We start from the raw sequence: 143,451 nt of genomic DNA on the forward strand, positions 1-143,451 counted from the left end.
TGGACTGCAAGAAGATCAAACCTCTCCATTCTGAAGGAAATCAGCCCTGAGTGCTCACTGGAAGGACAGATCCTGAAGCTGAGGCTCCAGTACTTTGGCCACCTCCTGAGAAGAGAAGACTCCCTGGAAAAGACCCTGATGTTGGGAAAGATGGAGGGCACAAGGAGAAGGGGATGGCAGAGGACGAGATGGTTGGACAGCGTTCTCGAAGCTACCAGCATGAGTTTGACCAAACTGCGGGAGGCAGTGGAAGACAGGAGTGCCTGGCGTGCTCTGGTCCATGGGGTCACGAAGAGTCGGACACAACTAAACGACTAAACAACAACAACAAGGGTGCTAGGAATTGCATCTGTGTGTGTGCATTTACAAAGAACATAAGATTAGACCTAAGCCCCATCAAGTCCAGCTTTCTGCTCTCACAGTAGCCAGTCAGATGCCTACAGAAAGTCCATGGGCAGGACATGATGAGTGCATTTGAGACGCTTAAAATAGATTATTTCCATTGCCAGTGGCAAACTAACTCAAGGGTGAAATAAAAACAGGCTCTCGTTTCTAGCGAGCAAACCACCACATTTATTGTGAGGAAAAATACTAAGCACTTTATAGCACTGTGGTCAATCATTTCATAATGAAACTGATAACCGACGTACATGTTGAACATTCATTCTTTATATTTGTTTTATCTCCTGTCGCTGACATCCATCTATTTCGGGAGACTAAGGAAGAGTGCGCCTTAGGGGGTGAAGTCAAACTGCTAGAAGGTTACAGCGCCTGCTGTGGCTGTAGAGACCAATATGGGAGAGACATGTTTTGTTGCAGCTGGGGCAGATGAAGGCGACTGGTTGTGCTCACTATGGCATTTCTTCTTTCTGTGCTCCTCCCAGAGGTCTTTCTTCCTCTGGTCAGTGCTGTGGATACACAACCTTAGCTAATGGTAAAGGTAAAGGGACCCCTGACCATTAGGCCCAGTCGTGGCTGACTCTGGGGTTGCGGCGCTCATCTCGCTTTACTGGCCGAGGGAGCCGGCGTACAGCTTCCGGGTCATGTGGCCAGCATGACTAAGCCGCTTCTGGCGAACCAGAGCAGCGCACGGAAACGCCGTTTACCTTCCCACCGGAGCGGTACCTATTTATCTACTTGCACTTTGACGTGCTTTCGAACTGCTAGGTTGGCAGGAGCAGGGACCGAGCAACGGGAGCTCATCCCCTCGCAGGGATTCCAACAGCTGACCTTCTGATTGGCAAGGCCTAGGTTCTGTGGTTTAACCCACAGTGCCACCTGCAGCGCTGCAAAGTTGCCCATGCAGGTAGCTGAATCTTCCTTCAATTTGGGCAACAGGACAGTGTCCTTTTCCACACTTGGGGGCAGCAGCATTATCTCAGGGACTGCAGGGCAGGCTACATGGGGCACATAGCTCCAATGCCTCTTTGCTGTTGCTCTTGCCCTCCATCCCCCAGCCTCTTCCATTTAAGGAGGCTGCTTCCCTTTGCCTAATGGTAGGACCAATCCTGTAGCAGGTGCATTAGTTTAATCATAGGAGGCGGGTGGTGCTGTGGTCTAAACCACTGAGCCTCTTGGGCTTGCTGATCAGAAGGTCTGCCGATCAGAAGGCAAGCCCTAGGCGCATATTAAATCAATAAACCATAAATAAAACAATCTGAAGAATGTCAAAGATAGTGTTGGGGTCTGCTAATCGGGCCAAAGCTGCCTTGGTCACTGAAAAGTTAATAAATGCCGTAAAGGTACAGGGACCCCTGACAGTTAAGTCCAGTCGTGGACGACTCTGGGGTTGGGGCACTCATCTTGCTTTACTGGCCGAAGGAGCCGGCGTACAGCTTCCGGGTCATGTGGCCAGCATGATTAAGCCGCTTCTGGCGAACCAGAGCAGTACACGGAAACACTGTTTACCTTCCCACCGGAGCAGTACCTATTTATCTACTTGCGTTGGTGTGCTTTCGAACTGCTAGGTTGGCAGGAGCAGGGACTGAGCAATGGGAGCTCACCCTGTTGCGGGGATTTGAACTGCCGACCTTCCAATCAGCAAGTGGCTCAGAAATGGAAGCAAGAGGAGCTACCTACACTGGAAGAATGGAGAATGTAGATGATGGACTTTGCAGAACTTGATAGACTGACAGGAAGGATTCAAAATCGACGAGATCAGAGATTCACAGAAGATTGGGAAAAGTTTACAGAGTATATGCATAATTTAAGTGAAAAACAAATAACGCTTGTAAGCTTTAATGAAGCTCTGTAAAAAGAATTGTTAGAATATGAGTGAAATAAGATCTAATTTACAAAAATAATAGGTGGAAGGTTTTAGAAATGTGTAAGAAATTAAGAAGGGAAGGAGTATCAGTCAAGTTGAGGGAAGTCAAAAAAGAGAATGGATGTAAAAAAGATGTATGAATTGTATTAATTTTTTATTGGAAAATTGAATAAAAATTATATATATATATATATATATATATATATATATATATGCAGGTTTTGGTGTCCTCGGGTGTCTTCCCGTGTAAAAGTTGGGGTGTCTAGGCGACGTTTCGACGAGGTCTCACTCGTCATCTTCAGGCTGGTGCTTTCGGCTTCTTGTTACTGGAACAGAGCGGGATCTCAGTGTTTGAGTTCCTATAAATACTGTTGAGGAGGTGTGGTGTATAGCCTCCAATGTTCTGGGCAGAGAGGAGGTTCCCAGGCTGGTGTGCCTTTTCTTCTTTTGTTCCTTAATTACTTGAGGGATATCTTGAGTGATTTCTTGAGTGATTTCCTGAATCCCACTTAGGTGGGTCATTAGGTGTGGATTAGTTGCTAAAGCCTTCGTGTCTTGAACTCTTGAACTTTGTGAAGAGTTTTTCTGAGAAGATGGCTGTACTGCACTTGGTTGTGCTCTGGCTTGGCTTCGTGTATAGGGGCGAGCTGTGGTTTTGTGGCCTGTGCCAGCCAGATCTGTGTAGGGATTGCAGGGGGGTGCAGCATCCGGAGGTGCCACCCTGGTTTGGCTACTGGATGGTGTCTGTAATTTATCTGTGGAGAGGGTCTGGGTTTGGGTCTGGTGTGGTTGATTGGTGATGGCGTTCTGTGTGCCTCTGGATCTGGTGTCAGATTTTGTGGGGAGGGCTAATTTCCAGATGTCTGGCAAGCGGGATGTGTCGTCACGCTTGTTCATGTTGTGAGGGTGTTTCTCTATCTCGATGGCTTCCATGATTATTCTCTTGTGGTGATGTTCCATGTTAAAGAGCAATTTGGAATCTGCAAAATTAATTTCGTGTCCTGTTTCTTTCATGTGTTGGAAAAGAGAGGAAGTTTTTTCTTCTTTTTTGACGGCATTCTTGTGTTCTGCGATCCGTGCATTTATTCGTCTGTTTGTTTGTCCAATGTACGTGGCTGGGCAGACTTTGCAGGGTATTTCATAGACCCCTTGGTTTTCCAACTGAATTTTATCCTTGGGGTTTCTGAGGATATTGGCTATTTTTTGGTTGGTGCAAAAGGCTGTTTTGATATTGTGTTTATGGAGGATTTTGCTAATTTTATCTGTAGTGCCCTTGATATAAGGAAGGAGGGCTATGCCATTGTTTTCTTCTGTGTCTTGGTTTTTGGGGGGTGTTTCTTTTTGGATTAGCTTCGTAACCCTGTTTTGCTGGTATCCATTGGCAATTAACACATTTGAGAGATTCTGTAACTCAGTTGTCAAGTGGTCTTCGTCAGCCAGGCGTTTGGTTCTGGAGATGAGAGTCTTGGCTACGGAGTTTATTTGTGCAGGGTGGTGGTGTGATTGTGCATGTAAGTAGCGGTTGGTGTGTGTTTTTTTCCGGTAGATAGTGTGTCCTAGGGAGCCATCAGGTTTTTTGTAGATTAGGACGTCAAGGAAGGGAAGTTGGTTGTTGGTTTCTATTTCCATAGTGAATTGTATTTTGGGGTGTAGGCTGTTGAGATGTGTGAGGAAGCTATCCAGTTTTTCCTTCCCGTGTGGCCAAATTACAAAGGTGTCGTCAACATATCTGAGCCAAAGTTTGGGTTTGTGTTCTGACTTGTCTAAAGCATTGGTTTCAAAGTGTTCCATGTACAGGTTAGCGATGACCGGTGAGAGGGGTGATCCCATAGGTGCTCCTTCTATCTGTTTGTATCTTTGTCCATTGTGGATGAAGTACGTGTTGGTTAGGCAGTGGTTGGTCAGGTCCAAGATGTATTCGGGGGGATTGTATTTGTTTTGAATGGCTGTCAAGGCTTCATTAATGGGCACTTGTGTGAAGAGAGATACAACATCGAAGCTCACAAGTAGGTCATTGGGTTGTAGGTTTTGCTTCTTTATTGTTTCTATGAACTGGAAGGAGTTTGGAACGTGTGAAGAGATGGATTCTGCATAGGGCTGAAGTTGCTTGGCGAGAAATTTAGCGAGATTTTGTAGAGGTGAGCCTATGGAGCTGACTATTGGTCTGAGTGGTGTTCCTTCTTTGTGTATCTTGGGGAGGCCGTAGAGTTTGGGGCATCTGGATGATTTTTCTCTGGGGATGATTCTTAGCTGGATTTCTTCACTGATAGGAGAGGCTTTTATTTTGGATTTGGTGGTTTTTTCCAGATAGGTGGTGGGATCTGTTTTTATAGGTTGGTAGGTAGGGTCTTGGAGTAGATTTGATAGTTTTGCTTGGTAGTCCGATGTGTTCATCACAACAGTGGCATTACCTTTGTCTGCTGGGAGAATGATTATGTTGTTGTCTTTCCTCAGGTTGGTGAGTGCTTTCTGTTCTTCTTTGTGTAAATTGCTTCTGGGTGGTTTGCTAATCCACACCTAATGACCCACCTAAGTGGGATTCAGGAAATCACTCAAGAAATCACTCAAGATATCCCTCAAGTAATTAAGGAACAAAAGAAGAAAAGGCACACCAGCCTGGGAACCTCCTCTCTGCCCAGAACATTGGAGGCTATACACCACACCTCCTCAACAGTATTTATAGGGACTCAAACACTGAGATCCCGCTCTGTTCCAGTAACAAGAAGCCGAAAGCACCAGCCTGAAGATGACGAGTGAGACCTCGTCGAAACGTCGCCTAGACACCCCAACTTTTACACGGGAAGACACCCGAGGACACCAAAACCTGCATTCCTGTACCCGTGAAAATCTACGAAAGCAAATATCTCACCTCTACGGGGAGGAAACCTTCCAGCTGACAAGAACCTACGAGAAACTAGAAATCCGAAGAGCCACCATCCTATGTGATCTCTTGTTCCTACGCAACTGCCGAGACAACAACTTAATTCCCACATGCTTCCAACTTAAATTCCACTCTAAAACCCCAGCTACCGAAAGGATCCTGAAACGAACTGAACTATCTCTAATCAGAAACGAACTACACAAGAAAAGATACCTACTAAACCAAACCAACAAAGATCTACTCACTCTTCACCTCAAACTCTGTAACAAAATCCACCCTGCACTCTGGGACAAATGCAAACAACTAGCCGTCTGGAGAGCTGAAACGGAGACCTCACACAAGACAGACACACACACCAACAAACTCCACAAACTAGAGAAACGCCAGAAGCCCAGCCACCCTCCACAACAACCCATGAAACAAACAGTACATAACATATCAGACAGGATCCTCACCTCAACTGAAACCAAAGTACTCTCCAAAGGTTTCAACTTTGCAGTCGCCCCGAGACGCATCCCCACGGAAAACATCATATGCGGAGTCGAAGCTAGCCTAACCAAAATCAATCCAGATGAAGCCAATAAAATCAGACTTGAAGTCACCAACATCCTCTGCTCCAGCAAACCACCCAGAAGCAATTTACACAAAGAAGAACAGAAAGCACTCACCAACCTGAGGAAAGACAACAACATAATCATTCTCCCAGCAGACAAAGGTAATGCCACTGTTGTGATGAACACATCGGACTACCAAGCAAAACTATCAAATCTACTCCAAGACCCTACCTACCAACCTATAAAAACAGATCCCACCACCTATCTGGAAAAAACCACCAAATCCAAAATAAAAGCCTCTCCTATCAGTGAAGAAATCCAGCTAAGAATCATCCCCAGAGAAAAATCATCCAGATGCCCCAAACTCTACGGCCTCCCCAAGATACACAAAGAAGGAACACCACTCAGACCAATAGTCAGCTCCATAGGCTCACCTCTACAAAATCTCGCTAAATTTCTCGCCAAGCAACTTCAGCCCTATGCAGAATCCATCTCTTCACACGTTCCAAACTCCTTCCAGTTCATAGAAACAATAAAGAAGCAAAACCTACAACCCAATGACCTACTTGTGAGCTTCGATGTTGTATCTCTCTTCACACAAGTGCCCATTAATGAAGCCTTGACAGCCATTCAAAACAAATACAATCCCCCCGAATACATCTTGGACCTGACCAACCACTGCCTAACCAACACGTACTTCATCCACAATGGACAAAGATACAAACAGATAGAAGGAGCACCTATGGGATCACCCCTCTCACCGGTCATCGCTAACCTGTACATGGAACACTTTGAAACCAATGCTTTAGACAAGTCAGAACACAAACCCAAACTTTGGCTCAGATATGTTGACGACACCTTTGTAATTTGGCCACACGGGAAGGAAAAACTGGATAGCTTCCTCACACATCTCAACAGCCTACACCCCAAAATACAATTCACTATGGAAATAGAAACCAACAACCAACTTCCCTTCCTTGACGTCCTAATCTACAAAAAACCTGATGGCTCCCTAGGACACACTATCTACCGGAAAAAAACACACACCAACCGCTACTTACATGCACAATCACACCACCACCCTGCACAAATAAACTCCGTAGCCAAGACTCTCATCTCCAGAACCAAACGCCTGGCTGACGAAGACCACTTGACAACTGAGTTACAGAATCTCTCAAATGTGTTAATTGCCAATGGATACCAGCAAAACAGGGTTACGAAGCTAATCCAAAAAGAAACACCCCCCAAAAACCAAGACACAGAAGAAAACAATGGCATAGCCCTCCTTCCTTATATCAAGGGCACTACAGATAAAATTAGCAAAATCCTCCATAAACACAATATCAAAACAGCCTTTTGCACCAACCAAAAAATAGCCAATATCCTCAGAAACCCCAAGGATAAAATTCAGTTGGAAAACCAAGGGGTCTATGAAATACCCTGCAAAGTCTGCCCAGCCACGTACATTGGACAAACAAACAGACGAATAAATGCACGGATCGCAGAACACAAGAATGCCGTCAAAAAAGAAGAAAAAACTTCCTCTCTTTTCCAACACATGAAAGAAACAGGACACGAAATTAATTTTGCAGATTCCAAATTGCTCTTTAACATGGAACATCACCACAAGAGAATAATCATGGAAGCCATCGAGATAGAGAAACACCCTCACAACATGAACAAGCGTGACGACACATCCCGCTTGCCAGACATCTGGAAATTAGCCCTCCCCACAAAATCTGACACCAGATCCAGAGGCACACAGAACGCCATCACCAATCAACCACACCAGACCCAAACCCAGACCCTCTCCACAGATAAATTACAGACACCATCCAGTAGCCAAACCAGGGTGGCACCTCCGGATGCTGCACCCCCCTGCAATCCCTACACAGATCTGGCTGGCACAGGCCACAAAACCACAGCTCGCCCCTATACACGAAGCCAAGCCAGAGCACAACCAAGTGCAGTACAGCCATCTTCTCAGAAAAACTCTTCACAAAGTTCAAGAGTTCAAGACACGAAGGCTTTAGCAACTAATCCACACCTAATGACCCACCTAAGTGGGATTCAGGAAATCACTCAAGAAATCACTCAAGATATCCCTCAAGTAATTAAGGAACAAAAGAAGAAAAGGCACACCAGCCTGGGAACCTCCTCTCTGCCCAGAACATTGGAGGCTATACACCACACCTCCTCAACAGTATTTATAGGAACTCAAACACTGAGATCCCGCTCTGTTCCAGTAACAAGAAGCCGAAAGCACCAGCCTGAAGATGACGAGTGAGACCTCGTCGAAACGTCGCCTAGACACCCCAACTTTTACACGGGAAGACACCCGAGGACACCAAAACCTGCATTCCTGTACCCGTGAAAATCTACGAAAGCAAATATATATATATATATATATATATATATATAAAACAATCAGCAAGCCCTAGGCTCTGGGGTTTAGACCACAGCGCCACCCAAGTCCCTAATAAATGCCATAGACAGAAGATATTCCCATAATCACTTGTTTATTCAGCTGAGTAAAACAGAGCGGCCGAGACACACTCACCAGTGTGATGGTGAAGCCGCGCCAAATAGCCTTTGTTCATACTTTTTATAGGCACCCCCCTCCCTTTCCCCCTTTTGAGGTTCCTTGGGCTGGTCCAAACAGGACACCCTGCCTGGAGACCTTGAAGGGGAGAGTTGCCTGGCAGAGGGAGGTTTTCTGGAAAATCTCCTAGCAACGTTATCTGGTCTTCACATATTTGTGGCTCACAAAAAACTGCCTAAAGCAGGCAGTTTTTTGTACAGAAGCAAAATGGTGAATGCTGAATTATTTTAATAATAAAAACTTTTAAAAAAAAATCCTTAGCCACCTTTCATTACTGTAAGTTTACAAAGACTTCGCAACACACATGTAGGCTGCACAGGTTGAAGAAAACACAGATTAACTCATAATCAATCTGAGTCTGAATTATGACAGTCGTAAGTTTGTTGGGTCAATGTTTGTTGGGTCAAAGTCAGGGTTTATACATGCTCCACTCAAATTACGAACTGGCTTATTTTTCAGCGGCATCACTACAAATAAATAAAATAAAATAAAATAAAATAAAATAAAATAAAATAAAAACACCACCCGTTGCATCTCCGCCGAAAACCACAGCCTTTTGAAGTTGCTTTGGAACATTGCTACAAGAGTTGGTGTAAAAGTTACAGTAGGCATGCTCCCCACTTTTCAAAAAACAGTATTGCCACATGAAAGCATTAAACGACAGGTGTGTGCATGAACACGCGCTCCTGAAACTGCTATGTATTGCCTTGTCTTGTAAGAACGGTGGAAATGGTCTATTTTGTTTTACTCAGATGTGCCTTTTTTCACAGCATGCATTTGTAGAAGAGTTGTGCATTTGTAAAAGAAAAGGAAAGAAAACGCATCTAAGAACAATTCTCTCTTCTGCAGCTGATATGTAGGTCCAGCCTGTGACACGGTGGGAGAACCAGCTGCTTTGCTGCCTCTGCAGTCAACTGCCTGAAAACCCCAAACAAAAGAGGTGGGTGGTTGTGGTTGGGTTGCGGTTCCTTTGTGCTCCTGAGCGCAACAAATATGAGAAAGTGAAACAAATGGAGGACTAGAAAATCCTAGGCCTAATCCACGCAGTATGCCTGGGAGCTGAAAACTGGAGGAAGACACAAATCCCATTTGGGAAAGGTATACCAGGATGAGTGCGTCCTTCACTGAGAATCTACACAGAGAGGGTTGGGCGAATCTGTCCATTTCAGTTTCACTCAGTTTTATCATTTCTATAATTTAAGATTCATCTCTTTATTTTCAACTTTGGTTGCAATTTTTAAAAAAGAAGTCCTCATGAAAATCCACCAGCATTTCCTGCTAATTTCTTCTAATATACAAATTCAATTCCCGTATGCAATTACCAGGAGGATACTTAAAAATATGGAACAAATGTTCTAGCTCTGCTGGATCAAGCCAGGAACCATCTAGTTGAAGCATTCTGGGTGATATTCAATTTAAGTTTTACTCAGAGCAGACTTACTGAAATTAATGGACCTAACTTAGTCAGGTTCGTTAATTTCATAGTTTGACTATGAGCTGTGTGAAAAGGCACTTTCATTTGTCCGTCCCAAATCTTCCAACTTCAATGGATGGCCCTGAGTTCCAGTATTTTGAGAGGGAGAAAAACTTCTTCCTATCTGCTTTCTCAAAACTTTGTATAATTTATACACCTCTTTCATGCCTCCCTTTAGTCTTCTCTATATTTAGGGACGCGGGTGGTCTAAACCACTGAGCCTCTTGGGCATGCCGATCAGAAGGTTGGAGGTTCAAATCCCCGTGACGGGGTGATCTCCCGTTGCTCTGTCCCAGCTCCTGCCAGCCTAGCAGTTCAAAAGCACACCAGTGCAAGTAGATAAATAGGTACCGCTGTGGCAGGAAGGTAAATGGCGTTTCCGTGCGCTCTGGTTTCCGTCACAGTGTCCCATGCACCTGAAGCGGTTTAGTCATGCTGGCCACATGACCCGGAAAGCTGTCTGTGGACAAACACTGGCTCCCTTGGCTTGAAAGCGAGATGAGCTCTGCAACCCCATTGTCAACTTTGACTGGACGTAACCGTCCAGGGGTCCAATCTGTTATCCTTGGTTCCTTCATAACTTTCCATTTCTTGAGCACCTCCCTTCTTGCTGACAGCTGCAAATTCACTACCTGCAAATTCACTACCTGCGGACGACTCTGGGGTTGCGATACTCATCTCACTTTATTGGCCAAGGGAGCCAGTGTACAGCTTCCGGGTCATGTGGCCAGCATGATTAAGCCGCTTCTGGCAAACAAGAGCAGCGCACGGAAACGCCGTTTACCTTCCTGCCAGAGCGGTACCTATTTATCTACTTGACTTTGACGTGCTTTCGAACTGCTAGGTTGGCAGGAGCAGGGACCGAGCAACGGGAGCTCACCCCGTTGCGGGGAATCAAACCGCCGACCTTCTGATCAGCAAGCCCTAGGCTCTGTGGTTTAACCTACAATGCCACCTGCGTCCATTTACTACCAAACGTTGTGACATTTGCTATGAGGAAGGCAAAACCTCCAGACTGGCAAATCTGTCTGCAGGCAATTTTTTTCCTGGCTCCAAATACGACAACCGTTTAGCAACCATCGCAAGGTCAGATAATACAAAGGAGGAGGAGCAGGAGGAGGAGGATGAGGAGGAGGAAGAGGAGGAGGAGGAGGAGGAAGAAGAAGAAGAAGAAGAAGAAGAAGGAGAACAACAACAACAACAACAACAAAACACAGTTGAACATGCAACCCTGGAAGAAAATTTGGTTAAATTTCGTAAGAAGCTAATGACCTAAAAGGCAATAAAGGGTTAAACTAAACACTTATAGGAGCATGAATAGAGGGAAGGTTTGCTCTTCTGCTAACAGCACTGAACGTCCCCAGTGCAGCCAGTTTTTATGCATTGCTGCTGGATAGGAGTGGAAACTTCCAGCCCAGCCCATCTCCAGCATCTTAAGTTTGATATGGGCTCAAATTGAACTAAACCAGACTAATAATAATAATAATAATAATAATAATAATAATAATAATATACCCCACCCATCTGACTGGGTTTCCCCAGCCACTCTGGGCGGCTTCCAACAAAATATTAAAATACAGTGGTCTGTTAAACATTAAAAGCTTCCCTAAACAGGGCTGCCTTCAGGTGTCTTCTAAAAGTCTGGTAGTTGTTCTTCTCTTTGACATCTGACAGGAGGGCGTTCCACAGGGTGGGTGCCACTACCAAGAAGGCCCTCTGCCTGGTTCCCTGTAGCTTTGCTTCTCGTAATGAGGGAACCGCCAGAAGCCCCTTGGCGCTGGACCTCAGTGTCTGGGCAGAACGATGGGGGTGGAGACGCTCCTTCAAACTACTGCATAAGACCTGTCAATTAGCATTAGTTTGTCATTGTTTTAAAATGGATGCTAAATATTATGTTAAAGGTAAAGGTAAAGGGACCCCTGACCATTAGGTCCAGCCGTGACCGAGCTGGGAATGAGCAACGGGAGCTCACCCTGTCACGGGGATTCGAACCACCGAACTTCTGATCGGCAAGTCCTAGGCTCTGTGGTTTAACCCACAGCACCACACACGCCCCTAAATATTATGTTACGTGTTACCAAATAAAGCTGTCTAATAGCAGTTGAATGTGTTTCTTAGATGCACAGTCATATTTTTATTAGCAATCTATCCTGGACGTAATTTAGTCTTGAGTGCAAAGAGTTTTAGTCCTTCACAGCGAGATGTTTAATAGTCCTCAGGGCGTTTGGTTTTTGTAATGTAGATTAGAAGAGGCAGTAAAAGAAAGACAGGAAGTTTTCAGAACAACAGGAAACCTCAGTCACATTTAGGGGGTCTAACGAACCCACCAGCATAGAGAAATGCAGCCAAGTTTTATCTCCGGGGACCCAGGTGTTGCTATGTTGGATGTCAGACCTCACCACAAGCTTTGCAAACTGAGCTGACACAAAAAACCAGCACTTACACATTGGTTATGAACAAGAATGTCTCAAACTAGAAAAAAGCAACAAGGGGTTCTGTGTTAAAGCTAAAGGCTAAAGATGATGCATGGACTGTGGACACTGAGGGCAATGGTTTATTATTGTATGATGCTTACTATACCATCTAAATATAGAATCATAGAATCATAGAATCACAGAGTTGGAAGAGACCACAAGGGCCATCGAGTCCAACCCCCTGCCAAGCAGGAACCACCATCAGAGCACTCCTGACGTATGGTTGTCAAGCCTCTGCTTAAAGACCTCCAAAGAAGGAGACTCCACCACACTCCTTGGCAGCAAATTCCACTGTCAAACAGCTCTTACTGTCAGGAAGTTCTTCCTAATGTTTAGGTGGAATCTTCTTTCTTGTAGTTTGGATCCATTGCTCCGTGTCCGCTTCTCTGGAGCAGCAGAAAACAACCTTTCTCCCTCCTCTAGGTGACATCCTTTTATATATTTGAACATGGCTATCATATCACCCCTTAACCTCCTCTTCTCCAGGCTAAATATGCCCAGCCCCCTTAGCCGTTCCTCATAAGGCATCGTTTCCAGGCCTTTGACCATTTTGGTTGCCCTCCTCTGGACACGTTCCAGTTTGTCAGTGTCCTTCTTGAACTGTGGTGCCCAGAACTGGACACAGTAGTCCAGGTGAGGTCTGACCAGAGCAGAATACAGTGGCACTATTACTTCCCTTGATCTAGATGCTATACTCCTATTGATGCAGCCCAGAATTGCATTGGCTTTTTTAGCTGCCAATGCATGGTTGTTTCAGCAACCATAAGCATATATATCACATCACCACCATGACAATATCCTGCTTCCCTCTCTCTGTTCCCTTTTGTATCATGTCTTTTTAGATTGTAAAACTGTGGACAGGGATCGTCTTGTTTTTATTGATAATTAAGACATACCAAGAGTCTTTTTGACTGAAGACAGAGTAGGGTACAGATGCCTTGATTTAACACTTAAATGAATAACTATAGGAAAAACAGGGACGCGGGTGGTGCTGTGGGTTAAACCACAGAGCCTAGGACTTGCCAATCCGAAGGTTGGTGGTTCGAATCCCCGCGACGGGGTGAGCTCCCATTGCTCGGTCCCTGCTCCTGCCAACCTAGCAGTTCGAAAGCACGTCAAAGTGCAAGTAGATAAATAGGTACAGCTCCAGCGGGAAGGTAAACGGCGTTTCCGTGCGCTGTTCTGGTTCGCCAGAAGCGGCTTAGTCATGCTGGCCACATGACCCGGAAGCTGTACGCCGGCTCCCTCAGCCAATAAAGCGAGATGAGCGCCGCAACCCCAGAGTCGGTCAGGACTGGACCTAATGGTCAGGGGTCCCTTTACCTATAGGAAAAACAACAGACTGTTTACAGCTCACATTTTCACAATAGGAGAAAACAGGCAGCAGGATCATGCACGGCCTATTGGCTCCCCCCCCCCCCTTATTCAGAGCAATACAGTGATACCTCGGGTTATATACGCTTCGGGTTATATACGCTTCAGGTTACAGACTCTGCTAACCCAGAAATAGTGCTTCAGGATAAGAACTTTGCTTCAGGATGAGAACAGAAATAGTGCTCTGGCAGCGCGGTGGCAGCGGGAGGCCCCATTAGCTAAAGTGGTGCTTCAGGTTAAGAACAGTTTCAGGATAAGTACGGACCTCCAGAACGAATTAAGTACTTAACCTGAGGTACCACTGTAACTGTGTATATAGGCAGTGAATGTGATGTCGGTCACAGTAAAAGAAAGCATGAAAAGCTGGATGTGCTGTTACTACAACATCTGAACTAGCCGGGTCTAGATTAGCATGACTCTGCCTGTCTCCAGAGGGTCTCCCCAGCCCCTTTACTCTGTGCCCCTCTCTTTGTAGCTAGCATATCTTCTATATATATGGAATCTTCCATTATATGCAGCATCCGCAAGTCGATGCAGCTGGTTTGATGAAAGATACACAGCATGACCCATCCTTTCCCTGGAGTTGGGCATGGAGAAGGGAAGTCTCACGGGACTGAATGGAGCCTCTTAACGTGCCCAGTCTTAGCTGGGTGCAGACAGGTGCTGGTAAAGCGTGATGTGCGTCTGATCGTTACTGATAGCAGGCGGTCTGTCAATACATTCCAGGCAAAGAGGCCGCTCGTTTTCAGAGCACAAGCTGGCTAGAGGGGAGGTGTGTTTATACACATACAAAATAAATTGCTTCTCTTTAGTGAAACCATGACTCTTGTGATTCAGAATACCTCTCTTTTTTTCCTTTCTGGTGTTCAAAAGAAATCCCCTTGCAGAAATTGATTCCGCAATCCTTTCCATCTTTGAGATTGTAATTACCTGCTTGGGAATAAATAAAATAAACAAAATAAGGGCCATAATGAACGTGACATGTGAGACCTGCAGTGGATATTTTGGCTTTAAAAAAGCCCAAACCAAAAACCCTGAACATGTAAAGCAGGGAGAGGAGGGAAGGCTCTCAACTTTTCATGAAAACAGCAACTTGTGCAAGAGTGTGCTTAATAAGATACCTGCACCTTTCTTTTCTTTTCTTTTTTTTGGAGCCCATCATTCCTTCAAGCTACTATGTACCCTGCAGCAGGAAAAAAAGAAATTGTTATTTAGGGGATTTGAATTTAATTCTAAATTATATACCAGAAACGTGGGAGATTACAAGGGGTCAAAAAAATGGATGTACCATGCCATATGTTGTTGTTGTTGTTGTTTAGTCGTTTAGTCGTGTCCGACTCTTCACGACACCATGGACCAGAGCACGCCAGGCACTCCTGTCTTCCACTGCCTCCCGCAGTTTGGTCAAACCCATGCTGGTAGCTTCGAGAACACTGTCCAACCATCTCGTCCTCTGTTGTCCCCTTCTCCTTATGCCCTCCATCTTTCCCAACATCAGGGTCTTTTCCAGGGAGTCTTCTCTTCTCACGAGGTGGCCAAAGTATTGTAGCCTCAGCTTCACGATCTGTCATACGTACCCTATGTGCCATATGTACCGTGCCATAAAAAAATATGTACCGTGCCATATTAGAAGCAATAAATTTTTTCTGATGAATTGGAAGAGCCGCAAAAAGATTCCATTGAGCCCAGGGATTGACAATATGGACAGACTAGCCACATATGAACGAATTGCATGTCGACGCAAATTAAGAATGGATAAATATGAAGAAATCTGGAAGGAATATTTAAGCGATAAGGCGGACGGTGGTGGGAAGTAGGGGGATGAGAGGTGGGGAAATATTGTTAAAAAGGTGTAGCCACAGGTATATCAATACTCAAATCTGTAATGTTAAATTGTATTATTAGTGTTATTGCGGTTTTTTTGTATGTGTTTTTTGTGGTTGTTGTTATTATTGAAAAAATGATTAAATAAAATTTTAAAAAGGGGAAAAAAGACCCCACACATCACACTCAGGTACCACAATGGTGCCTGTGTTTTTCCACTACCCAATTCAAAGCATTGGGTGGAGGTGGCAGTGGCGTAGCGTGGGGGGTGCAGGGGGGGCCGGCCGCACCGGGCGCAACATCTGGGGGTTAGGGTTAGGGGGCGCAAATCCACGGGTTAGGGGGCGCAAATCCACGGGTTAGGGGGTGCAAATTACTTGACTTGCCCCGGGTGCTGACAACCCACGCTACGCCACTGGGAGGTGGTGAATCTAGAAAATGGCATGGACCGCGCATGGGAAAGGTTATCCTAGCTCTCCGATAATGTGTGGGATCCTACCCCCACCCCCCCACCCCGGCATGGCTGCTTTAACTCCCCTCCTCCAAAGTCAAATATGGATCTTCTGCATTTCTTATGGACCCAAAGTCCCATTGAACTCTGCAAGATTCAGTTTTGAGTAAACATGCACAGGATTGAGGGTTAAAAAAAAGGAGAGTTTACTGCCATCTATGGGCATGAAGCAGTAGTGCGCAGGACATAAATGACATGTAAGGGGTTCTCAATGTGCTGCCCATTTTGTAGAGGATTATCGTGGATCTTGAAGAGGACAGTGCCTCTCTCCCACCCCTGGTCATAGTGTTGTAAAGGGCAGTCCATAGCTTATTTTGCAGTGCAAGGTCATAGAAACTTCAGTTTCTTCTTTATTGTTGTTGTTGTTGTTTAGTCGTTTAGTCGTGTCTGACTCTTCGTGACCCCATGGACCAGAGCACGCCAGGCCCTCCTGTCTTCCATTGCTTCCCGCAGTTTGGTCAAACTCATGCTGGTAGCTTCCAGAACACTATCCAACCATCTCGTCCTCTGTCGTCCCCTTCTCCTTGTGCCCTCCATCTTTCCCAACGTCAGGGTCTTTTCCAGAGAGTCTTCTCTTCTCATGAGGTGGCCAAAGTATTGGAGCCTCAGCTTCACGATCTGTCCTTCCAGTGAGCACTCAGGGCTGATTTCCTTCAGAATGGGTAGGTTTGATCTTCTTGCAGTCCATGGGACTCTCCAGAGTCTCCTCCAGTACCATAATTCAAAAGCATCCATTCTTCGGCGATCAGCCTTCTTTATGGTCCAGCTTTCACTTCCATTGTTTTTGTTTTTCGATCTCGCCGCTTCATCTAATTGCCTCCATTCCAGGCTTCTGTCCAGCTCTTTAAAGATTATTATTTTGGCAACTCCCAAATCGTTAGTCTTTCCCATCCAGCTGTTATCAGAGAAACAGAAGAAAACCTTCTTCAAAGACTCCTTCTTGATTTATTCTTAAGCAAACTGCTTGTTATGTAGCCATATATCAGACATGATGATCAATTAGCCTTTGGAATTCACCGAGTCTCCCCTCTGGGCCCATAGGGGAGCTGCCAGACATCCATTTAGCCTTTTCTCTCCCTCATAATGAAAAAAATCTTTTTGCAAGCAGTTGCATATTTAATATTGTCTCCAGTCTTTATAACCAGGCATCGGGTAGCTCCTGTTTCTCTTAATCAGGGAGGTATTTCAGATATTCCATAACTGCGTAGTGGGTAGGTGTCATTTTGTTCTTTGTTTTCGTCTTTAACAGGCATTTCAAATCTTAAAAGAAAAGAGGCTGCGAATAGGTCCCAATTATATATAAAAGTCCATCTGTGCTCACTTTTTAAAGAGCAATTTGCATTCTTAATGAGGTTTGGCATGCAAAACCAATTGTTAATGTTAGAAGAAGAAAAAAAACATACAAAGCCCCTCCGGATTCCAAACATCATGATGAGGATCTCTTTGAAGTTCGATCTTTTACACCAAAGACTGTACAACATGTAGGTTTTTCCCCAGCTTCGTCAGTTCAGAGCGTGTCTGTTTGTTTTTCAAATCTTTATATTTTCCCAAACAGATGCGTCCGGCTATGGGGTGGCATCGCAGGAGTGTCAGTCGTCCCTTGCTCCGTAACCCAGTGACCCTGTCGTCTGCCACATCGGCAATCTGGGGCAAACTGCAGGTCGTTGAGACAGTCCTCCCCTGCCCTAGGGCCTTGCCATGTTGCTCCAAAGAAACTTGAAGGCTGTATTTAAAAAGGTAAAGGCAAAGGACCCCTGGACCATTAAGTCCAGTCAAAGGCGACTATGAGGTTGCCATAGGGTCAAGACAGAGTCAAGGCAGGACACGAGGCAGGAAGAAGAAGAAGAATTTAGATTTGATATCCTGCTTTATCATCACCTTGCCGACAAAGGTCCATATAGTAAAAGCTATAGTTTTCCCAGTAGTGATGTATGGAAGTGAAAGCTGGACCATAAAGAAGGCTGATCGCCGAAGAATTGATGCTTTTGAATTATGGTGCTGGAGGAGACTCTTGAGAGTCCCATGGACTGCAAGAAGATCAAACCGATCCATTCTGAAGGAAATCAGTCCTGAGTGCTCACTGGAAGGACAGATCGTGAATCTGAGGCTCCAATACTTTGGCCACCTCATGAGAAGAGAAGACTCCCTGGAAAAGACCCTGATTTTGGGAAAGATGGAGGGCACAAGGAGAAGGGGACGACAGAGGAAGAGATAGTTGGATAGTGTTCTCGAAGCTACCAGCATGAGTTTGACCAAACTGTGGGAGGCAGTGGAAGACAGGAGGGCCTGGCGTGCTCTGGTCCATGGGGTCACGAAGAGTCGGACCTCCCCCACAACAAACACTCTGAGGTGAGTGCGGCTGAGAGACTTCAAAGAAGTGTGACTGGCCCCAAGGTCACCAAGCAGCTGCGTGTGGAGGAGCGGAGATGCGAACCTGGTTCCCCAGATTACGAGTCTATCGCTCTTAACCACTACGCCACACTGGCTCTCCAGGCAAAGACAGGTACAGGATCTCAGGCAGGATCTGGTATACAGCAATGTTGCTCCCGCAACCTGAGGCAGAGTCCGACAGCCTTTTATCTTTGTCAGGGTAATGGCCAGTCCTGATCTCCCGGCGACTCACCTCCCTGTTTTGCCCGAAGGCGAGCACTCCTCCTGCGAGTACTCAGGTCTCTCCTTTTCTCAGACCTTAGTCTCTGCAGCTCGGGAGACGTCGGAGGATTACTAGACCCAGGGGCCGCCTCAGCCTCCCCTGACCCAACCGGTAGTGGAGCAGCTGTAAGTGATGGCCCAGCCTAGGACTTGCTGATCAGAAGGTTGGCGGTTCGAATCCCCACGATGGGGTGAACTCCCGTTGATGAATGTACTTAAAGCTGGAGTGCTAGAATGTCCCTTACTGTGGCATTCAAGAAGGACAGTGGTCCTCCTCCATTGCAGAAGGACTTGCCGATCAGAAGGTCGGCAGTTCGAATCCCCGCAACGGGGTGAGCTCCCATTGCTCGGTCCCTGCTCCTGCCAACCTAGCAGTTCGAAAGCACGTCAAAGTGCAAGTAGATAAATAGGTACCGCTCCGGCGGGAAGGTAAACGGCGTTTCCGTGCGCTGCTCTGGCTCGCCAGAAGTGGCTTAGTCATGCTGGCCACATGACCCGGAAGCTGTATGCCGGCTCCCTCGGCCAATAAAGCAAGATGAGCGCCGCAACCCCAGAGTCGGTCACGACTGGACCTAATGGTCAGGGGTTCCTTTACATTTACCTGGCTTTTGCTCCGACATGGATGTGAGAGGCAGGGAGACGCTGGGTACAAAAGCATTCCGCCTCTCTGTAACCCTCCAATGCCGCAATTAAGAGCAGGGGTTCTTCTGCTTGTTAAGAGATTAATTAGGATGAATGCACAGACCCATGCTGGTAATGATGGGACAAGATTATGGACTGCCAAATCAAAACAGCTACAAGGTCGTACAGATTTAAATTGGAAAGATGACTTCATTCAAGTAACAAGATGGTATGTGTTGTGTGTGTGGGGGGGGGAGCCAATCACTTCATTATAAACCCTCGAGAATGCCAAAAACTTTGTTCTTTAAAGCAAGTGAAGAAGAAAGGAGATGCAAGTACAGATATGGATTATAATGAGAAACTGGACTGTGTGAGGAAAATAATGTTTGGAATAATTATAAAAATGACTTGAAGCCTCTGCGGAGTTAATTTCTCACTTGCCCCTTGATTGAGGGGAGGAGGGACTGAACTTTGAAGACATGCCATGGCTCTAGCAGGACAACAGATCATTCTTCTGTAGATAATTATAATTGCTTTGATGGGACGTGGAGGGGAGAATTTGGAGGCCTGCCAGGGCTTTGGCAGGTAGCTGGGTGACTCCTTGCCTGAAATCAAAAGTGGAATTTTACAGCTGCAATCAGAAGAGTTGAGAACAAAGACAGAGATTTCTCCAGAGTAACTTCGAGTCAATAAAGCTGTAAGGCACAAAAGGATCAGGAATAACTAATATGAACATAATATTTGATAAAGAATTAGAGGAACAATTGATGGAAATTGAAACCTCACACAGGAAGAAGAAAGGAGAACTTCACTTGTGAATTTACAAATGATTATATGTGTTAATGCGAATTGAAGTTAATTATTGTAGCTGTGGTATAAGGTATGGGGCAATGACAAACCTAGACAGCATCTTAAAAAGCAGAGACATCACCTTGTCAACAAAGGTCCGTATAGTAAAAGCTATGGTTTTCCCAGTAGTGATGTATGGAAGTGAAAGCTGGACCATAAAGAAGGCTGATGCTTTTGAATTATGGTGCTGGAGGAGACTCTTGAGAGTCCCATGGACTGCAAGAAGATCAAACATCTCCATTCTGAAGGAAATCAGCCCTGAGTGCTCACTGGAAGGACAGATCCTGAAGCTGAGGCTCCAATACTTTGGCCACCTCATGAGAAGAGAAGACTCCCTGGAAAAGACCCTGATGTTGGGAAAGATGGAGGGCACAAGGAGAAGGGGATGACGGAGGACGAGATGGTTGGACAGTGTTCTCAGCGCTACCAGCATGAGTTTGACCAGACTGCAGGAGGCAGTGGAGGACAGGAGTGCCTGGCGTGCTCTGGTCCATGGGGTCACAAAGAGTCGGACGCGACTAAACGACTAAACAACAACAACATAAGGTATGTGAGGCTATATGTGGGGCTGTTGAAGAGGATGCGCCTATGGTGCAGGATATTGTGTCTCTGGGAAATTCCATAGGCTTGGAAGTGAGTGGTGATGATGTGAAGGAGGTAGTGGAGGAGCACAGAAGAACTTCAAAACATTCTGATGCAGCAGCAACAGGTGGCAACTGAGGACATATCTTCAGAGGAGGAGAGGAGCAGAGAGAGTGTATCTACTGTAGTGATCAAAGAAATGTTTGCAAAATGGGCCGAAGTGCAAACTTTTGTTGAAAAATACCACCCCAATAAAGCTGCTGTAAGTCATGCCACTAACACTTTCAATGATAACGCTATGTCTTGGGTGAGGAAAAATATCCAGTGAGTCTGAACCAGGTGTCAGTAGTATAAAAAAAGCAAGGGAAGGAATGGCAGGAGAGGAGGCACCGATTGAGATTCTGGAAGAGGACCCAGACCCCCCTATCCAAACAATGACTTATCATCAGTGCAGGTAAGAAAAAAGCACATTTTCAATTTTTTTAATCAAGAAAAATACTGTTTTATTGATTTTACAGTACAGTACGTTGGTCATTGCTTTCATTTTATGGCTCAACGGTCTCGTTAGATGCTAAAATTCATGTTAAATTTCTGTTTTAAGGGTTGTTTTTAATAGTCTGGAACGGGTTAATCCATGTTACATTACTTTCTATGGGTAAGTGCACCTTGGTTTTGGAACGCTTTGGTTTTGGAACGGATTAAGTTTGAGAACCAAGGTACCACTGTAATTTTCTTGGCTTACCTATCTTGGGTTACTTGGACTGACCTCGGACTGCGCTTCCTGATCTTTGGACTTGGGACTCCGTTGTGTGGATTGGCTTCTGGACTTGGAGATTTGTCTTGGCACACTATCTACCAGGTAGGCCAGCGGAGCAGGGCAGAAGTGTGTGGCACCCTAGTTCAGGGCAAAGAAATGCAGGAAAGGGACTTACACCTCTCTCTTCCAGCAACATCTGACCAGCCTGTTGCACACCGTCCTTGGGATGGAGGAATACAAGGCAGATGTGTGCCATCACTTCCCACAGCTGCTGATAGCTCTCCTGGAGATGATTGCCAACTTCCTCTACGGCCAGGAATCCCTCAAGTGAGTAGTGTGTTGCAAAGGGGCCAATGGAATCCTTTCTCCTTCAGCCTCTGGGGGTTTCCATTTCAGCCTGGTTTTCCAAAGGAGACTGTCCGTCAGGTGGCTACCAGGGAGCAAGGATGGGGACGGATTTTGACCCTGTTTGTATTTCAAGGCAGATCTGCAGAATTCACCATTTCTGGAACAGTTACCGTATTTTTTGCTCCATAAGACGCACCTTTTCCCTCCTAAAAAGTAAGGGAAAATGTGTGTGCGTCTTATGGAGCGAATGCAGGCTGCGCGGCTAAGCCAGAAGCCAGAACAGGGAGAGGGATTGCTGCTTTCACTGCGCAAAGCCCGCTGCCCTCCGGAGGCTGCACGGGCTGCCCCAGAAGCCAGAACACCGAGACGGAGCACCGCGCAGCGCTCCCTCTAGCTATTCTGGCTTTTGGATAGCCCCTGCGAAGCCTCCGTAGGGCAGCGGGACGAAGGCTCCCCGCTGCCCTGCAGAGGCTTCGCGCAGCTCTTGTGGGAAGTGGGGGGGGGGGGAAGGACAGAGAGCGCAGCTCTGTCCCTTCCCCTACCTCCCAGAAAATCCCCCAAGAACCACACTCCCTTTAAAGAGCGCATGGTTCTTGCGGGAGATGGGGGAAGGTACAGAGGGCAGCTTACCCGTGCAAAGCCTCTTACAGGCAGGGGGAGCCTTCATCCCGCTGCCCGGGAGAGGCTTCAGCGGCTATCCCAGAAGCCAGAACCGCAAGAGGCTATCCCAGAAGCCAGATCCCTCTTGCTGTTCTGGCTTCTGGGATTCAGAATCCGCCCCCTTGTTTCCTCCCCCCCAAACTAGGTGCGTCTTATCGTCTGGTGCATCCTATAGAGCGAAAAATACGGCAACTTCTGGGGTAGCCTCGTAAATGTGGTTTTCCAGTTTGGTTCTTGGTTCTCTGGCTTACAATAATCAAATACCAAACAGTGCAGAAAAGAAGGATCTTTTGATGCTACCCTGCTCAGAGCAGCTGTTGGGTCCCCCCCCCCAAAAAAGACCCCTGATCCCCAAAGCCTGTGGCAATGACCTTCCTGGTAATACCGGCCTTGCTTTGCTTACAGAGGGGCTAAGGAGCTTCTTCTTAGCACCACTGGAGAGCAACCAGAGACAGCCACCGTAGACGAGCTTTTCAGCCAGGGGTTGTCTGCTATGGTGAAGTAAGAGGAAGAACACTGTGAGCTCCCGATGGTATGGCAAACGGAGCTCAAGGCACGGGGTAGGACTGTGCCCCTGTTTGCTTTCTTCCTTAGTAAGATCTGGTTCTCCATTTCAGAGCTCTCGGAAAGCGATGCTAGCTATGAATCCCTCCCATGGTGGAAAACATCACCACTGCTCTCAACAACAAAGATGTTGCCAGAATGCCACAAGAAGCAGCAGCCATCTGCAGCGAGGTGAGGGGGACTGGCGCGGGAGGAAATTGGTGGAGCAAGGAGACCCCGGCTTGGTTTCTGTCGAGTGTTTGGCTTTGTGTCCACCCCAGAGGAAAGTGTCCTCCCACTAACAGCAAAGAGTCCCCCAAAGCCAAATTCTGCACCTCTTCTGCCACAGGTTTCCAGATTGCAATCCTGCTTACTATAAGACTTGATTCCTACACACGTGAAAAACTCAGATGAGGCTATGCCTTGACAGAAGCCGGGGTAACATATGCCTGTGAACTCCGCTTTTGTGGGTTCCCAGCGACCAATGTTCTCCTCACCTAGTGAAGCTGTATTAAACACCACAATTCATTTGTTTTAGCATTTTATCCTCGGTATGTTTTTAAGTAGGGACGTGGGTGGTGCTGTGGGTTAAACCACAGAGCCTAGGACTTGCTGATCAGAAGGACAGCAGTTCGAATCCCCGCGATGGATCACAGAATCACAGAATCATAGAGTTGGAAGGGACCCAAGGGTCATCTAGTCCAACCCCCTGCAATGCAGGAATCTCAACCAAAGCAGCCATGACAGATGGCCATCAATCCTCTGCTTAAAAACCTCCAAGGAAGGAGAGCCCACCACCTCCCAAGGGAGACCATTCCACTGTCGAACAGCTCTTACTTCAGAAGGTTTTTTTCCCATATGTTTAGTCGGATCTCCTTTCTTGTAACTTGTAGCCATGGGTTTGAGTCCTACCCTCCAAGGCAGGAGAAAACAAGCTTGTTCCCTTTCCATGTGACAGTTCTTGAGATATTTAAAGATGACTCTCAGTCTCCTCTTTTCCAGGCAAAACATACCCAGCTCCTTCAACCATTCCTCATAAGGCTTGTTTTCCAGACCCTTTTATCATCTTGGTTGCTCTCCTCTGCACATCTTCCAGCTTGTCAGCATCCTTCTTAATATGTGGTGTCCAGAATTGGACACAATATTCCAGGTTTGGTCTGATCAAGACAGAACAGAGTTGTACTCTGACTTCCCTTGATCTGGGCAGGGCAGGGTATAAACAAACAAACAATAAACAAACAAATTATTATTATTATACATCTGTTGATCCAGCCTAGAATAGCATTAGCTGTTTTTGCTGCTGCATCACACTGTTGACTCATGTTAAGCTTGTGGTCCACCAAGACCCCTAGATCCTTCTCACATGTACTGCTAGTAAGCCAGGTCATTGGACATGCATGACGGTGCGCCACATTTGTGCAGTTTCTCTCATTACACATTAATTAATTAGCTCTTGCTAGACTTGGCGAAAATCATCGAAGGGGCAGAAGCTCCACACCTGATCTCTGGAAATATTTATTCGGTAGTGGTGCCCGCCCTGTGGAACGCCCTCCCATCAGATGTCAAAGCGATAAACAACTACCTGACATTCAGAAGACATCTTAAGGCAGCCCTGTTCAGGGAATTTTTTAATGTGTGACATTTTAGTGTATTTTTTATCTCTGTGGAAGCCGCCCAGAGTGGCTGGGGAAACCCAGCCTGATGGGCGGGGTACAAATAATAAATTATTATTATTATTATTATTATTATTATTATTATTATTATTATTTATTACTCCTCCGACTTCTGAGTTTCACTGGCTTTTATCCATATGCTCTCAGGTATATCTCCATACAGCAGTCACGAAATTAAAAGACGCCTGCTTCTTGGGAAAAAGGCGATGACAAACCTAGACAGCATCTTAAAAAGCAGAGACATCACCTTGCCAACAAAGGTCCATATAGTTAAAGCTATGGTTTTCCCAGTAGTGATGTATGGAAGTGAGACATGGACCATAAAGAAGGCTGATCGCTGAAGAATTGATGCTTTTGAATTATGGTGCTGGAGGAGACTCTTGAGAGTCCCATGGACTGCAGGAAGATCAAACCTATCCATTCTGAAGGAAATCAGCCCTGAATGCTCACTGGAAGGACAGATCCTGAAGCTGAGGCTCCAATACTTTGGCCACCTGATGAGAAGAGAAGACTCCCTGGAAAAGTCCCTGATGTTGGGAAAGATGGAGGGCACAAGGAGAAGGGGACAACAGATGACGAGATGGTTGGATAGTGTTCTCAAATCTACCAACATGGGGTGAGCTCCTGTTGCTTGGTCCCTGCTCCTGCCAACCTGGCAGTTCAAAAGCACGTCAAAGTGCAAGTAGATAAATAGGTACTGCTCCGGCGGGAAGGTAAACGGCGTTTCTGTGCGCTGCTCTTGTTCACCAGAAGCAGCTTACTCATGCTGGCCACATGACCCGGAAGCTGTACGGCGGCTCCCTCGGCCAGTAAAGCAAGATGAGCGCCACAGCCCCAGAGCTGTCTATGACTGGACCTAACAGTCAGGGGTCCCTTTACCTTCCTAACAAAATCTCCTTTCTGTCTTTCCTGCATGAAACGATGAAACCACACTGAAAAATGGCGGCCTATCAGCTGGAGCCTGAGAGGCAGCCTCTGAAAACAGGAAGACGCAAGGAGAATGTAATCTGCTGGGAAAGGAGCCTCACTGACGACGACACCCGCAATATCGACCCACAACATCCCAGTGACTTTGGGGACTGGGAACTTTTAACTAAAACAGCAAGATGAAAATGCGAGCAGGACTTGAAATAAGAGCAACACTGTTTAATTATTAAGATAGGTTAAAATGGATGTGTTGAATAGCATAGGAGAAATATGCAGCGTTCAAAGTTAAACAATACTTTATAAATTTATGTAGGAATATTTGGGAGTATATTATATTGCATTTTTGTATATGATTTTCTTTCTTTCTTTATATGCATCTTTGTTCTCCCCCCTCACTTCCCCTCTCCCCCCCTCCTTTGCATCACTATATTTCTTTATAATTGCAATTATTTTGATTAAAAAATATTTTTTTAAAGAGGGTAAATATGGAAACCATAGGAGGGGAGGCCAGGAAGTCAACAGATAAAGTAACTTATAGTTTATGTTACAATTTGTAATTTTTTTCTGAAAAATCAATAAATAGGGTTTTGGTGTATTTTTTTTAAAAAAAGAAAAATAGACCCAAAGTTTAGACTTGGGCATCCCGGGGGAAACTAATGGGGAAGCAAGGTTGGTTGGAGGGTTAATGCAGTGAAAGCTTCCATCCTAGTATCTAGGTGCAAACAAAGCCTAATACAGTGGTACCTCGGGTTAAGTACTTAATTCGTTCCGGAGGTCCGTACTTAACCTGAAACTGTTCTTAACCTGAAGCACCACTTTAGCTAATGGGGCCTCCTGCTGCTGCCGCACTGCCGGAGCACGATTTCTGTTCTCATCCTGAAGCAAAGTTCTTAACCTGAAGCACTATTTCTGGGTTAGCAGAGTCTGTAACCTGAAGCATATGTAACCCGAGGTACCACTGTATCCTGAAGACACCACAGTCTTCATTCCAAGGAAACTGAACCTGGGGTAAACACAGGCACCCCTAGAGATTGGGATGTTCACAAGAGTCCTTTTTCACCATCCTGCCCCACTTCCTCACGTGAAGAATGCTCCATCAGTTTCTCTCCAGAATGGATCTTGCCTGCAACCTCTTATTGTGGGGTCTCAGGAAAAGCCGCAGAGGCCTGTTCTTCTCCTGTTTTTTTGGTTAGCCTTGATGCCATTTTGCTTCTGTACAACAAACTGCCTGCTTTAGAATTTGTGAGCCACAAATATGTGAAGACCAGATAACGTTGCTAGGCAATTTTCAAGGAAACCTCCCTCTGCCAGGCAACTCTCCCCTTCAAGGTCTCCAGGCAGGGTGTCCTGTTTTGATCAGTGGAAGGAACCTTGAAAGGGGGAAAGGGAGTGGGGATGGCTATAAAAAGTATGAAAAAAGCCCGCTCTGTTTTACTCAGTTGAATAAATAAGTGATTATGGGAATCTCCTCTATCTACGGCATTTATTGGCTTTTCAGTGACCAAGGCAGCTTAAGCCCGATTAGTGGACCCCAACACTATGGGCAAGACAAGATCCCGGGTATAGGGACTCATGAGCCAATGTAAATTATAAGAGCGTGGTCTCAGCCAAAGCCTCCCATTCTGTTAAGGTGGATCAAAAAGGTTGGATCACCCCGTCAGTTTGCATTTCTTAGTGCAAAAAGTATTGATCTGATGTGTAGAGATCTTTCTATTCTAATTAATTCAAGGGGGTTCTGGGAGCTTCTCTGTGTTAAGGGAAAAAATTTCGGGGTGAGAGACTACTCAACAGCCCAGCTTGTCAGGGTGGAAGTCCCCTGTAGGTCTATGTGGTCAGTAAAAGAAGGAAGTTCCAGCCAAGTAATTTGGAGCAAAACAGTATATCATGATCTTTATTGTTGTGCAACAGGTCCCCAAAGGAATAAGAACCCTGAGCTTGGGGTGACACCCTCTTTTAAAACTTTCCTCTTTCCCCCAGAATACGCTTGGAGCAGCATCATTGATACATCATCACTACATAACTAGCATGTCACAAATGGGGAAGGGTATACAAGGGTTAAGGAGGGACACGGGTGGCGCTGTGGGTTAAACCATAGAGCCTAGGGCTTGCTGATCAGAAGGTCGGCGGTTTGAATCCCCGCAACGGGGTGAGCTCCCGTTGCTCGGTTCCTGCTCCTGCCAACCTAGCAGTTCGAAAGCACAGCAAAGTGCAAGTGGGAAGGTAAACAGCGTTTCCGTGCACTGCTCTGGTTCGCCAGAAGCGGCTTAGTCATGCTGGCCACATGACCCGGAAGCTGTACACCGGCTCCCTCGGCCAAAGCGAGATGAGTGCTGCAACCCCAGAGTCGTCCGCGACTGGACCTAACGGTCAGGGGTCCCTTTGTTGTTGTTGTTGTTGTGTAGTCGTTTAGTCGTGTCCGACTCTTCGTGACCCCATGGACCAGAGCACGCCAGGCACTTCTGTCTTCCACTGTCTCCCACAGTTTGGTCAGACTCATGTTTGTAGCTTCGAGAACACTGTCCAACCATCTCGTCCTCTGTCGTCCGCTTCTCCTTATGCCCTCAATCTTTCCCAACGTCAGGGTCTTTTCCAGGGAGTCTTCTCTTCTCATGAGGTGGCCAAAGTATTGGAGCCTCAGCTTCACGATCTGTCCTTCCAGTGAGCACTCAGGGTAATTTCCTTAAGAATGGATGCGTTTGATCTTCTTGCAGTCCATGGGACTCTCAAGAGTCTCCTCCAGCACCATAATTCAAAAGCATCAATTCTTCGGCGATCAGTCTTCTTTATGGTCCAGCTCTCACTTCCATACACCACTACTGGGAAAACCATGGCTTTAACTATACGGACCCTTTACCTTTACCTTTATACAAGGGTTACACAAGTTCAACGTTAGGTCACTTTATCAGACACCTTTTCTAACACCTCTTAAGTACCCATCTCCGAAAGAACAATTAAAATCTTTACATATCCTTGACCTCAGGACTTGTCTGGAGATGCTGAACTCCTGACTTGCTAAACTGCCTCTGCGGATGTCTATTGTTGCCCCCTTGGTCACTCCCTGGGTGGGGTGCCGTGTATGTGTTCTCACGCTTGGAGAATTATGGTGGAATCATAGAATCATAGAGTTGGAAGAGACCACAAGGGCCATCGAGTCCAACCCCCTGCCAAGCAGGAGACACCATCAGAGCACTCCTGACATATGGTTGTCAAGCCTCTGCTTAAAGACCTCCAAAGAAGGAGACTCCACCACACTCCTTGGCAGCAAATTCCACTGTCGAACAGTGGAACTGTCGAACAGGATGCCCTATTCCTGCTGCCTACGTGACTTCCTGCTTCTTGGTTCATGGAGGGAGGTGGAGCCCAAATTCACCTTTCTTTAAGGGTTAAAATGGCATTGGAATGAGGAGACTCAGTTGGTGGATGGATGGATGAAGTATGGATTTTCTACAAATTTATAAAGCTAAGTATCTTCCCTGAGCTGTCAAGTCAAAAGGATTATTCCTTCAGAGAAGCTGAGTACAGCTGGCTTAAAATGGTTCTCTTATCTCTTCTTCAAGGTTATGCTGACTATACTGTAATAAGAGGCCAGAAGGAGCCCGGGTTTCTCTTTCTACGTCTTTCTCTTTCTTTCTTTTCCTTCTGGTGTAGTGTTCTGTACATTGTATGCAAGTTATTGTAAGTTTAAGTTAAGTCTGCTGCAACTGGATTTCTTATGGGCAGGGCCAAACCTGAATGTATTGGATTTGTGACCATTATGCTCATTTGCCTTCAGTAGCAGTAAAGCTCTGCTGGATGAAATACAATTGCTTCTGGTCTATCTATGGGGAATCCTGCAACGTGTTTAAGTTTTTACAGTGGTGCCCCGCAAGACGAATGCCTCGCAAGACGGAAAACCCGCTAGATGAAAGGGTTTTCCGTTTTTCGATGCGCTTTGCAGGACGAATTTCCCTATGGGCTTGCTTCGCAAGACGAAAATGTCTTGCGAGTCTTGAGATTTTTTTTCGCTCCCCACCCCCTTTTTCTAAGCCGCTAAACCGCTAATAGCCTTTTAGCAGCTAATCCGCTAATCCCTTAAGCCTTTAATAGCCGCTAAACCGCTAATAGCGCTAATCCGCTAAGCCGCTAATAGGGTTGCTTCGCAAGACGAAAAAACCGCTAGACGAAGAGACTCGCAGAACGAATTAATTTCGTCTTGCGAGGCACCACTGTACTCTAACTATACATTGGGATTCTACTCTGGATCACTATTGAGTAGAATTCCATGACACACCCTGCCCCACAAAAAGATATGGCAGAGCTAGGAAGATCATACACAACAACTCCAGTAAGATGGGCACCAGCAGCTAGTACTTGCAGGAGGCGGGGGAAAGAGAATTACCATCCTTGCCCTCCCTGATAGTTGCCTTTTGCTGCTGCCAGCCTCCTCTGGGAGCACTATTTTTATTAAGTGATTGGTTGAATTTATATACCGCCCTATACCCGGAGGCAGTGGAAGACAGGAGTGCCCAGCGTGCTCTGGTCCATGGGGTCACAAAGAGTCAGACACGACCAAACAACTAAACAACAACATACCCAGAGGTCTCAGGCGGTTCAAAGAAAAGATCAACATAAAAACCACAACATATATAATCAAAATAATAAAACCAACCCAATAACAGCCCCCCCACCCCGTGGGAGCTAGCTGTATGCCATCTACCACCCCTCCCCTCTGAACTATATTTAAGCCAGGAGCGGAGCAAGGACAATTTCCAGAAACTGCATTGGCCCTTGACCTCTTGTTTTGCTATACATATTTAAGTACTTCAGCCTAGATTGTTTGTTTATATTCAGTGCATTTTTTCAAAAAAAATGTTTAGGGGGTACTCTCATTTTGACTCAAGAAAATCACCATTTTATAGTTGAAATCGGGGAAAATAAATATAATAATTGTACAAAAGTACAAAGATTCACAAAATGTTAGGGGTATGCGTCCCCCTAGAAAAAAACCCCACAGTTTATATTCATGCTGCGTTTGCAAAATCGTTAATTTTTGCCGGGTTGTGTGTTGTTGTTGTTTTGGAACTTCATCTTCTGCATGTTGATATATTTCCGACGTATGTTTTCGGGGCCGTAAGCCGCTTTGGCACAGCCGATCGCGGGGGAAGCGGCGGATAAGTCAAGCGACCCATCGACAGAGAAGCCAGCCGATGGAATCCTAGAGGCGCCGCTGTAGCGGTCGATGCGGAACTCGCCCAGGGGGCCTCCTAGCGCCGCTCTACCCTTCCGGCGTGCTTTTTATGGTCGCGGCGGCTTCCGCTTCCGGCGTAAACACTTAAAGGCAGGCGGCTGAGGGCGACGGCGCTGATAGGAACGGAGTCGGCTGCTGCTGCTGCGTCGTGGAGATGTCGGACTCGGACAGTGAGGAGGACGAGGGCGGCGAGAGCCCGGCGGCGCCCTTCTCCCTCGCCGGCTTCCTCTTCGGCAACATCAACGAGCAGGGCCAGCTCGAGGGCGAGGGGCTCCTCGACCAGGTGGGCGCTTTTCGGGGGTGGGGGCTTAATGGCCCGGGGGGGGGGCAGGGGACGAAGGGGGGGGGGGCTGGCTAGCTAACCGCGTCAAGGTAAAGGGGGCGCGCGGCGGGGAGCGGGGCACAGTGGGAGGGGCCGAGTTGAAAGGGGGACACCTGTCAAGCTGGGTCGAATTGGAATGGGGGCGGGACAAGGGGGGCACGGGGGGAAGGTAGGGGCGGGGGACTGGCTGGTCGGGTCGAGCTGAACGGGGGAGGGGGGCTGGGAAGGGAGGGGAGCGGGGGGGCTGCCAAGCCATTGGGGGGGCGAGGGCTGCCCAGACGGGGGAGCAGGGGCATGCCAAGCCATGGGGGGGGGCTAGGGCTGTGCAGACGGGGGGGGGGCGGGGAATGCACAGCCATGGGTAGGGGGTGAGGGCTGTGCAGACAGGGGGCGGGGGGGGGTTGCCCAGCAATGGGTAGGGGGGTGAGGGCTGTACAGACGGGGAGTGAGGGGCTGCCCAGCCATGGGGACGGAGACCTGAGAGCTGCCCAGACGGGGGAGGAGGGGGCTGCCAAGCCATGGGGGGGGGGGTTGCCCACCCATGGCAAGGGGGGTGAGGGCTGTCCAGACAGGGAGCGAGGGGCTGCCCAGCCACGGGGGTTGGGGCGAGGGCTGCCCAGGCGGGTTGGGGGCTGCCCAGCCATGGGGATGGGGGGGCAGGGCTGCCCAACTGTCGGGACAGGGGAGGGTTCTGGGTCAAGCTGGAGCAGGGAAGAGAAGATGGAGGGAGGGAGGAGGGGAAGGGAGGCAGCAGGGAAGGGATGGGGGAGTCGGCACACGTGGGGCAGAGTGACCTTTAGATAAACTGGTCTCAAACTATTCAGGGTTTTATGCCAACAGAGTAACACTTTGAAGCTGTTGGGATGCTTCCAAGGGAATGGGGGCAACTTGCAAGCCCCCAGCTGGCTCCAGCCCACCGGCCAGTAGCCAGGTGTTCTCCTGTCCTTGGCTCAGCATGAAACAGCGACCCACAGCATCAGAAGCCTTCAGAAGCTGGAGCACACACTAATCAGCAGTATCATAACAGAACCTGGCCTGGTAGCAAATGGGCAACTAGTGCAGATCTCTGAGCAAAGCACAGTGGTTTGAGTTAGAGCACCTACTTTGTATGAGGAAGGTCACAGTATGGTCGTAAGGTTCTTTCCCTCCGCTTCCAGCCAAATCCTGTTTTCTTTCTGCCCCCCCCCCCAGGAGTCAAAAAAACATTTGGCCGGACTTGGGGCATTGGGTCTGGGGAGCCTCATAACAGAAATCACAGCCAGCGAAGATGATGCTTCTGAGTCAGACGGAGCCCAGTTGGATGAGGAAGGTAGGAGAACGTTTTTGTCTTAGGACTGGGGCAGAATAGCTTTCTCCAGGCTGGTGCCTTTCATATGTTGTTGTGAGCCCCATCAGCTCCAGCTGATGGCCAGTGGTCAAGGATGATGGTACTTGTGGTGCAACAACTTACTGAGGGCACTAGGTTTGGAAAGGCTGGGATATAAGGGCTTTGCTCTCTCAGGGATCAAGGCTGACTCCTGGTTGTGCATTTAAAAAGAGGTGCAGCTGGTTAATTCAGTGTTCTGGCATTGCTTACTCAGGGTTTGCAAGTACTGGCTGAACTTAGTAGCAAAGCAGTAGCCTCTACAAGCCGCCTGTAAAGTCCAGCACCACCATGATAGCACAATATTTTATTTTAACTTGGATACCACTCTTCATCCATAGATCTCAGGGTGGTTCAAACGTAAAAATACATAATAAAACAATAACAAAAAACCACAAACCAATGAACCCCCCCCATACCCTCTCCCACAACCCTGTGTAAAAGTGGTATAAGATGTTAATCTGCCAAAGGCCTGGTTGAAGAAGAACGCTTTCACATGGTGCCTAAAGGTGTTTAATAAAGGCACTAGATAAGCCTCCCTGGGGAGAGCATTCTACAGGCAGAGACCCACTGCAGAAAAAAGGCTTGTTCTTGTGTTGCCACCCTCCTAACCTTGTGCGGAGGAGGCATACCTAGAAGGGCCTCCAACAGTCGTCTCAAGGTCTGGGTAGGTTCACATGGAGACAGGTCGTCCTTGAGGTATTGTGGTCCTGAGCCATTTAAGGCTTTATAGATTAAAAACCACCACTTTGAATTGGACCCGGAAACTAACTGGCAGTCAGTGCAGTGGGGCCAGAATTGGCATTATATCCTGAAACCTGTATTGCCCTGGTGAGCAATACTATTCTTGAATGTGAGTGTGGAAGCTGGGATAGAAAAATGGTGTGGCCTGCTGGGTCTGTAATTTTTCTGTGTTCTTCCCTGTTCCTCTCCCTGCCGCCAGGCTGGGTTAAGAGCACCGAGGATGCTGTCGATTATTCTGACATCACCGAAGTGGCTGAAGATGAGAGCCGCAGGTACCGGCAGGCAATGGGCAACCTTCAGCCAGTTCAGAGGGCAGGTAGGTGGTGGCAACAGCTGCTTTCCTTTGTCACAACTGATCTTTCACCTCTTCAACTGGTCCTTGCTAACCTGACACTCGCCCTGGCTCCCTGTTGCTCTTCTTGTTTAGCATCCTGTGTATGGGGCGTTAGAGGGAGGGTAGTACCTATGGTAGATGGGCTACCAGGATGACCAGCCCCATCTGCTCTTCACCTTCCTCTACAGCATGTGCAGAAACCATTGGGCCCACTATTGTTCTTGTCCTCTCAATCCGCCGGAGCCTGTTTCTGCATGCATGGGAAGTCCCTAACTAACCAGGGGTTTGAGACCTGTCAACTACCCTCGCCTGGTTTAGCTGGCCAGTTGAAGCCAATTCTGGGGTGTGGCTGCTGTCACGTGCTGTCACATTCCCTTTGTTTTTAAATTTACTGTACACCCATTTGGGCGTTTTATGTTAAAAGAACATAGGAAGCCGCCTTATATTGATTCAGATCCTTGGTACATCTGGTTCAAATGGGACGCGGGTGGCACTGTGATCTAAACCACAAGCCTCTTGGGCTTGCTGATCTTAAGGTCAGCAGTTCGAATCCACATGTTGGGGTGAGCTCCTGTCACTTTGTCCCAGCTCCTGCCAACCTAGCAGTTCGAAAGCATACCAGTGCAAGTAGATAAATAGGTACCTGCTGCGGTGGGAAGGTAAACGGCATTTCCATGCACTTGTCACGGTGTCCCGTTGCACCACAAGCGGTTTAGTCATGCTGGCCACATGATCCAGAAAAACTGTCTGCGGACAAATGCTGGCTCCCTTGGCTTGAAAGCAGAGATGAGTACTGCACCCCATAGTTGAATTTGACTGGACTTAACCATCCAGGGCAAACCTTTACCTTTTTTACCATCTAGTTCAGATGGTGGGAATAGAATATCTGTTTTGGATGATGGAGGGTGCCTAGATTTTCTTGGAATGTTTAATCCTGGTGGACGATAAACCAAAGTTGTGATGTGATGGAAGGACTGCCCGCAACTCCTTTCTTTTCTTCCTTTCCTTAGATGATGATGATGATGACGATTATGATGCTGACTGCGAAGATATTGACTCCAAGCTGATGCCTCCCCCGCCACCACCTCCAGGGCCAATGAGAAAAGAGGACGAAAAGGATGCAAGTGCTTCTGGTGAGTATGTACTCCTGGGAAGTGCCTGTGAGCCCTGCAGGGCCCAGGGGTGAGCAGTATCATAGGCTTGTAGAGTTGGAAGCGAACCCGAGGGTCATCTAGTCCAAACCCCTTCAATGCAGAAATCTTTGGCCCAACTCGGGCTCAAACCCACAACCCTGAGATTAAGAGTCTCATGCTCTACCCACTGTGCTATCCCAGGTCTGAAAGAAACACAGTGAAAAATAGTGGGTGGAATCCAGTGTAGCAGTACCTATTGTTCTGTTAGCATAAGAATTTTTGCTTGTGCCATGTAACTCCCCCCATGTGCACCCCACACACCCAGTCTGTTCTGGAGGGGCTACATCGGCGGAGGAGAGGGGTAGGATGTTCCGTTGCACAAGCAGAAATCCTTGCGCTGGCAGAACATTCACACAGTGCCACTTTGGATACAACCCTAATCTGGGATTTCCCTTTTGTGTTGCTGCCTCAGCTGAAACGTGGTTTTATTTTGATGTACTTTTTCCTGGCTTGCGGTTTTTCACTTTAAAGTGCTTTCAGCTTTGTGAAAAGGCAGTATACAAATGTGCTTCAATTATTCAATAACCGTAGAATCTACCGGAAGCAGGAGAATTGGATCTGAGAATTTAAAACTCCCTGAGTGCAGTTTTTGATGTGTCCAGGAGGATTCTCTTGGCATCTCTTCCCCTCCCACTCACTTGACCCTTTTTAAAATGCAAGTTGAAAATTTCAAGAAATACTGCACTTTGTCTTTGATGCCTGGAATAAGGCATGTGACCCCGGGTTAGCTATATGTCATGTTGAGGTTAGGAAGTAGAGTCTCTTTCTTTCTTTCTTTCTTTCTTTCTTTCTTTCTTTCTTTCTTTCTTTCTTTCTGAGAGGTACTCTCTTCCAGGGTCTGAAGACAACGATGGTATCATCCTTCCATCCATCATTGCCCCTTCATCCGCTGCCTTGGAGAAGAATGACTTCAGCAGCTCTTCGGATTCTGAATCGGAGTCGGGGTCCCAGGACTCGCGGAAGGCAGAGTCCAGCGACAGCAGGCTTACGCTGCCACTTGCAGGGATAATGCAGCAGGATACCACCAAGCAGCTGCCAAGTGTCACGGATCTGTTCCCCGAGTTCAGACCAGGCAAGGTAGGGCTTGAAGGTTGACACTCTGCAGAAAGGGGGGCAGGGAGGACTGAGGGAAAGGCCATGCTTTGTGCTAAAAGGATGGAGGGCTCCCCCTGTGCTTGATTTCCTTTATGTCATATAAGTTAGCAGAACAGATGGGCTACCTTCTCGGGTTGTTGAGCCCCTTGTAGGAGAAAGAAAAGTCTGGTCCTAAACCTCCACTGCCCTACACAAATCTGGGGTGGATTTGCTAACATGGTTGGATGGAACGTTGTATGCCTTCTTCCAGCAATTCCTGCAGCCAAGCTGGTGCCAAATGTATTGCTGTGCATTCCTTTGGCCCACATCAGCGAGGCTTGTTGTCTGGGCAAAAGGTAAAATAACGAAATTGAGGAAAAAAATCACAGCCATACTTAAAAGCATAAAGGTAAAGGGACCCCTGACCATTAGGTCCAGTCGTGACCCACTTTGGGGTTGCGGCGCTCATCTCGCTTTATTGGCCAAGGGAGCCGGCGTACAGCTTCCGGGTCATGTGGCCAGCATGACTAAGCCGCTTCTGGCGAACCAGAGCAGCGCACGGAAACGCCGTTTACCTTTCTGCCGGAGTGGTACCTATTTATCTACTTGCACTTTGATGTGCTTTTGAACTGCTAGGTTGGCAGGAGCAGGGACCGAGCAACGGGAGCTCACCCCATCGCGGGTATTCGAAGCACCGACCTTCTGATCGGCAAGTCCTAGACTCTGTGGTTTAACCCACAGCACCACCTGCGTCCCTACTTAAAAACATAGAGGATAAAATGCTAAAACAAATTAATTGTGATGTTTAATACAGCTTCACTAGGTGAGGACAACATTGGTCTCTGGGAACCCACAAAAGCGGAGTTCACAGGCATATGTTACCCAGGCTTCTGTCGAGGCATAGCCTCATCTGAGATTTTCACATGTGTAGGAATCAAGTCTTATAGTAAGCAGGATTGCAATCTGGAAACCAACCAATGGCCTTATCAGAAGAGCAAACGTAACATCATAGGAACAGGCTTGAATAGCAAATTCAAATATTTATCTGTCAGTTTCAGCAGATTCCTTCATACCTCATTACAGACATTTCTGCTCTTTTACAACACCCTTTCACTCAGTATTTTCTTCGCACTTGCTTTTACTGCCAGTAAGCTATCTTTCAGAAGGTGCATCAATGTATTTATCCACCACAGGGGCACTTTTTTGTTGAGGGGATTGCAGCTCTTCCCACCCCACCAAAAAACTGCCCTTCCCTGCTACTGAAAATGCTGCCCCACTGCAGCTTTGGAAAAAGCCTCCTATGTTATAGCGGTTTTTCATGCCTGGTTGTGGCGGGGGCAAAGGTTACATTGACAGAATGGATGTTTGTGTCCGTGAGTGTAGAGGAGTTATCTGAATAAATCACTCTGCGTGTGTCCCCCAATCTGAGGAGGCTCCCCCACTCGTCCTCCTGGTCTAGCATCCCCATCTGCAGAGGGCTGCCTCTCCAGTGAGCCAGAGATGTGAACTTGCCTTTGACACAGCTGAGTGACCAGAGGCCAGTCGCTTGCGCCTCCCAACCTTTCCTCCACTCTCTGCCAGTGTGGTGTAGTGGTTAAGAGCGGTAGACTCGTAATCTGGTGAACCGGGTTCGCGTCTCCGCTCCTCCACATGCAGCTGCTGGGTGACCTTGGGCCAGTCACACTTCTTTGAAGTCTCTCAGCCTCATTCACCTCAGAGTGTTTGTTGTGGGGGAGGAAGGGAAAGGAGAATGTTAGCCGCTTTGAGACTCTTTTGGGTAGTGATAAAGCGGGATATCAAATCCAAACTCCTCCTCCTCTTCTTCTTCTTCTGCGTCTCCCCTTAGGTACTGCGCTTCCTGCGCCTCTTTGGCCCTGGGAAAAACATCCCATCGGTCTGGCGCAGCGCCCGCAGGAAGCGCAAGAAGAAGCACCGCGAAGTCACTCCGGAAGTGCAGATCCTGGATGGAGAAGCTGAGGTCGAGACAATTGTGGAAGAGAAATCTCCCTGGGAGTACGAATATGCCCCGCCTCCTCCTCCGGAGCAGTGCCTTTCAGACGACGAGGTGAGTCTTCAGGAGCAGAGAGGATAGATGTGGGGTGGGGTGTCACGTCACATGGCTTTGTTCCTACTCCAAGAGAGAGGGCGGGGCTTCCTCTCTGCCTTGCAGCAGGACTGTCCCCCTGCCGACAACAGCTGGATATAGTAACAAGGTAGGGTAGTGGTGGTGGGAAGACAGTGAGTGGTCAGAGGGAGCAGATTGGTAGGAGGAGATGTTGGAAGCTGAAGAGGCAACAGGGTTTAGAGAGCAGGAAGAGTCTGTGGCAGAGAGCAGCCCAGAATCAGAGGCAGAGGTGGAGGCTGGAGAGGATAAGGCTAAGAGCCAGAGATGAGGCAGGCTGCTGAAGAAGCCGGGGGGAGTCTCCCCCTCCTGCTGTGACCAGCCCCCGCCCCCGGTCTCCCAGAACCCAGAGAACTATGAATAAGGTGAAGCAGAGATAAGTTGGAGAAGTATCAGGTTGCTTGGAAAGGACCCGGGGTAGGAAGGGCCTTAGAGAGCAGTGGGAAGGCTGGAACCTTCAGTCTTCACAACTGCCTCATGGGGGCAAGACCTACTGGGAAGAGTTGCTGTGCTCACTGGGTCTGAGCTGCTTAGTTTCTTTGAATAAAGAGCTAACTTCGCGGGCACCTTGTTAGTTATTTCTGACCTGCACCTGACACCTGCCTTGCCATCATCTCAGGATGATCCCAGTTCCGTCTCCCTTGACCCTCCGACACCCTCTTGTCCTCCAGATCACCATGATGGCACCGGTGGAGTCCAAGTTCTCCCAGTCTACAGGAGATGCGGACAAGGTGGCCGACACCAGGCCCAAGGTGGCTGAATGGCGCTATGGGCCTGCCCAGCTCTGGTATGACATGTTGGGCGTTCCTGAGGATGGCAGCGGCTTCGACTATGGCTTCAAGATGAAAGAGCGCAAAGAGGAGGAGGAGAAGGAGGAGGAGGAGGTAGTGAGTTGGGGAAAAGGCTTGAATTTATCTCTCCAGAGGCAGGAGGACGGGGCTTTCCTGCCAGTGCCTTGGCAGTTTTTAAAATTTCTTTCTGTAAAGTTTTATTATCATCATTTCATGTTATAACGCATATAAAACAGAGAACAATTATAACCATGAAAAAAAATTAAAAGGTGGAAAAACAGAACTACAAAACAAACTTACAATGACCACATGAGTTAAAACAACAAAATTCAAGTAAAGACTTATCAACGTTCTCAGATAATGAAGTTTTGTCAGGCTTATGACAAGGGTCGGCTGAGTTCCGCTCAGTGCTATTTTTCTGTAAAAAGAGGAGCTGGAACTCATCATTTATACCTCCCTCATTCTCTTTAGAATGGCAATGGCACCCACCTGAGAGGTGCTGGAATTGAGTTGGAAAAAAGGTCTGGTTCTGCTCTATATGTCATAAAAGAACGCCAAACCTAGCCTCGAGGTTCTAGTCCTTGTGGAAATCTCAAATTATGCACAGTTTTCTCCATTACTGCTGTATTCCAGAGTGAGTGGTACCAGGTGTCCAGTGCAAGGTTTGGGGCTGTTTCCCATTGGGTTGCAATTTGTGCTGATCGTATACAAGATCAATTCGTTTGGCCATATATCTGCATTGGCATCATCTAAAATACTCAGTGACATTCATTTTGGGCAGCAGGCGGTAGTTTCCATAGTAGTAATCATTGTTTCTGTCGAAACCCTTGACGCTTTTCTGTTCTGCCCTTGCAGAGCGCTGTGGTGGAGAAGGATGCGCTGCTGGCAGACGAGCACTTCCTCATGGTGACCCAGCTGCAGTGGGAGGACGACGTGATCTGGAACGGGGAGGACATCAAGCACAAGGGGACCAAGACGCAGCGGGCTAGTCTGGCTGGCTGGCTGCCCTCCAGCATGACCAGGAATGCTACTGCTTACAACGCCCAGCAAGGTGAGCTCAGCAGGCAGCTGGGCCAACACGGGCCGTAGTTCAGTGTCAGAGCACTTGCCTTGCATGCAAAAGGTCCCAGGTTCTGTCCCTAGGCAGGCGTGAAGGACTCCCTGGTCCTGAATGGGGCAACTGTTCCCCTGAAGAACCAGGTGTGCAGCCTGGGAGTCATTTTGGACTCACAGCTGTCCATGGAGGCGCAGGTCAATTCTGTGTCCAGGGCGGCTGTCTACCAGCTCCATCAGGTGCGCAGGCTGAGACCCTACCTGCCCGGAGACTGGCCAGAGTGGTGCATGCTCTGCTTATCTTCCGCCTGGACTACTGCAATGTGCTCTACGTGGGGCAACCTTTGAAGGTGACCCAGAAACTACAAATAATCCAGAATGTGGCAGCTTGACTGGGAGCGGCCGCCGAGACCATATAACACTGGTCCTGAAAGACCTACCATTGGCTCCCAGTACTCCATCCCCATCGTTCAACCCCGACACTGAGGTCCAGGTTTGAGGACCTTCTGGCAGTTCCCTCACTGCAAGGTGAAGTTACAGGGAACCAGGCAGAGGGCCTTCTCGGTAGTGGCACCCTCCCTTTGGAACGCCCTCCCATCAGAAATAAACAGCTATCTGATTTTCAGAAGACATCTGAAGGCACTGTTTAGGAAAGTTTTAAATGTTTGATGTTATATTGTGTTTTTAATATTATGTTGCGAGCCGCCCAGAGTGGCTGGGAAAACCCAGCCAGATGGGTGGGGTATAAATATTTTTTATTATCCCTGGCATCTCCAGGTATGGTCAGGAAATGCTGCTGGAAAGCCCAGAAGCTGCTTCCAGTCAGTGTACTCAATACTGAGCTTGATGGACCAATGGTCAGACTCAAGATATGGCAGCTTCCAGATAATTGTGTCTCTTCAAAGCTGCTGACTTTCTTTGTTAACCTCTTGATAATGGAAATTTTATTATTACTGTTACTCCTTTTACATACGCCTCAAGGTGATGTGCAGGCATACAATAAGAATGGCTAAAAATGGTTTTAAAAATTCTACAGCTTTAAAACCAATGCTAAATGAATACAGCAGAGACCCTTCATCTCAGTGTGGTGTACTGGTTAAGAGCGGTAGACTCGTAATCTGGTGAACTGGGTTCGATTCCCCGCTCCTCCACATGCAGCTGCTGGGTGACCTTGGGCCAGTCACACTTCTCTCTGAAGTCTCTCAGCCCCACTCACCTCACAGAGTGTTTGTTGTGGGAGAGGAAGGGAAAGGAGAATGTTAGCCGCTTTGAGACTCCTTAGGGTAGTGATAAAGTGGGATATCAAATCCAAACTCTTCTTCTTGCTGCAAAAGTTTATTGAAACAAAAATGTCAACAGTTTGTTTTTAATGCCTGGTTTTATTGGTATATCGCCCTGGAACCTTTCTTAGCCAGCTGGCACTTGGTTTCAGCAGAGGCCTCCTGACGTTTCCAACGCCCTCTTGCTTCTGTCTCCAGGGCTGAACCGCAGTGGGTCCCTGCTCAATTTGCCTGTCCCTATGATGCAGAAGCCCAGCATGTCAGGAGTCATGGGCCTTGCCAAGTGCAAAGAGAAGCAGCTCCCTGAGCAGCAAGGTAAGGAGGAGAGGAGGCTTGTGGCTCACAGTGAGGAGATGGTATGTGTAGGTCAGCAAAAAGGGAACTGGTGATAATTACCTGGCAGGCTCTGGGTCTGATGTATCGGCTGCAGCCCTGCCCAAACATTAAACTTAAGGTTTCTTCAGAGGAGAAGCAGCACCCCACAACAGATCTCTCCACCACCCGTGACCCTGAAGAGTTGTTGAATCCTGGCATCCCTGCCCCAGGACCAGAGATCCCCACACCTGGGTTCCTAGCTGGCTTTCTGATTCCATCCCCGCCCATCTCTCCCAGCAGTATGGGAGAGCAGTGAACCAGACAGGAGCTTCAGAGCACACAAGACTACTCAGATGGCTTTAAAAGGGGATGATGATGATGATGAAGAAGAATTTTGTATACCACGCTTCATCCATATGTCTCAGGGCGGTTCACAATTTAAAACATAAACACAAACGGTGCGAAACATTCTCCGGCCAAATTCAGGAACTTGCTTCTGCTTTCGCTCAGAGCATGCAAGTCTGTCTTAAGTAGCCCCAGCGAAGGTGGGGATGGGACAACCCCAATTCTTAACAGAGATCAGTGAAATCCCAAATAATACTGGGAGCCGAGGAGCATGCGTTACAGAAACATAATCCTATGTATGTCTAATTAGCAGCATGTTCTGTTAAATTCTGTGGGACTTAACTCCAAGGTAAGAATGTATAGAATCGTAACCTCAATCTCTCTAGTTACTGTGTGCAGCCACTAGTGGCTGCATGACCTACTTTCATCAATTAGTTGGTTAAGTATAATTTATTGACCATTAAGGTAAATGTGCACAGGATTCGACAAATCTATGGAGGGTTAGATTGTCAAAGGCTCCTAACCCAGATGGCTATGTTCACCATTGGAGGCAGTATTCTTCTGAATACCCGTTGCTGGAAACAACAGGAGAGGGGCTTGCTCCCGTGCTCATGTCTTGCTTGTGGACTTCTGGTTGGCCACTATGAGAATACAATATGGGACTAGATGAGCTGTTGGCCTGGTCTAGAAGGGCTTTTCTTACGAGGCCTTGAGAGAGCAGCGCCTTGGCATTGAGTGGCTTAAAGTCCAGCGTGCCTTAAGTTAGCAGGTGGCACAGTCGATGCAAATGGGAGCACTTGAGCCCTATGGGTTTCCAGGAACAAGACGGCAAGGGTGTGCTCTGGTGAGGAACAAGCAGAAGTAGGGAGTTCTACTGATATATGGAATTCTAGTCGTATATTGATCCAGAGTTGAATCCCAATGTATAGTTAGCAGAGTAAAAACTTTAACACGTTGCAGAATTCCCCAAAAATAAATGAGAGGCAATTCTATTTCATCCTGCAGAACTTTACTGCTGCTGAATGGGGAGGGGTATACAAGGGTTAAGGAGGGACGGGGGTGGCGCTGTGGGTTAAACCACAGAGCCTAGGACTTGCCGATCAGAAGGTCGGCGGTTCGAATCCCCGTGATGGGGTGAGCTCTCGTTGCTCGGTCCCTGCTCCTGCCAAGCTAGCAGTTCGAAAGCACGTCAAAGTGCAAGTAGATAAATAGGTACCGCTCCAGCGGGAAGGTAAACGGTGTTTCCGTGCGCTGCTCTGGTTTGCCAGAAGCGGCTTAGTCATGCTGGCCACATGACCCGGAAGCTGTACGCCAGCTCCCTCGGCCAGTAAAGCGAGATGAGCGCCGCAACCCCAGAGTGGTCCGCGACTGGACCAACCGGTCAGGGGTCCCTTTACGTTTACCTATGTCTTGCGGACAGTGCAAAAACATTGTGTTCAATGAGCAGCGTTGATTCCACACGAGTTCTCCACTTGGAGCGATTCTCCATTAACAATGTGGTCTTCCTCCTTGCCTCCTTGGCAGAGCCTGGAGTTGGTCTCTTTTGGTGGTAATCTGTGGGGTGGGGTCTGCCTTTTGGAGAGTGGCACGCCATGTTTGGGGGAAGAGGAACTTGATGGTATCCTAGTACTCCAGAAATAGAGAGATGTGTCGTATGTTGTGCCGTTGCAGCATCTCTGGATGAAGACAAGCCGTGGTATTCCATTTTCCCCATTGACAACGAAGAGCTGGTTTACGGCCGCTGGGAGGACAACATCATCTGGGATGACGAGGCGATGGAGAAAGTCTTGACCCCACCGGTTCTGACCCTTGACCCAAATGATGAAAATATAATCCTGGGTATGTCCACAGAAACCATAGTGCTTTCCCTTCGGGCCTACTAGTGGTTGGAGAGAAAAGATCTCTGGCTTTCTGAAGCATGGTGATTTTGTAACTGGGGCTGAAGATGCAAAATTCAGGTGGGCTGAGGGAAATTTTTTTCCTAAGAAACCTGTCCAAGGGTGGTGAAGCTCGTGCTTTTTCTATCTCCCAGGAAACTACCTCTCCTAATGAATTCTGGGAATTGTAGTTAATATGAGGAGCCTGAGGATCTCTTAAAGAACTTTCAGTAAACTGTAATTGCCAAGGTTCTTTTGCAGCAACCATGACAGTTAACTGCCTCCTGCCCCCCCCCTTATTTAAATTTGCACTGTAGCTAGGTGAGGTAACCTGTTATGTAAAAGATCCCATAGAGAGGAACCATTGCCTCAGGTTTAAAAATCCCCATAATCTCTGATAAAATCAGTCAGGCCATTTAAAAAATAATAATTTTGCAAATATAACAGAATAAAAATATTGTTAGCTCGTATTAAAAGAAAGAATATTCCATCAATCCCGACTTAAAATTATAGGTTACTATAAATAGTTTCATGTCCAAATAGGTACCTAAAAGAGACTGATGATTATAAGCCCTGCATTCAAATGGGCTTCTTTTATGTATTTTTTCCTCCTGAAATGGAAATATCCTTTTAAATTACATTTGTGGCTAAAAACTCATTTGCTTTATAAAAACAGGCGTAATACATTCATTTGACTGTGTTGACATTTATGTCAAAGTGTTACTTAAGAGAAAAATAAGGAGCCTTGCTATCTCTGAGCTAATCAGGTGCTCAAATGAAAGGTTAGATAACAAGGTCCATAAGAGAATAATACATGGTAAATAAATCTACCACAGAAATTCAAGCCATTGCATGTTGACCATTTGTGTAAGCTTCTAGTCTAGCACTGAGCAGGATATTGACTGCTTAGCACACTCTCAAAGAAGCACAATACTGTCCCCCACTGGTATCAGCTGCCTCCAGAACAGAGGACAGAGAGCTAAAATGGACAGTACTTTTATCTTCCAGCAGTGTAACACTGTCACAGACATCGAGATGACAAAGACACCTGACCACCAATGAAGTTATTTTATGTATTTGAAGTGGTGCTGCGGATATCTGCAGGGAAGCATTCAGAATGCAATCTCTTGTATGTTCCTTCCTAGAAATTCCTGATGAGAAGGAAGAGATGACGTTGAACTCTCCTTCCAAAGAGAGCAAGAAAGAGTCTTCTCTAAAGAAGAGCCGGATTCTCCTGGGCAAGACAGGAGTCATTAAGGAAGAGACTCAGCAGGTTTGTGGGAATGGCTCAGGTCCCGTCCGCCCCCCCCCCATAAGAATGATGAACAGAAGACAAATTCTGACTCTTGCTTCCCTGTCTTGCAACTCTAGAATATGTCTCAGCCGGAGGTGAAGGATCCCTGGAACCTCTCAAATGACGAATTTTACTATCCAAAGCAGCAGGGGCTTCGTGGAACCTTTGGAGGCAACATCATCCAGGTTAGAACCAGTAACTCTCTCCAGCTCTGTGTGTGCATTTAAGTATGCAAAATGCAATCTCCTGCAAAATTCCATCATTCTCAGAACCATGTGCCAATTGAATGGTGTTCCCTGCCTTCATTATAGGACAAGGTGCCCTGTGCAGGTATAACTGGTGACCCAGCTTTCGGTTGGAAGCTTGCAGGGCCTCTTCTCAAAGCTTTGCATGCTATAGAAAGCAGCAGGTCTGTGTCACCTAACACCAAGAAAACTAGCGCTAATACACCCAGGAACCTCACCAAAATGCTGGAGAGGGTGCACCTCCACAGGTTAAGGGGTGATATGATAGCCATGTTCAAATATATAAAAGGATGTCACATAGAGGAGGGAGAGAGGTTGTTTTCTGCTGCTCCAGAGAAGCAGACACGGAGCAGTGGATCCAAACTACAAGAAAGAAGATTCCACCTAAACATTAGGAAGAACTTCCTGACAGTAAGAGCTGTTCGACAGTGGAATTTGCTGCCAAGGAGTGTGGTGGAGTCTCCTTCTTTGGAGGTCTTTAAGCAGAGTCTTGACAACCATATGTCAGGAGTGCTCTGATGGTGTTTCCTGCTTGGCACGGGGTTGGACTCGATGGCCCTTGTGGTCTCTTCCAACTCTATGATTCTATGATTCTACCTCCACATGTGGTGGGAATGCCCCAAAATCCAACTATTCTGGACAACAACCATACAAGAAATAAGTAAAATAACCGAGCAAGTATTAGAAATCACCCCAGAACTGGCCTTACTAAACATCTTCCAAGACAATAATGCCCACTTACACCACAAAGAACTCATAACCCACCTACTTTCAGCAGCCAGAAGCATCATAGCCAGACACTGGAGAGACCTGTCAGGAGTAAGCATGGACCAATAGTACCAAATAGTATGGGAAACAGCCTTACTAGAAAAATTAACCAATAAACCGAAACTGACACGGGGATAAATAGAAGAAGACGCCTTTACCCCGGTATGGCTCCCCTTTATCACATACACAGCCCAACAAGACAAAGACAAAAATCCACCAACAGCATACAAATCAATATGGCTAACCTGAACCAAAACACTCACCCACCCCACTCACACACGAAAACAAAGACCACCACAGCCAACCACAAATGAATAAACACACCCTAGGCCAACCGCAACCTCTCTCACCACCAAAGGAACACAAGCGAACAGCAGAGAACCTGCACAATCAACGCTGACACCAAATCCTACATATAGTAAATAAAATAGAAACATCGCCACCCGACTCCACCCCATACCCACCTCTCCCCCCTCCACCTCTTTCCCCGTTTCTTCCTAATGTCTCAACAAATGAAACTGATTTGTAAAAATGTTACATGGGGAAAAAAATATGAGAGAGAGACATTGCAAACACTTTTGTAAATCAATAAAATCTTTAATAATAAAAAGAAAGCATCAGGTCCTTTGGGCGGACACATCCCTCAGCCCCTTCTCTTCCTGTGACCCAGGATTCCCCTGCTCTGGGGATGGGGAGGTGTCCCTGTGGCGGGTGGTAATGCGCGTCCTGATTTTTGTGCCCCTCGAGTAACGGCGCACGTTTGCTTTTTTTTTTGGTGCAGCACTCAATCCCTGCGGTGGAGCTCCGGCAGCCCTTCTTCCCCACCCACATGGGCCCCATGAAGTTGCGCCAGGCTCACCGGCCTCCCCTGAAGAAATACTCCTTTGGGACCCTTTCCCAGCCCGGCCCTCATCCGGTGCAGCCGCTGCTGAAGCACATAAAGAAGAAAGCCAAGGTGAGGCCCTCCCACTTCCTGGTTCTGCTTTGACAGCTGCCAGCTTGGCTGCTCTGCACTTTGAGGGGCTTCCCTGCTCTTCCTGGGATCCGTTGGGGTTTCATTATTATTATTATTTTTTATAATATTTTATTAAGATTTTCACAAAGTAACAAAGAAGACAAACAGAAGAAAAAAGAAAAAACAATGCCAGAAAAAAATACAAAAAATAACAACAATTAAAAACAATTCCATCTTTCAGAACATATCTTACATTAGCTTGTTTCTCGGACTTCCTCCCCCCTCCCCCCTTTGTATTCCAGTTCGATTGTTTGTTCAGCAAATCCTTTCCCTCTTTACCTTTATCTTAACTTTTGTCTTATTATTTTAACTTTACCTTTCCCTCTATTAACATTCCACTTTTTCCTAGTCTTTCAAACATTATTGCTATAAACCCCTTAGCCTCAATTCAACATCATTCCCTCATTCATTAATTTTACATTGTTTCTGTAAATAATCTTTAAATTTCTTCCAATCTTCTTCCACCATCTCTTCTCCCTGGTCTCGGATTCTGCCAGTCATTTCTGCTAATTTCATAGAATCCGTTGGGGTTTCCGTTGTCTTTTGCTCTCTTGATAACCACCTCCTTTTCTCCGCGCCCAGATGAGAGAACAAGAGCGGCAAGCCTCTGGCGGCGGGGAGATGTTCTTCATGCGCACCCCAACCGACCTCACTGGCAAGGACGGCGACCTCATCCTGGCCGAGTACAGTGAGGAGAACGCCCCCTTGATGATGCAGGTCGGCATGGCAACCAAGATCAAGAACTACTACAAGCGGGTGAGTGCGCTGGGGTTTGGCTGCCGGGGTTTTCAGCTTCTGCAATTTGAACCTGCCCTTCTGACTTAATCCTGTCTTCCTTCCTGGCAGAAACCGGGCAAGGATCCTGGGGCCCCAGACTGTAAGTACGGAGAGACAGTGTACTGCCACACCTCCCCGTTCTTGGGCTCTCTTCATCCAGGCCAGCTGCTCCAGGTGAGAGATTTGACTTTTACAGGGGGCACGGGGATGGAGTTGGTGTGTGCTTCGAATTTCCACCAGCTGCAATTGCTTCAGCAGGTGGCCTTTCTAAGGTCTGCCCATCTCTCTTCCCCAATGCAGACATTTAGTGTGCAGCAGCAATATTAATTCATAGAATCATAGGACTGTAGAGTTGGAAGGGACTACGAGGGTTGTCCAGTCCAAACTCCTGCAATGCAGGAATCTCATAATAATAATTTATACCCCACCCATCTGGTTGGGTTTTCCCAGCCACTCGGGGCAGCTCCCAACAGAATATTAAAAACCCGATAAAACATCAAACATAGAAAACTTCCCTAAACAGGGCTGCCTTCAGATGTCTTCTGAAAGTCAGATAGTTGTTTATTTCCTTGACATCTGATGGGAGGGCATTCCATAGGGCGGGTGCCACCACTGAGAAGGCCTGCCTGGTTCCCTGTCACCTCGCAGTGAGGGAACCGCCAGAAGGCCCTCGGAGCTGGACCTTGGTGAAAGATGGGGGTGGAGATGCTCCTTTATACTGGGCTGAGACCGTTCTGCCCAGTGTGGGGCTTGAACCCACAACCCTGCGACTTAAGAGCCTCATGCGGTACCAATGAAGCTATCCAGAATTCATTTGCTTATTTATTGCAGTATTAATAATCCACATTTCCTGAAAGTATAATGAGAGCAGTATGCAAAATACAAGATTATAATAAAATCAGGGAAAGTGTCAGGCAAAAACTTCTTCTTTTTTTTTTTTTTTAAAAAAGCAAGTACTGATAGTACTGATAGGTTAAAAATAAATAAATGTAAAGTCCTGTCTAAACAATGCAGCTTTTGGAAGATCCCTAAAGGAGGCAGGAGTGTTTACTGCTAAATCGCTCAGATTTACACAAGTAAAGTTGTGATGCAGAACTCCGTCATGGCTAGGGAGTTTGTCTCTTGAGCATGGGTGCTTCTTACGCAAGCTACCAGCAGAGGCTGGAGGCTGGGGGTGGGAAAACAATTTGATTAAGGCATCCCAGTTCATGGCAGACTTGTCCATGGGCCGCATCCAGTACCCCACCTGATCCGTGGCTTCAGAGAGTATACTTAAAACATATGCAGGCAAGCAACCAGTTCTTCCGCTTTCTATTTTTTTTGCACACCAGTCACCTTTGGGGAATGGAAAATGACTTGCTGTGTAGCGAACTTCAGACTCTTATATTCAGAATATAAATATTTTTGTGGTGCTTGCCCATCTTGGAGCCTTTTGTGTTATCTCGACTGTCTCTTGGGTTTGGTGGATAATCCCAGTGCATCTCAAGCACTAAAACTGGCCTGTAAGGTTATGGCAGATTCCTTTTCTTCCTCTGACTGCTTTTGCAGTTGACCAAACGGCGGCCCCTTTTTCTTTTCACCAGGCATTTGAAAACAATCTCTTCCGGGCTCCGATCTACCTTCACAAGATGCCTGAAACAGACTTCTTAGTTATCCGGACGCGACAAGCTTATTACATCCGGGAGCTGGTGGATATATTTGTGGTTGGACAAGAATGTCCTCTCTTTGAAGTTCCTGGACCCAACTCTAAACGGGCCAATACTCACATCCGAGACTTTCTACAGGTTTGTTTTTTGTGGTTTGTGTAAATTATCTCTGCAGCAAGCTCAGGGAAGAGAGAAAAGAAATATTTTTAGCAGGTGGCTTAGCACATACAACTGGTGTTGTCTCAGCTGTGACACATGGGCCTGTGCAAGAGGGCACCTTAAAAAAAGGTCTTCATACTTGAGATCAGAAAGGGATCATCTCATGTTGGCTAGTAACCTCAGAGTTCTTGTGCTCTCTTGCAGTTTGGCTCACTTGCTAGAGACTACTGTTGTTGTTGTTTTAAAAAGTCATTGGTTAAGGTAAAGGGACCGACTCTAGGGTTGCGGTGCTCATCTCGCTTTATTGGCCGAGGGAGCCGTCGTACAGCTTCTGGGTCATGTGGCCAGCATGACTAAGCCGCTTCTGGTGAACCAGAGCAGCGCACGGAAATGCCATTTACCTTCCCGCTGGAGCGGTACCTATTTATCTACTTGCACTTTGACATGATTTCAAACTGCTAGGTTGGCAGGAGCAGGGACCGAGCAACGGGAGCTCACCCTGTTGCGGGGATTCGAACCACCGACCTTCTGATCGGCAAGTCCTAGGCTCTGTGGTTTAACCCACAGCGCCACCCTGGTCCCTAAAAAACAAAAAGGGGAAAAAAGTCATTAGTACAGTGGTGCCCCACAAGACGAATGCCTCGCAAGACGGAAAACCCGCTAGACGAAAGGTTTTCCATTTTGGAGGTGCTTCGCAAAACGAATTTGCTATGGGCTTGCTTCGCAAGACGAAAATGTCTTGCAATTCCTGGGTTTTTTTTCCCCCTCCCCCCTTTTCCCCAAGCCCCTAAGCCGCTTAACAGCTGTTCGCTAAGCCACTTAACAGCTGATCTAAGCCGCTTATCAGCTGATCTAAATTGCCTTTTAGCAGCTAATCCGCTAATCCCTTAAGCCTTTAATAGCCGCTAATAGCCTTTTAGCAGCTAATCCGCTAATCCCTTAAGCCTTTAATAGCCGCTAATAGCTGCTAATAGCTGCTAATAGCTGCTAATAGCGCTAATCCGCTAATGGGCTTGCTTCACAAGACGAAAAAAACTGCAAGATGAAGAGACTCGCGGAACGGATTCTTTTCGTCTTGCGAGGCACCGCTGTACTTTCCAAAAAGGAAAACAATAAAATTGAGCAAATCAAATCAAAAGGTCATGCACAACATAGAGAAACCCCAGCTGGCCAATGTAGCTCTTGGTGGGCAGAGAGGAGCACTGGGCTGTGCCACACTGGGGGTCACCTGGTTCATGCCCCCTACTGGCAACCCCTCACGCTACGCCCCTGCTTGTAACTCATACTGTTCCTTGGACTTCCTTGCCAGGTGTTCATCTATCGCCTGTTCTGGAAGAGCAGAGACCGGCCCCGAAGGATCCGCATGGAGGATATTAAGAAGGCCTTTCCTTCCCACTCGGAGAGCAGCATCCGCAAGCGGCTGAAGCTCTGCGCCGACTTCAAGCGCACAGGTAGGCTTTGCTCACTTCGCGGTGTCATGCAGGTGCCCCGTTCTGCCGAGGTGGCCAGTCGCTGAGCGTAGCATCGTTTTTCTGAGAATGGGCCACAGCTCGGCATTAGAGCACCTTCGTTGCCAGCAGAAGGTCCTGTGTTTTGTCTCTGCCATCTCCAGTTAAAAGTATCGGGCCACGAGTGCTGTAACCTTCTGACACTTCCCACATCTGATATGTCGTCTGCTTGCTGGTCCTGCTCTTGGGACTATGAGAGGAGGGAGGGAATATTTCCTAGCCTGTCTTATTGGGGACCCCTGCCTGTTTCAGGGATGGACTCGAACTGGTGGGTTCTAAAGCCAGATTTCCGACTCCCCACCGAAGAGGAGATCAGAGCGATGGTGTCTCCGGAGCAGTGCTGTGCCTATTACAGCATGATCTCTGCCGAGCAGCGCTTAAAGGTGAGCCTATGCTTTTTGTCAATTTCCCCAGTCCTTCTTGGTTGCTTGCTTTTGCGCTTTGCAAGGTATTTTGAGAACTGCAAGGCCATCTTCCTCCTGGCAGTCTCCACCAGTGGGAGAATCAGAAAGGCAAAGTACCATATTTTTCTGTTTGTAAGACTAGGTTTTTTTCTTTTAAAAACTATGCTAAAAAGTGGGGGTCGTCTTATACATGGATAGCGCATAGGGTTGACGTTTGATTGGTTGCTGCGTCAAGGTCTGGTGTTGATTGGGTGACGCTGTGGCAATTGGGCGGGCGATTGGCAGCTTCTGTCGGCAAGGGGACAGATGAGAGGCGGATTTTGCGCCGCATGCAGTCGAGCGATTTTTGGCACTCCCCCTAAAAAAAGCTCAACAACTCAGAGCCATCTCCCCCCATTTTCATAAATTTGAGTCCCCCAAAATAGTGGTGTCTTATTCATGGGGGTGTCTTATACACAGAAAAGTACAGTATATGTTGCAGAACCTGGTCCGTGGTGGTGTAGTGGGTAGAATGTCAGACTAGGACCTGGGAGACTGGGGTTTCAAATTCCCATCTCAGCCATGCAGCTCGTTAGGTGACCTTGGGCCCATCACTGCCTCTCAAGCTAATCTACCTCACAGGGCTGTTGTGAGCTCTTTGGAGAAAAAAAAGTGGGATATAATTTCAGTAAATAACCAACCCTTAAACACATCCTAAATAAAGAATAAATAAATTTCTTGTTAGCAAGTAGACTAGCCTAAGGGAGTAGATGATACCATGTCCTCAACTGTCCGCCCTGGAGTGTCATGGACTAACTGGAAGCAGAGGAGTGGTTGGTGAGCCCCCGCAAGGGAGCCCCCAGGGGAAGAAGGCTCTGAGCCAGGGGAATGGTGGTGGGGTGACAGTGAGTGATCAGGGAGCAGACTGAGAGGAGGAGGTGTTGGAATCTTGAAGAGGCAACCGAGTTTAGTGAGAAGAAGGTGGGGCAGAGAGCAGAGACAGAGGTTGGTGAAGAGGGGGTGGCAAGAGGCAAAGTAGAGGCAGGCCGCTGAAGAAGCCAGGGAGTCTTCCCCTCCTGCTTGCAACCAGCTCCTCTTCCCCCAGGTTTCCAAAACATGCAGATAAATGAAAAGAACAGAGCAGAAACTGGTTGCACGCAGAGGCAGTTTGGGAAAGACCCTGGACAGGGGTGGGAAGGCAGGGACTTTGAAGGCCTTGCAACTGCCTTATTGGATTAAGACCTGGGGCTCAGCTAGATTGGTAAAGAAAAAGCATTGCGTATGCAGCATAACACTGTGACACCAGATGGTGTTGTGGAGTCCCGCCTTTCCCTCCTGGATTTCCCTGTATGAGTTTACAACGTGTTTAACCAAATCACCTCTTTGACATGTCTGGATCCAGCCTTACTGGGAAGAGTTGCTGGGATCACTGCGCTGTTTTGGTTACTTTGAATGAAGAGTTAACTGCACCAAAAGGGTGGGTTTTTAAAATTGCTGGACCTACGCTTGACTCCAACTCCTGACATTCATCTGGCATATGGGGCTGTCCCACGTGACTCAGAAAATTGCTTCCTAACCCTCTCTTTCCTCAGGACGCAGGTTATGGAGAGAAATCCTTCTTTGCCCCAGAAGAAGAAAACGAGGAGGACTTCCAGATGAAGATAGATGATGAGGTACAACTGGCGGTATCCAGGGTGCAATAGGGGCCCGTGGGTGCTAGGCCACTGGGGAAGTGGTAAATGTTCTCAGGTGGAGATAATCTCTTCTCACGGCCTCGGCTGCCCAGGCCTGGAGTGACATGGCTTCCTCCCCTCTTCCTCTCAGGTCCGCACAGCTCCCTGGAACACCACACGGGCCTTCATTGCAGCCATGAAAGGGAAGTGTCTCTTGGAAGTGACGGGAGTGGCAGACCCGACGGGATGTGGAGAAGGCTTCTCCTACGTGAAGATCCCAAACAAGCCAACGCAGCAGAAAGTAAGTGGAAGGGCCAGGTTAGAAAAGTGTGGAGCAAGGGTCCATGGTTGTGAGGCAGGTGCTTAGAGCGTCCTCTTTCTGTTGCTTCCTTCTCTAATTTGCCGGCGAGGATGGGAGAAGAAGATGAGATTTCCTATTCTGCCCCCTGAGGTAGTTAGGGGTTAGATAAGGTTATGAGGGACGTGGGTGGCGCTGTGGGTTAAACCACAGAGGCTAGGACTTGCCGAACAGAAGGTCGGCGGTTCGAATCCCCACGACGGGGTGAGCTCCCGCTGCTCGGTCCCTGCTCCTGCCAACCTAGCAGTTCGAAAGCACGTCAAAAGTGCGAGTAGATAAATAGGTACCTCTCTGGCGGGAAGGTAAACAGCATTTCCAATAAAGCAAGATGAGCGCCGCAACCCCAGAGTCGTCCGCAACTGGACCTAATGGTCAGGGGTCCCTTTACCTTTATGGTTAAGGAGGTGGCTAGTTTCCATTGAAGGTGTCTGAGTTTCCATTGAAATTCCATTGAAATGAGGCTGCATTTTAATGTTTTAATGTTGTATTTTAATCTTACTTTTAAGTTGTATTTCAATCAATTCCTTTTTATATCGGTTGTTAGCTGCCCTGAGCCCGGTCTTGGCTGGGGAGGGTGGGGTATAAATAAAAATTATTATTATTATTATTATTAGTATTATTATTTATTAGGCCTGAAGCATGTTTCGTTCCCCAAGCTCTTTGCCCAGGCCTGGGAAGTGGGAGGGTAACTGGATGGGACTCTGACAGGAAGAATCCTGCTCTCCTTCTCCTTCAAGCAGGATGACAAGGAGCCCCAGCCGGTGAAGAAGACGGTGACCGGGACGGACGCGGACCTGCGGCGCCTGTCGCTCAAAAACGCCAAGCAGCTTCTGCGCAAGTTTGGCGTTCCCGAGGAGGAGGTGAGTAGGCGCTGTCTCAGGCTTGTGCCCGGAGCCTCCGCTCGGCGGCCTCTTGCACTCAGCCAATCTCTCTCTGCAGATCAAGAAGCTCTCCCGCTGGGAGGTGATTGACGTCGTGCGCACCATGTCCACGGAGCAGGCTCGCTCGGGTGAAACCCCCATGAGCAAATTTGCCCGCGGGTCTCGCTTCTCCGTGGCGGAGCACCAGGAGAGGTACAAGGAGGAGTGCCAGCGCATCTTTGACCTGCAGAACAAGTGAGTTTCTTTGGGCAGGTGACCTTTTCTGCCATTCTTCTCCCACCCATCCTTCTACCAGTCGGCGTTGTTAGTTCTGAGATAGATGGACCAGTGTCCTGACTATGAACCAGAAGAACCTTTATTTGCACCAGCCACTAGCCACAGCAATAAAATAAAATGTACTGAAGACAGAGGTAAAAACTTAACTATGCAAAATACATTTTGGAGGTTTACATCAATAATCCAATAATAGATCTTATTCTAATTGCATCAATTACATCAATAATACACTAATACAGTGGTGTGCCTCGCAAGACGAAATTAATTCGTTCCGCGAGTTTTTTCGTCTTGTGAATTTTTCGTCTTGCAAAGCACGGTTTCCCATAGGAAATGCATTGACGGTTTCCCATAGGAATGCATTGACGGTTTTAAGAAAAAGGCGCAAGACGTTTTCGTCTTGCGAAGCAAGCCCATAGGGAAATTCGTCTTGCGAAGCAACTCAAAAAACAAAAAACCCTTTCGTCTTGCGAGTTTTTCGTCTTGCGAGGCATTCGTCTTGCGAGGTACCACTGTAGATCTTATTCTAATTGCCGCCGCTAAAAACCTTTCAGTTTTTGCTGACGCCTGATCCATCATCGTTATCATCATCATTTTATTTGTATGCCAGCTTTCCACAGTTAAAAACAGTGCTCAAGGCGGCTTACAACATGAGAAGATTTACTTAATTACAAAGTCATAAACAATAAATAAACCACATAAAGAAATACACAACCAAATGGAAAACAATTTCCACATGAATAAAAATCTAAAACTAAATACAGCATTAATATCAGTTTAAAACGACGTAGGTAAAAAATAACAGCAATTTAAAAACAAAAAAACAAAAACGGAGCCCTCTCTGTCCAGCAACAGCAGCAGCAGTCCTTTATGGAGCCCGTCAGGCCCTGCCCTAGGCCAGGTGGTGAGTGGCAGGACTGGGGTCCTCAGGCCCTGAGCAGGGGAGTCCTCTCTTGGTCTGCTAAAAGAAAGGACCCAGTAGTAATGGTCAAGTGATCTGGCATGGAGGGGTGATAACCCCACTCCTCAAATCTTTATAAAGTGTCCAGACCAGAAGCACATGAGCCACTGACTCAATACTGCCATGTCCACATGGATATAACTGTTTTTCCAGTGGAATTTTTTGAAATCGACCCTCAAGTGCAGCCGAAGGCAGTATATTCATTCTTGCAAAAGTGAAGGTGTGTCTGTAATTTGGAATTGTTAAATTTTGCAAATAGGGTGCCAAAGTGCCTGTCCTGGCTATGCTTTAGGCAGCTTTTGGTGTCCCAGTGTGTGTAGGAGAGTCGCCAGGGCTCTGGGGTTGTGACTCCTTGAAATGCGATGTTTGTGCTTCCGCCCTCCTGTTTGCGGCCCAGCGCCTGACATGCTACAAACCCAAAGAGGTTGACCCCGGTGGTGGTTTTCTGCTTCAGGGTCCTAGAGTCTACGGAGATCTTATCCACAGACACCGACAGCAGCTCTGCGGAGGACAGCGACTTTGAGGAGATGGGGAAGAACATTGAGAACATGCTCCAGAACAAGAAGACCAGCTCCCAGCTGTCGCGGGAGAGGGAGGAGCAGGAGCGGAAGGAGCTTCAGAGGATGCTGATGGGGGAGGACAGCATCAACGAGAAGGAGAGGGGCAAGAAAGACAGGAAGGACAAGAAAGGGCTCTGTGAGTGCCTGGCAGGGGCAGGAAGGTCCCCAGATAGGGAGCAGCTCTGGGATCCAGCTATAGTCTTGATGCAGCAGCAGCTGTGGCATTCCTGGTGTTCTTGGACTCCAACTCCCAGCATCCTTTGCCAGTATGGCCCAACGGTCAGGGATGATGGGAGTTGTGGTCCAGATATAAAGTAAAGGTAGACCCCTGACAGTTATGTCCAGTCGCGGACGACTCTGGGGTTGCGGTGCTCATCTCGCTTTACTGGCTGAGGAAGCCGACGTTTGTCCGCAGACAGTTTTTCCAGGTCATGTGGCCAGCATGACTAAGCTGCTTCTGCCGAAACCAGAGCAGCGCACGGAAACGCTGTTTACCTTCCCACCGGAGCGGTACCTATTTATCTACTTTGCACTTTGACGTGCTTTTGAACTGCTAGGTTGGCAGGAGCAGGGACCGAGCAACGGGAGCTCACCCCGTCGCAGGGATTCAAACCGCCGACCTTCCGATCGGCAAGCCCTAGGTTCAGTGGTTTAGACCACAGCGCCACCCATGTCCAGATATAACTATAGCTAGATATAGCGGTACCTCGGGTTAAGTACTTAATTTGTTCCGGAGGTCCGTTCTTAACCTGAAACTGTTCTTAACCTGGAGCACCACTTTAGCTAATGGTGCCTCCTGCTGCCGCTGCGCTGCCGGAGCACGATTTCTGTTCTCATCCTGAAGCAAAGTTCTTAACCCGAGGTACTATTTCTGGGTTAGCGGAGTCTGTAACCTGAAGCGTATGTAACCCGAGATACCACTGTATAGTGCTCTCTCTCTCTTTCTCTTTTGTGCATGTGTGTTTACACAGAGAAAGTAAACAAATGCCACATAACACTGGGATAGTCCAGAGGGCTTCTTCAGATGGTGGGCAGTGTATAAGGAACATAGCATTTAGGTCTTTGGGCATTTAAGGCTTATAGAGAAAGGGAACTTGGACAGTGGGGATAAGAGCTTGCTGAAGGTGCTCTCCTAGGGTGCACATTGCTTAAAAGGTGCATGGTTTAATGGGGGGGGTGGCGGTTCCTGTGTGCTCTCTGCTGGACGTCCAGTCCCGAGGTCTGCCTTTGCCCCTTCCCATTGGATACTGGAGACACTAGGCATTTCGGTTTCCGCATGGAGAGCTCACCACCTTGGCTTGTCCCCTTGGCAATGCAGCCCGTGTTTTTCCTTGCAGCCTCCACCCCTGGCAGCCTGGGAGGGTCTCACAAAGATGACGACACGGCTTCTGTGACCAGCCTGAACTCCTCCGCCACGGGCCGCCGCTTGAAAATCTACCGCACTTTCCGCGACGAGGACGGGAAAGAGTATGTGAGGTGCGAGACGGTCCGCAAGCCCGCAGTCATCGATGCCTACAGCAGGATACGGACAACCAAGGATGACGAGTTCATGTAAGGGCATTCCAGAGATGCTGCTTTCCTCTTGGGAGTGTCATGCTGGTAGGGTGGGAATCTCCTTGCTAAAGGAGAGCGGCGAGAGGCCAGAAAACGTGCAGTTTGTTTATATTTGTTCCTTAAAAAAATAAAGTTGCATCCTGCCTTCGTGTCTTTTTCTACTTGGAAAAAAATACACACGGGCAGGATATAGCAAATAAGAAAATATGGAACCAGCACAAGGAGTCAGGCAGAGTGAATCAAATCATGCAGCAGCCAACGTTGTATTCCAGAGGCGAGGAACCTGTGGCCCCATCAGATGTTGTTGGACTCTAAATCCCATCAGCCGTAGCTGGCATAGCCAGTGGTCAAGGATGATGGGAGCTGTAGTCCAGCAACATCTGAAAAGCCCATATGCCGAGTTTTTGTTTATCTGTGTGCTTTAATGCTTAGTGGCCGGCCCTACCGTTAGGCCAGGGAAACCTGTGGTCATCTGGAAGCTGCTGGCTATACACAGCTCCCATCAGGGCTTGCCAGCAGAGCCAATTGTCTGGATGATGGGAGTTTGAGTCCCGCAACATCAAAGTGCCTCGCCTTTGTGTTTCCAGCCGGAAGTTTGCCCTCTTTGACGAGCAGCACCGGGAGGAGATGCGGAAAGAGAGGCGCCGGATCCAGGAGCAGCTGCGGCGGCTCAAACGAAACCAAGAGAAGGAGAAGCTGAAGGGTCCTCCTGAGAAGAAGCCCAAGAAGATGAAGGAGCGGACGGACCTTAAGGTAAGCTGTCTCTCTTGAAAACTTTGGCTGCCTTTGGCTCCTTTTCTTGTGGTCTTTAAATTTTAAAGTAATAGTCCAGCTGTTGTGTTTCTGGAGGAAAAATAAGCAAGCATCTCAGAAACCAGATTGCGGACCTTAGCAGGTGGTGCTATCCTGTTCTTGTCTCCTCCTCCAAGTCTGGTAGAAGCAGCATAAATTCTGCAAGGAAGGAAATGTGTAACCCAGTTTTATTCAGCCATTGTTGAGAGACTTTGCTGAATTTAGATTGCATAGCTGCAGAATCAATTTTTTTTTATAAAAAATAATCCCAGAGTGGTAGCCATGCAATATTAGAGGCCTGTAGCACCTTAAAGACTAACACATTTTATTAAGGCATAAAATTTTGTGGGCTCAAACCCCCTATGTCAAAAGCATTAGGTGAAAGTTGGCAGTAAGAAAGCAGTAATTTTAATAAGTTTCAACTCTAGTTTATCACAGACTAGTTTATTTGCATCTCCTTACCATTCGGCTCCCACCTTAAAAGTCTCTCCTTTATCTACCTTCCAGCTAAGAACTCCATGCCACTGACAGGGTGATCTTGAATCCACAAAAGATGACAGCATAATAAATTTGTTAGTCTTTAAGTGTGCCGCAGGACTCTTTAATTTTTTTAGCTACATGGCTACCTATCTGGGATTTCCTCCCCCTAAATCTGGATTCTGCAGCTATGCAACTTAGTATGTACACAATTTAGCTTTAAGCTGCTTCTGTGTTGCTGGTGGTGCAGTTGATGAAAGCCTTGCCTGTGTCCCTTGAGAAATCCCCCCCCCCTTTTTTTTTGCTTCTGGAGCCAAGCCTTCACCCCTTTGCTTTTGCTTGCAGTTAAAGTGTGGCGCTTGCGGTGCCATTGGCCACATGCGGACCAACAAATTCTGCCCCCTCTACTACCAAACCAACGCTCCGCCCTCCAACCCCGTTGCCATGACGGAGGAGCAGGAGGAGGAGCTGGAGAAGACCGTCATCCCCAATGATAACGAGGAGCTGATCAAAGTGGAGGGGACCAAGATCGTCTTGGGGAAGCAGCTCATTGAGAGGTGAGAGGCGCTTGGCATCATCTCACAGATAGGGGAGTCTGCCGGATCAGGGTCATGGCCCATCTAGTCCAGCATCCTAATCTCACAGTGGGGACCCAAAAGTCTGTGGGAAGCCCCCAAGCGCAAGAGCACTTCTCTCCTCCTCTGATCTTTAGCAACTAGCATTCAGAAGCATAGGGGACGCGGGTGGCAGTGTGGGTTAAACCACAGAGCCTAGGGCTTGCCGATCAGAAGGTCGGCGGTTCGAATCCCCGCGACGGGGTGAGCTCCCGTGGCTCGGTCCCTGCTCCTGCCAACCTAGCAGTTCGAAAGCACATCAAAGTACAAGTAGATAAATAGGTACTGCTCTGGTGGGAAGGTAAACGGCGTTTCCGTGTGCCACTCTGGTTCGCCAGAAGCGGCTTAGTCATGCTGGCCACATGACTTGGAAGCTGTACGCCGGCTCCCTCGGCCAATAAAGCGAGATAAGCCCCAGAGTCGGCCACGACTGGACCTAATGGTCAGGGATCCCTTTACCTTACCTTTTATTCAGAAGCATTACTGGTCATATCCATTGTGGTTTGTAGCCATTGACAGAGCACCACCGTCATACGGTCTCCCGTGGGAGCAAGTTCCATACTTTAACTATGCGTTGCAGGAATAAATGCCAAATCCTCCACCATTCAGCTTCATTGAATGGCCACAATTTCTACTGTTACCAGAGAGGAACAAAAACTTTTCCCTATGCCAGTGGTTTTTAACCTTTTTGAGTCCACATCTCCCTTGACCAATCGCATTCTTTCTGCGGCTCCCCTGCGGAAGCCACTTACCCTGGGGTTCCTTTGCAGTAAGTGGGGATTTCTTGTTCTGCTTCTGCCCTGCTCCTTTCTGGCACCCTTTTGGGCACACAGGTAACCGCCCTAAGTAGAATAACATGGTTGTGTCCTGTGTTCATCATAATCCAGAGCAGACCCAAAGAATGAATATGCCTAACTTAGGCTTGTTAATTTTAGTGGATCGGCTCCAAGTAGTACTTAGTCGGAAGAGGTCTTTTAGATCATCCAGCTCAGGCATAGGCAAACTCAGCCCTCCAGATGTTTTGGGACTACAATTCCCATCATTCCTGACCACGGGTCCTGTTAGCTAGGGATCATGGGAGTTGTAGGCCAAAAACACCGGGAGGGTCGAGTTGGCCTATGCCTGATCGAGCTCAAGCATTTTGCTCAGCAATGAATCCGTAAACGGTAAAACCATGAAATGGTGTGACCCGCCAGTCAGGAGCGTTGCAGAAAAGAAATGCCGATGCCCAAAGATCATCAGCGAAGATGCCTCATGGGTCTCTTTGGCAAGGCTGTTCCCAAAAAGAGAAGGCCATTGGATTATTGAAGAGATGGCTCACATACCACCGATTGCACAGGGTGCAAGGCAGTTAAACAGCAAGGTTAAGTAAAAAGAGTCCAAAACACCCATAAAATAACATACCGTATTTTTCGCTCTATAGGACGCACTTCCCCTCCAAAAATGAAGGGGAAATGTGTGTGCGTCTTATGGAGCGAATGCAGGCTCCTTGGCTTCAGCGAAAGCAACGCGAATCCTCCAAAGGGTAGAGGGAGCGCTCCCTCCGTGCTCCGGAGGCTACGCGTTGCTTTCGCTGAAGCCTGGAGAGCGAGAGGGGTCGATGCACACCAACCCCTCTTGCTCTCCAGGCTTCAGGGATAGCTGCCTGAAGCCTTTGGAGCGCAGCGGGACCTCGCGCTGCGCTCCAAAGGCTTTGGGCGTTAGCTGCGCAAAGCCTCTGCAGGGCAGCGGGGTGAAGGCACCCCACTGCCCTGCGGAGGCTTGAAAGGCTGTCCTCGAAGCCAGAACAGGGAGATGGAGCGCTGTGCAGCCCTCCATCTCGCTGTTCTAGCTTGGGGATGGCTGCACAAAGCCTTCGCAGGGCAGCGGGGTGAAAGCACCCAGCTGCCCTGCAGAGGCTTGAAAGGCTGTCCGCGAAGCTCCAACACTGATTTGATTAAGAATATTTTTTACTTGTTTTCCTCCTCTAAAAACTAGGTGCGTCCTTTGCTCGGGTGCGTCCTATAGAGCGAAAAATACGGTAATCCTTTAAAAATAACCACGCAACTGCTCATAGCAAGTCACTAAATGTCAATTACTAAGAGCAGCAGGAGCAGCAACTGACTGACGCACAAGGTAGAATTGGTAGCACCTTAAGGATACAGCAGGCTGCTTTGTGAGCTGACCCGTGGTGGGATTACAGGTCTTCAATTTACAGCTCCTTTGACCCCAGACTAGACCCACTGAAAGAGTAAACGGGCTTCTTGCTGTGCTCTTTGTGGTTGACTCAGTCCCTCCCAGAGTGGCGGCTAGACGCACCAAAGGAAATGGGGGTGCAGGCTATAGCTCACGCCTCTCCCCTCTCTCCCTGCAGCGCGGATGAAGTTCGCAGGAAGTCTTTAGTGCTGAAGTTCCCGAAACAGCAGCTCCCACCGAAGAAGAAACGGCGCGTCGGGACCACAGTTCATTGCGACTACTTGAACGTGAGCCCTTCCCTGACTTTCAAGCTCCTTCCCTCTGCCCACGGTCTACCTGGGAGATGGTTGCAGGGACAAGGACTTGCTTCAAGCCTCGGTCAGAGGGCCAGTAGGCTGCAAGCTGGCCACAGCTAGGGGGCAATCCCTCCCCTAAAAAGCAGAATGCTTGGCAATGCTCTTTGTCAAGATCTTTGTGCAAACCTTGGAAGGATCTTTTAACGCATCGCTTCTGTCTCTTTCAGCGGCCTCACAAATCCATCCACCGGCGTCGCACCGACCCCATGGTGACCCTGTCCTCTATCCTGGAAAGCATTATCAATGAGATGCGAGATCTTCCCAATGTAAGACCTCTTCCCCTGCGGGGTTTGGTTTTGGCCTCTTCTGGTTGAATGTTGCGTGCAGAGGCTCTTTGCTTCCCAGGTATCGGGAGGACCAGCTCCTTGGTTGGATGGGAACAACAGAAAACCTGATTTATGAGATTTTTTGTACAGGGTTTTGTAGGAGATTTTCTATAGGGTGTCCAAACTGCCCTTTGTCCAAAGATTGCAGGGTGGTTCACAATGTGAAAGTAGAAAATGAGAACACAAAATACGTAAGAAAAACAAGGTGATTTTCACCTCGAAGGTGAAATGTGTAAAACAAAGCTGTCAACATTTCCCTTTTTTAAAGGAAAATTCCCTTATTCCGAATAGGATTCCTCACAAGAAAAGGGAAAGGTTGACAGCTATGGTGTAAAACGTTTCTCATAGGGAGGATGCCTGCTTGGAATGGCTCTGGTAGCCTTTTGGGGCAGGCGGGCTGTTTTCTGCCCTCTGCCTGGCAAGCAATGCTTTTAATGGGTTTTTAATGCTTTTATGTTGCTGTACGCAGCCCTGATACCTTAAGGGTGTGCAAAGATGCAAAAGGGAAGCTCACCTTCCTTTCGGGTTTTCCTCTGCTTCTCCCAGACATATCCCTTCCACCAGCCTGTTAACGGGAAGGTCGTCAAGGATTATTACAAGATCATCACGAAGCCAATGGACCTGCAGACCCTGCGAGAAAACGTCCGCAAACGCCTTTACCCATCCCGCGAAGAATTCCGGGAGCAGGTGGAGCTGATCGTGAAGAACAGTGCCACATACAATGGTGATGGTTAATTAGTTCTCTTCTCCTGAGCTCCTTGCATGAAGTGTCCCATCCTTAAAACACTAGTCGTGGCAACTGGGGCAGTGACCTGATGCTCTTCCTGAGGAGGCAAAGGGTGGCTTTTAACTATTCATTTGTAAGGCTGCCTGGTACCAAGGAAATTCCTTCTGGTGTGCACCTGCTTTACGTTGCAACCCATTTTATGCTTTAAAGTACAGTGGTGCCTCGCAAGACGAAAAGAATCCGTTCCGTGAGTCTCTTCGTCTAGCGGTTTTTTCGTCTTCCGAAGCAACCCCATTAGCGGATTAGCGCTATTAGCGGTTTAGCGGCTATTAGCAGCTATTAAAGGCTTAAGGGATTAGCGGATTAGCTGCTAAAAGGCTATTAGTGCCTTAGAAAAAGGGGGTGGGGAGTGAAAAAAAATCGCAGGAACTCGCAAGACATTTTCATCTTGCGAAGCAAGCCCATAGGAAATTCGTTTTGCGAAGCACCTCCAAAACGGAAAACCCTTTCGTCTAGCGGGTTTTCCGTCTTGCGAGGCATTCGTCTTGCGGGGCACCACTGTACCGTATTTTTCTCTCTATAAGACGCACTTTTCCCCTCCAAAAATTAAGGGGAAATGTGTGTGCATCCTATAGAGCGAATGCAGGCTGCGCGGCTAAGCCCAAAGCCAGAACAGGGAGACAGAGTGCTGCGCAGCACTCCGTCTCACTGTTCTAGCTTGGGGTTAGCTGCGCAAAGCCTCCGCAGGGCAGCGGGGTGAAGGCACAAACTGCTGCCCTGCGGAGGCTACAAAGGCTGTCCCCGAAGCCAGAACAGCGAGATGGAGTGCTGTGTTTCGCTGTTCTAGCTTGGGGATGGCTGTGCAAAGCCTCTGCAGGGCAGCGGGGTGCCTTCACCCTGCTACCCCACCACCAGCCCCACAAGCTCGGGGGGCAGTGGCAAGGCTGCGCGCAGCCTTTGCGCTGTTCCCCGACCTGCTCTTTGGGGGTGGCGGTGGGGGAAGCGCTGCCAGCCCCAAAGAGCAGGTTGAAAGGAACCTGAAGCCTCCAGAGCCCAGCGGGAACTCCCGCCACGCTCCAGAGGCTTTGGGTTGCCTTCACTGAAGCCTGGAGAGCAAGAGGGGTCAGTGCGCACCGACCCCTCTCACTCTCCAGGCTTCCAAGGTAGCCGCCTGAAGCCTCCAGAGCGCAGCGGTAACTCCCGCTGCGCTCAGGAGGCTTTGGGTGAATGCACCTTGTTTTAGAGGGGGAGAACAAGAATTCCCCCCCCCCCCCGTTCTCCCCCTCCTATGGTCCGGTGCGTCCTGCAGAGTGAAAAATATGGTATTTGTCCTATCTTCATTAGGTGTCCAGCTGTTTCCTTGACCGACAGCCTTACATATTTGTAGCTTGCCAGCATATTTCCTTCCTGCAGTTTCCTGGTTTTCCTCTTCTCTCGGTGTGGCTGATTTCCTTTCCTCTCCTTGTCCGATTTATCAGCAGGATCGGCACCTATGTTGCCTCGGGTGATTTTCAGTTAGAACTGAACCTAGTCCTTCTGGACTACTTAGGAAGAGCTGTGATACCCCCTCCTTTTATTTTATTTTTATTATTTTCTTTTTATTATTATTATTATTATTATTATTATTATTATTATTATTATTATTTCTCTGGTTCTGTGATCTCCCAGCAGCTTGCTTTGCCTGTTGCTTCTCAGTCTCCCTCCCACCAAAGGGCAGCCTTTGCCAATCTGATGCCCTCCCAGATCTTTTGGACTACAACTCCCATCAGTCCCAGACCTTACTGGCTGGGGCTGATGGGAGTTGCAGTTCCAAAACAGCTGGGGAGGGGGATACCAGCTGGTTGCAAAAGGGGAGAGTCTGCTCCCTGAGACTCTTGATGAGTCTGAGTTAGCTCTCAGTGCCACTGGGAGATGCGACTAACCTAATCTTAAACCTGTGATTCTCCTTTCAACCTAGCAAGGCTCTCAAGGCAGCTCGCAACAGCGGCACCCCACAATAAATGTTTCTTTTGTGTGTGTAATAAACAAAAATCTGCCCTTACTCCCTTATCGGGGACACAAGAGCCCTTATAGAGTCCTTTGCAGGTTCTCCATCTGTCAGAGAAAATAAGAGGCCAACCAGAGAATATTGAGATGCAAAGCAGCTTGTAAGCCTGATCTTTATTGAACTGTTGCAACAGGGTGCTCCCCTCACATTCAGGAGAAGGAGGAGGACCCACAACCAAGGTGTGCCTGCCCTTATATAGACATTTTAATTTCCCTGCCCTGGAGCTCAAGACCACCCCTCTATACAACATACATACATCACAGAAGGGGGGTAACCCAAGACCACCCCCCACAAACATCATACCTACATCACAGAAAAGGTGGTCTACAACAGAAATTTGAATGTTGTTGTTTTTCCTGTCTTGCCAGGTTATCAGATAATGCCTTATCTGATTGCCTTTCCTGGTAGTCTGGCCATTCCTTTGAGATGGTGATTTCCCAATTCCTGAGACAATGGGAAGGCTCCCCCAGCCCCTCCCTCCTTGCAGAGAAAACATTTGGTCGGTTTGGGAGTCAAAATGGTTTCAGGGCGGTCTTCCTGTGCTGCTCCAGACATGTGGTCCACACATTTATGTATGCTTTTGGTTGGTACATTTATGAACATTTATTATATATATATACACAAGACCTTAAATTTTCTATTTCATGTGTTTGCAGGCCCAAAGCACTCTTTGACCCAGATCTCTCAGTCGATGCTGGACCTCTGTGACCAAAAATTAAAAGAGGCAAGTCAGGGTGTGGAGGGAGGGAGAGATTGCTTGTGGCTTTGTGACCAACACAGGACTGCTCACAGTGAAAGCCACTCTCCAGGGGGAGACATTTCCGGTTCTACCTGGAAATGACAAGGATTGAACTCTGCCAGTGAGCTGTGGTCCTTTCTAGTGTACAGCCGAATTTTTTTTGGGGTGTGTGTGTGTTATAAAGGAGTTGCTGTGAATCTGTGCGCATTTCTGTACTTTTGTGCCCCTTTCAGAAGGAAGACAAACTGGCTCGTTTGGAAAAGGCAATTAACCCCCTACTGGATGATGACGACCAAGTGGCCTTCTCCTTCATTCTGGACAACATTGTCACCCAGAAGATGATGGCTGTTCCTGATGTAGGTCTGCCCCTGGCATATTGTGGTGGTCCCCTTCTGTGGTTTCCAGCAAAATGGCATTCGGAAGCATTGGTGCCTCCAGCTCTGGAAGGCAGAGCATAGCCATCCTGGCTAGCAGCCATATATAGCCCTCTCCCCTGTGAATTTGTCTAAAGGTAAAGGTACCCCTGCCCGTACAGGCCAGTCGTGTCCGACTCTAGGGTTGTGCGCCCATCTCACTTAAGAGGCTGGGAGCCAGCGCTGTCCGGAGACACTTCCGGGTCAAAGCTGCTCTGGCGATCCGGCACCAGCGCAGCACACGGAAACGCCGTTTACCTTCCCACTATAAAGCGGTACCTATTTATCTACTTGCACGTAAGGGTGCTTTCGAACTGCTAGGTGGGCAGGAGCTGGGACCGAAAGACGGGAGCTCACCCCGCCGCGGGGATTCGAACCGCCGACCATGCGATCGGCAAGCCCTAGGCGCTGAGGTTTTACCCACAGTGCCACCTGCATCTAATTCTGAATTTGTCTAATTCTTCTTAAAAGCCTGGTGGCCATCTCTGCCTCTTGTGGGAGCAAGTTCCAGTTTAACTACATGCTTCCCGTAGAAGTACTTTATCCAACGGCGTTTCCATGCGCTCTGTTTTCTGCAACGGTGTCCTGTTGTGCCAGAAGCGGTTTAGTCCTGACCCAGAAAGCTGTCTGTGGACAAAATGCCAGCTGCCTCGGCCTGAAAGCGAGATGAGCTCTGCAACCCCATAGTCGCCTTTGACTGGACTTAACCGTCCAGGAGTCCTTTACCTTTTGCCTTTTCTTCCAACCTTCAGCTTCACTCAATGCCCTTGAATTCTAGAGCTGTGAGAGAGGGAGAAAGCCCTTTTTCTATCCACATTTCTGCACGCCGTGGAAAATTTCATTTCCTTTTATATATATAAAATTTTCTATCACGCCACCTCTTGCTTGCCTTTTTCTCTAAGCCAAAAAGTCTGGAGTATTCTTATCCCTGTATTTGCTTGGGTTTGGCTAAAATGGTGTAGCAGACTGCAAGCAAACCACCAGAGGGTTTGGGATTTGCTGGCAGGTGCAGAAAATGGAACGATTCTTTTAGGTTCAGCTAGGTGTTCTGCAAAAGCCTTCCAGTGTCTCTTGAAGATTCATGAAGCCCACAGCTTGTGCCCATTTAACTTCTGTGCATTCAGCTGTATGCGCTTGGCAATTAAAAAACACACCCATAAAATAAAAGGGGGTGGGGATGCAGAGAAAAAAGCTTGGGTAGTCCTACCCACCATTGCATCCAGTGTGTGATTTTGGCTTTGGGCGTGATTCCTGTAACACAGATCCCGCGCAAATTGCGGGCTTCCTGAACCGGATTCACTTCACTCTGCAAGAGCGGCTTGCTCATCATCTCTCTTGCCCTTTTGTCGCTTGCAGTCTTGGCCTTTCCACCATCCTGTAAACAAGAAATTCGTGCCAGATTATTACAAAGTCATTGTCAGCCCGATGGACCTAGAGACAATCCGGAAGGTGCGTACTGTGCTTTTACGTTTTACTGCCTTTTGTAAACCACTTAAGAGGTTATCTTATGACTGAGCATCAGATAGGTTTTGTCGAATACGATAAACAAACCCTTAGCAGCGAAGCAAAGGCCCCGGCTGGTTGACTGGCTGTATTTTAAATCTTAGATAAAGTACCAAGAATAGAAACTCAGTATGAAAATATATGGGCTGAGGGCGAAGAACAGTGGTACCTTGGTTCTCAAACTTAATCCATTCCGGAAGTCCGTTCCAAAACCAAAGCGTTCCAAAACCAAGGCGTGTTTTCCCATAGAAAGTAATGCAAAATTGATTAATCCGTTCCGGACTTTTTAAAACAACCCCTAAAACAGCAATTTAACATGAATTTTACTATCTAATGAGACCATTGATCCATAAAATGAAAGCAATGAACAATGTACTGCAGTCACACAGTCAATCAGTAGCTGAACTAGGTTCCACACAGCCACAAAAACAAAAACAGAGCCACAAAAACAAAAACGCAAAATAAATAGCAAAAACAGACAGACCCCAGTGTAACACTCAAAACGGAAGTGTGGTGCTCAAATTGGAAGCATAACACTCTAAACGGAGCATATTCTGCTTCCGAAAAAAGTTTGCAGACTGGAACACTTACTTCCGGGTTTGCAGTGTTTGGGTTCCAGGTTGTTTGAGTACCAAGGCGTTTGAGAACCAAGGTACCACTGTCCTTCTGTTTCCTTAGCCTCAGCCACCAGCTGCTGATTTGGGGGCCAAAAAGTCATGCGGAGAAATAAATAACCCAGAGACATGTGCTGCCTTTGGATAACTCTGGCTTGGGTCCTGTTGAGTGTGTGTGTGTGTGTGTGTGTGTGTGAGAGAGAGAGAGAGAGATGGGGAGCAGCAGCTTCACATTTGAAAGGATCCCCAGAATGCTGAGATCCTACAACGGGGCGTGCGGAAAGAAGTGGCCCCTAGTTGGCCCGGAGGGGGACAGGACATTTTGCAGGCCAGAATCAGAGTCTTCACACGGATTCCTTAAAGTCCTACACTCCCGCCTTGCCTCCTTTCTGTTCATTCTAGAATATTTCCAAACACAAATACCAGAACCGAGAAGTCTTTCTGGATGACGTGAACCTGATCCTTGCCAACAGCATCAGATACAACGGTGAGCAACCCCTTTGGCTCTGTGCCACATCTGTAGCCCATTGACGCGTGTTTGTGGAGAGTTTTCAGGGCGAGAGCTGAGCCTGACTCCACATCTCATGAAGACATCAATAAGTCTCTTTTCCTAAAACGTGGCTGGGTCCCTTGATGAAAGTTGCTTCTTCTTTCTGGGCGCTCTCCTGTTACGCTTCTTTAGCTCCTGGGGCCCATTCGTACTCTCTGAGTAGGCACAAACAGGACAGGACAGATAACTTAATCCAAAGCCTCGGGGCTCTAATCTGTCTTCCCCCAAAGCAATGTATTTATCGGTCCTCCAAGATCCCACCAATTTTGGTGGCAGTAGCAAAAGCTGGGGAGGTGGAAAGCTCTAACTCCCTTCACTCAGCCCAGTGCCCTGATTGATAATTTGATATATGGGAAGGGGGGAGGTATAATAATAATAATAATAATAATAATAATAATAATAATAATAATTTATTATTTGTACCCCGCCCATCTGGCTGGGTTTCCCCAGCCACTCTGGGTGGCTTCCATAGAAACCAAAAATACACTACAATATCACAGATTAAAAACTTCCCTGAAGGGCTGCCTTAAGATGTCTTCTGAATGTCAGGTAGTTATTTATCGCTTTGACATCTGATGGGAGGGCGTTCCACAGGGTGGGTGCCACTACCGAGAAGGCCCTCTGCCTGGTTCCCTGTAGCTTGGCTTCTCGCAACGAGGGAACCGCCAGAAGGCCCTCGGCGCTGGACCTCAGCGTCCGGGCAGAACGATGGGGGTGGAGACGCTCCTTCAGGTATACTGGGCCGAGGCTGTTTAGGGCTTTAAAGGTCAACACCAGCACTTCCAGCCAGCTGTTGGGAGCAGCTGCATGCCTGGTGTGTGTGCAAGAGTGTGCAAAAGACCACATCCACTACAGGCAAACCATCCCTGGAGGATTAGCAAGAAAGCCAAGAAACATTAGCTGCCCCTGGAAGAGGGGACTGGTTTTACTTAAATCCCAAGGGCTATTTAAGTGAGCTCAAGGAGATCTTGTAAATTTTGGCTGGCTGGCTGGCTGGCTGAGACAAGCAGCTTCCCAGTAAAAGAGTCCTTGAAAGATATCACTCACAGTTGCCACAGTTGCACACTGGCAAAACTGGGTGTGTACAGTTCTGGGTGTGTACAGTGGTACCTCTGGATGCGAACGAGATCTGTTCCGGAGCCCCGTTCGCATCCTGAAGCGAACACAACCCGCATCTGTGTGGGTTGCAATTTGCCGCGTCTGCGCATGCATGTGCCGTCATTTTGAGCGTCTGTGCATGCGCGATCAGCGAAACCTGGAAGCAACGTGTTCCGTTACTTCTGGGTCGCCGCAGAGCGCAACCCAAAAACGCTCAACCCGAAGCTACTTTAACCCGAGGCATGACTGTATCACGGGACACGGGTGGCGCTGTGGGTTAAACCACAGAGCCTAGGGCTTGCCGATCAGAAGGTCGGCAGTTTGAATCCCCGCGACGGGGTGAGCTCCCGTTGCTCAGTCCCTGCTCCTGCCAACCTAGCACTTCAAAAGCATGTCAAAGTGCAAGTAGATAAATAGGTACCACTCTGGCGGGAAGGTAAACGGCGTTTCCGTGCGCTGCTCTGGTTCGCCAGAAGCGGCTTAGTCATGCTGGCCACATGACCCGGAAGCTGTACGCCGGCTCCCTCAGCCAATAAAGCAAGATGAGTGCCGCAACCCCAGGGTTGGTCACGACTGGACCTAATGGTCAGGGGCCCCTATCCCTTTACCTATGACTGTATCGCAAAAGCAGTACTTACCTGGATCTCTGCTTCCTTGAAATGAAGAGGGCCACGTGGAACTAGTGGCTTTCTCCTGGGCTCAGGTACCAGCAGGCCAGCACTAAGGAGATGTGGTTTGTTCCTTTGTTTTCCCCCATTTCAGGGCCTGACAGCCAATACACAAAAACAGCTCAGGAGATTGTGAACATCTGCTACCAGACGCTGGCAGAGGTAAGTGGCCCAGCAAGCTGAGCCTGCCAAGGACCGCTTTGAATTCTCGACAGCCTCCGCAAACCCTTCTCTCTCTCTGTTCGCTCCTTCAGTATGATGAGCACCTGACGCAGCTGGAGAGGGATATCTGCACTGCCAAAGAAGCGGCCTTGGAGGAGGCAGATCTGGAAAGCCTTGACCCGATGACCCCTGGGCCCTACACTCCCCAGGTGAGGCTCCCCACCAAAGCTTTTTCCCAGGACCCCCTTTTGCTCTCAAATGCTGTGGCCCGAGCATGGGGTGGGGCTGCAGCAGAAGATCACACACACTTGTGGAAAGGGTTTGTTTTATTAGATTTCTGAGCCACAGGCTTGGCCTAGTAGCACCGGGAGGCGTCTGGTTGGGAAGGAGTCTTTGGGAGAGACTGTTGTTCAGCTAAACCAGTTCTCTCCAGCAGCTTAGACAGGGAGGAGATTCTCCTATCACCAGCTCCTTTTTTAAACTGGAGAGGCCAGAGCTTGAATCTGGAATTGGTGGCATACAAAGCATGCTAAAGGTAAAGGGACCCCTGGCCATTAGGTCCAGTCGTGGCCAACTCTGGGGTTGTGGCACTCATCTTGCTTTGCTGGCTGAGGGAGCCGGCGTACAGCTTCCGGGTCATGTGGCCAGCATGACTGGCTGGGGAAACCACTCAGTGGGCGAGGTATAAATAATAAATTATTATTATTATATATTATATTATTATAATTTGCAATGGCCTAGCAGTCCTCCTGCTTCCTTGCAGCATGGCCAAATTGGGTGTTGGGTTGACCAACAGACAGTGCATTGCAGGTTGAGTCAATTTCCCCATCCTCCTTTTGTCCTCTCTATTCTGCCCTCTTTTCCTCCTGACAAGGGTTGTTGCTGTCTCTTTCCTTCTACTGAACTCCATATAAGCTTTTTGTATCTGAAACCAGATAGCATACAATCCCACAATACCTGCTTCCATAGCAGTGGGCTCCTATTTCACCCCCTGCCTGACCTTTGGACACTTCCCCTGTGTGTGTTGCATATTGGAATCTGTTACCCGTTTCCCTATTGCTTCTGGGTTTTTCCCCTGAGAAAGGGGATGAAATCTCCAGTCATTTACTATAGAGAGAACCACAGTCAGCAGGAGCCATTCCCAAACTGCTAAGAAATTCTGATTTCTTCTTTTCAAACGTACTCCAGCCGCCAGATCTGTATGACACCAACACTTCCCTCAGCATGTCCCACGACGCCTCGGTCTACCAAGATGAGAGCATTCTGTCTGCTTTGGATATTCCCACAACCACCCCTGAGAAGCAGGGAATACAGGTCAGAAAAGTCTGGAAGCAAAGAGGGCAAAATATATCTATTGGGAAAGGCAGGGGAGAGAGGGGTTATAGCTTTCCCTGTGGCCAAAGCCGCACAAAAAGTATGTAACAGGGCATGCGGTATCAAAATGGATATAATTCGGCATCATTGTTAATTCCTGGTCAAATAAATGGGGACAGAGATGTGGGAGGAGGCTTTGTTGTAAAGATTTTCAATAAAACCTGTATAGCTGGGAATTGTGGAGGAGGAAGCCCATTAGCTCCAAGGTGCCTTGGGAAAGGGCTTGGTGTTCTTTCTTACTTTATGAATAGAGAGTGGATAAAATAAAAGCCAATGGTTCACATGGCGTTAGAAGGGCCACGGTTTAGCCCTTACCCTTTTCAAGCGGAAACTGTGTCAAAGCAGTTCATAAAGCCAAAAGCCCTTCTGGGCTGAGCACTAATATGCTACAGCAATACCAGGTAGCCAGTCCTCCTCTGGTTTTAGTGGAACATGAGAACTTGGCACGCCACAAATCCGGAGAGAATTTATATTGTGGAGGTTCCAATCGCACGATGCCTGTATTGTAGGCGAATAGGGGAAGAGGCATTTATTGGAGATAAGGGATTGGACGCATGCTCTGGGCCATTTAACTGGGGATAAATACGTTTTGTGCAGGTTTTTTATGTGATGGGCCTAAACGTGGCGTGATTTGTAGCAGGAGGGGAAAGAAAAGGGCAAGGGGCTGTGTAAACACGAAGTTGCAGAAAAGTGCTGTGACAGAATTGTCTTCACCCGTTTACCAGAGGATGCAGCGGCATGGCAGAAGCGGGGCATCAAGTTTGCAGCTGTGGGTTTTGAACCCAGGTTGCCCTGCGAAATGGGTTTCTGCCATTGCAGGAAGGTGGCTCTCTGCTCTTGGGGAGAGAGAGGGCAGTGGAGGAAAGGCAATGCTGTCCGCCAGCATCTTAAGAGGCCCTTTGCGCTTGTAGGCTTTTGTGACTTGGCTTGATACCCTGAGCAAGTCCTGGAGGTGCGAAGCCGTGGGGGAAGCGTAGGAAGGCATTTCAGAAGCAAGAGCTTAGGAAAGTGCCGCAAGTCCCGGGCGGGTCTTTCCCCTCGGCTGCGGCCTGCTTCCGAGTGCCTGTTCCCTTCCTCAACCGTGTTGTCTCTGTTCCCCACTCAGATGCGGCAGGGCCGAGGTAGGCTGGGCGAGGAAGACTCTGACGTAGATATTGAAGGGTTTGATGAGGATGAGGATGGGAAACCTAAGACTCCAGCCCCAGTGAGTATCTTTGATCCCATCCCGAGTTTGTGGGTTGAACTTCTGCCCTCGCGGCAGAAGCTGCGGCAGCTCAGGGCCCCTTCTGAGGGACGTCGGTAGCAGTGCCTGGAAACGCAAGCCAGGGCCCAGCGTTGTTCTTTAGAAAGAGACGGCCTTGCCGGTGAGGGATGTCCGCGGGTAGAGAGATGCCCATCTCGGCAGGCGCCGGCAGCTGCCCTCCCGTCTCTCTCTCTCTCTATCTTTTTTAACCACCGGCTGTTCTGCCCTGACAGGAAGTGGAAGATGGCGATGGAGACCTGGCCGACGAGGAAGAAGGCTCGGCGCAGCAGCCTCAGGCCAGCGTCCTTTACGAGGACTTGCTCATGTCAGACGGAGAGGACGATGACGGCAGCGACGAGGAAGGCGACAACCCTTTCATGTGTAAGTTGTCCCTCTATACACAGCAGGGCCAAGTCAGGTGATGGGTCCATCTCTCTCTATAAAGGTAAAGGGACCTCTGACCATTAGGTCCAGTTGTGGCCGACTCTGGGGTTGCGGTGCTCATCTCGCTTTATTGGCCGAGGGAGCCGCCGTACAGCTTCTGGGTTATGTGGCCAGCATGACTAAGCCGCTTCTGGCGAACCAGAGCAGTGCACAGAAACACTGTTTACCTTCCCGCCAGAGTGGTACCTATTTATCTACTTGCACTTTGATGTGCTTTCGAACTGCTAGGTTGGCAGCAGCAGGGACCGAGCAACGGGAGCTCACCACTTTCCTTCACGGGAATATAGCCTTTGTCTTATTATTAAATTTGCATACCACCCTATACCCACATGTCTTGGGGCAACTCACAATATAAAAACGCAAAATACACAATAAAAACAAAACCCACCCCAATAACCCTCCCCTCCCCAACACATTTTAGAAGGGCTTTGGATTTCAGTCTGCCAAAGGCCTGGCTAAAGAGGAACGTTTTTGCCAGGCGCCTAAAGATGTTTAATAAAGCCGTTTCCTTCCCCTGCTGAGGAGCCTGCATTTTGGGAAAGCCTTAGGTTGCAAATGACATAACGTGGCAAAAAGTTAGTAGCTCAAAGATTCATGCTGGCACATGGACCCCAGAAGAGTGGTTATGAGTTAGTGTGGCTTCCAGGTCTGGGGGGGGGGGACTTCGCCACTCCCGGTTTACCATATGACACTAACTCTGCCAGTGGTCGACTTTAGGGCTGGGCAATGTCTGGTTTTCTACATCGTGATATATCACCAGCTAAACATCGCAATATATCATGATATCTGAAATAAGGATGGAACTATGTAGAGGCGGACGGGGTCGTGTCCAGGCAACTGCTTCTACTTAACATATTGTTACAACTGTTATTTTATAGTACAGATGTTTTTTTTAATTGGCACATTTCCTCTAAAATATGGAGGGAAGCTGTTTTGGGGAAGACAACAATGTAAACACCAGGAAGTAAAAATGGAAACACTGATAGTGGTACCTTGGTTTACAAACTTAACCCATTCCAGAAGTCCGTTCTTAAACCAAGGCGTGCTTTCCCATAGCAGTGAGGGATTCAATTTACAAATGGAACACACTCAACAGGAAGCAGAACACATTTTGCCTCCAAGGCAAAGTTCACAAACCAAAACACCTACTTCTGGGTTTGTAGTGTTCTTAATCCAAGTTGTTCATACACTAAGCTTTTCTTAAACCAAGGCACCGCTGTATTTTCTTCTGCCAGTGAGCTGGATGGCAGGGAAGAAAAAGGAAGAAGACACAGACATTTGCATGCACACACACAGAAGGGGAGATGGGAGGAAAGAAACCTCACCGTTTCCCCCACAGTGTGATTCTTCTACATAGCGCAAAGACACATTGTGATTTGCGATACGTTGCCATGTCAAATCTTAGGAAACCAGTGCGATGTGGACTTTGAACCAGTTTGGGGTGATATATTGATGCCTCATCGCCCAGCCCTAGTTGCCTTGTTGAGCTGCAGAGTGTTTTTGAACTGCGGCTTAGCCAGAATGCTAAACTACTTGAGAAAATCAGGAAATCGGGCTCGGGTAACTGCAATGTGGCTACCCTTTCTCTGCCCAGCTATTCAGCTCAGTGAAAGCGGGAGCGATTCCGACGTGGAGTCCAGTGCCGTGAGACCCAAGCAGCCTCACGTTCTTCAAGAGAACACGCGGATGGGCATGGATAACGAAGAGAGCATGATGTCCTACGAGGGAGCTGGAGGAGAGACATCACATGCCCTGGAAGACAGCAATGCCAGGTAACCACCGACAAATGTGCTGTTGGAGGCAGTAAGCAAGCGCTTGGCTCTCACGGATGCAGGGTGGCAGTGCCAATGCTTACGAGGCCTGGGTCTCTCTGCTCTTTACTGCTCCTCTGTTGACTAACTTGTTGCACTTCTGTGCCCTCCATCCAACCAAGTTCTCTGGGCCGGCTGCTCAAACAAGAAAATGCTGAACGCAGTTCACAGTTAAAACTCTAAAATCCAGGCAGGGGTTGGGGAGGGAAATCCCGCAGCGGGAGAAAGCCCAGCAAAACCCCCCAACCAAAATCAACAGAAAACACAGCCGCTAAAACAATGAGAGCAATTCCTTTTTTCAATTGCTGTGATGCCGGAAGCAGATAAGTAACATCACCAAATGCTATCGGAACAGTCCTTTAGTAGTAACTCTGGGGTGCCATTCCATGGCTTCTTTTGTAGATGTGATTCATAGGCCTAGTTATGGGCAGGATCACAGCCTTGCCTTTCATTTTAAAATGTATTTGGAATAGTTATTAAATGTACATAAAATTACGAAGCGTGGAGCATTGTTGTTGCCATGTAGGCTTAAACCTACGCATTGCTGTTTCAGCTGCCTTTGAAAGGTTTGTTCTGTCTCTAAAAGGCTTTTTTAAAAAAGTTGAGCAGAGTTCAATCTCTGGGCTTCTGCCTGGAACACATACATAACCACATCTAGCACAGCAACCCAAATGTTGCAGTCTCGAGTGCTAGTTATGGCGGTATTGCTTGCAACAGAGCAGTGTTTCCCAAACTCAGGTCTCCAGCTGTTTTTGGACTACAGTTCCCATCATCCCTGCTAGCTAGGGATGATGGGAGTTGTAGCCCAACAGCAGCTGGAGACCAAAGTTTGGGAAACCCTGCCCCAGAGGAGATGGCCACCAGCTTAGATGCTTTACAAAAAACAGAAAAAGTCTATATTCTCCTGCCAGAGGCAGTCTGTTTCTGGATACCTGTTCAGAATTACAGGTGGGGAGGATGCTATTGTCCTCAAGCCCCACTTGCGGGCTTCTCATGGGCATCTGATAGGTCACTGAAAACGGGATGCTGCACTAGGCAGACCCTTGGCCTGATCCTGCGGCACTCCTGACGCTAAAAACCTGCAGAAAAGCACCAAGTAAACATTTATCTGCCACACTTTCGTGTTTCCCTTCACCGCACGATTTCTCTTCTGTAAAGCGCTCGGCATGCAGGATCAATAACAAAAGCATCACCGTGAAATTTCTCTCTTTCTCCAGTTACGGTAGCTACGAGGAACCTGACCCCAAATCCAACACCCGAGATACTAGCTTCAGCAGCATTGGGGGTTATGAGGTCTCGGAAGAGGAAGAGGAAGAAGAGGAGGACCAGAGGCGTGGCCCCAGTGTGTTAAGTCAGGTTCATCTGTCGGAGGATGAGGAAGATAGTGAAGACTTCCATTCCATCGCAGGAGACAGTGACCTGGATTCAGATGAATGAGCCCCTTTCCTGGGGGGATTGATAAATTTGCACCCTGGACTCAAATGTAAAGATTTTTTGTTTGCATCCAAATGTGTCTCCTCCTAAACTGGAGACACCTGTTTTGGTCCTTTTTATATATAATTTGTTATTGTGTATAAAGGGGTGTGTGTACATATATAATAAAAAAATTACTAGCAACTGAATGAGGGCTGTTCTTTGTTCACACAAGCACTCATGACAAAAGTCTCATTTTCCCAGCAAATGCCGTATGTTGCCGATAGTGTTTTTCCCAGCCAGAACTCAGTTCTGACACCTCTCAGGTGGGCACCATTGCCATTCTAAGAGAACCATTAGGTCCAGTCGTGGCCGACTCTGGGATTGCAGCGCTCATCTCGCTTTATTGGCTGAGGGAGCCAGCGTACAGCTTCCGGGTCATGTAGCCAGCATGACTAAGCCGCTTCTGGCGAACCAGAGCAGCGCACGGAAACACCGTTTACCTTCCCGCCGGAGTGGTACCTATTTATCTACTTGCACTTTGACGTGCTTTTGAACTGCTAGGTTGGCAGGAGCAGGGACCGAGCAATGGGAGCTCACCCTGTCGCGGGGATTTGAACCGTTGACCTTCTGATCAGCAAGTCCTAGGCTCTGTGGTTTAACCCACAGCGCCACCCGCGTCCCACATTTGTCACACATGCTTTACCCCAAAATACCTTTTTGCTTCCAAGCAAGGATGTTATTGCTCACAGGCTTTGTTGATACCTTAGCATATATAGTTGAATAACTTCATTTCTGTAAAGGGTGGCCTGGGGGGGCACCCCTCCTCTTCCCCTGCTCCAACCTTCCGAGTGCTCATCTAGTTGGAATGTGCCCATGAAATGTTAAAACAGCGCCTGCTTGGACGATGGGGAGAGGGGCTGTGCATATACCGTATTTTTCGTTCCATAAGACGCACCTAGTTTTTAGAGGAGCAAAACAAGAAAAAAATATTCTGAACGAAACAGTGGATGTATGATTTTTGTGGTTCATGCTGTGTGATTTGACGATGGGGAGCCCAATGCAAAAATCCTTAGAATCCATGTGGATCCGTGCTTTGTAACCACGTTTTTGCACCATTGTAGCCCCATGAAACTGGATGTGTGGATTTTTTGGTGTAGGCTGTAGCCACAGACATGCTATGTGATCTGATGGTGAATTTGGGATGACCCAATGCAAAAATCCTGAGGATCCATGGCCTTTTACCTCCTTTATCTCTAGAGTCCCTTATCCCCCTCCCGATCCCTTGCCGATCAGCTGCTCAGCGGCTTTGTTTCAACACCCCCTTCCCTCTTTCTAAAAAAAAAAAAAGCACGATCTGCTTTTTGCCCCTGGGCAATTCGGCTCCAGGGCCCACGCATTCACTCCATAAGACACACAGACATTTCCCCTTACTTTTTAGGAAGAAAAGCGCGCGCCTCATGGAGCGAAAAATACGGTATGTGGTTGGGACATAGCTGCACAAACAAAGGTTAAGCGTTCATAAAAATTGCACCCACTGCTGCCGCCCTCTTGATTTAAGGAAGCAGGGTTAATTCAGGGTGAAAAAAGGACACGGGACTAGTTAATGAGGAATAGGTCATCTCCAAGATGACGGGATTTTAAAAGATGGAACGAAAATATCCATCCATGTTGCTTTGGAAGATACTAGAGATGTGCTCTTTGGGAGACTGCTTCTCCATTCAGCAGAAATCCAATGTCATTAATTTCAACTCGTAGCTGACTATTAAACATTTCTATTGCAGTGATCCCTGACCTGCAGAGCAGGTGAAACATCAGGTGGAATTGTGGGAATAGGGACCTAACATTCATGGGAGCAAAACAGGAGAGCGCTTTTCAGAAATCATCTTTACTGTCTACGTGACATACAAGTAAAGGCAAACATTGTTTCAACCATTTCCATGCCTTTAAAGCAGGCATGAATTTCTGGGCATCTTAATTCTCATTTTAAACTGACTGCCTTAATCCCCAATCTTTGAACACTCTTAAATAGTGTTTCGTTTTCAGAAAAACCATCCTTGAACTTTACAAGCACCTCTTACCTGTTGGAGATGGTGACCATCACCACCTAAAGCCAGAGATGGGGGATTTTTTTGGCTCCATGGTCCAGATCCCTATCAGGATCTGGCTTGTGGGCCAAATTTAAAAGGCGGGCAATCACTTGAGTTTACAAATGGCATCGGGATGTGGTGCTTTGAAGTCCTGAAATTGGGGCTTCAAAGCACCAGTGAGCAGTGAGGCACTGCAGAAAGCAAGGTCCTCACCCCAGTTTCAACAGTGAAACCTGTTGTAGTAAAATAAACCTTTATGAGAGATTTTGATGAGGTGGTGTTGGGGCTAGGATTAACTACTATACCTAAATAAAATGTACCTGAGATGTAAAGGGGTGTCCGTGTGGATACATTCAACTAGTTTTCTCTTGTTGGTTTAATGTGTTATTTTATACTTTCAGAACTGAAAGGGGGAAACAATTATAAAGAAGAAATGGAATAAACCCTATCCCCATACTTTAATATTAAAGCTTTCAACAACACAGATAGCGCTGCAACTGTAGACAATGCATAGCTTTTTGGGTTTTTTTAAACCTGCATTTAAATGCTACCGGAAAGAGTATTGCACACGAAGTTCATAACCCATTAAATGCCGCTTCAGGATAAGTACTGAAAATTGCTAATTATGTTTCGTACAGTACAACCAAATTTCAGTTCCACTTCTTCCCTAGTGCTTTGCTAAGAGATCTTGTGCCCATCATTCATTATTCCTGAACAAGCAATTAAAAAAGGGGGCGGGGAAAGTAACCAGTAATGGAAACATAAAAGTGCACAACGGTTCAAATGAACGCAAAAATTCATTAATTAGGAGAAGCTCAGAATCCCAGGATGGATTCATCCCAAAGCATCTCCTCCTCTGTTGGTCCACCGGCTTCAGCCTTTTTTTTCTCCTTCTTGTGCTTCTTGCTCTCCTTCTCAGAAGATCCCTCTGTATTTCCTCTGTCTTTACCGTGCTTCGATTTCGACTCGGCAGTTGAGTCGACGTCATCTTTCTTTCTCTTCCTCTTCTCTCCACCCTTTCCAAAGTTTGCGTCTCCTTCGCAGCGCGGTTTTCTCTTGAACTTTGCAAGGGGTGGGCGAGGGTTGCTGTCTTCCTCTCCTAAACATTCTTTCTCCTTTCTGAGTGTCTTTGGCGACTTCTGGCTCCTTCTATGAAAGGCAGAGCTACTATCGGAAGGCAGATGTTTGTAGCCATCAATGGATTCGGATGATGGGTTGCAATTGTCACTTTTGTAGGTGGCCAGTGGAGATGCCTGCTTTTCTAGGGAACCTTCTGTGCCGTGCTGAGAAATGGGTGCATTTTCTAGTTTCGGCAGGTCTCTGTACCCTGGCGGCCAATGAGACAATCTGCTTCTAGCAGAATACAAAGGTGGACATGTTTCTGAGAAAATGCCAGAATACTGCTCTGGTGTGTTCGCGTCGCCGGAAAATTGATCCTGATCAAATCCAAAGCCCCGTTCATGGCCATTCACGGCACCATACTCTTCCATTTGAAACTCTTCTTCTGGCTTTCTGAAGTGGGTCTTTGGTTCCAGCCCCCTTGCTTTTTGCACTTTAATATAATCTTCCAATTCATCTTGGAAGGAGCCGTACGTTTTCTTAGAGTTCGTTATTAGATTGGAAATCATGGTTTCTCTACAAGAATAAAAGGGAGAAGAGATACAATTGTGGCGGGAATGAGCAAAAATGACAACAACGTGATTTTTAACCAAACAAATTGGCTGAAGTCAGAAAGAAAAAAGTTCCAAGAAGAGGGAAAGGATTTGTTGACTAGCAAATTTGAACTAGAATACAAAAAAGGGAGGTGTGAGGAAGTCAAGGAAATAAGCAAATGAAAGATATAGATATGAAATTTGGATGTGTGTTTAAATGTTTTTGTTTTGTTTTTGTTATATTGTTGTATTGTATTTTTTTATTGTTGATGTATTGTCTGTTGAATCTATGTATTGTTTTTCTTTACCTTTTTTCTTTTTATAACTATAAAACGTCTAATAAATATTATATATAAAAAAAACAAACCAGAAAGAAAAAAGTTCCTGTGGACCAAAATGTCAGCTGAATGATTTATAGTTCCACTTTAGCACCACCTAGATTCCTGCAGTATTATTCTACCCACATTTCACTGGGAAGCAAGTCTGGATTTAAAGGCGCTTTTACATAATATGTACGATAAATCGATTTTTGACAGTTTCACACTGGTGAGAAACAAATCCTTTGTCTTCCCAGTACATGCATACGTATTCAGGAGCTGAATTAAGAGAGGGTGTACTTGATCCTGCTCTCCTGTGATATAATTGGATGGAAGAAGTAGGCCTCAAGGCTTTTCTGCAAAGACTTCCCAACATATTTCAATCAAAGGTCTTCCCGGGGGGGGGGGGGAAGGGTCTTCCTATACAGTGGTGCCTCGCAAGACGAAAAGAATCCATTCCGCGAGTCTCTTCGTCTTGCGGTTTTTTTCATCTTGCGAAGCAAGCCCATTAGCGGCTTAGCGGCTTAGCGGATCAGCTGATAAGCGGCTTAGCGGCTTGGGAAAAGGGGGGGGGAGGGAAAAAACCCCCGCAGGAACTCGCAAGACATTTTCGTCTTGCGAAGCAAGCCCATAGCAAATTCGTTTTACGAAGCACCTCCAAAACGGAAAACCCTTTCGTCTAGCGGGTTTTCCGTCTTGCGAGGCATTCGTCTTGCGGGGCACCACTGTATCTCATTTGGGTACACTAGTTAAAAGCCACTCACTCAGAAGCACACCTAAGAGCTGCTCTTCCACTTTTCTTGCTGCTGCTACCCCTGTCCTGAGAATCCCTTCCCAATGGTGCCCCAGCCATTTGAAGAGAGGTAGGATGCCCTGGGATAAAGGGCCTTTTCAGTTATGAGCCACTTCTCTTTACAACAAGTGAGCTCACAAGTGATTCGCAATACAATACAGTGGTACCTCGGGTTACATACGCTTCAGGTTACATACGCTTCGGGTTACAGACTCCGCTAACCCAGAAATAGTGCTTCAGGTTAAGAACTTTGTTTCAGGATGAGAACAGAAATTGTGCTCTGGCGGCGCGGTGGCAGCAGGAGGCCCCATTAGCTAAAGTGGTGCTTCAGGTTAAGAACAGTTTCAGGTTAAGAACGGACCTCCAGAACGAATTAAGTACTTAACCCGAGGTAAAGGGACCCCTGACCATTAGGTCCAGTCGTGGCCGACTCTGGGGTTGCGGCGCCCATCTCGTTTATTGGCCGAGGGAGCCGGCGTACAGCTTCCGGGTCATGTGGCCAGCATGACTAAGCCGCTTCTGGCGAACCAGAGCAGAGCACGGAAACGCCATTTACCTTCCCGCCGGAGCAGTACCTATTTATCTACTTGCAACTTTGAGGTGCCTTTGAACTGCTAGCTTGGCAGGAGCAGGGACCGAGCAACGGGAGCTCGCCCAGTCGCGGGGATTTGAACTGCCGACCTTCTGATCGGCAAGTCTTAGGCTCTGTGGTTTAACCCACAGCGTGTTGTCTGTACCAGTGTTCAACCAATACAAACTAAAACAATATGAAAGCTAAAAACATTCCTATACATAAAAAAGTAGTCTCCTCCATCCCACCCACTAAAGGAGACCACAATTATCTGAAACTCTCCAAATTAAAGCCAAAAGCATGACTGAAAAAACATTTTTGCCTGGTGCATAAAAGTGATGGAACACACTCTCCAGTGAGACTCTCTTGCCTACATTAATATGCTTTTTTAAGGTGTCAGGCACCTCATCCATCCATCCATCCATCCATCCATCCATCCCTGCTGTGATTATTTTTAGCATTGCCTTTTGCTGCTGTTTCACTGATTATCATTTTATGTGCTGCTGTAAAACTGGCCTGGATGAAGGGCGGTATATAAATCCTTTAAAGCAAGCAAATCCATAAAACGTGCAGTTGCTTCAAACTTGCAGATAAACTGCTGCGGGATTTTGCTGGAAAACGTTTGACTCAGTGGGCAATGAAGAGCGACCCAAAAGCCAAGTCTAACCAGATGCTCTTCTTGTTCCTAAAGAACTTAAGCAACTGCCTTATCTTCCTGTTAAAAGCCTTGCTCCACAACACATACCTATTTTAGAAGAAACTGAAAGAGATCTTTTGCTTCAGCCCCAACTGTAAATAGTTTCTGGAACTGGGAATGCAAGTAAAGCAGGAAAAGAGAGTTCCAACAGTTGGTGACCCAAATTCTTGTCCCTGGTTCGGGCATTGGACCCATCAGTTACCACACACACACACAATCAATCTATTTCCAGGATCAAAGGTAGCATCACTCAAAGAGGCCAAACTTAGATTCAGAAAATGATTAGGGGTATGCGTACCCCTGCGTCCCCCCTCCCTGAAAAAAAGGACTGCTGTTAAGAGAACTGAGCAGCAAGGCGCTTGCAAGAGAAGAAAAATCTCTTCTCCTCTGCCTTCTAAGAGAAAGCTGGGCAGGTACAGAACCATAGTTGTCAACGTTTCCCTTTTTTTTTTAAGGGAAATTCCCTTATTCCGAATAGGATTCCTCTCAAGAAAAGGGAAAAGTTGACAGCTATGTACAGAACCCAGATGAAGGGCTGCACAGAGATCACAACCCAGTCTTTGTGAGGCTCCACTGGAAACATTAGCACACACTTCCCACATTGAACTGTCAGTCTTGTTTGCGGAGGGGTTGGGGAGAAGAGAAAAAGGCACACCTGGGAAAACACTTACTTTATCTGATGCTTATTTCCTTGCATGTGCGACTGGTACATTTCTATGGACGTGAGACTGATGCTGCATATGGGGCATATATACTTGCCCACTCCAACTGCTAAAAGAACAGAGGGCTGCAGGTTAAACAGATTGCAATGCAAATGGCCCTAGGGCATGCCCCAAACGCGTCCAAATTCCTTGTGCCATATCTCTCTGCCCGCCAGTTCCTGGAAAAAGTCTTCTGCTATCTGATACGGTGTCGCGCATTCAGGGAATTTTTTTTTTAACACAGGGAAGCTGTCAGGAAACTGCCATCGGAGCTGGAGGCGGAGAGAAGGCTCCAGAGGGATGCCGGAGAGGGTCCCAGCAGGGAGAGAGGCAGCCCATCCACTGGGGATGGAAATCAGTGTAACACCAGTGGAGAAGGGGGGCAGATGGGGGAATCGGAGAGGTGGCTCCAGGACTCCTCGCCGGAGACCAGCGGAGAGAGTACGGGTACTCCGCTGCCCACACCCTCCCTGCGCAGAAGACTTCCGCGCAGGGAGAGTAGGAGAAGACTGGGCGTCAAACAGCTTTTATGCTGGAAAAGATACAAGAAACGCCCACTGACGGATTCTGCCAGCGACTGAGGCAGCCACAAAACTTGAGGCTGTCCAGACAGAAAGGGTTCAACCAGGTAACCTAGCCAGGAGTGGCGGCAACTTACGCACGAGCAACCCCTAGAACCATTACAGAAGCATTCCAAGAAAACATGGAATCCTCTCTGCCTCAAATGCTGCAGCAACAGCCACTAAGTCCCACGAATCTGCGGATCACGCAGCTTGGTTCTGAGCCACGCTCAGTGGGCGGCGTCTCCCTGTGTCGCCTGCTTACCATTGGCCTGGGATTCCGCGGGAACGGCCTCAGATCCCATCTCGGCCATCAGCTTCTTGCGCGCTTCGTTCCTTTTGTGCTTCTTGCCCACATAGTGTTGGTGGGCCATAAGCGGGTTGTTGAAGGGCGCCGAGCAAAGCTTGCAGAATTTATCCGGATCGTCTAGATCCAACGTGGTTTTACAGGATGGCGACGGGTCTTTCACATCAGGGTCCTGCGAGGCGTTTTCAACAGATGGCTCCGGCAGAGATGGAACCGCAGAGGGAGCTGGGAAATAAGTGCAAGGAAGGAAGGACACGGTAATGGCCCTGTAAGTCTTTCGGTTACGCTGATAGAAGATATTCCTTGCAGCTCTTATGTATCAAGAAGGAATGCCCGACATACAAATACAGTGGTACCCCGCAAGACGAATGCCTCGCAAGACGGAAAACCCGCTAGACGAAAGGGTTTTCCGTTTTTCTATGCGCTTCGCAGGACGAATTTCCCTATGGGCTTGCTTTGCAAGACGAAAATGTCTTGCGAGTCTTGAGATTTTTTTCACTCCTCACCCCCTTTTTCTAAGCCGCTAAACCGCTAATAGCCTTTTAGCAGCTAATCCGCTAAGCCTTTAATAGCCGCTAATAGCCGCTAAACCGCTAATAGCGCTAATCCGCTAAGCCGCTAATAGGGTTGCTTCGCAAGACGAAAAAACCGCTAGACGAAGAGACTTGTGGAACGAATTAATTTCGTCTTGCGAGGCACCACTGTACCATATTTTTCTCTCCATAAGATGCGCCTGACCATAAGACACACCTAGTTTTCAGAGTGGGAAAGCAAGAAAAAAAATATTCTGTGCAGAGCATGTAAGCGGTTCTTGCTTTTCTTGCTTTAAACCCTTCCGTCCCTCCTCCTGCTTCGCTGAGAAGCCAGCAGAGCAAGAGTGATAGCTGCACAGTGCCTCTTCTGCTGGCTTCCCAGCAAAAAATGAGGGACGAAAGGGAGCCCTTACAAGGGAGCGCGGAGCAGAGTTTAGCAGCGGCTCTTGCTGGCTTTTCTGGGAGGTAGGGGAAGGGACAGAGGCAGCCTTTAAGGAGCACGCGGCTCCAGCAACAGCCTCCCGCCTGCATTCGCTCCGTAAGATGCACACACATTTCCCCTAACCTTTTAGGAGGAAAAAAGTGTGTCTTATGGAGCGAAAAATACGGTATGCCTCATCCCACGTGCATCTATCTCTCTGGATGACAAATACACTTGGTGGTGAGCTGCTATAGGTGTAGCCTCCTGCAAGCGGCTGGTTGGCAGGCCTAAGTCAATACTTTCTCCCTTCCCTTTCTGCACTGTGCGGAAAGACCAGGGGACAGGCAGAAGTGAACAAGGGAGCAAAGAAGAAGGGAAATTTTGCTTTCCTTCTTCCTGTCAGGGACTGGACTGAGGAGGAATGGTGGACACCACCCCTGCTGCACTTCCCAGAGAAGCAGGAGACAGTATAGATTTAGAACAGTGGTTTGCAGAAGGTCACAGTTCAGAGGCTGCAGAGGGGAGAAGCTGGGAAATGTTGGGAGAGGAGTAGGAGGGAGAAGAAGCACCAGGGGAGAGACAGCTGACAGACTCAAGTGTCTTTGGAAAGCATGCCAGATCCTACCCACCCCTCTCCCAGGTCCTGGCGAGCATTGAGAGTAGGAGAGCGGAAAGCTCAGATCAGCCGGTGCAGAAGAAGAAGAAGGAGGAGGAGGAGGAGGAGTTTGGATTTCATATCCCGCTTTATCACTACCCGAAGGAGTCTCAAAGGGGCTAACGTTCTCCTTTCCCTTCCTCTCCCACAACCGACACTCTGTGAGGCGAGTGGGGCTGAGAGACTTCAGAGAGAAGTGTGACTAGCCCAAGGTCACCCAGCAGCTGCATGTGGAGGAGCAGGGAATCGAACCCGGTTCCCCAGATTACGAGTCTACCTCTCTTAACCACTACACCACACTGACTCTGCAAGGATGAGTTATGATACGAGAGAGGGAGGGTGTGGGACTTTACTCGGAGCAATGCTATTACTGGAATGGAAAGGCACTTCTCAAAGCATCTCACTGGGAATACTGAATAAAGGACTTCGTAAGAACTCTTCTTATTATCTACTTCTTGGCTGCCCACTGTGGGAGGGACTGGACTCTCTGAAGCCTGACAGTTCCTTGGATTCAGCTAAAATGTTGCACCACTCTGCCCTGACAGAGGACAGAGTGGCCAGGGCAACCCAGTCAGAAGGTTGGGGTATAACTAAAAAAATTATTATTATTATTAAAAACCACTGGGTCTTCACCTGGTTCTGGCTGAGCGTTCTGCACAGGCTGTTGTGCCTGATCTTCCGACAGCCGTTTCAGCTTCTTGGTGTGAATCTTTCCCAGGTAGTGTGACTGAGCAACTATTGGGGACGTGAAGACCATGTTGCAAAGCTTGCAGTAGGTGTTTTCGTCCACATTTGGGTCCATCTGAAATCAAAGCGCGAAGACATTTAATCCACCAGTGCTAAACCGATGGGAAATTTCCGAGAGGAGAATGAGTGGGACAGAGAAAGGGAAAGGGAAAAGGAGAAAAAACTGGCGTATATGGTGCAAACAACAACAACAACAACATGGTTTATGATGCAGTTTAGGATTAAAAACATATTCCAGGTCTGAAAAGGTTTTGATCTTAATCAGCAACTAGCCATATAGAGCAGAGTAGAAAAGAAGATCGAACTCCAGGCTGGATCCTGAGCAACCCCACCCGGCTGGGCCATTCTGACAGGTGGCTAGGGACACCCACTTGCCTATCACCTGATTGCACCATAGAATCATAGAATCATAGAGTTGGAAGAGACCACAAGGGCCATCGAGTCCAACCCCCTGCCAAGCAGGAAACACCATCAGAGCACTCCTGACATATGATTGTCAAGTCTTCTTAAAGACCTCCAAAGAAGGAGACTCCACCACACTCCTTGGCAGCAAATTCCACTGTCGAACAGCTCTTACTGTCAGGAAGTTCTTCCTCATGTTTAGGTGGAATCTTCTTTCTTGTAGTTTGGATCCATTGCTCCGTGTCCGCTTCTCTGGAGCAGCAGAAAACAACCTTTCTCCCTCCTCTATATGACATCCTTTTATATATTTGAACATGGCTATCATATCACCCCTTATCACCATGATGCTAGGCGAACAACAAGCTCCCTTTGGATGGCAGATGCCACCCCGGGCAAGGATTATTTGCACTGCAAAGCTCCCTGCAATTCAAGCTTTTGATTCAAAGGAATAATCGGGAATGCACTCTCTAACTATGTTCTTGATTCTTTCTTTGCACCAAAAACATTGGCACTTCCTGAAATTGGTAAAAAGGTAAAGGTAAAGGGACCCCTGACCATTAGGTCCAGCCGTGGCCAATTCTGGGGTTGCGGCACTCATCTCGCATTATTGGCTGAGGGAGCTGGCGTACAGCTTCCGGGTCATGTGGCCAGCATGACTAAGCCGCTTCTGGCAAACCAGAGCAGCGCACGGAAACACCGTTTACCTTCCCACCAGAGCAGTACCTATTCATCTACTTGCACTTTCACGTGCTTTTGTACTGCTAGGTTGGCAGGAGCAGGGACCGAGCAACGGGAGCTCACCCTGTTGCGGGGATTCGAACCGCCGACCTTCTGATCTAGGCTCTGTGGTTTAACCCACAGCGCCACCCACGTCCCTCTTGAATTTGGTACCTTTGCCTTTTTGCCATGCACGGCATGCTACTGGCTCTTCTTCACTTTAACCACAGCTTGAAATTTCCCATTTCTGATGGCGACAGGCACAGGGAAGCTAGTCAAAGTTTTCCCAAAACTGGCTGTCGGCCCAATCTCTGATGCCTGCCAGGCTTATGCTGAGGATGAGATAACATTACCTGGAAATTCACATACTGCAACTTCTGTTTGCTGGGCTCCTGCCCATCCTTCTGTTCACTATGCATCTGTAAATAAAGCCGGACTTTCTGAGCGTGCCTTTTACCCTGGAAAACAGAAGGATTGGTTTTATATCAGGATGCGCCTTGGGATTCTCTGTTGAGATAAAATGAGTAAGGGCTGGAATATACCTTTGAAAAAAAGCTTGGGGAACTGCAATGTTTAGAGAATTCCTTAGCCAGAAGAATAAGAAGAAGAATAAAATCCCTCTTGCATGCCAACATAATATGGACTTTTTAAGTATGATGGAAAAGTCCCATACCAGTGACTGTGATGATAAGGAGGGGTTAAGATCGGAACTATGATATTGGGAGAAGACGCAGGAAGAAAAGCAAAGGATTTTCTCTGCAGCAGCCAGAACATGGGAAGTCGCATTAAATTATTTAATTTGGAATAGATAATTGGCCTTCTTATTTTTTATATGATGTAGCATGATATGAAACGTTATTAATTGCAATGTTATTAATGAAAAATTAATAAACATTATTTTTTTAAAAGAGAGAGAATTCCTTAGCCGTGATAAAATATCGTCCCCATTTCACAACAGCAGCAATTGCTTGCCGGCTTAAAGTGCTTGCGGTTAGCTCTAAAGCATTAAATAGCTTGACCCTGGATACTTACGAGACTGTCTCCTCCTCTGCCAGCCTGACAACTACCTAAGCTCTGCTAGAGAGGTTCTTCTTCCCATCCCAAAAGTGGCCAAGGCATGGCTGGCTGGGATGCAGGTAGGCTCGCGACTCTCCTTACAGAAGCTATTCCGTATGAGCCCCATCAGAATGAGTGGGAGCCACGGAAGAGCTCTTTGGTGGCCTAGCACAGCTCCTGAACCTTTCTTGTCTTGTTTGGTGCAGGGCTTTCCCAGGCAATGTGCCTGCAGAGGCTCAAGTGTCCAGGCAGGACAAGGAGAAGGGAGAGAAGGGAGCATGGCAGCACAGACAGTTCAGAGGCTACTTAACTTGTCTCAGAATGTCCACAGCAGCCGATGCTAAAATGCTCAGGGGGAAACTTTAACAAGCTGGCTTAGAGAAGGGATTAAATCAAAGTGGCGCAGGATAAAGAAAAATGGATCCCATGCCTTTAATATGTTGGTTTCACTGGCCAAAACAATGTTATTAGCAATAGGTAAAGGTACCATTAGGTCCAGTCGTGGCCGACTCTGGGGTTGCGGCGTTCATCTCGCTTTACTGGCCGAGGGAGCAGGCGTACAGCTTCCGGGTCATGTGGCCAGCATGACTAAGCCACTTCTGGCGAACCAGAGCAGCGCACGGAAACGCCATTTACCTTCCCGCCGGAGCAGTACCTACTTATCTACTTGCACTTTGACGTGCTTTCAAACTGCTAGGTTGGCAGGAGCAGGGACTGAGCAATGGGAGCTCACCCCGTTGTGGGGATTCGAACCGCCGACCTGCTGATTGGCAAGTCCTAGGCTCTGTGGTTTAACCCACAGGGCCACCCGCGTCCCAGTTATTAGCAATAAATCAAGACAAATATTTTACTTGGGTTGGGGTGTGCGTCTCAGGAAAATTAATAGTTGTGGCCCTATATTAACATGTGTTCAGGCCTAGGAGAAGCGACTGTAATGCAGGACAGCATGAATATGCATCTCACATGGGATAATATCGTTATAGCTGTCAGGCGACGATGTAACCTGTTACTTGATCTTTTACCAATGGGTTGAGATATTTCTTCAAAGGGCACAGATGGCTGGAACAGGTTTCTTCAATGAACTATTTTGGCTGGTGATTACAAGCTCACAGAGATTCTTAAGACTTACCAGCCAAGGGTGACGTAGGGCGTTTGTGGGCATGATTTGGATTGCAACCCACAGAGACAAGTCTGAGTTTTTGCAGGTGGCTTTGAGGAGACAGCCCCTCCAATATGCTGCCTATTTTTGGAGAAAACCCCTTGGTTTTACTCTATCTATCTATCTATCTATCTATCTATGTTTGTTGTTTGTTTGTAAGTTGCTTTGGGCTGCCCTGGGCAAGATAAAAGCAACCAACAAATTTAATAAACAAATAAAAGAACTGTTTCAAAGTGCAACACTCTATGTCTGGGTGTCTGCCTACTCAGTTTGAATATTTATAAATGAACAGATATTCTAAAAATGCTACAATTCTCTAGTGGACTTTCCTCCCAAGGAAATTGAGCCTGTACTGGCAAACACTGAACCATCCTTTGCTAGGAGCTAAGGGGTGTGTGTGTGCTGGAAACAAAACTGACATATTCCGCTCCAAAAGCTTACCTCATAGTGTGCAGCCCTTTGCGATTCAAACTGCAGTACAGCTCCACAAACTTTGCAGAAAGTGTCTGTGCACAGTTCTTTCCTTGTCACTTCATCCAAAGTATCATCTAAATGAATGATTAATGATATAGCCGTCAATAAGCAGATAGTAATCTGATTACCTTTAGTGTTTAGCGGAGACTAATTCAGCCCACAATTTTGATCTTGGAACTAAGGGACCTATTTACCGAACACTTATCCTGATTTGTTTGCAGAGAAGTTAAGTCTTATCAAGGAGTTGTTATCCCTCACTTTTCTTCCTACAAAAAGTCTGGGTTGTTCTTTTGAGGGTGTGTGTGCACAAGTGACAAATCCACTTTAACCAAATCTGTTGGTCTGCGTGTTAATCCAACTGGCAAAACAGTGTCCATCTCGAAGCAGCCCTAGTCTAATTCCTATAACATCAGGGCTGTAACGTCCAGCCTATTTTCTTCTTCTTCTTCTATTTTTCTACTTAATCCTTCAACCAGTGTTCTGCATAGCATCTAGCTCAATTAAGAGATACACAGAACTCAAAAGTTTGGACACTGTTTAGTGTGTCTTATTAAAGGTATTGTCCGGTTGTGGGTTGCGTAGGTTCTACTTTCCTTACAGGCCAGCACAGCCTCAGGGGTTAATAAAGGCAGGCAGATGCAGAGAGGACAAACCTTATGCTACAAAACCCATCACTTTTGGCATTTAGGAAATTGTAATGAATTTTAAGTGGCCCTTGGGCGTTGTGGACAAAGTTCAAGCACGGTAAGGATTTCTGCTTCTAGATTTGTGGCAGATTTTGCAATACAGGCAACTTTTGTCCCAGTGGAGATTGAATTAAACCAGTTTCACTCATTACAGCTGCTGGGGTGGGGAATAGGTGCTGCTTAGATATGTGAAAAGTGATGTAAAGAAGGATGTACACTTATCTGCAATGTCTACATGTTAGGTGTTTGCTGGGGAAAACACTGGTGTGCTACTGGTATTTCCCAAAGCAATCATAAGGGATTGCATACAACTAAGAGTAGACCCAGTGAAGTTAATGGGTGGAGGTTTATCCATAATGCAGGTGGTGACCATTTTGTGCAGGGGTTCTGTTCCTGGCCCTCAGACCCCACACGTTGGCAGAGTACATATAAGCAAGCAAGCCCGTTTTGCCTTCTTCTGGGTCCAAAAGGACCCATGCGTTGGCAACCGCGTGTTAATTGGGCATGCCTAAAATGGTCCCTGCTTGTAATGCAAAGTGTGCTGGCGCAAGGGGAAAGGATTTGTTATTTGTATGACAGTGGACTGCCTTCCACCTCGTACTATGAGAAGATCAGGCTATGATGTGCACGAAGCGGTCCATTTTCAAAGCACTGGGGAAAGGATGAAAAATTAAGACACAGGGGAAGACAGAATGAGTGGGGAATGTGGAGGAATGTTGGAAGAAAACTTGATTTCATGTTTGGACACTTAACCGTAGACACTAAGAGCTCAGCAGCCAGAATGAAGTCAAGATCGTGTGCAAATGTGGCATTATCAAGGCAATCTATTCATGTTTTTGGCAGGGTTTTCTGTTCTAACCATTCAGCAAATCCTAAGGCGGAGGATGCTGCTGATTAACAGAATGGCCGCTTCTGGCAGCCATCTTTGTTTTGCCTGCCCCAACTCCTCTCCTGCATGCTGTACCACGCAGAAGACTTTTATATAAAAAATGAAAAACCCACAGCAAGTGGAGGAAGAGAATGAACATGGGAACCAGTGGGGGGGAGCAGTGTGTTTATGTGGGTTTCTTTCTTTTTTAAAATAAATTTTATTAGTATTTTCCACACAACAACACAAAAGATATCGAAAAATAACAATACACAAAAATCGACATTCGAAAATGAAAGCAGCAACAACAACAAAAGCAAAAAAAGCACAAATCTATATCTTACAAGTTAATATTATAAACACTAAAACAAGAAGACTCTAAAACAAGACTTCCACCAATCCCACAGCACCTCCTTTATCTCTCATTGTGTCTTCCTGTTTTCTTTATCATCTCTATCCTAACATCTAGATATAACTCCCTCTTTCATATCCTTTCCCTTCACAAGGTTATTCCAGACTCAGCCAGATTTTTGTCCTCAAACCTTAACTTTTGAGGTATTCATTTAGGCACTCTCATTCTTTTTTTTACTTCACTTTTTGGTTTTTGTCTTATTATGTCTGTCAATTTGGCTAATTCTAAGTATCTAAGCTTATGTGGGTTTCTGTGCACGTCTCGAGGCAACATGTGACGATATCCATTTACATGGATAAAGATTCAACGGGAGTCAATGGCTTTCTGTAAACGAACATAAATCAAAATTCAAGTTTCAAATTTAAAATAAAGTACCCGAACGCGAGGACTTGCTTGTAAAAACACGTTCTAAATCATTATCCAGAATACAGTTTTCCCCCCAAGATCAGCCAGGTATGAACGCTAGTAGCTGCTCAAATCTACTTTGGCAAAGTCTATTCAGAAGTAAGCCCCACTAAATTTAAAATTATAGGATTGCAGTGTCGTCAGGGACCCTGAGGATCATCTAGTCCAACCCCCTGCAATGCAGGAATCTTTTGTCCAGCGTAGAGCTTGAACCCACAACCCTGAGATTGTCATGCACGGTCAACTAAGCCATCTCAGTCCAACCAGCCGGGCTCACTCCCAAGTAGGTACAGTGGTGCCCCGCAAGACGAATGCCTCGCAAGACAGAAAACCCGCTAGACGAAAGGGTTTTCCGTTTTTCAATGCGCTTTGCAGGACGAATTTCTCTATGGGCTTGCTTCGCAAGACGAAAATGTCTTGCGATTCTTGCGATTTTTTTCCCGCTCCCCACCCCCTTTTTCTAAGGCACTAAGCTGCTAATAGCCTTTTAGCAGTTAATCCGCTAATCCCTTAAGCCTTTAATAGCCGCTAATAGCCGCTAAACCGCTAATAGCGCTAATCCGCTAATAGGGTTGCTTGGCAAGACGAAAAAACCGCTAGACGAAGAGACTCGTGGAACGGATTCTTTTCGTCTTGCGAGGCACCACTGTACTTATTCTGCAAGGTTACGTATGAACAACCAAACACAGGGCAGAGTTGCAGAGTGGAACATTCAGGTGCCAATCTACAAATGCACATCCACATCAGATTAATTAAAAACTTTTTGATCAGTTGACAAGCTGGCCCTAACTAATTGGGCACTTAGGAAACAAAAACATTTCAATGAATTAAACAGGCATCATCATTCCACTTCCCTTCTCACACAAGAGACACATGTGGCGACATGTGGTATGCCTCATTTTAAAACAAGAAAGAATGCTTTAAGATTACTGTATTATTTGTATGCAAATTTATGCAGATTTTGTAAATACTCATGCCATGCTCCTGAGGCAATTACCATGTTTAATTCTTTTAATTATTAAAACTTTAATTCAGCTTCGCATATTCATCTTCACATTCTTGCTTCCATTGACGATTAAGCACATTTTTAACATTACAGTGGTACCTCGGGTTACAGACGCTTCAGGTTACAGACTCTGCTGACCCAGAAATAGTACCTCGGGTTAAGAACTTTGCTTCAGGATGAGAACAGAAATCGTGCTCCGGCGGCAGCAGGAGGCCCCGTTAAAGTGGTGCTTCAGGTTAAGTACAGTTTCAGGTTAAGAACGGACCTCCGGAACGAATTAAGTACGTAACCAGAGGTACCACTGTATGTCCAAACCCTAAATGTTGCTTATAAACGTACACTTACAGATAATCTGCTTCACCAAGCAGCTTTGACATTTGATAGATTTAAACTGGAGGTGGTTGCGCAGGCCCAAGGTTGCCTCTGATTAATTTCGAAAATACTGTATCCGAGATCTTTTTGCCAACTGGTCCCTGCACCCCTTGTGTTACATGCAGCAGCGGAACCAAGATGGAAGGGTTGGGGGTTCTGAATACCAGTTACAGGGAAGACTACGGCCCTCAGACTTCTAGGCTTCTTGTAGACAAGATGCTGAACTTGAAGGGTCTTTGGTCTGATTCAGCAGGGCTCTCATTCTACAGTGGTGCCCCGCAAGACGAATGCCTCGCAAGACGGAAAACCCGCTAGACGAAAGGGTTTTCCGTTTTTCAATGCGCTTCGCAGGACGAATTTCCCTATGGGCTTGCTTCGCAAGACGAAAATGTCTTGCGATTCTTGAGATTTTTTTTCGCTCCCCACCCCCTTTTTCTAAGGCGCTTAACTGCTAATAGCCTTTTAGCAGCTAATCCGCTAATCCCTTAAGCCTTTAATAGCTGCTAAACCGCTAATAGCGCTAATCCGCTAATAGGGTTGCTTCGCAAGATGAAAAAACCGCTAGACGAAGAGACTCGCGGAACGGATTAATTTCGTCTTGCGAGGCACCACTGTATACAATGCCCTGGTTGCTTTGAGTTAGAAGAGGATTACAATACATTACTGCAATTGCAGGAGTCCTCACAAAAACTATGTCTCCTTAAATCCCCTAAACTTTGCACCCTAATGCTGTGTTACCTAGATTATGAAGACAATCTCAGGAAGCTCCCCCACCCCTCAGTCCTTATGGCCTGGCTGTTGCTTCTCCTGCTGTTTGAAGAGTAAAAGGTAGGAGGAAATTGTGTTTTGGGGGTCTGGGGAACAGCAGGTGCCAGGAAAACGAGCCCCTAATTCTTTCGCAGCTCAGATTCTCATATGGGAATCTGCAGCTCCAAAAACTCATCTCTCATTTGTGGTAGCCTTTTAAGAGCCTCCAAATTTAGTTTTCGAGCTTGGTTTGGAAAATCTTTGTCACCAACTCTAAAGTAAGCTCAAAAATGCTTTCGGTGCTTAGAGTGGATCCTGCTTTCGGCCATGTTGTTTCCCTTTTACAGTGGTACCTCGGGTTAAGTACTTAATTCGTTCCGGAGGTCCGTTCTTAACCTGAAACTGTTCTTAACCTGAAGCACCACTTTAGCTAATGGGGCCTCCTGCTGCTGCTGCGCCGCCGGAGCACAATTTCTGTTCTCATCCTGAAGCAAAGTTCTTAACCTGAAGCACTATTTCTGGGTTAGCGGAGTCTGTAACCTGAAGCGTATGTAACCCGAGGTACCACTGTATTTGGGTTGCAATCCATTTCACTTTGCTTAGCTCCCGCTAGCTTTTGTCTCAGCAATTTCACGTGGTGTATATTTCTTATGAATGTACCCCATGCGGTGAGAGCAGTTATTTACCACATCAGGGGGCCTTGCATATTTTTCCCCCCATACATGGAAAATGCCAGCTGTAGAAACACCGATGAAAAAGATTCACTGTGTGAAACTGGTGAAAGAAAATAGTATTGGAGTGATTTTGCCATGACATAAGGCCTCAAATTCTTTCTCGTCCTGCTTCCATATACAGAATCCGTTCCGTGAGTCTCTTCGTCTAGCGGTTTTTTCGTCTTGCGAAGCAAGCCCATTAGCGGATTAGCGCTATTAGCGGTTTAGCGGCTATTAGAGGCTATTAAAGGCTTAAGGGATTAGCGGATTAGCTGCTAAAAGGCTATTAGCAGCTTAGTGCCTTAGAAATAGGGGGTGGGGAGCGAAAAAAACCCCCCAGGAATCGCAAGACATTTTCATCTTGCGAAGCAAGCCCATAGCAAATTCGTTTTGCGAAGCACCTCCAAAACGGAAAACCCTTTTGTCTAGCGGGTTTTCCGTCTTGCGAGGCATTCGTCTTGCGGGGCACCACTGTACTTATGTCCCACTATCATCAGTTCACAAAAAACTCCAGTCCAACGTGTTAGCCAGCCATTTATTGTTGGTCCCAAGTAGAGACGGCAGGGTCTGTCTCCCACCTTTTGCCGTACTTTGCACAAGTTCAGCAGCACACTAGCACCACTGCTGCAAGTTTCCTGGTGTCTAATGCGGAGTGAGAGAGTTATTTCACATGAGGCATTCCTGCATTCCATCTCATAATTTGAGCTTATGTTTATTGCCTGTCAAAGTGGCACAGTGGCATTTTGCTCAGGGCTTTGAGCCTATGAGTTGTCTCATATATTGCCGCACATATAATTTGTGCGCTGTAAGCATTCAACTTGTTTTGAGTGGAGAATTGGTGGAGAGAGGAACTTGAGCAAGATAATGACTCCTCTACTCACTGTACAGGAAAATACATTTTCCTGCTCGAGGAATAATAATAATAATAATAATAATAATAATAATAATAATAATAATTTATTATTTGTACCCCACCCATCTGGCTGGGTTTCCCCAGCCACTCTGGGCGGCTTCCACAGAAACCAAAAATACACTAAAATATCACACATTAAAAACTTCCCTGAACAGGGTTGCCTTAAGATGTCTTCTGAATGTCAGGTAGTTGTTTATCACTTTGACATCTGATGGAAGGGTGTTCCACAGGGCGGGCGCCACTACCGAGAAGGCCCTCTGCCTGGTTCCCTGTAGCTTTGTTTCTCATAATGAGGGAACTGCCAGAAGGCCCTCGGCGCTGGACCTCAGCACCCGGGCATTAAACCCAGTAGAAGAGCACATATTTTCCATGAATAAGTTCCCGGGCTCAATCCATGCCACTCCCACCTCAGGTTAAGAACAGTTTCAGGTTAAGAACGGACCTCCAGAATGAATTAAGTTCTTAACTCGAGGTACCACTGTGTATTGTGAACACTTTAATTTATGACATGGAAATTTCATTCAGGGTGCGGCTCCCGGGTTCTATGTCAAAGTAGTCTTGCGGGCCACTTGGTCTGAGAGGTTGGACCACCCTGGCCTATATGAAATATTGCAAGAATAGTCATGTCACACCTCCACGCACTTTAGGCCAAATTACATTAGTGTGTGGTTGGGTGAATCTTTTCAAAACATTAAATTGCAGGTGTAGGAAGGGGTTACCAGGATTGGCTCACTGCCTCCAAAGCCTATTTCCCACACATAAATCCGACCGGCACCAATGCAAACTTCCCTCCCATGCCAAACAGAAAGGGACTTTCATCAGGACTGCAGTGTACACCTTTGATGCATAAATGGGAGTCTATAGAAATTTTATTCATTGGTTCACAGAAAAGGCATGAAGGATCCACACTGTACTCATCTTCAAGACATTTTACTCACAAATAGAGCCAGTAATGTTCAGCCTCAGTGTACCTGCCTAAATATTGATGCTTGTCCCCCCCCCCCCCTATTTGTACAGTGAACGTATTTTCAGACACAGGTAACACCCTCATTATCTGTTTGAGATGAGCTATGAAAACTAATCTACAAAGACCAGTATGGGAGCGCAGATATTTCAAGAATCTCCAGCTTCGAATGGAAATGTATACAGTGGTACCTCGGGTTACATACGCTTCAGGTTACAGACTCCGCTAACCCAGAAATAGTACCTCAGGTTAAGAACTTTGCTTCAGGATGAGAACAGAAATTGTGCTGCGGCAGCGCGGTGGCACCGGGAGGCCCCATTAGTTAAAGTGGTGCTTCAGGTTAAGAACCGTTTCAGGTTAAGAACGGACCTCTGAAACGCGAAGTATTGGAAGACACAATATCTACCCACTCGGGAAGAATGGCAGATGAAGTTGATGGACTACATGGAACTGGCGGAAATGACTGGCAGAATCCGAGACCAGGGAGAGGAGTCGGTGGAAGAAGACTGGAAAAAGTTTAAAGATTATTTACAGAAATACTGCAAAATTAATGAATGTTAAAATGTTGGAATGAAGTTATATGGCTTTAGTAGAAATGTTATAAGGATTTAAGTATAAATAGATTAATTAGAATTTTAAAAGTAAAATAAGGTTAGAATGTGTTAAGATAATTATTTGACAGATAACAGAGGAAGATGGAAAGGAATTGCTGAAACATTTGACAGAAGTGGAATACAAAAAGGGAGGTGTGAGGAGGCAGGTGAAATAAGTGAATGAATGATATTGAAATTGTTTGAGTGTTTTAAATTGTTTTGTTTGGTTTAGTTTAGTTTAATGTGTTTAGTGTTATGTAGTGTCTTTATATTGTATTGTATTGGTTTTTATTTTTCTGTTTTTGTTTGGTTTTGTAATGTTTTAATTGTTCAAAAAGCAATAAATATTATTTAAAAACCCCCCCAAAAAACGGACCTCTGGAACGAATTAAGTTCTTAACCCGAGGTACCACTGTACTCGGATTAGCTGTAAAGGCAAAACACAGAGGCTCGAGCACACTGGATCCTGATGATATGTAAGAAGCAAGACTTGTTCAAGGATAGCCAGCTTTGTGTTCTCTAGATGTCATGGACTCCGGCACCTACCAGTCTCAGGTCAGGAATAACATTCACAACATCTCACCACACTGGCTATCCCAGGACTAGCTCCATGTGCTCAAGGAAACATTAAGAATTTCTTTCCTACACAGCCAACAACTTTCACTGCATGGCAAACCCCTGTGAAACCCGCAGGGAGTCTCAAAACCAGTTTGTAATACAGTGTGTATGTGAGATGGTTTAAAGGGGGGAAGCCAAAAATCCCTTGGTGCATGCAAACTCCTGGGGATGTTTAAAATTGCTCTCTGGAGCAAGTTACTTCATGAGAGAACTGTATTTGTTTAAAGATGAATCTACTTGCAGCACAATCCTATGCAGGCTGACTCAAAACCCCCAGGGGCATGCTTGTTGCTAAGTGTGAATAGCATAAGCCTTGCTCATCACTTCTCATTCCTCTTTAGCAGGGGTCAGCAAACTTTTGCAGCCGTGGGCCGGTCCACCATCCCTCAGACCATGTGGTGGGCCAGACTATATATATATATATATATATATATATATATATATATATGTATGTGTGTGTGTATATATATATATATATATACACACAGTGGTGCCTCGCAAGACGAAATTAATTCGTTCTGCGAGTCTCTTCGTCTAGCGGTTTTTTCGTCTTGCGAAGCAACCCTATTAGCGGCTTAGCGGATTAGCGCTATTAGCGGTTTAGCGGCTATTAGCGGCTTAAGGGATTAGCTGCTAAAAGGCTATTAGTGGTTTAGCGGCTTAGAAAAAGGGGGTGGGGAGCGAAAAAAAATCTCAAGACTCGCAAGACATTTTCGTCTTGCGAAGCAAGCCCATAGGGAAATTCGTCCTGCGAAGCACATTGAAAAACAGAAAACCTTTTCTGTCTTGCGAGGCATTCGTCTTGCGGGGCACCACTGTATGTGTGTGTGTGTGTGTGTGTGTGCGCATATATATATATATATATATATTGGGGGGGGGGGAATGAACAAATTCCTATGCCCCACAAATAACCCAGCGATGCATTTTAAATAAAAGCACACATTCTACTCATGTAAAAACCACGCTGATTCCCAGACTGTCCGCAGGCCGGATTGAGAAGGCAATTGGGCCGCATCTGGCCCCCGGGCCTTAGGTTGCCTACCCCTGCTCTTTAGGTATGAGCTCAAGTGAAGAAAGAGAAGAGATGGAAAGGAACAAGTGGCAACTTTTATTATAGTGACAAAATTCTACTGCCCGTGTCTCTGTATTTTCATTGTTTTAAATAATGAGAACGGAAGTTAGAAATCAAAAAGAAAAAACTAAAAATCCATACCTAAAGGCCGTTGTGAAATCTGCTGGGATATGAATAAGGGTTTATGACCTCACAAGCTGTGACAATCTGAGTGAGTGAGATTTTAAATGTCTCACTGAAGCACACACAAAGTCCAATCACTCAAAAGGAGAGGTACAGACAATTATTTGGAATCTACACCAAAGCACTCTTGCTGTAAGTGGCATACATGCTTTCTGTAAGGCATCACACATGTGATACAAACTAAGGTCTACCCATCTTCAAAGATCAAATGAATAATGTAATGCCACAGATCAGCTGTTAAGGTGGCGGAGACATACCTCAGTGGTAAAGCAAATGCCCTGCATGAAAAAAAATTCCGAAGTTAATTCCATGGCATCTCCAGTTAAGAGGAAATTGGATAGCAGGACTGGATAGCAGAACCACTCCAAGCCAAAGCAGATACCACAAGGCTTTGATGAACCAAGTTCTGATGTCGTATGAAGCAACATTATATGAAGACATTGAGGGGAGGCTAATCAAATCTGCTGATGACACCAAACTGGGAGGGGCAGCCAATGCCACTGAAGACAGAATTGGGATTCAAAATGACCTGAACAGATTGGAGAACTGGGCCCAAACTAACAGAATGAATTTCAGCAGGGACAAATGTCAGGGTCTACACACAGGCAGGAAGAACCAGCTGCACAAATGTAAGATTGGGGACACCTGGCCTGCCGGCAGTACATGCAAAAAGGATCTAGGGGTCTTAGTAGACCAAAAGCTTAACATGAGTCAACAGTGTGATGCAATAGCAAAAAAAAAAAAAAGGCGAATGATATTCTAGGCTGCATCGACAGAAGTCTAGTGTCCAAATCAAGGGAATTAATAGTACCACTCTATTCTGCCTTGGTCAGACCGCACCTGGAATACTGTGTCCAGTTCTGGGTGCCATAATTTAAGAAGGATATTGACAAGCTGGAATGAATGCAGAAGAGGGAGACCAAGATGATCAAGAGTCCAGAAACCAAGCCTCATGGGGAACGATTGAGGAAGTTGGCTATATTTAGCCTGGATAAGAGGAGACCGAGAGGAGATATGATAGCCACCTTCAAATATCTAAAGGGCAGATGGAGCAAGCTCCTGCATGGGAGGGCACAACCTGAACCAATTTATTCAAGTTATAAGAAAGGAGATTCTGATTAAGTATCAGGAAGAACTTTCAGATGGTAAGGGTTGCTCAACACTCAAAAGAGAGGTGGTGGACTCTCCTTCCTTGGAGGTTTCTGAGGAGATGTTGGATGGCCATTTGCCATGGATGCTTTTGTTGAGATTCCTGCCTTGCAGGGGGTTGGACTAGATGACCCTCAGGATCCCTTCCAACTCTTCAATTTTATGATTGTATATGGGCCAAAAGAAATTTCTAACTCAAATGATGTGTTTTAAGATATTTTTCAAATGTTTGCTTTCTGAAGAGTTGTGGGTTTTTTTAGTGGGTGTATTGGATGAGATTTAAGATTTCACTCACTGTTGCTGTATATTTTTCAGAGCCAGTAAAATGTTGTAGGGAGGAAATCTCTTGCCACTCATTTCTGGGAGGTGTTGCAAGTCTGATTCTCTGTGAGGTGGTCTCCAAGTCTGGTTGTTAATGGATTCTTGGACAGTTTGCCTGCAATGTGCTTTGACTACTGTAGCCACCCTGTGGTACGAAGCAAGTAAGTTTTGGCTGCACAAAGGATTCTTAAAACATGACGGTCTGTGTGGTCAATACTTATGGGGGGAAAGTTATATTTCCCCATCTTTTCCATGTGTGTTGTCCATGAAGCCCACTGTGCCATTAGACCCCTGCCACACGACCATTTCTACATCACGATTGCTTGTTTTTAAACTTATGGCTGCTGTTTGTCTTTTATTATGGTGGGTTTTTTTGCCATAGAAGCCGCTTTCAAGTGCTTACCAGAACTGTGTGATACAAAGTCCAAACCAATAAATCCAACACAACGCCGCAGCAACTCTATATGCAAGAATGACACTAGAGCTGGCACAGACCTTATTTCTTCCAAGCTCACCTAAGCAAGTTACTACTTATCTGAGCAGATGATGTGCATGTACAGCATAATATGACAGAAATACACCTGAGCAGGACACACCCAACCCTTATTTTCCTTGTGTTCTCCCTTTAAAGTGTTGTTGTTTTTTTGTAACACTACATCACTCACACTCCTGTCAACCTAGCAGTTTGAAAGCACGTCAAAGTGCAAGTAGATAAATAGGTACCACTCCAGTGGGAAGGTAAACGGCATTTCCGTGCGCTGCTCTGGTTCGCCAGAAGTGGCTTAGTCATGCTGGCCACATGACCCGGAAGCTGTCTTCGGACAAATGCCGGCTCCCTCGGCCAATAAAGCGAGATGAGCGCCGCAATCCCAGAGTCGGCCACGATTGGACCTAATGGTCAGGGGTCCCTCTACCTTTTTACATCACTCACAAGGAGGCGGCTCACCTATTGAGTTGGTTCCCTGTCAACGTACCCCATCCTGCCGCCCTTTCAGCACCTGGCGCTGTGCTGATTTTTACGTGCAATTCAGCAAGAGACTCTTACTATTCTCAGGGGTCACGGGCTCGAGCCCCGCAATGGGCAAAAGATTCCTGAATGGCAGGTGGCTGGACTAAGATGACTCTTGCTGCCCTAACACTTCAATTCTATGCATGTGTGTAATAGAAACTGCGTATAAACTCTACCAAAGTTTAATTGTGTGTGTGTGTTTTTTTTAAGGATTCTCCCCCATTTTTAGTTTTTCTTATAATCCGCCTCAAGTCCCTGTCAGGGGAAAAGGCAGTGTATAAATAAATTAATTAATAATAGTAGTGTTTTTCTAAATAATAAGGTTCCTCTTCTAGCTGCTTCCTCTTTCCCAGAGACTCACCACACCATTATCAGCCACTTTTGCTCTACCCCCTGTGATAGGAATTTTATGGTCTTAGATATATGGTAGTGTTCATAAGTGTACCAACCAAGCACGTACATAGATCAGCACAGGAAGGCCAACCTGGAACCATTTTGATTCCTAAACTGACCAAATGTTTTCTCTGCAAGGTCCAAGTGGGAAACCTCCCCATTGTCTCTTTCCTCACAAATCCTGTCTTAAGGACACATTTAAGATATGAATAGGGTGTGAGCCTGTGACATGGCCCAGGGACTAAGTATTTATCATTACAAAGGACTGGCCAGGCTACCCAGGCAATCCAATCAAGTAACCTGTCAGACAGGAGATAAAAAAACAACATTCAAATTTCTGTTTTAAGTACGCCTTGTCTGTGATGTAGGTATGATGTATCTGAGGGGTGGTCTTAGGTTACACCCCTTCTGTGATGTATGTATGATGCTTCTGGGGGTGGTCTTGAGCTACAGGGTGGCAATTTCAAAAGTCTTTATAAGGCCTTGCATGCCATTGTTCGGGGTCCCTCCTCTCTCCTGCGGGTGAGGGGAGCACCCTGTTGCAACAGATCAATAAAGATCAGGCCTCCTAGCTGCTTTGCTTCTCAATATTCTCTGGCTGGCCCCTGTTATCTTCTCCTACCAATAGGGAACCTATGTAGGGACTCTATATGGGCTCTTGGATACCCCATAAGGGAAAAGGGCAATTTTTGTTTACATCACCCCCCACTAAATCCTAGAAAGCCCCCAATTTATCTGAAACAACCCCCCCCCAGTCCCTGCCAGCTTCCTGTGCGTCACTTCCTTCTCCTCCCGCGCCCCTTCCTCTACCTAAGAGTCGGGGTGGGCAGGGCCTTTACCTGCCGGCCACTCAGCTCACCACTCACCTGCTCTCTGGCCGCGGGGGGGTGGCGGCAGCGGGGGGGAGGGGGCGCCCCCTCCCCCCTCTGCCCTCTCCCGCCCCACAGCAGCAGCAGCAGGTGCCGCCGCCGCCGCCATGGCTGGGGAAGCGGGCCCCGCCCACCCTCGGCGGCAAAGCCCTCGCGGGGGAAAGCGGTGAAGAGATGGCAGCCGCGACCCGGAAGCAGAAAGCGGCAGCGTCGGAAGCCGGAACTTCACATCCGCAGCAGGCGTCGCCTTTCAAACGGCTTTAAAAAAAAAAAAAAAAAAAAAGCTTAGCTCCGCCCCGCCAGTCCCCGCGCCTTCCTGGTTGGCCTCCGAGGCCCTGTCAATCACTGCTCAGGTCCAATCAGGTGCTCTCTGTCCAATGAGATGTAAAAGGAGTCGGGATTGATTTGCAGTTGCTCTGAGGGGAGAGAGGGGGCGGGGTGTGCGTATGTATGTATTTATTTATTATTATTATTTATAAAAATATATTTATAGCCCGCTGTATATGTATATTATAAAGATTTATCACAGCCAGCTTACAACAAATATATATATATATATATATATATATGCTTTCGTAGATTTTCACGGGTACAGGAATGCAGGTTTTGGTGTCCTCGGGTGTCTTCCCGTGTAAAAGTTGGGGTGTCTAGGCGACGTTTCGACGAGGTCTCACTCGTCATCTTCATGAAGATGACGAGTGAGACCTCGTCGAAACGTCGCCTAGACACCCCAACTTTTACACGGGAAGACACCCGAGGACACCAAAACCTGCATTCCTGTACCCGTGAAAATCTACGAAAGCAAATATCTCACCTCTACGGGGAGGAAACCTTCCAGCTGACAAGAACCTACGAGAAACTAGAAATCCGAAGAGCCACCATCTTATGTGATCTCTTGTTCCTACGCAACTGCCGAGACAACAACTTAATTCCCACATGCTTCCAACTTAAATTCCACTCTAAAACCCCAGCTACCGAAAGGATCCTGAAACGAACTGAACTATCTCTAATCAGAAACGAACTACACAAGAAAAGATACCTACTAAACCAAACCAACAAAGATCTACTCACTCTTCACCTCAAACTCTGTAACAAAATCCACCCTGCACTCTGGGACAAATGCAAACAACTAGCCGTCTGGAGAGCTGAAACGGAGACCTCACACAAGACAGACACACACACCAACAAACTCCACAAACTAGAGAAACGCCAGAAGCCCAGCCACCCTCCACAACAACCCATGAAACAAACAGTACATAACATATCAGACAGGATCCTCACCTCAACTGAAACCAAAGTACTCTCCAAAGGTTTCAACTTTGCAGTCGCCCCGAGACGCATCCCCACGGAAAACATCATATGCGGAGTCGAAGCTAGCCTAACCAAAATCAATCCAGATGAAGCCAATAAAATCAGACTTGAAGTCACCAACATCCTCTGCTCCAGCAAACCACCCAGAAGCAATTTACACAAAGAAGAACAGAAAGCACTCACCAACCTGAGGAAAGACAACAACATAATCATTCTCCCAGCAGACAAAGGTAATGCCACTGTTGTGATGAACACATCGGACTACCAAGCAAAACTATCAAATCTACTCCAAGACCCTACCTACCAACCTATAAAAACAGATCCCACCACCTATCTGGAAAAAACCACCAAATCCAAAATAAAAGCCTCTCCTATCAGTGAAGAAATCCAGCTAAGAATCATCCCCAGAGAAAAATCATCCAGATGCCCCAAACTCTACGGCCTCCCCAAGATACACAAAGAAGGAACACCACTCAGACCAATAGTCAGCTCCATAGGCTCACCTCTACAAAATCTCGCTAAATTTCTCGCCAAGCAACTTCAGCCCTATGCAGAATCCATCTCTTCACACGTTCCAAACTCCTTCCAGTTCATAGAAACAATAAAGAAGCAAAACCTACAACCCAATGACCTACTTGTGAGCTTCGATGTTGTATCTCTCTTCACACAAGTGCCCATTAATGAAGCCTTGACAGCCATTCAAAACAAATACAATCCCCCCGAATACATCTTGGACCTGACCAACCACTGCCTAACCAACACGTACTTCATCCACAATGGACAAAGATACAAACAGATAGAAGGAGCACCTATGGGATCACCCCTCTCACCGGTCATCGCTAACCTGTACATGGAACACTTTGAAACCAATGCTTTAGACAAGTCAGAACACAAACCCAAACTTTGGCTCAGATATGTTGACGACACCTTTGTAATTTGGCCACACGGGAAGGAAAAACTGGATAGCTTCCTCACACATCTCAACAGCCTACACCCCAAAATACAATTCACTATGGAAATAGAAGCCAACAACCAACTTCCCTTCCTTGACGTCCTAATCTACAAAAAACCTGATGGCTCCCTAGGACACACTATCTACCGGAAAAAAACACACACCAACCGCTACTTACATGCACAATCACACCACCACCCTGCACAAATAAACTCCGTAGCCAAGACTCTCATCTCCAGAACCAAACGCCTGGCTGACGAAGACCACTTGACAACTGAGTTACAGAATCTCTCAAATGTGTTAATTGCCAATGGATACCAGCAAAACAGGGTTACGAAGCTAATCCAAAAAGAAACACCCCCCAAAAACCAAGACACAGAAGAAAACAATGGCATAGCCCTCCTTCCTTATATCAAGGGCACTACAGATAAAATTAGCAAAATCCTCCATAAACACAATATCAAAACAGCCTTTTGCACCAACCAAAAAAATAGCCAATATCCTCAGAAACCCCAAGGATAAAATTCAGTTGGAAAACCAAGGGGTCTATGAAATACCCTGCAAAGTCTGCCCAGCCACGTACATTGGACAAACAAACAGACGAATAAATGCACGGATCGCAGAACACAAGAATGCCGTCAAAAAAGAAGAAAAAACTTCCTCTCTTTTCCAACACATGAAAGAAACAGGACACGAAATTAATTTTGCAGATTCCAAATTGCTCTTTAACATGGAACATCACCACAAGAGAATAATCATGGAAGCCATCGAGATAGAGAAACACCCTCACAACATGAACAAGCGTGACGACACATCCCGCTTGCCAGACATCTGGAAATTAGCCCTCCCCACAAAATCTGACACCAGATCCAGAGGCACACAGAACGCCATCACCAATCAACCACACCAGACCCAAACCCAGACCCTCTCCACAGATAAATTACAGACACCATCCAGTAGCCAAACCAGGGTGGCACCTCCGGATGCTGCACCCCCCTGCAATCCCTACACAGATCTGGCTGGCACAGGCCACAAAACCACAGCTCGCCCCTATACACGAAGCCAAGCCAGAGCACAACCAAGTGCAGTACAGCCATCTTCTCAGAAAAACTCTTCACAAAGTTCAAGAGTTCAAGACACGAAGGCTTTAGCAACTAATCCACACCTAATGACCCACCTAAGTGGGATTCAGGAAATCACTCAAGAAATCACTCAAGATATCCCTCAAGTAATTAAGGAACAAAAGAAGAAAAGGCACACTAGCCTGGGAACCTCCTCTCTGCCCAGAACATTGGAGGCTATACACCACACCTCCTCAACAGTATTTATAGGAACTCAAACACTGAGATCCTGCTCTGTTCCAGTAACAAGAAGCCGAAAGCACCAGCCTGAAGATGACGAGTGAGACCTCGTCGAAACGTCGCCTAGACACCCCAACTTTTACACGGGAAGACACCCGAGGACACCAAAACCTGCATATATATATATATATACACACACACACACATATACAAACATACAATGAAATCATTAAGAAGTTAAAAAAAAGTTAAAAGCGAAAAATAATTTTAAAACATTTGAATTCCACCCAGTGTCTGTGTGCTATTGTACCAAAAGGTGGGCTTCTTTATAAAAATATGCATCACCTGACTGGGTGAATGAAACACAAGACCTCTGTGGCGGCGGCGTTATTTGTTAGTCGATTTATATTGCCCAAAGAGTTACAACTGTTATAGGAATTCTAAGGTCTCAAACAGAGAAGAAATGTTGATAATTGCACAAGGTAAACACACATAAGAATATAAACCACATGTCTAAAAGAGTAAAAAAGGTAAAGGACCCCTGACAGTTAAGTCCAGTCACAGACGGCTCGGGTTGCAGCGCTCATCTAAAATACCAACTTTATGGACAATGCACACAAACTTTGCTTTAAAATTCCATCAATGCATTTTTTAAGTCACATTTTAAAAATCTCAATCATCGTATGTGGAAAGGACCCTGTGATATATTTCAGGTGTAGAGGACCACTTGCCCACCCCCCAGGTTGCTGAACTACACTTCCTATGATCTGTGGAAACTGGCTATTGGAAGTTTGCTGGGGCTGGCTGGCGAGAGCAGTGCTGTTTGGCAATATATGGACGATGACCAAAGGTTCTTCCACACTTGGTCTGCTGCTGCTAAGCATAACATTGCAGGGGTGTTGCAAATTTTTCCGCCTTGTCTCAGTTCCAACATGCAGTGTTAACAGCGGACCACATTCCAGAGGTGTCCCAAGGACACAAGCCATTAATTTACCAGCTCCCTGGCCTGCACCTACAATAAATGGACTATATAGGAGAACTCTCCTAAGCAGGCATAGGCAAACTCGGGCCTCCAGATGTTTTGGGACTACAACTCCCATCATCCCTAGTTAACAGGACCAGTGGTCAGGGATGATGGGAGTTGTAGTCCCAAAACATCTGGAGGCCCGAGTTTGCCTATGCCTGCTCCTAAGTCTCTGTTTTGGTCACAGCCACACAAACCACACTTCAGTGTGCCAATAAGAACTGTATATCTGCATTTGTGCTTTATTGGGGACCTGGGTGGCGCTGTGGTCTAAACCAATGAACCTCTTGGGCTTGCCAATCAGAATATCGGTGGTTTGAATCCCTGTGACGGGGTGAGCTCCCATTGCTCTGTCCCAGCTCCTGCCAGCAGAGCAATTCAAAAGCATACCAGTGCAAGTAGATAAACAGGTACCGCTGTGGCAGGAAGGTAAACGACGTTTCTGTGTGCTCTGGTTTCTGTCACGGTGTTCCGTTGCGCCAGAAGTGGTTTAATCATGCTGGCCACATGACCGGGAAAGCTGTTTGTGGAGAAATGCTGGCTCCCCTGGTCTGAAAGCGATATGAGCGCCGCAACCCCATAGTCGCCTTTGACTGGGGTCAGGGCCAGGGGTCCTTTACCCATTTTTTTTAAAAAAAACTTTTGTGGTTCATTTTTTTAAAAAAATATATTCAGAGACTAATGTTCTTAATTAGAATTAGAAAAGGCATATTTTCTTCTCCCCTGTCTTACTTTTTTGGGTGGAGTGGAGGTTTCTTCATTGTTTCATATGAACGCCTGATATTTTTACCTTGCAGGGAAGAAAAGGTCAGATTATATTGATTGCCAGATACTCTGCACAACCAGGATGCCACTGATCTTTAGTGTTCTTGCGTTGAGTGTTTCCCAAATATTCTGTATATGGCCCTTCCAGCACTTGAACTTCCCAATCAATATACCGTATTTTTTGCTCTATAAGACTCACTTTTCCCCTCCTAAAAAGTAAGGGGAAATGTGTGTGCGCCTTATGGAGCGAATGCAGGCTGCACAGCCATCCCAGGAGCCAGAACAGCAAGAGGGATTGCTGTTTTCACTGTGCAACGATCCCTCTTGCTGTTCTGGCTTCTGAGATTCAGAATATTTTTTTTCTTGTTTTCCTCCTCCAAAAACTAGGTGTGTCTTGTGGTCTGGTGCGTCTTATAGAGCGAAAAATACGGTAGTATTCATCCTGATTTGCTTGCAGGGTGCCATTGACACTTCTTACCATTACAGTGGTACCTCGGGTTACATATGCTTCAGGTTACATACGCTTCAGGTTTCAGACTCTGCCAACCCAGAAATAGTACCTCGGGTTAAGAACTTTGCTTCAGGATGAGAACAGAAATCGTGCTATTGCAGCGCGGCGGCAGCAGGAGGCCCCATTAGCTAAAGTGGTGCTTCAGGTTAAGAACAGTTTCAGGTTAAGAACAGATCTCCGGGACAAATTAAGTACTTAACCCGAGGTACCACTGTATTTGACGGCACATTGCACACTTTTCAATTCATTTCTCCATCACTTTACTTAACTTTACTTAAGATCCATTTTAAAAAGAGGGTGGATTTGTTCCGCTAGGGCCACAGAGCGTTTTAATGTAACCTACAGTTGCAGTATTCTCTTGAATCCCTCCTATAAAGTAGTGACAGTTGGGAGGCACCCTGGATTTACGGGAAAAGAAATTTGAATCTGGCATTTTACCTCAAGATGGCACTACACCCTAACGGATGAATTGATTATCCTAGTTGCCATCACAATGTTACTTTAAAACTTGTTTGATTCCGAAATCCGTAGTAGAACAATACTTTTACTAAGGGCAACCAAAACGTTACAAAATAGCTTGCAAGATGTTTAACATACACCTTGCTGAAGAGTTCTGGAGAACTTGAAAAAGCTTGTCTGCTATATTATGACATTTTGGTTCGCCTACTAAAAGCACTGCCCTTCTTATTGACCAGCACCTTTTGCTTTTTCTAAGTAATGCTATAGAGTAGACTGGCAGTGCAATCATGTGCATGTTTATCCAGCAGCAAAGTTTTCTGTTGGAGAGGACCTGTGGGATTTCTGTTACCACCTCACATTTTGTAACCTAATATTTTTTTTCCATCCCCCTGTCCACAATAACAACAGTTTCACCAAAACAGCCATTACAGGCATAGCAATAAGAAGGGGGAAATTGGCAGCATAACTCATTTGGCAGGTTAAGAACACTGTGAATGTGAAACCTTTTAGTTTTTCTTTAAACAACAACAACAACAACGCCAAAGTCAGTAACAAGAAAGAGCACAGCAGATGCAGAGGTAATTTGTTTGGCGAGCTTCACCTGGGCACACAATTGCCCATTTCCCAAATATGAAAATAAGATTGCAACTGGCAGACTTGGTTGTTCTAGAGGAATTTGCACGTAAATTTGCGCTCCAGTCTACGGGAAATCCACGGCCCTTTAATCTTCCAGACTGATTTTATCAGAGCTCTCCTTACCTAATGTGCACCTGGATGACTCAAAAGGTCAGGGGCTGAGGATCTGACGTGAGGAGGCTTCACTGCAGAACATCCTCTGCTTCAGAGACTTGCAACATCCCCCCACCTCCCCTTTTCAATGCACAGACATGCTCTAAGGTCTCAGGCATCCGGGCATGAGCAGGCAAAGAAGGCAAAGAACCAGGGCTGAGGCCAATTCTTTTTTCTTTTTTCCTGCATTATGGGGTTACTCATGAACAAGATGCAGTAAATTATCATCTTCTTCTTGTTGTTTAGTCATTTAGTCGTGTCCGACTCTTTGTGACCCCGTGGACCAGAGCATGCCAGGCACTCCTGTCTTCCACTGCCTCCTGCAGTTTGGTCAGACTCATGCTGGTAGCTTCCAGAACACTGTCCAACCATCTTGTCCTCTGTTGTCCCCTTCTCCTTGTGCCCTCCATCTTTCCCAACATCAGGGTCTTTTCCAGGGAGTCTTCTCTTCTCATGAGGTGGCCAAAGTATTGGAGCCTCAGCTTCAGGATCTGTCCTTCCAGTGAGCACTCAGGGCTGATTTTCTTAAGAATGGATAGGTTTGATCTTCTTGCAATCCATGGGACTCTCAAGAGTCTCCTCCAGCACCATAATTCAAAAGCGTCAGCCTTCTTTATGGTCCAGCTCTCACTTCCATTCATCACTACTGGGAAAACCATAGCTTTAACTATACAGACCTTAACTATCATCTTAGCAGAGCAAATTAGATGTCATTTCTGTCTGAAATTTCAGAAGCAAGTAAGCAACCCAATCTATGAGGTACCGTGGTCAATGATATCGAAAGCTGAAGAGGGATCAAGAAGCAAGAACAAGGATTCTCTCTGCCTGTCTCACACTCTGCAAACGTCATCCATTAGGGCAACCAAGGGCAACTCAGTACCATGGGCAGCCCTGAACCCGGATCGAAATGGATGTAAATAATCTGTCTCATCCAGGAATGCTTGTAGCTGTCCCAGCACCACAATCTCCACCACCCTTTCCCAAAAGTGGGAATTTGTAACTGGTTGATAATTTTTCCAGTCTAAGGGGTCTGGAACCAGTTTCTTTAGGGGGGACCACACTACTGCCTCTTTCAAGGCAGCTGGGACCAACCCCTCTTGCAATGAAACATGAAGCATACTCTGGATGCAATCATCAAGACCCCACTCTGCTAGATTTAATAAACCACACGGGACAGGGGTCAAGAGGTAACGGTAAAGGTAAAGGGACCCCTGACCATTAGGCACAGTCGTGGCCGACTCTGGGATTGCGGTGCTCATCTGGCTTTATTGGCCGAGGGAGCCGGTGTACAGAATGACTAAGCCGCTTCTGGCGAACCAGAGCAGCGCACAGAAATGCCGTTTACCTTCCCACCGGTGCGGTACCTATTTATCTACTTGCACTTTGATGTGCTTTCGAACTGCTAGGGTGGCAGGAGCAGGGACCAAACAACGGGAGCTCACCCCGTCACGGGGATTTGAACCGCCGACCTTCTGATCAGCAAGTCCTAGGCTCTGTGGTTTAACCCACAGCACCACCCGCGTCCCTTAACACCACCCGTGTCAAGAAGAAGAAGAGAAGAGTTTGGACTTGATATCCCGCCTTTCACTCCCCTTAAGGAGTCTCAAAGCGGCTCACAATCTCCTTTCCCTTCCTCCCCCACAACAAACACTCTGTGAGGTGAGTGGGGCTGAGAGACTTCAGAGAAGTGTGACTGGCCCAAGGTCACCCAGCAGCTGCATGTGGAGGAGCGGGGAATCGAACCCGGTTCCCCAGATTACGAGTCCACTGCTCTTAACCACTACACCACACATTTGTCAAGAGGACAATTGGTTAAATGTCCTGCTGCCTGCACCTTGTCCATATCCAGTTGTCACAGAAGAACCCTCATTTGCCCCTTGGAGAAATGCAGATGGCTCTCTTTGGTCTAATCATTCTTCCTCTCCTTGCCTCGCTTGCGGGAATCATTTCACAATATACAGGAAGCGGGCTCCGCTCTCCTCTCCACACACAAGCCCACACAAACAAACTTACACTGAAAGCAACCTGATATCCATTCACCAAATCACACACTGTCAGCTAAAGGATTGGAAGAAAACCATGGTCACCCGTTCAAGTGTTGCGTCATTGTTGGACCTGGAAATCTCAGATTCTCACGGGGGGGGGGGGGGAGTCTGCTTGTTAAGACCTTCAGTGCCTTCTGAGCTAGGCTTCAATTTTAAGAGATACTTCGAGACACCCATTTGCTATTTTATTCTTCTCTGTTGTTGTTTCGTTGTTTAGTCGGGTCCGACTCTTCGTGACCCCATGGACCAGAGCACGCCAGGCCCTCCTGTCTTCCACTGCCTCCCGCAGTTTGGTCAAACTCATGCTGGTACCTTCCAGAACACTGTCCAACCATCTCGTCCTCTGTCGTCCCCTTCTCCTTGTGCCCTCCATCTTTCCCAACATCAGGGTCTTTTCCAGGGAGTCTTCTCTTCTCATGAGGTGGCCAAAGTATTGGAGCCTCAGCTTCAGGATCTGTCCTTCCAGTGAGCACTCAGGGCTGATTTCCTTCAGAATGGAGAGGTTTGATCTTCTTGCAGTCCATGGGACTCTCAAGAGTCTCCTCCAGCGCCATAATTCAAAAGCATCCATTCTTCGGCGATCCGCCTTCTTTATGGTCCAGCTCTCACTTCCATACTGGGAAAACCATAGCTTTAACTATACAGGCCTTTGTCGACAAGGTGATGTCTCTGCTTTTTAAGATGCTGTCTAGGTTTGTCATTATTCTTCTCTAAGCCTGCCCAAAACTCAGGGCAAGCACCAGAATTGGGAAGGCACTGGACAAAATGTCTGCATGGAGGGATGGTGGGTCTGTCAATCATGGTTTTTCATTTTTCCACTCTTAATTTTGCGATTTTTTGAAATAAAAAAGGTCATCATGAAAATTCATCAGTATTTAAGTGCTAATTTCTCCCAACATACATACATTTTAATGCCATTTTCTCCCCAAATTTAGGCCATTTCACCTAATATAATGCGGTTCTGTAGGTTCATTTTCACCAAAATATATGCATTTTAATGCATATTCCCCACCCCAGTACATGCATTTTTGAACACATTACATGGTTGGAGAACTGCATTGCTAAATTTGGAGAAATGTGATTTTGGAAGGATAGCTGCATTTCAGTTTGCACTGAAATTCTGCAAAACCCATTATCAGTAAGGTCAACTTCACATACGACCAGGTACGACCAGGTCACAAAACTGGCAAGAACCAATTTAGGAGGAATCTGTGAAAAACAGTTCCAGTGGTGCAGCGATAAAGCTGCTAACATATTTGCAACGCTAAGCAGGGATCAGTATGGTTTCAAATTGGATGGGGGACTGTTGAGATTCCTGCACTGCGAGATGTTGGACTAGATCATGTGAAGTGAAGGACATGAGACAGGAGTTGATAATGCAGGTGAGCTGTGCATAAGCAAGCTGCCAGCTAGCTTTGCAGAGGCTCTTTTTATTAGCACAATATGCAAAACCAGTCAGATACATTTTGGACTGTGCCCTTTACATATCTTCCAATCACGTGATCGTGGGGTGGTACAAAGTTATTTTGGCACCTGTTTCCACTGCGTCACTTTCCCCCTGAACAATGTTTAAACGATGGAGACAAAGGTCACAGACAGGGCATGACAGACCACTAAGAGAGCAAAAGGTTAGATAGAGGGCATGATGTTCAGACAGCTGTGGCTTGTCTGCTGGCAGAAGTGTGCTTCACACCCGGCGGTCATTCCTTCAATCATGTATAGGCAAACTCGGCCCTCCAGATGCTTTGGGACTACAACTCCCATGATCCCTAGCTAACAGGACCAGTGGTCAGGAATGATGGTAATTGTAGTCCCAAAACATCCGGAGGGCCGAGTTTGCCTAGGCCTGGACTAGATGAACCTCAGGGTCCCTTCCAACTCTCTGATTCTCTGATTCTAGATCAGATGCAAGAAGGCCATTGCACATACAGGAAAAATCTAAATGTTTTCAAGTACTATGCTTGGATGAGGAGGTGATGAGGTGCCAGAGTGGCAGCAGGTGGTTGGCTAAGAGGTTGAAACAGCCAAGAAATCTTATTTTTCCTAGACAGGGAGTGTTTTACTGGACTGCTCTCACAGACTCTTTTAGACTGCCATGTATTACCGAATAAAAGTCTGAGTAATTGGGAATCTGGTTTGAGTCTCTGTATTGAACCCCCCAAAAGGAGTTTTCTCCCACACACGTAATTTCAGGAAGTATGAATTAAGTAAGTTCACATTCAAATGAGAAGCGAAGCAAATTTCTCCTCCATCTCTATCCGCAGGGCCTGTCCAATGCGAGCATATGAGGGGGTGGCAAATTACTGATCCGTGCATGTCCATGCCTGCTCTCCTTCGCACTCAAGTGAGATGTCTGCAGGACCGTTTCCTTGCATTTGAACTCTCCCTACCTCATGCCAGAGTCGCTGCCCAAATCAGTTGCAGCAGCGCTGACAATGTAGTCGTTTCAAAGTTAGGCACTAAAATTTAGTATTTTGCTCCCCATCTAATTTTGTTGTAGAAAAGGGTTGACGTGTTCGAGGGAGAGTGGCCATCCTTACTTACTTCGTCCTTCGCGTAAAATGAATTTCTTCCTTTCACAGCCTGTTCGTGCCATTCTCTCTCTTTTTAATATATATAAAAAATTATTTATTTGGTTTTTTAGATTAAGCTTGGGCAGTGGCGTAGTGTGGGGGGTGCAGGGGGGGCCGGCCGCACCGGGTGCAACATTTGGGGGTTAGGGTTAGGGGGCGCAAATCCACGGGTTAGGGGGCGCAAATTACTTGCCTTGCCCCGGGTGCTGACAACCCACGCTACGCCACTGAGCTTGGGCAGTGTGTATGGAGGTCCTGGGCTGCCCAGATAACAAGACTCACTGTTGTGGCCCAAAGGAAAGGAGATTAATACAGTACATTTGGCACCAGCTTGGCTGCAGGAATTGCTGGAAGGAGGCGTACAAGGCGCCATCCAACCACCTTAGAGACTCCCCTCCGAATTTGGGTAGGGTTTACTCCTTAGCCCTCTCTTCTTCCAAATATGTCTTGCAAGACAAGATTTGCCCTAAATTACAAATATGACACTCTGTGATGCTTGTATGTTTTACTCCACTCCAGCACCAGATTCCCAGTCCAAACCAGTCTTTCATTCGCCACTGCTGCTGCTTTTATGGTTTCAATGCTGAGAGATCATGCTTTCAAACCAGGAGCACAATTCTCCATACAGTGGTACCTCGGGTACATACAGTGGTACCTCAGGTTAAGTACTTAATTCGTTCCAGAGGTCTTAACCTGAAACTGTTCTTAACCTGAAGCACCACTTTAGCCAATGGGGCCTCCTGCTGCTGCCACACCGCCAGAGCACGATTTCTGTTCTCATCCTGAAGCAAAATTCTTAACCCGACGTAATATTTCTGGGTTAGCGGAGTCTGTAACCTGAAGCGTATGTAACCTGAAGCGTGTGTAACCCGAGGTAAAGGTAAAGGGACCCCTGACCATTAGGTCCAGTCGTGGCCGACTCTGGGGTTGCGGCACTCATCTTGCTTTATTGGCTGAGGGAGCCGGCGTACAGCTTCCAGGTCATGTGGCCAGCATGACTAAGCCGCTTCTGGCGAACCAGAGCAGCTCACGGAAACGCCGTTTACCTTCCTGCTGGAGCGGTACCTATTTATCTACTTGCACTTTGATGTGCTTTTGAACTGCTAGGTTGGCAGGAGCAGGGACCAAGCAACGGGAGCTCACCCCGTCACGGGGATTCGAACCGCCGACCTTCTGATCAGCAAGCCCTAGGCTCTGTGGTTTAACCCACAGCGCCACCCGCGTCCCGAGGTACCACTGTACAATTTAAGACAATAACTTGGGTGCAAACTTAGGTGTAGGGAAACCAGCCGTCAAATGACACTTCTGTTTCTCCCCCCCCGATAGCACAAAGCACGTGTCATCTCTATTACAAAATCAGCATTTTTGTTAAATATCCTGCAGCAACGACGACATGGCCGCCTTCCAAAGCAAACCACAAGCTCTGAGACAGGTACATATTTAAACACTCGACAATGAGGAAGGAACCTCCTTGCATCACAACTTGGAGGCTGCCGAGGTCTGATTCATTTTTACCTTAATTTCCTAGGAAATGACTTCTTGACACCACACCTGCCTGTGCCTATTCAGATACGCAGCTCAGGGGGTGGGAAGCAACATTCAGTTTTGAAAAAGTGTTTACTCATTCCTTTTTCTCTCTTCAGAGTCACTTGGCCTGTGCTGGACTGTGCCAGTGAATCTTACATTTAACTTTGGGTCTGTGCCAGTGCTTGTTGTTGTTTAGTCGTTTAGTCGTGTCCAACTCTTTGTGACCCCATGGACCAGAGCACGCCAGGCACTCCTGTCTTCCACTGCCTCCCGCAGTTTGGTCAAACTCATGCTGGTAGCTTCGAGAACACTATCCCACCATCTCGTCCTCTGTTGTCCCCTTCTCCTTGTGCCCTCCATCTTTCCCAACATCAGGGTCTTTCCCAGGGAGTCTTCTTTTCTCATGAGGTGGCCAAAGTACTGGAGCCTCAGCTTCAGGATCTGTCCTTCCAGTGAGCACTCAGGGCTGATTTCCTTCAGAATGGATAGGTTGGATCTTCTTGCAGCCCATGGGACTCTCAAGAGTCCCCCCCAGCACCATAATTCAAAAGCATCAATTCTTCGTCGATCAGCCAGTGCTATTTTTCTAGAAAAATATTTTTCTAGAAAAAAGGGGGCCGGAACTCACCACAAACGCCTCACTTGTTCCCTTATCATGGCAATGGCGCCCACCTGAGAGGTGCCGTAACTATGTTCCGGTGAGTTCTGACTGAAAAAAAAAGCCCTGGTTCTGTCCCTCCCAACGGGCAGAGTGAGGTGTTTGCCTCAGGTAGCTGATACTTTCGAGCAAAGAGCAACAGTGAGGTGCTTGGAGGCCAGCTTGCCCTGTGCTCTCTTATGCAAGTTGTGTTGTCCCATTGCTAGTGTTCAAACTGAGATTCAGCAGGCCAGCTTCTGTAAGTGGGGGACCAGCTTCTGGCCAGCTTCTAAACACAGGGCAGAAAAACATCTTGGGTTGGCCCTGCCTTAAGGATGGGCAAATCTGTCACTTTTGGTTCCTCTCAATTTCTATTTTTTTTCTAGTCTTAAGTTCTCCACGTCAATTTGTGGTTTTCCTATAAAATCCCCATGAAAATTCACCTCTGTGAAATTTTCTCAAAAAACCCTAAAGTACATATTTTTAGCTGTCTTGACTACTAGACACGGTTTTGCACAGGATATTTATGCAGTGGTATCTCGGGTTACATACACTTCAGGTTACAGACTCCGCTAACCCAGATATAGTACCTTGGGTTAAGAACTTTGCTTCAGGATGAGAACAGAAATCGTGCTCCGGCGGTGTGGCAGCAGCAGGAGGCCCCATTAGCTAAAGTGGTGCTTCAGGTTAAGAACAGTTTCAGGTTAAGAACGGACCTCCAGAATGAATTAAGCACTTAACCCGAGGTATCACTGTACTTCTCTTAATGTAATGAACTTCTGTATGCCATTTTTCAATAATATATGCATTTTAATGCTCACTTTACCCTAATATCTGCAATTTTGTACACAGCACTTGTCCGGAGAACGGCATTGCAAATTTCAGAGAATCGTGAATTTAGAAGGGCAACCGTGTTTCAGTTTACACATTGTTTCAGAAAGTTCAAATTTGGTTGCTTTGCCTTTAAATGTGAACTGAGCCTAATTCATCATCATCAACCTTTATTACGGTCCAGAGACCCAACAAATTGTTACAAAGCAATACACAATTCATACAGCCTACGAGCCTAATTTTCTCCCCACCATCTTAGGACCCTTCCAGAGCCCTCACGCCTCCTTCCCAAATCTGGGCACCTCCTTACCCACAATGGCAAAGGCAGCGTGAGAGCTGGGCTGGAGGAACGCCAAATTTTGGCCTCACACAGGGCGCAATGGTACCCAAGACTGCCACGGATGTGATGCTAGGTCAGCGGTGTCTAAGCATCTTTCGAAGAGGGCCAGATTTGATGAAGTGAAGGGTTGTGAGGGCCGGCCAAAGGGCCAACCAAAGTAGTTGTTGACCTTTTTTTAGGATTGAAGTTGTTGAGCTTTTTGATTAAACTGACTGGCAGGCTGGATTAGGCCCCCGGAACGGACTTTGGACATGCCTGTGCTAGGTCAACAGCACTGTGGATAATCTTAAATGGCTCCAGGACCCAGCTAACAAGAACATTGGGGTGGGCAGGGCAAGGATCAGTACTGGTGGGGCAGGCATACCACGGCTCTGAGATCCTGGCACTGCCTGAAGATTGCCAGGATAGCCTTTGTGCGTTGCCAGGTGTGGACTGCCTATAAACAGGGCGGCAGTGAGAGGAATGTTTGTGGGTGTTATGCGGCAAAGCAAACAGGAACGGCTGCCAATTTTTGCTAACAAAGGCTCCCCGTGACACCTGGGAATCTGGCTTCCTTATCTCGCTGTCTATATATTGCGGCAGTTTAATTATTTGCTCAAGGAAACTATTCCTTTGTATTCCTCATTAGTTCCTTCGCGGGGCCAGTGTCACAGCCAAGTCAGAAAGGTCTCTGGGTAAACATGCAAGGAGGATTAACTTATTAAAACAGAATGGAAAAAGGAAGTATTCTGTGTGTATTCAGCTTGCTAAGAATGTCTCGGCATGATCAGTGTAGGCTTTCCAGAGGCACCTGGTTAGCAACTGGGTGTCGTCAGGAGATTGTGGACTCTCCTTCCTTGGAGGTTTTTAAGCAGAGGTTGGATGGCCAACTGTCACGGCTGCTTTAGCTGAGATTCCTGCATTGCAGGGGGTTGGTCTAGATGACCCTCAGGTCCCTTCCAACGCTAGAATTCTATGATTCTGTGATTCTATGACCTTTGATTGGATCCAACAGTAGTCCGAGTGGGAGATAACCACTGGAGAGACGCAGGCATGTAGGGTCTTAGCCGGCGGTCTGCCCCGGACACAGAATTGACCTGTGCCCCCATGTATGTTATACGCCCAGAAATGGAAGGAAGGAGTAATACCGACAAAAGAGGAATGACAGATGAAACCGCCGGAATATGCTGAACTGGAAGAGTTAGGAAGCAGAATTCGAGACGAAGAGAAGGAGATTTTTAAGAAAGAATGGGGGAAATGTGTGGAGCACATGAAGAATTATTGTAAACACCTTAAAATGCGAGCAGGACTGGCATAATCAGAGTAGAGGAAGTTTAATAAAACGAAATAAGACTGTAGGTGAAAATAGAAGGGTAAAGGAGTATTTTGGATATGCAGTCGAATAGGGGAAATTTTAATGAACCACGGAAGGTGGGGAAGGGAAGTCATGGATAATTTCAAAAATTATGTATTTGTCATAAAATCAAAAACTAAAACGAAAATGTTTTTAAAAAGACTTGTGCCTCCATGGACAGCTGTGAGTCCAAAACCACTCCCGGGCTGCATACCTGTTCCTTTATGGGCACAGTTACCCCATTGGCTTCACTGCACTGGCTCCCGGTGGAGTATCGGGCCAGGTTTAAGGTGCTGGTTTTGACCTTTAAAGCCCTATGCGGCCTAGGACCCATGTACCTACGGAACCGCTTCTCCTGGTATGCCCCATGGAGGAGAAGCGGTTCCGTAGGTACCTTTAGGTCCACAAATGACAACACCTTGGAGGTCCCAAGTCGCAAGCTGGTTAGATTGGTCTCAATTGGGCCAGGGCCTTTTCAGTACTGGCCCCGACTTGGTGGAACGCTCTGTCACAAGAGACTAGGGCCCTGCGGGACTTGACATCTTTCTGCAGGGCCTGCAAGACAGAGCTGTTCCGCCTGGCCTTTGCTTTGGACTTATGTCTTCCCTCCCCTTACGGTTTTGATCTATGTTGGCTACTTTTAAAATGAGGCTGCATTTTAAATTGCCATTAAACCTGTATTTTAAATTGGTTTCTCTCTCTCTCTCCCCCCTCTTATGTTTCTATTGTAATTTTACTGGTGTTAGTTGCCCTGAGCGGGGTATAAATAAAAATTATTATTATTATTATTATTATTATTATTAAGGACCAGGGAGTCCCCCCAAAGCTGCCTGTCCCCTGTCCCCCATGAAACAGTGCTTCTGTTTTGTCAGGATTGAACCCAACAGTGCAGGACTGTTTTAGAGGTTTGGGATCAGCCTCATAAACATCTGCCATTGGGGCTAGCCAACTCAGCGTAGTCGGCAGCCAAGAAACGATCAGCTGTGTAGCTGCGGCAACAATCAGAGCACCCAGGAAGCAGGTGTGGTACAATAACCCTGTGAGCCAAGCCCATGCTTCTTGCATCACTGCCGCTCAACTTTGTATCACCACCATGCTTACAAATGCATTGGTCACACACCTCCCCAAAGCGCCTTCCCTAGCATACAGAGAGGGCTGGTCTCAGCAAGTCCCATCCCTGCAATAAAACTGGGAGTCATGAGGCCAGGAATTCTGCAAATGACTAAGCTCACCTGAATGTGCTTGTAAGGCAAGAGTATTGACAGATGAGAGGGAGAGAGAGTCATTTCCTTAGGCAAACTGCACTTTTCACACCATTTCTTTGAAATCGGTCATCAAAAGCCGTTTATTACACATATCTTATGTCAACGTCGGCTGGAGAAAGCTTTCTGTTTGAAAAGAGTGCCGCAGCTTCTGCAAGAATCAGGCTTCAGCGAGGTGCTGTGGCATACAAATTTATTTGAAACAAAATTAAAAAATTCCTTCCAGTAGCACCTTAGAGACCAATGAAGTCTGTTATTGGTATGAGCTTTCGTATGCATGCACACTTCTTCAGATACATGAGCACATAGAAGCTCATACCAATAACAAACTTAGTTGGTCTCTAATGCGGGTGGCGCTGTGGGTTAAACCACAGTGCCTAGGAGTTGCTGCTCAGAAGGTCGGCGGTTCTAATTTCTGCGACAGGGTAAGCTCCCATTGCTCGGTCCCTGCTCCTGCCAACCTAGCAATTCAAAAGCACGTCAAAGTGCAAGTAGATAAATAGGTACCGCTCTGGCGGGAAAGTAAATGGCGTTTCCGTGCGCTGCTCTGGTTCGCCAGAAGTGGCTGAGTCATGCTGGCCACATGACCCGGAAACTGTACGCCGGCTCCCTCACCCGATAAAACGAGATGAGCGCCCCAACCCCAGAGTCGGCTACGACTGGACCTAATGTTCAGGGGTCCCTTTACCTTTAAGGTGCTACTGGAATGATTTTTTTTTATTTTGTTTCAACTACAGCAGACCAACATGGCTACCTACCTGTAATACAAGTTGTTGTTGTTGTTGTTGTTGTTGTTGTTATTATTATTAGTAGTAGTAGTAGTAGTGTTTTCCCCCTAAAAACAATGTTTAGGGGTACTCTCATTTTGACAGGAAAATCACCGGGAAAGGGAAGGAAGCTGCCACTGGAGGTGACCAATTACCATGCTAGATTCCAACTCCTACTTCACACATTAAACGCTCACTTCTGTCTGAGACTCAGGGAACACTGTGATAGGAAATGAGGCCGCCATCAGGGGTAGCAACGGAAGTGACAATTCACCATGCTAGAGAAACTACTGTATTTTTCTGTGTATAAGATGCCCCCATGTATAAGATGACCCCTATTTATTTTTTTACCCAAAATTAAGAAATAAAGTTATTTAGCTTTTTTGGGCTGGGGGTGGAAGATATCACTTCCGCCAATCGCTCACCTGCCTGCCTGCCACTGCCGATCTCTTGCCACAGCCACTGCTGATTGCACACCTCGCCGCAGCCACCAATCACCCGCCCAATCACCGCTGCCAATCTCCTGCTTGCTGCTGCCATTAATCGCACACCCCCCTGTCTGGATTCATTATCTGTGTATAAGATGACACCCAATTTTTGCCTATTTTTTTTTAGCAAAAAGCATCATCTTATACATGGAAAAATATGTTGTTGTTGTTGTTTAAAAAAATAGTTTCTTCTCCCATTAGATTCACAAAACATTTAGGGGTATGTGTACCCCTGAGCCCCCCCCCCCGAAAAAAGCATTGATTATTATTATTAATGCAGTTTTAATTCTATCAAGGATGCGGGTGGCGCTGTGGGTTAAACCACAGAGCCTAGGGCTTGCCGATCAGAAGGTCGGTGGTTTGAATCCCTGTGACGGGGTGAGCTCCTGTTTCTCGGTACCAGCTCCTGCCAACCTAGCAGTTCGAAAGCATGTCAAAGTGCAAGTAGATAAATAAGTATCACTCCAGCGGGAAGGTAAACGGCGTTTCCGTGCACTGCTCTGGCCACATGACCCGGAAGCTGTACGCCGGCTCCCTCGGCCAGTAAAGCGAGATGAGTGCCGCAACCCCAGAGTCGGCCACGACTGGACCTTATCTATCAATGTTTTTTTTTAAAAGATTGTTTTTTCTGTGTTTTTAGTGGTTCTTGGTTTATCTGTAAGCTGCCTTGAGTCCCATTAGGGGGAAAAGCAGGATACACACTCAGTCACTCAGCAGCGGTCATGAAAGTGTCAGTGTCAACAGAATCCCCATCCTTGCGATTTAGTTGCTCTTTGTGGGCCCCTCAAGCAAGATCAGCCATTGGGGCCGTTTGGCGACACTCAGGCCAGCAGATGGAGCCCTTGAACCACATAGTTGAGCTCGCCAGACTTGCTGAACGCAGTTGGATCAGGAAGTCCCATTCTGGAACCTAGCTACTGGGAGACTGGGTCTGAGACTCCCAAGCTCTCGACAACAAGATCCCCCCCTCCGTGTCCTATACTGACTAAATTTACTTCAGTTACACTGTTGGTTGCAAAACATGTCTTAACTTTCTTATGAGTGTTTTGTTTTGGAAGGTTATTTATTTATTTATTCAAGCTAAACGCCGCCCTTTAGCCGAAAATCCCAGGGCGGTTCCACAACATTAACAACATAATTTACATAGCATCGTAATAAAGGACAATAAACGATCACGGAAAATATCGCAATGACAGCCCCACCTCCACATTTAAAAAGCCATAGGTTGTTTAATGGCCAAAGGCCTAGGTAAAGAGAATTGTTTTCACCTGGTACCTGAAGACAGGTAGCAATGGGATGATGGGAGCGGCCGGGACAGAGAAGGGCCTCAGAAAACAAGTGCAGGGTACAGGCTGGTTTATATGGGGAGAGACATTCATTCATTCAGCCTTTACTGGCATAATTTAGACAATAAAATCCTCAACAAAGAAAGGGGGGGGACCCCATTCGTAAAACATTGGTAATCCACACATTTACTCTATAGCAAGACGATGGAGGAGAATGAGCCCTGAGACCCAGGTGGGTGGGAACAATCTCTTGAGAGACAGTCCTTAAGGTTTTAAGCCATGTAAGGCTTTATGGATTGGCACCAATACATTGAATTTGGCCTGGTAACTACCGTATTTTTCGCTCTATAGGACACACTTTCCCCCCTCAAAAAATTAAGGGGAAATGTGTGTGCGTCCTATGGAGCGAATGCAGGCTCCTTAGCTTCAGCGATAGCAACGCGAAGCCTCCGAAGCGCAGAGGGAGCGCTCCCTCCACGCTCCGGAGGCTACGCGTTGCTTTCGCTGAAGCCTGGAGAACGAGAGGGGTCGGTGCGCACCGACCCCTCTTGCTCTTGCTCTCCAGGCTTCAGGGATTGCTACCTGAAGCTTTTGGAGCACAGTGCGAGTTCCCGCTGCGCTCCGAAGGCTTCAGGTTCCTTTTGCTGAAGCCGGGAGAGCAAGACTCTCCTGGCTTCAGCAGAGAGGGAGAGCTGCGCAGCACCCTTCAGCCAAGCGGGAGGAGAAATGGAAGGGGCTCCGTTTCTCCCGAAGCTTTGCTGAAGGGGCGCTGAGCAGAGAGAGGGGGAGATTTCCCCCCCTTGTTCTCCCCCTCTAAAACAAGGTGGGTCCTATGGTCGGGTGCGTCCTATAGAGCGAAAAATACGGCAATTGGCAGCCAGTGCAGTCAGGCCAGGATTGGTGTTATATGCTCAACTTGTCTTGCCCTGGTGAACAACTTGGCTGCTGAATTCTGCACAAGCTGAGTTTCTGAACCATCTTGAAAGGTGGCCTCACATATAACGCCTTGCAGTAATCTAACCTAAAAGGTAAAGGTAAAGGGACCCCTGACCATTAGGTCCAGTCGTGGCCGACTCTGGGGTTGTGTGCTCATCTCGCTTTATTGGCCGAGGGAGCCTGCATACAGCTTCCGGGTCATGTGGCCAGCATGACTAAGCTGCTTATGGCGAACCAGAATCTAACCTAGAGGTTACCAGAACATAGACAACAGGCTATCCCTGTCTGGATAAGGGCTCAGCTGAAGCAGATGGAAGGCACTCTGCACCACCAAGGCCACTGGAGCCTCAGGTCACAGCAAAGGATCCGGGAATATCCCCAAGCTACGTACCTGCTCCTTCAGAAGGAGCATAACCCTATCAAGAGCAGGCAACCTCCCATCCTTCTGGTCTAGGGAACCACCCACTAACAGTGCTTCTGTCTTACCTGGATTGAGCATCAGTTTATTGGCTTTCATCCAGTCCATTACCGAGGCAAGACACCGGTCCAGCACTTCCGCTGCCACACCTGTAGATGTAAATGAGAAGCAGAGCTGTGTGTCATCAGCATCATGCTGACAGCACACTCCAAAACTCCAGTTGACCCCACTCGGCGGCTTCACATAGATATTAAACAACATGAGGGATAGAATTGAACCCTGAGGAACCCCACATTGAAGGCCTTGTGGTGCCAAAGAACACTTCCAAAGCATCACCCATTGAAGATGACCATCCAATTTGGACTGGAACCACTTCAAAGCAGTGCCACCCACGCCCATCTTGTTTTTTCTTGTTTTTTTTAAAGATTTTTATTGATACAACAAGAAAAAAGAAAAAAAACCCCACAAATACCAAATTACACACAAGAATAACCATAGACACATAATTTTCTTAGCAAACAATAAAACATATATTGGTCTTAACCCTAAAGACCCAACCTCCCGTCTATTCCATATTTCAGTTTCATATTACTTATTGCCAATACACACTTTTATCATAATTAAACTTATTCTTAATATATCTAATTTCTTATATCTACCTTGCAATTATTATTGAAGTTCCTCAAATGCTGCAACAGAATTTAAACTACTATATTTATTTTTCAGATATTCTTTGAAAACCTCCCATTTTGAAACAAATTCCTGTTTTGATTTATTCTTTATTTTTTCTGATAGACCATCTAATTCGGCATATTCTGTCAGCTTTTGGATTCAATCTTGTATAGAGGGGATTTCATTACTCTTCCATTTTGCTGCGATCAAAACTCTTGCTGCCGCCGCCGCATATAAAAAGATACCCTTCCTCTTTTGTGGAATATCCAAATCTGTTATTCCCAGGAAGTAGGCCTCTGGTTCTTTATTGAAAGAGCCCACCCGCATCTTGGATAACCTCTTCAGGAGGATACAGCGGTTGGTGGTATCAAAAGCCGCTAAGAGATCATGGATACATTGCCTGCCCCTGCCTGTCTCTCGACAGAAATAATTATGTAAGGTGACCCAAGGGTGTAGGAAGGGGTGTGTGGGGCTTGCGGTCCACCCCAGGTGTCATACCTGAGGAGGTGACAAAATGGCACACCGCGGGGGCAGCACTTACCGCAGGGGCTGGCCTGCAGCACATCCAAGCCACATGTCTCTCCTGAAGGAGCGTCTCCACCTCCATCGTTCTGCCCGGACACTGAGGTCCAGCTCCGAGGGCCTTCTGGTGGTTCCCTTGCTACGAGAAGCAAAGCTACAGGGAACCAGGCAGAGGGCCTTCTCGGTAGTGGCGCCCGCCCCGTGGAACGCCCTCCCATCAGATGTCAAAGAGAAAAATAACTACCAAACTTTTAGAAGACATCTGAAGGCAGCCCTGTTTAGGGAAGCTTTTAATGTTTAATTGGTTATTGTATTTTAGTGTTTTGTTGGAAGGTGCCCAGAGTGGCTGGGGAAACCCAGCCAGATGGGCCAGTGGCGTAGCGTGGGTTGTCAGCACCCGGGGCAAGGCAAGTAATTTGCGCCCCCTAACCCGTGGATTTTAGCATTGCAAGTGCGAGCGCCCCCCCCCAGATATTGCACCCAGTGCGCCCGGCCCCCCATGCACCCCCCACGCTACACCACTGAGATGGGCGGGGTATTAATAATAATAATAATAATGCAGTGGCTCGGGGTCCCACGCTGCCCGAAACGGCAGCACGAGGCTTGTGTCCGCCAGGTGGACTCCGTGGGCAGCTCATCGCGCCAGCACCCTGGGTGGATCACCATGCCACCCCTCTGGGTGGATCGCCGTGGCTCGCCCTGCCCACGCTGCTCTGGGTGCCGGAGCAGTTAGCTACGCCCCTGAGGCAACCAGGGCAGTTTCTGTGCCAACACTAGACCAAAACCCCAATTGAAATAGATTTAGAAAAACAGTCTCCTCCAAGGGTGCCTGGATCTGGTCAGTGAATACCCACTCAAGAACCTTGCCCCCCCAAAGGGGGGTGGGCAACTGGCTGGTGGGTGCTTAGGCTCTCATAATCTAGGGATGGTTTCTTAAAGAGTGGTCTTATCAGCACTATAGCACTTAAATAGTAATGGCTTCCCTGGAAGCTGTAGTACATAAAGGGTCCTGAGAAAATGGTCAAAGGCCTGGAAACGATGCCTTATGAGGAACGGCTAAGGGAGCTGGGCATGTTTAGCCTGGAGAAGAGGAGGTTAAGGGGTGATATGATAGCCATGTTCAAATATATAAAAGGATGTCACATAGAGGAGGGAGAAAGGTTGTTTTCTGCGGCTCCAGAGAAGCGGACACGGAGCAATGGATCCAAACTACAAGAAAGAAGATTCCACCTAAACATTAGGAAGAACTTCCTGACCGTAAGAGCTGTTCGACAGTGGAATTTGCTGCCAAGGAGTGTGGTGGAGTCTCCTTCTTTGGAGGTCTTTAAGCAGAGGCTTGACAACCATATGTCAGGAGTGCTCTGATGGTGTTTCCTGCTTGACAGAGGGTTGGACTCGATGGCCCTTGTGGTCTCTTCCAACTCTATGATTCTATGAGAGTTGTTATGAGACACTCTTTCCCTCACAGAGCTAAAAACCTCAGAGTTCAACGGGAAGAGGAATTGATTGTTAAACCACCCTGGGAATTGTAGCTCTTTGAGGGGAATAGGGTTCTCCGAACAACTCCTAGCACCCTTAAGAAGCTACAGTTCCCAGGATTCTTTTGGAAGGAACCATGACTGTTAAAAGTGGCATCATAGTGCTTAAATGTATGGTGCAAATTCCTATTCTCAGGACTACTTTGAGGACAAAGGGAGTCTAAGTTTCACTTCAGCACTGAAGCTACATTGGTACCTTGGTTCTTGAACGGCTTAGTTGTCGAACAAATTGGCTTCCAAATGCCGCAAACCCGAAAGTACGGTAAGTGTTCTGGTTTGTGAACATTTTTGAGAAGCCAAACGTCAGACACAGCTTCTGCTTCAGTAACGGACTCCTGTAACGGATTAAGTTCGAGAACCAAGGTACCACTGTATTGTGGGAGTGGGTTGGGATGAGGTGAAAAGAAAGGATTAGAATTCAGGGCTCGCTCTGGTTCTCTGAATCCAAATTCATTCCCTCAAAGCTTTGTAGGCTTTCCCTGCCAATAAATGCTCACAATACCTCAGAGAAATGTTTGGTTTTGGAATAATCTCCGGGAGGTTGCCTTAATTTCTTTAAGGTGACATTGGTTGGATCAATACACAACAAAGAAGTGTTTCAGTTAAATAAACTTCATAAAGGGAAATCATGTTGATGAAAGACAGGACTCCACAGTATCCTGTGGTGTCACACTGTTATAACGCATATAAAACGTATTTTTCCTTACTAATGTAGCTGAGTGATCGCCGAAGAATTGATGCTTTTGAATTATGGTGCTGGAGGAGACTCTTGAGAGTCCCATGGACTGCAAGAAGATGAAACCTATCCATTCTGAAGGAAATCAGCCCTGAGTGCTCACTGGAAGGACAGATCCTGAAGCTGAGGCTCCAATACTTTGGCCACCTCATGAGAAGAGAAGACTCCCTGGAAAAGACCCTGATGTTGGGAAAGATGGAGGGCACAAGGAGAAGGGGATGACAGAGGACGAGATGGTTGGACAGTGTTCTCGAAGCTACCAGCATGAGTTTGACCAAACTGCAGGAGGCAGTGGAAGACAGGAGTGCCTGGCGTGCTCTGGTCCATGGGGTCACGAAGAGTCAGACAAGACTAAACGACTAAACAACAACAACAACAATGTAGCTGAGTCCACAGTTAGCATTTATTTTATATATTTATTTCATAAAATGGATACACTGCTTGATTGTAAAAAAGAAAAGAAAAAGCCTCAAAGCAGTTTACAAAAAGATAAAACAATCAAATCAAGGAAAAATTATGACTGTACTTTAAAACATATGAAAGTTAAAATACTAAAAGAGATTAAAATTCCCTTGACGTCCTAAGCATCTGGGTAGACTTGCAAGAATGTTATCTGCCGAAAAGAGTACATTGATGGCACCTGCTTGGTCTTAATAGGCAGGGAGTTCCATCACTAAATGATCAAGTATTTACAATTGCAGAATGGCTATTTCTATGGAACTTCTATTAGTGTCATTTCCGCTGATTGAAATGGTTGAGTGCGGTAGGGTGATCTCGTAGGTAAACCAGTCCCAAGTTATTAAAAGCTCCATGAAAACAGCATTTTTAAAAGTTGCCAGTGTTTGGGCAATTTCTTCTCTGTGCTTAATTGGTGGCCTTGTAACCTAAATAAGTTTCCCTTGCACCAATGCACAGCCATGTCTGAGGCACTGATGGTGATGAAATTATATGACTAAGTCATCTCTGACATAATGCCGCATGCTGCCCATAGTTAGCGGGCATTTTTTCCTTCTTCTTGACACAATCGACCGCTTTGTGCAATTATAACAGCCCCACCAGTTTCAGTCTTTGGTCAAAACTAGGCATGGCAAATAAATACCCTTCGGTGTCCTGCGTTGCATCATTAGAAATCCGATAGCCATGTGATGCAATGTCATGTGATCCTAGTAGTAATTTTCCAGCTCCACTTGTTGTTTTGGAACTGGGGGCGAGGCTGGGGTGACCTAGCATGCTGTGCCTTAATGAGAGCAACGCAGTCAGAGGTCAAGGCATTGCATTAGAATTTTATGTGACAATTGCAGATAAGTAATGCGAATCTGCCGGTAGCTAATTTTAATCACGAGGTGAAACTAATGCACATCCGCAACCCACCTAAATTGAGGTTCTTCACTGCAATGGGCACGCCCACAAGATTGTTGTGTGATGCCACATAGGTACAGGAAGGCAGGAGAGTATTTGACTACTGTTGTGGCAACTGCCGTGGTTATTACCGATGTGACAAGTGGTGTAATTTCCATGCTGAAAAGCAACACATCTCAGATGGTGAGGGTAATAACAGGGAAAAGCCAGCAGCCTCATGACTTGCTTGAAAGCTTCTAGAAGTGTCTAAATGGGCACAAGATGTAGGTCATAACATTATGATGGAAGATTGGGAAAAATGATGGAAAACAGATTTAAAATTTACAGATTTTTCCCTATTGAAGGAGAATTACATGAAGATGATGTACAGGTTGACTTATGGTGCTGGAGGAGACTCTTGAGAGTCCCATGGAGTGCAAGAAGATGAAACCTCTCCATTCTGAAGGAAATCAGCCCTGAGTGCTCACTGGAAGGACAGATCCTGAAGCTGAGACTCCAATACTTTGGCCACCTCATGAGAAGAGAAGACACCCTGGAAAAGACCCTGATGTTGGGAAAGATGGAGGGCACAAGGAGAAGGGGATGACAGAGGACAAGATGGTTGGATAGTGTTCTCGAAGCTACCAGCATGAGTTTGACCAAACTGCGGGAGGCAGTGGAAGACAGGAGTGCCTGGCTTGCTCTGATTCATGGGGTCACGAAGAGTCGGACACGACTAAACGACTAAACAACAACAAAAAAATTGGCTCTGGGGGAAAGTTCCATCCTTTCTTCACCCCATCCTGACATTTCCCCTGTGGTTAGAGAGTGATGGTTTTTCTCCAATAAAACATAGTATTTCTGCAGCTTTCAAAAAATATCCAAGTGCCACAACGTGCTCTGTGTAGTCTATGGACAGACACCCACTTTCCCATGAAATTGTTGTCATGCAATCTATCTTGCCTCACCCTCATTATATTTGCCACTTTGACCATTTGTGCAATGCCCCAGTTTTCGATGAGCCAATCAGTCTTCAAGCTTAGCTGTCTGTGACTTTTCCCAAACTTGTGCTTATAGTCAAATGAGCTGCTGTTCGTAGGTGGATAACCATTTCTTTGTCTTCTCGGACCACACCTTCTTTCACACACCCAAATAGCACTGTTAGTTTGTAGTTCACATCCCATGATTTTATTAATGTCTCTCCTAACCTTTGTTCCCAGTATGCCTTCATTCTAGGACCTTTGTTCCCAGTATGCCTTCATTCTAGGACCAAAATATCTGATCGACACACCTGCATTTATTTCCAAATTGTAATAATTTGAATCAACCTCATAGTTAGTTGATGCTGGAATGTGACAGAATCTTGGGCTTCCCAATAAACAGAAAAGGACTTTAGGATGCCCAAAGGAACCTCCCCTCGTTCTCTTCCTGCACCCACCATTCTGTTCTGAGTCCCCCGCAATACTTCCAATGAGATTTGGGGAGGGTGTTTGCTGTGTGTAGGGAGAGGAGCGAGAGGCGAAAATCCATTGCACAAGCATATATCCTTGCACTAGAGATTTATAGAACTGGATTCTGCCTAGAATGTTTGGAACTGACTCTTGTATATATTGACTATTAGGTTATTTGTTTTGAAGGTGACTCTCCTATGTCCCTGTAAAGAGAGTAATCCCTAGACTATTTAGATTTCTCCTACCTGGGCAGTTAAGGGACGCGGGTGGCGCTGTGGGTTAAACCACAGAGCCTAGGGCTTGCTGATCAAAAGGTTGGCAGTTCGAATCCCCGCGACGGGGTGAGCTCCCGTTGCTCGGTCCCTGCTCCTGCCAACCTAGGAGTTTGAAATTACGTCAAAGTGCAAGTAGATAAATAGGTACCGCTCTGGTGGGAAGGTAAATGGCATTTCTGTGCACTGCTCTGGTTTGCCAGAAGTGGCTTAGTCATGCTGGCCACATGACCCGGAAGCTGTACTCCGGCTCCCTTGGCCAATAATGCGAGATGAGTGCCGCAACCCCAGAGTCGGTCACGACTGGACCTAATGGTCAGGGGTCCCTTTACCTTTACCTGGGCAGTTATCTTTCCACAAGGGCCGACAATGATGCCGAAATCCAGCATCGCCTGAGCTCTGTGAGTGCGGCTTTCTCCCGATTGAAGTGCAGAGGGTTTGAGGACCAGGACATTCGCAGGGAAACCAAAATGCTTGTTTACAAAGCTATTGTACTACCAACCTTACTGGATGCTTGTGAAACATGGACCACTTATAAATGCCATCTCCAACTCCTTGAAAGATTCCATCAACGGTGTCTCCAGAAATTTTTATGCATCACTTAGGAAGACAGGCAAATTAATACCAGTGTACTGGAAGAAGCAAAGATCACTAGTGTTGAAGTGATGATTCTTCAACATCTGCTTCGTTGAATTGGTCATGTTGTGTGGATGCCTGATGATCGTCTTCCAAAGCAACTACTCTATTCCGAACTTAAAAATGGAAAGCGGAATGCTGGTGGTCAACAAAAGAGGTTTAAAGACTGTCTCAAGGCAAATTTTTAAAAATGTAGTATAAACACCAACAATTGGGAAACACTTGCCTGCAAGCTCTCCAATTGGGAACAGCCTTTACCAAAGGTGTCATGGGCTTTGAAGACACTCGAACTCAGGATGCAAGGGAGAAACGTGCTAAGAGGAAGGCACGCTTGACAAATCCACACCGTGATCAACTCCCAACCAGAAACCAATGTCCCCACTGTGGAAGGACGTGTGGATCCAGAATTGGCCGCCACAATCACTTACAATCACTTACAGAGTCATTGTTAAAACCGTGTTTATGGAAGACGATCTTACTCGGCTATGAGTGATAGCCAAAGAGAAGAAAGAGAGACTATTTTTGTTTCATCTTCAGGGAATGGCACAGTGTGGGCTGCTAATGGCTTGGCTGCGTTAAATAAAATAGGAAACGGAACATGACAGAGTAGTAGTTGCGGAGCATTCCTGAGTGTCAACCCACTCGCAGTGCAGTAATGCAATGGGTACTTAGTCACTGTGGAACAGTTATTCCCACTTATGTTTTGCTCTGTGGGACGCAGGTGGTTCTGTGGGTTAAACCACAGAGCCTAGGGCTTGCCGATCAGAAGGTCGGCGGTTCGAAACCCCGCGATGGGGTGAGCTCCCGTTGCTCGGTCCCTGCTCCTGCCAACCTAGCAGTTTGAAAGCACGTCAAAGTGCAAGTAGATAAATAGGTACCACTCCGGCGGGAAGGTAAACGGCGTTTCTGTGCGCTGCTCTGGTTCGCCAGAAGTGGCTTAGTCATGCTGGCCACATGACCCGGAAGCTGTACGCCGGCTCCCTCAGCCAATAAATGAGATGAGTGCCGCAACCCCAGAGTCGGCCACGACTGGACCTAATGGTCGGGGTCCCTTTACCTTTACCTTTTCTTCTGCTCTTTCCAGGCAGAGAGCAGTGCTTTAAGGTTCCTTGTCTGTGCGGGAGTGTGTGTGTGTGTGTTTCACCTCAATCTTCACTTCACTTTGCCAAACCTTTATTAGGCATTACAAATATGTGCCATCATAAAAGATCCATATAGAGAATTTTAAAATATATACAAATAAACATATAGAATAAGAGAACAAGAAGAACATGCGTTTAAAGAAGATGGGAAAACGTTTATTGAATATATGGGAAATAATTGTATACAGCTGAAAACGCTGGCAGCATTGAGATAAATTCAACAGTGGAAACAAGTTTTGATGGATGCAATAATGGAATCCTGAATGGTATAGGTTGCCTACCCCTGTAATGTGTTCTTAACCTGTGACCTGATTCCTCTACTTATTGCAACTGGTTGCTATATTTATTTTAGAGGCGTGGGCCAGTTGCTACAGAGCTCAGAGGATCACATGCAGACATTTAATATCCACCAGGGGGGGAAAATGAGAGAACTTTCCTTACTTCTTCAAACAAGAAGGGACACAATGTTTGCCAACACCTAGCGAGAAATGAAACTCCTTGTGGCCTTGGAATGTGGTCGATTTCAACACGACAACCTGAGCTTGTAGGAACTTGCTGGTTCTCTCCCACCCCCACCCCCCCGCCGCCATGCCCAGAAATCTGGAAATGTTTATGTCTAAGAGTAGCATCTTCCACCTGTTGACTCAGAAGTCAGTTCCACGGTGTCCAGTGGGGCTTACTCCCAGGAAAACCTCCCCCCTTAAAAGCTTTGGGAACCACTGGGGGAAATGTGATGAAGATGATGATTCCACTTGGGGCCATGTGGGGAAAGTTGGTAATAATGATGCCTCACCACTGGGCTGCTCTCCAACAAATTTAGAACAACCTCTAAATGTGGTGTGACAGAAGAAACAAGAAAGGGTTGCTATATCCTTCTATCATCATCATCATCATCAGGTAAAGGTAAAGGGACACCTGACCATTAGGTCCAGTCGTGACCGACTCTGGGGTTGTGGCGCTCATCTCGCTTTATTGGCCGAGGGAGCCGGAGTACAGCTTCCGGGTCATGTGGCCAGCAGGACTAAGCCACTTCTGGCGAACCAGAGCAGCACACGGAAACGCCGTTTACCTTCCTGCAGTAGTGGTACCTATTTATCAACTTGCACTTTGATGTGCTTTCAAACTACTAGGTTGGCAGGAGCAGGGACCAAGTAATGGGAGCTCCCCACGTTGTGGGGATTCGAACCGCTGACCTTCTGATCAGCAAGTCCTAGGCTCTGTGGTTTAACCCCACAGTGCCACCCGCGTCCCTATCATCATCATAATTTATTATTATTTGTACCCCTCCCATCTGGCTGGGTTTCCCCAGCCACTCTGGGCAGCTCACAACAGAATATTAAAAACACGACAAAACATCAAACATTAAAAACTTCCCTAAACAATGCTGCCTTCGGATGTCTTCTAAAAGTCAGATAGTTGTTTATTTCCTTGACATCTGATGGGACGGCGTTCCACAGGGAGGGCGCCACTATCGAGAAGGCCCTCTGCCTGGTTCCCTGTCACCTCACTTCTTACAGTGAGGGAACCGCCAGAAGGCCCTCGGAGCTGGACCTTGGTGAACGATGGGGGTGGAGACGCTCCTTTATACTGGGCCGAGGCTGTTTTGCCCAGTGTGGGGGTTAGATGGACAGGGTACAAATATTATCAATCCCAGATGCTGCAATCAGCATGCAATCAACACAACCCACCATAATAATAATAATAATAATAATAATAATAATAATAATAATAATAATAAATTTATTACTTATACCCCACCCATCTGGCCAGGCCTCCCTAGCCACACTGAGCGGCTTCCAAGAGAATATTAAAAACACAGTAAAACATCACACATTAAAAACTTCCCTAGACAGGGCTGCCTTCAGATGTCTTCTAAAAGTCAGGTAGTTGTTTATTTCCTTGACATCTGATGGAAGGGCGCCACCACCGAGAAGGCTCTCTGTAACTTCACTTCTTGCAGTGAGGGAACTGCCAGAAGGCCCTCGGAGCTGGACCTCAGTGTCCGGTTGAGTGATGGGGGTGGAGATGCTCCTTCAGGTATACTGGGCCAAGGCCGTTTAGGGCTTTAAAAGTCAGCACCAACACTTTGAATTGTGCTTGGAAATGTACTGGGAGCCAATGGAGGTCTTTCAAGACTGGTGTTATGTGGTACATATAGGCTCCTCTCGAATAGCTGCTCCAACTACCAGCAGACCACAGCCAGTGGTGGTAGCAGAGCTTCAAAAACCAGCAGCTTCTCAGCAGTGTTCCTTAATGAGAACGGCCTTATCATACCCTCCAAGTGTCCTGATTTTCCAGGGGACAGTTCTGGAATTAAGAAAGCCATCCTGGCTTCTGATTTGATCCCGGAATGACCCTATCTCCCCTGCCAGCGCCGCCACAAGTTTTGGGAGGAGGATGAGTCGGTACTTATCCCGAGAGGCGGCAGCAGCGGCAGCTGCAAGGGAGCACCCCATTGCCAGTGGCGTAGCGTGGGTTGTCAGCACCCGGGGCAAGGCAAGTAATTTGACCCCCTAACCTGTGGATTTGTGCCCCCTAACCCTAACCCCCAGATGTTGCGCCCGGTGCGGCCGGCCCCCCCTGCACCCCCCACGCTACGCCACTGCCCATTGCCTCGCCATGGCCATTGCTTCTCGCTTCCACCCTTGGGCAGGTGAGGATGAGGAGGGGAGGGGAGGGGAGGCTGCTGCCGAGACCCAGCCCCACATGATGCACTGGCTCTGAGAGGCAGGCAAAGGGCAGGGGCACCCTGGGTGGTAAGAAAGAGGGAGCGGAGCTCAAGGAGTCTTGATTCTTAAAAAAATAAATAAATAGTGACTCAGGGCAAGAGATGTAGGACACAATATAATGTTGGAACATTGCGAAAGGCTGTGGAAGAAGGGGGTTAAGTTTACTGCATGTACTGTATTAATAGAAAATATTATGAAAATGATGTATAGATGGTACTTAACCCCGGTGAAATTAGCAAAGATCTATCATACTAACGATAGTCTATGTTGGAAATGTAAAGAAAAAGAAGGTACTTTTAGTCCAGCATCCTCTTTGCATAGCTGTCAACTTACACATTTGAAAATAAGGGACCAGCAGCCTCGAAAATAAGGGATCAGCAGCCAAAATAAGGGATTTTGCTTAGCTTATACAGAAATCTGATGGAGCCGTGCTGCTTTGGCTGCCACTGACTGTGTTTTGCAGGGGGTTGGATTAGATGATCCTAAGGGTCTACAACTCTGACCAAAGAAGAGTGGCAGACAAAACTGATGAACGATGTCAAGGTGGCAAAGCTTACAGGCAGAATTAGAAACCAAGTTTATAATTTATTTGAAAAGCTATTGTAAAGAGTTACATACATTGGTAGGATTGACAGAAAATTTGTAGTAAAAATTTGAACTATGGATGGACAAATGATTTATAAAAATAGAGTTATGAAAGGGATGCAGAGGGGGAAATCACTACATTAAGATGCTGCACTGGTTGGAGGCTATGCTAAGCAGCACGTCGGGGCTACCGTCGTCCTGGCGCGAGGAGTTCCATCGGCCCTTCCCCGCCCAAGAGAGAGAGAGGGAGGGAGAGAGACTCTCACCCATGCCGCCCACGAGCCCAGCATGAGGCGGTTGCGGCACCGCCATGGCCGCTGAAGCACTGCCCTTCTGCGTCCCCCCCCATCCCCTCCTCTTCCTCCTCCCTCAGGCCGCCTCCTCAGCCGCCGCCACCACCTCCGGCTTCCCTGGCAGCACGGCGGAAGTCTCATAAGAGAGGGGCTGCCTGCCCGCCTGCCGCCACCCGTCTCCTCACGACGCACCCCTGAGGAGGAAAAGGAAGAGACGGAGACGCGGCAGCTCGTGTGCGTGCTCTCTCTCACGGCAGAGGACCCCGAGTCGCTGCTTCCCTCCTGAGCCGGGCGAGCATGAAACCCGGGAAATTTAAGGGACATCATCAATAAGGGACAGCAGTGGGACACGGCGCTGGGATAAGGGAGTTTCCCGCCAAATAGGGGACGGTTGACAGCTATGCCTCTTTGTGGGCTCCCTGTGAGTATCTGATTGGCCACTGTGAGAGTCGGTTCCTGATGAGACTTGGGGCTGATGCAGCTGGGCTTGTCTTGTGTTTATATGGGGGAAAAGATGGCTGCCTATCACAACAGAGGCATATACTGTATATATATAATTATGTTAACTTTTGCTGCCTTCCAGATGTTTTGGACTACAGCTCCGATCAGGCCCGGCCAGTAATACACCTCAAACATCTGGAGGGCACCGGTTTGGCGAAGGTTGCACTGCATGTAGTCTCAGTAACACTTGGAAATCAGATTGTTTGGCCAACCTCAAGAGTTTCCCAGAAGCAATTCCCAAAAGAAAGGGAAAAACCCTCCCACAGCCTCAAGACAATCTCAGTTTTTGGAATGACATCCCATTGTTTAATTTCCGGTTATGCAGATTTGAGAGGCTACCCTGGCAACACCCTCTCGGCTGCAATAGAAAAGGGTGTGAGAATTAAGCTCATAGAAAACACATGACTGACCCCTTTCCCATGCCAAATATCTCCCAAGCAAATTGAGGGTGGTGTAGGTCTATAGATAGATATATACATGCCCAAATAAGCTCTCGAAGCAGAATAAGCCGGAATGCCTCCTCTGACTTTGCCACTCCTTTTCATGATGTGGGGATGGAGGCTGTGAACAGGGACAAAGCGTACGACAAAATTAGTGTGGACACAAATTGGGAGGAGGGTGGTTTATCCACCATCAGGTTTGGTTGTTTGTTGAGCATGCAGCTCAACCCAAGATAAGCAATGTGCAAGATAAGCACGATGCAATAGAAACCACAACAAAGAAATGATTGTGCAGTATATTGGGGACGTCAAGCAACTTTGGGATATATCTTCTTCTTCTTCCTCTTCTTCTTCTTCTTCCTCCTCCTCCTCCTCCTCCTCTTCCTCTTCCTCTCCCTCTTCCTCTTCTAATGTGTGTACAGTGGTACCTCAAGTTACGTATGCTTCAGGTTACAGACTCCGCTAACCCAGAAATAGTGCTTCAGGTTAAGAACTTTGCTTCAGGATGAGAACAGAAATCGTGCTTTGTCGGCGCGGCAGCAGCAGGAGGCCCCATTAGCTAAAGTGGTGCTTCAGGTTAAGGACAGTTTCAGGTTAAGAATGGACCTCCGGAATGAATTAAGTACTTAACCAGAGGTACCACTGTTTTGTCCATCATCCGAATAGAAGAAGAAGAAGAAGAGTTTGGATTTGATATCCCGCCTTTCATTCCCTTTAAGGAGTCTCAAAGCGGCTAACATTCTCCTTTCCCTTCCTTCCCCACAACAAACACTCTGTGAGGTGAGTGGGGCTGAGAGACTTCAAAGAAGTGTGACTAGCCCAAGGTCACCCAGCAGCTACATGCGGAGGAGTGGGGAAGCGAACCCGGTTCACCAGATTACGAGACTACCACTCTTAACCACTACACCACACTGGTTCTCAATATCCGAGGGCGGTTCACCGTGAAAAAATACAAAATGAGAACATAAAATATGTAATAAAACAAAAACAAACCAATAACCCCTCCTCCAACAAACACATTTTAAAAGCCACAGAAAAGTCGACAGACCTGATGGTTACCCCGTGATAGGAATGTGCCATTTTAGACTTGAAGGGCTTGCGGCAGCTTCTAGAATCAGTTGGGGAGGCAGCATGGGATTCCACACATCTGGGGGAAGATTTAAACCTTCTCTTCCTCATGTAATGAGGTGGTGGGTGGTGCCAATGTCACATGTGCCCCCCAGGGGATCCCCTGTTCTAAAGCTGGGGTGGGGGAAGAGTTATAGTCAAGGTGTCAGCATCAGCAGCTAAGAGTGGTGGACTCGTAATCTGGTGAACTGGGTTCGCTTCCCCGCTCCACCACATGCAGCTGCTGGGTGACCTTGGGCCAGTCACACTTCTCTGAAGGCTGAGAGCTTGTTGCGGGGGAGGAAGGGAAAGGAGATTGTTAGCTCCTTTGAGATTCTTTAGGGTAGTGATAAAGCGGGATATCAAATCCAAATGCCCCTTCTTCTTCTTCTTCTTCTTCTTCTTCTTCTTCTTCTTCTTCTTCTTCTTCTTCGTCTTCAAAGAAAAAGGACAACTTGCAGATTTGTTTTGATCCCAGTACTGTTAATAATAACATACATTGTCTAATTAAGGGGACACAGATGGCACTGTGGTCTAAACCACTGAGCCTCTTGGGCTTGCTGATCAGAAGGCTGGCGGTTTGAATCCCTGTGACGGGGTGAGCTCCTGTTGTTCTGTGCCAGCTCCTGCCAACCTGGCAGTTCGAAAGCATGCCAGTGCAAGTAGAGAAATAGGTGCCGCTTCGGCGGGAAGGTAAACGGCGCTTCCATCATGGTGTTCCATTGCACCAGAAGCGGTTTAGTCATGCTGGCCACATCACCTGGAAAGCTGTCTGCGGACAAATGCCAGCTCCCTCAGCCTGAAAGCGAGATGAGTGCCGCAACCTCATAGTCGCCGTTGACTGGACTTAACAGTCCAGGGGTCCTTTACCTTTTATTTTTATTTTTTTACATTGTCTAATTCAATTCCAAAACACTTCGATGAATGCTATTATCCATGTTTGATACAGCGCATACGGCGTTGCTCCTAGCAGGTGTGGGTTGCCCATGATTCACTTCCATAAAGCAGTGTGCTTGGGGCGATCACACACAGAGCCCCAGGATGCTTGACGGTCTATTGACCCTGTGCCACCACTGCAATTTCTTTTTCTGCTGCCACCACCCCGTATCTCATGGGGACACACGGAGTCCAGTCAGTTGTTAACATAAACAAATAATCAAGTTTATTTTTAAATGCAGGAACAAGGTTATGGTTTCAGCTAGTTTTTCTTGACGGTTTCTTAATCTTAGTTCCTAACAAGTTCAAACTGATTATTCCCAACTATCTATCTAACTCCACCTAACAATTCCTCTCACTCTCTCACAATACAACTCTACCAACCCACACCTAAACCACCCTCTTTCTTCTTCACCTCCCAAACCTCAACTCCCAACTCCCAAACCTCAACTAACTTTCAAAATCTCCCACTCTAACCTTTATTCCCCCCTTGCATTCTCATTGGCCAATCACATCACATCACACCTATTTTAACCCTTTCCTTATGACCCATCCTAGGAGGCAAATGTACGCAAGCCTGGCAGACCTTCTTGTTGTTGTTGTTTAGTTGTTTAGTCGTGTCCGACTCTTCGTGACCCCATGGACCAGAGCACGCCAGGCACTCCTGTCTTCCACTGCCTCCCGCAGTTTGGTCAAACTCATGCTGGTATCTTCAAGAACACTATCCAACCATCTCGTCCTCTGTCGTCCCCTTCTCCTTGTGCCCTCCATCTTTCCCAACATCAGGGTCTTTCCCAGGGAGTCTTCTCTTCTCATGAGGTGGCCAAAGTATTGGAGCCTCAGCTTCAGGATCTGTCCTTCCAGTGAGCACTCAGGGCTGATTTCCTTCAGAATTGATAGGTTTGATCTTCTTGCAATCCATGGGACTCTCAAGAGTCTCCTCCAGCGCCATAATTCAAAAGCATCAATTCTTCGGCAACCAGCCTTCGTTATGGTCCAGCTTTCACTTCCATACATCACTACTGGGAAAACCATAGTTTTTACTATACGGACCTTTTTTTTCATACACACACACACACACACACACACGTGTATATATAAAGTATTGGAGCCTCAGCTTCATGGCAGGCAGACCTTCTTAGGGTTGCCATATTTTGTAGAGCGGAAAAGAGGACACATTTGCCAACTACTGCTTTTAACACTTTGACGACTCTCATCTTAAATAACCCCCCCCCCCGCTATATGTAGGCTATAGAAGCTGTGATATGTTGCTAGTAGCAATGTTCTTAACTTTCAACAAAATAATAATAATAATAATAATAATAATAATCATACATACATACATACATACATATTGATCCCTCACTTGCCACATGAAAGTATTTGGGCTCATGTTCACATCTTTGTGAACATAGGTGTGCACAGAACAATTTATTAAACTGTTTAACATGTACATATGAACACTCCTTAAAGGCAGGGGGATATTAACTCCTGCCCTCCCAGACTCCTTCTCCAAGATCTTTTAGCTGAGCCAGCGTCCTTTGAGTTTAGCAACAAGAGAAGGGATTTATACAGTAAGTAGCTAGCTTAAGATGCCGCTCTGTTGTGATTCTCTGATACAGACTAGCTTAGCCGGGTGCCTTAGATCTGAGTCTAACGCACAAGAAAAAATTTCTTGGGTTACTGTAAACCAGAAAACCAAACTAAAACCCCCCCAACATTTTGCCAGTTTAAAAAAATCCACCTTGATAGAAATTTTAATCCTGAAAAAAGGACATGTTTGGGGAAAAAGAGGACATATGGCAATCCTACTCCTGGTTTAGGACTTTAGCATCACATTCTCCCATAATGCAATCTGGAAAATGTACAACATAGCAAAAGATGCCATGAAACTCAGAATCTGGCTCTTTCCCCTTTTCTCAGGTTTTACTCCATTGGCTATCTCCCTCTGGACTCTAGAACTTGAGGACTGAAAAGCAAGCACTACATAATTCATTTGGCAACAACACTTGATATTAAGGAGAGCTTAACGGTCTCAAATCCTGTAGTCTTCTGTCTACTTTCTTGTTATGCTTACAGGTGGCCATAAGATGGCAGCATTCCAAAATGTCACTGAGATAAGAAAACAAGGAAGGTGGTGTCTTAATTTTACTCTCTCTTACGTTTTTGTTTTAATGTGATTTTGGCAATGTTAAGTCTACTCATGTAAAAACACGCTGATTCCCGGACCATCCTTGGGCCGGATTGAGAAGGCGATTGGGCCGCATCTGGTCCCCGGTTTGCCTTAGTTTGCCTACCCCTGCTCTAAATTATGAAATTGCTGGTGCCTCTTGTATTTGGGGAACTGTGGCTTCGGTTATTATAATGCAGAAAAGGTAAAGGTAAAGAGACCCCTGATCATTAGGTCCAGTCGTGGCCGACTCTGGGGTTGTGGCGCTCATCTCGCTTATGAGCCTCTTGGGCTTGCCGATCGAAAGGTCGGCGGTTCGAATCCCCGTGACGGGGTGAGCTCCTGTTGCTCTGTCCCAGCTCCTGCCAACCCAGCAGTTCGAAAGCATGCCAGTGCAAGTAGATAAATAGGTACCACTGTGGCGAGAAGGTAAACGCCGTTTCTGTCCGCTCTTGTTCCCTTGCGCCAGA

General features: G+C 47.0%; 2 protein-coding genes across 8 annotated transcripts; one reads left to right on the forward strand and one right to left on the reverse strand.

Moving 5' to 3' along the window:
- Nucleotides 1-30,525: 30,525 nt before the first annotated feature.
- On the forward strand, nucleotides 30,526-77,422 carry LOC310661421 (transcription initiation factor TFIID subunit 1-like). Of its 7 annotated transcripts, none has more exons than XM_083407365.1 (40): nucleotides 30,526-31,082; nucleotides 32,313-32,430; nucleotides 33,428-33,544; nucleotides 34,573-34,695; nucleotides 35,591-35,832; nucleotides 37,676-37,894; nucleotides 38,623-38,838; nucleotides 39,598-39,793; nucleotides 41,274-41,390; nucleotides 43,407-43,574; nucleotides 44,758-44,885; nucleotides 44,984-45,091; nucleotides 46,701-46,874; nucleotides 47,517-47,690; nucleotides 47,781-47,885; nucleotides 49,295-49,495; nucleotides 50,826-50,967; nucleotides 51,277-51,407; nucleotides 53,000-53,080; nucleotides 53,232-53,381; nucleotides 54,176-54,298; nucleotides 54,378-54,553; nucleotides 56,008-56,249; nucleotides 57,451-57,664; nucleotides 58,255-58,420; nucleotides 59,282-59,493; nucleotides 61,904-62,012; nucleotides 62,249-62,347; nucleotides 62,954-63,131; nucleotides 65,838-65,905; nucleotides 66,154-66,276; nucleotides 67,690-67,782; nucleotides 68,853-68,937; nucleotides 70,861-70,928; nucleotides 71,021-71,137; nucleotides 72,117-72,242; nucleotides 73,408-73,506; nucleotides 73,779-73,926; nucleotides 75,584-75,761; nucleotides 77,018-77,422. In XM_083407365.1, exons 1-40 carry the CDS (start codon nucleotides 30,954-30,956, stop codon nucleotides 77,235-77,237), a joined length of 5,883 nt encoding a protein of 1,960 aa, XP_083263491.1. In that variant the 5' UTR covers nucleotides 30,526-30,953; the 3' UTR covers nucleotides 77,238-77,422. The 7 variants fall into 7 exon arrangements, with proteins under 7 accessions (XP_083263491.1, XP_083263493.1, XP_083263492.1 ...); XM_083407367.1 differs by having other exon boundaries at nucleotides 54,179-54,298; XM_083407366.1 differs by having other exon boundaries at nucleotides 38,623-38,835.
- A 1,659-nt stretch (nucleotides 77,423-79,081) lies between these two features.
- Nucleotides 79,082-104,499, reverse strand: LOC310661566 (zinc finger matrin-type protein 1-like). The gene is made up of 7 exons (XM_083407912.1): nucleotides 104,356-104,499; nucleotides 91,033-91,139; nucleotides 88,730-88,834; nucleotides 87,144-87,312; nucleotides 84,860-85,126; nucleotides 84,005-84,104; nucleotides 79,082-80,938 (listed from the first exon to the last, which is right to left on the reverse strand). Exons 1-7 carry the CDS (start codon nucleotides 104,465-104,467, stop codon nucleotides 80,119-80,121), a joined length of 1,680 nt encoding a protein of 559 aa, XP_083264038.1. The 5' UTR covers nucleotides 104,468-104,499; the 3' UTR covers nucleotides 79,082-80,118.
- Nucleotides 104,500-143,451: the final 38,952 nt, after the last annotated feature.

The sequence above is a fragment of the Podarcis tiliguerta genome (assembly GCF_965153285.1).
Source record: "Podarcis tiliguerta genome assembly, chromosome: 13".
NCBI lineage: Eukaryota > Metazoa > Chordata > Lepidosauria > Squamata > Lacertidae > Podarcis > Podarcis tiliguerta.

Coding starts and splice junctions, on each gene's coding strand:
- LOC310661421 (XM_083407365.1), top strand. CDS start 30,954: ATGTCGGACTCGGACAGTGAGGAGGACGAGGGCGGCGAGAGCCCGGCG. Junction 33,545..34,572: donor TCAGCCAGTTCAGAGGGCAG/GTAGGTGGTGGC, acceptor TCCTTTCCTTAG/ATGATGATGATGATGACGAT. Junction 62,013..62,248: donor TTCATTGCGACTACTTGAAC/GTGAGCCCTTCC, acceptor TGTCTCTTTCAG/CGGCCTCACAAATCCATCCA.
- LOC310661566 (XM_083407912.1), bottom strand. CDS start 104,467: ATGGCGGCGGCGGCGGCACCTGCTGCTGCTGCTGTGGGGCGGGAGAGG. Junction 88,835..91,032: donor AAAGGGCTGCACACTATGAG/GTAAGCTTTTGG, acceptor TCTGTTTTCCAG/GGTAAAAGGCACGCTCAGAA. Junction 80,939..84,004: donor GGAAATAAGCATCAGATAAA/GTAAGTGTTTTC, acceptor TTATTCTTGTAG/AGAAACCATGATTTCCAATC.